General features: G+C 48.9%; 2 protein-coding genes, 2 long non-coding RNA genes and 1 pseudogene across 8 annotated transcripts in view; 2 read left to right on the top strand and 3 right to left on the bottom strand.

Moving 5' to 3' along the window:
- Window positions 1-14,379, bottom strand: part of Psap (prosaposin) — a 26,597-nt gene extending 12,218 nt beyond the window's left edge. For all 4 annotated transcript variants that reach the window (NM_001190236.1, NM_001190237.1, NM_013013.2 and 1 more), the window contains 2 exon segments: window positions 17-150; window positions 14,263-14,379. In NM_001190236.1, coding sequence (NP_001177165.1) covers window positions 17-150; window positions 14,263-14,302 — 174 coding nt within the window. In that variant the 5' untranslated portion in view covers window positions 14,303-14,379.
- Window positions 6,975-14,339, top strand: LOC147998628 (uncharacterized). Its single transcript, XR_015645839.1, has 3 exons — window positions 6,975-7,058; window positions 11,220-11,297; window positions 12,520-14,339. It is a non-coding gene; the product is annotated as an uncharacterized LOC147998628 (long non-coding RNA).
- A 43,652-nt stretch (window positions 14,380-58,031) lies between the features above and the next one.
- On the bottom strand, window positions 58,032-74,478 carry Rpl37a-ps15 (ribosomal protein L37A, pseudogene 15; annotated as a pseudogene).
- Window positions 74,479-76,610: 2,132 nt separating this feature from the next.
- Window positions 76,611-113,859, top strand: Chst3 (carbohydrate sulfotransferase 3). Of its 2 annotated transcripts, XM_087598398.1 has the most exons (4): window positions 76,664-77,082; window positions 106,683-106,770; window positions 107,159-107,405; window positions 108,524-113,858. In XM_087598398.1, exons 3-4 carry the CDS (start codon window positions 107,248-107,250, stop codon window positions 109,806-109,808), a joined length of 1,443 nt encoding a protein of 480 aa, XP_087454524.1. In that variant the 5' UTR covers window positions 76,664-77,082; window positions 106,683-106,770; window positions 107,159-107,247; the 3' UTR covers window positions 109,809-113,858.
- A 27,077-nt stretch (window positions 113,860-140,936) lies between these two features.
- Window positions 140,937-143,492, bottom strand: part of LOC147998627 (uncharacterized) — a 9,645-nt gene continuing 7,089 nt past the window's right edge. Inside the window, exons 2-3 of the long non-coding RNA XR_015646014.1 lie at window positions 142,453-142,562; window positions 140,937-141,689 (exon numbers count right to left, since the gene is read on the bottom strand). This is a non-coding gene — a long non-coding RNA (uncharacterized LOC147998627). The remainder of the gene's footprint in view (window positions 141,690-142,452; window positions 142,563-143,492) is intronic.

Genomic DNA, 143,492 nt, shown 5'->3' with positions numbered 1-143,492 from the left:
TGGAGCTGGCACTCACTGCTGTGGGCTTGCTCCAGACCATCTGCTGGCAGTGCTTCACAGCCCTACAGTCCACCGCCGTCTTCACATCTCTGCACACTACTGCTGAGCCCCCAGAGCAGATCTTCGGGTCCTGGACAGGGCTGGTCAGAGCTAAGGGAGAAAGAAAAGCACATGAAAAGGGGCTCCTTTCCAACAGGGCCAATACATAAGTACGCAGGTTAAGAACTAGCTCTGCCTGCCGGTTGAGCCATCTCTGGGCCCTCGATAGCCCAAGAAATGCAAAGTGCATCACAGAGTGGCTGCAAGGTAGAGTCTGTCCTAAGTCGTGGGACTGACAGGAGGCATGTGTCCTGTGTAGCTCTTAGAAACAGTGTCAGGTTTTGAGTCCTCAAAATCTGACTGTAGTAATCCTAGCACTCAAGAGGCTGAAGCAGGGGATGATGAGTTTGAGGCCAGCCTGGGCTACTCAGGATTTTATCAGACACGGAAGATGGGATAGCATGAGGACCAAACTCGGGCAGATATCAGGACGCTGAACCAACCAACCTCTGATGAAACAAGAGGCACATGGCTTCAACCAAACAGGAAAACCTATGGCCCTCAGTCACACTGTCTCACCTTGAATACCCAGGGAGTCCACGCCTGCATCCCACAAATGCGTACCCCACACAGGGACCCATGAGCAGGCTCTTGCTAAAGACTAAGGGAATGAATGACATGTCCGTTGCTGGAGCTCCTTCAAGGTCTCTCAGCAGTCAGTCTGACCCAGTTCACAAGCCTGACAGCCACACCTGTTCAGACATCAGCACCCATCCTGTATCTTCTCCAGCCTTCCTGGCCACCAAACATGCACACCCACATGTGCGCATGTGTACTTGTACAAGCACACACACAACACGCACATGCACATCCCAGTTTACAAAAGCATCTTGCTCTCAAGCTCAACTTCCCAGAGGCCGACCAGGCTGAAAAAGAATAGTGGGGCCATTTGGCCCAAGTCCCTCAGAGCTAATGAGCTACAGGGCCGTGTTCCAACACAAAACGCATGGCTCAGTGCTGCCAGGGAAGGAAAATGGCGGCCATTGTCAGGCAAATGAGGACCCTGAGGCTAGCAGGCTCGAGCCCCAGCAGACTAGGAAGGCAGCAGGCTGACTGCTAACACCGCCTCCTTCCATCCTCACCCTGGACGTGCTATAATGACAAAGCCACCAGGTTTCTGGGGACATGGCTGCTCTCACAAGCCCAAGCCACAGCAGACCCTGTGGTTGTTTTGCCTTCCAGGAACTTGACACAGAAACCATGTGCTTTGGCCTGGTGACTGAGGTCTGAAAGTACCGGGATACAGACCCAGCATCTTACTCAATCCCTACACACTAGCCAGTGAGCCGTCCCTAAGACAGATGTCTACCACCCTATGGGCAACATCCCAGCAGTGGTTAGGGATCTGAGGGCACAGACAGAGGCTCACATCTGCGCTTTAACCACAAGACCTAAGGCTGCAGCGGAGAAAAGGGAAGACCCAGACGGCAGAGCACCCCTCAGAAAGCGAAATAGGAACACTGAGTTGTGGTGGCACGCCTATAAACCATACACTGGGTTGGGGCGGGGAGGGGGGTGGTCTGAGCTGTGAGCCTCTTATCTCACAAGCAGAGAGATGTGGGGAAGGGGCTGCGTCCGTGGGTAAAGGTGCTTGACAGCAAGCCTGACTGACAGTCCGAGTTGAGGCGCCAGGATCCACACCATAGGAGAGCAGGGAAATGATCTCAGAGGCACACATGGTGGTTTTCAAACAGGCAAGGAAGCTGCCCTGCCTAGACAGGGGAGTGGAGCTGTTCTGTGTGTTCCTAGTTCCCAGAGCACTGTGCAACTAACTAAAAGCAGAGGACCATCCTTAATCCAACTAGGGACATACCAAGGAAAGAGCTGGGTGGCCTTCCAAGGCACTGACATCCAACCCCGGGGTATTTATCAATAACTATAAAATAATTATCCAGGGCTGGAGAGATGGCTCAGTAGCTGATACCACACACTGTTCTTACAGCAGACTTGAATACCTCTAACTCACTTCAGGAAGATCGAACTCTTCTGACCTCCATGGGCACCCATAGTCATACACACACACACACACACACACACACACACACACACACACACACACACACACATACATACATACACAAACACACACACACACACACACACACACACACATCTTTTTCAAAAAATGAAAATTAATCCAAACCCCTTTTTGATCAGTTATATTCCCAGGCCACATTCTGGCCGCCATTCTCCCCTCCTACATTCAATTCTTAAAACTAACTTCCTTCTCCAGCGGTTGGCCAGCTACCTCTAAGAACGTTCTTAGACTGTTTGCCTGAGCTCCTAGCGGGGTCTGATTCAACCAGCTGTTCTCCATGTCCTTGTAGATATGAACAGCACTCAGCACACACAAGTTAAACTCTACACTTCAAGGGCCTGGCCCAGGAATCAAAGGCCAGGCTGCAACGGTTTTCTGGGTGGGGTGGACACTGTTGTTCTCCCTTCCCCTTTCAGTCTTCTGAGACAAGGCCTCCATGTAGAGCACAGGCTGGCCTCAAACTCAAATCCTCCTGCTTCAGCCTCCTTTAGGCTGAGCTGAAGAAGTATGCCACCATATCGGACTTTAGCTTTACTCCTAGCCCTTGTGAGGCTAACAAATGATACACACTCACACTCACACACACACACACACACACACACACACACACACACACACACACACACCATGGTTCCAGACCAACCAGGACTACCAAGTGAATGAAACCCTGTCTAAATAATTATGGTGACACAAGCCTGAAACCCTGTCTAAATAATTATGGTGACACAAGCCTGTAATCCCAGCACTGAAGACTGAGGAAGGACTACTGGGGCTATCCTGGGGCAGTAAGTACAAAACCAGCCTAGTACTCGTAGAAAACCTTGTTTCAAAAACTCAAAACCAAGACTGGGCTTGGTGATACAACCTTAATCCCACCCAGCACTGGGAGGCAATGGCAGGACCACAGTGAGACCTTGTCTCAAACGAAACAGAAGCTATTCACGAAGGTCGATAGAACTCAGTGGCAAACAGAGTGCTTGCCTAGCACATGTAGGAACCAGGTTCAATCCTCAGTCCTGGCAAATAACGTAGTAACAAAATAACCCAACATAAAACTAGGTATCAACAGAATTATACAGTATTAAATATACCTGTCAGGAGCGGTTTCATAGCAGCCCCAGAAGCTAGACTCAAAACACTCCAGAGAGCTGGTAAGATGGCAAAGAGGAGGTAAAGGTGCTTACTGCCAAGCCTGATGACCTAAATTTAATCCCCAGGAATCACGGGTGGGGTGTGGGGAAAGAACGGACTCTCACAACTTACATACTGTGGAATGAGTGTCATACATAGAAACACTCATACAAGTCAGGTGTAGGAGTTTAGACCTGAAAGTCCAGTAATTGGGAGACTGAGGCAGGGGGATTATGGAAGCCAGCTGGTTCTTAACAAGATTCTGTCTCCAAAACAAAATGAATCAATGTCTAAGGTGTGCACACTGCCAAGCCTGACAGCCTGGGTCAGATGCCTGGGACTCACAAGGCGGGAGAAAACCCACACTCACACCATGGCGCATGTACACCTCCCGCCACCACCCCTCCCATACATACATAAAACAGAAGGCTGGGAGGCTAGCACTGCTCAGAACTTTGTGTGGTCCAGGCGCTCTTTAGCCATCTTGAAAGATTTAAAGCTTCGGATTGAGACTTAGACCCATCACCACCACTGAGCAATGTCTAATTAGTGACACAGGAGACATGACCTGCCTCCCACTCTAGCTGTCACTTGCAATCCAAACAGCCTTAAGTGAGCCACTGCTCTTCCAAGCTTGTGTGTGCAAACCTTCTGATGTCAAAGGACTAAAGAATCAAGATGATCTAATCACACACAAACACTTCAACTGCCTGAGCTCACCACAACCACCAGCCCTTCATCTCTCGGGGACTGTAACTGACACCCTATGCCATGCCAGCCTGAGTGGAGTGGAACTCACTTCCAGTCATACGCCCTGGAGACCTCAGTCTCTTAAGTCTGCACATGGGGTGTTACTAGTACCTGCTTCAAGGGATCTGCAAGCGTTACCTGACACCTGTAAAACGTCAGTCACACGGTGAGTGCCACTGTCATCTGCAGCTGTGACAGCAGCAGGTCCCGCTGGTGACCCATTTTCCTGACTAGAATTGGACATGTATTTTATCAGACACGGGAGCACAGAGATCTGTAACCCAACAACTGCAGCCCAACAACCCCAGTGACTGTTAGCCATGGACCCCAATCCCCAAGAGTGAAAGGGAAGTGAGACCAGGACACCTGCCAGGAGCTAAACAAATTCCACACAAGTCAGAATGGGGGGGGGGGGGAGGGGGGCATCAAGAAACAAACAGTGCCATTGTGACCATAACACCGGGCAGTAGCTACCTGCTGATTACCCTCGAGGAACTCCCTACACCAGACTCCCATGTTTGGAACATTCCTGGAACCTATTTATACACACGTGTGTGCATGTCACGAGTGTGCATGCATGTGTGAAGTTCAATCACGTGTGTCACTGCTCAGGAGCCATTCATCTTGAGTAAGACAAGGCCTCTCTCTCACTAGGGCCTGGGGCTCACGTGTTAGCTTGTTACCTTGACTGACCAGAAAGCCAGGATCCACTTGTCTCTGCCTCCGTGCTAAGACTAGACACAGTCGGTGGCTTGCGGGTTCTAGGGATCAAACTTAGGTCCTCATGCTTAGTCAGCCTCCCCTGCAGTGCAGCAAGCCACTTCGTGTACAGACATTTCCCCAAACCACGGAAGCTTCTCCTTGTCTGGAAGGATAAGGACTGCAGGCTGAGACCAACCAGGACCGAACGCCCTGCCTGGCTGCACACTAACAACTTGCTCACACAATCATCTGCAAAAATAGGAACCATCTCTAGACCATCTGTGGACACGAAACTAAAAAGCATGAGGGCCTTTGGTTCCTGGGGAGCTCTGAGATCTACGTGGTCAAGTGGAAACTGTGAGCCTGGATGGGAACCCAAAGGGAATCCTAGAATTTATGTTCTAGAATTTACATTTCAGCATAAAACTGTTTTTCCTGGGGTACTTTTAAAATCAGAATAAGCCTTACAACTGCTTACAACAGCTACTATTCTGTAGAGAAGACAAGCCATTCCCAGCATCCTGAGGGCAGGACAGAAGACTACTTTGCAGTAGGGTCTATCTATGCAACAGGGTCTGTTCATGAGAGGCCATTAAACATCTTATGTGAAACTTTGATGCAATGGCTGGAAGCTCATCAGCCCTCTTGAAATATGAAGGAAGAAAGGATGCAAAGTGTGACCGCGTCTCTAGACCACCAGGTTCCAGAGACGATTTTATGGGACTTTGGGAGTTCTAAGTCTAGATCCCTGGTTTCTGCAGTCGAAGCTACATCCTACTAATAATATGCATGCATAATCAACCAGTTTGTTCACCACAACATCTCCACACAAGTCTTTACCATATGAGGCTTGCCCCCACTGAGGGCACACCCGTCTAGAGCATGCACCTGCTCACTCACTATTCGTCGAATAGCCATTAAACTTGGACCGTCCTCGTGCATCCTTGTGCCCTCCTCCTTTAACAATTTTATGTAACCTGTGCTAATACAAATTGAATTTAATTACCAAAAGAGTAAGAGAACATGTTCAGCCTCCCTAAGCAACGGCATTCCACAGCCTACTGTATCTGCTGCCTGGGGAATGCATCACCATGGCAACAGCGGAGTTGCCTAGAAACAGGAGAGGCAGAGTAGTCTTGAGTCCCATTTGCAGAAAGAAACTTCTCAGGGGAATGGATAGATACACAGCAGTGTCGGTCTCTGCACTCAGCCAGGCTTCCAGATGCCTTCACTGGCACTGCAACTTGTCTCCTTGCTGAGTCCTGCTTACAGAACCTGAATTGTGTGCAGCCCGTTCTGACTTTTGTAAGAGCCCAACTCAAAACAAAAGTCCTGACAAGGCACGTCTTTCAAATGGCCACACATCAGGTGATGTGCTGAACTTCCATATACTTAGATAACATTGACTCTGGCCTGGCCGTGAGCACGCCCAGTCCTGAAGGAAGATCCAGCAGGGTGAGAAGGTACAGGGAAGGGCCAGGACACAGCAGCATGGTTCTACAGCCTTGGCATGGCTCTGGAACCTCAGGAGAGCTGCTCACCCACGCCAATGCTCCGTGACAGGGCCAGCAAGTTGCAGGCTGAGAAACAGACTCAGTCGGTCAGCCCCGCCCACCAGAACGGACCCCTGCACACCAAGCCATACAGCCCTGGCACTGGCACTTCTGAAGATGGCCCACCGACACACCCCCAAGAGGGGAATGCTGAGATCTGAACTTGACCTGTGTTGTGGGGCTGCTCACCGTGAAGGTCTCAGACACAAGTGTGCCACCTACAATGTCACTCTGGGCTTCCTTTGTTTGAAAACTGAAACCTAACGTTTCAACCATCCTCTCTTGACCTAAAACATGCTGCGAGAATGGCTCCCATTCAAGCTGGTTGCTTGGCTCTCCCATGCTGTCATGAGGACTAAGCCAACCTGCCTTGAGTAGTAAGCACTTGAGCCACCTCGGAAAGGGCTGGATATTCTGGCTGCAGGCCCTGGCCAGAAGCTATTCAAGGTACAGTCTCAAAAGCAGGTCCCAGAGACATGGAAGAGAGGTAGGAGTACTGTAGGCTCCTCATAACACCGACTGCTTCTCCAGGAGCATCTGACATGTGGTCTAACCGACTGAACGCAGAAGCAGCTGTGCCCAGTGGTTTGGGGAGGAAAACAGGGCTCAGTGGTGAAGCGCTTGCCTAGTACGCACAGACATTGGGTTCCAGACGCTGGGTTCCACCCCCACCCCCAAACCACACACAGCCACCTGTGTGCATCGCTGATGCACACACGAGGGACGAGAGGAATGATGCAGACAGCAGCAATCCATCCACAGAACGAGAGCCCTCTGGAGCCTGAGTAAGTTCTACACATAAGGGTCCTAAAGGGACCCTCTCCTCCTTCCCGGGAACTTTAACTAATTAGTTTCTTTCTATCACTAGCATGGACAGTGGCAGGGTTCATGGTGACATTCTCATGCATCACTGCAGTCTGCTCAAAGTCCCCCCCACCCCCATACAGCCCACTGAAACCAAACTGAGAACCAGAGAGAACTGCTGATTTCTAGAAGTGTGGAGAAAATTACTTCCCCAAATTATGCTGGTTCCCTTTTCAGATTCACCTCGCTTCCTGGGTCCTACATCCTATGGAAAAATTATCTCCCACAGGCACTGGAGGGGGCGTCCCTCCAGCCTGAACACAAATGACTATGAAAATTAGCATTTCACCTCAGCCCAAAGAGTCACTCTGGATTCATCAACTCCCAGAAACGTCTTAATGTTACCCTCAGAGCAGAACATTTAATCCAGATAATACAGCCTTGGTGAGCCCAGCATGAGAACACCGTCCTATGATCCCAGCTCTTCAGACTGAGGCAGGAAGATAACCAATTCAAGGCCTGTGTGGCTACAGGACAAGGGCAAGCCTTTGATACTTACTGAGACCCTGTCTTTAAATAAGAGAACTTGGAATATAGCCCAGTGGTAAGGTGACTGAATGCCTAGCAGGACGAGCAGGAAGAATAAGACAGAGAAGCAGACAGACCAGGTATGGTGGCAAACAGCTATAACTCCAACACTAGAAGAGTGGGAGTAAGGCTGCTATGGTTCGAGGCCAGCCATAACCACACGACACCCTGTCTCAGTCTACTCTGCTAGCCTGAGCTCAATCCCAAGCTCTGAGGATAATGAGTCTGACACTATTTTTTAAAGACGTATTTTATTTATATGTTTGTGTGAGCAGAGAAGTGCCAGTGGAGGCCAAGAAACGGCACCCAGTTCCCAGGAACCAGAGCTACAGCCAGCTGTGAGTGGCCACGTAGACATTGGCCATCAAATTCTGGTCCTCTTTGCTCCTAACCACTGGACTATCTCTCCCGCCCCAATCACATCTCTTTATTTATTTGTGCATGCATACACTCTCACTACAGCAGGCACTGGAGGTCAAAGGACAAGCCGAGGGAGGATCTTTTCTCTTCCTTTCACCCTATGAGCCCCAGGGACTGAGCCTATAGACAGTGTAAGCTGTAGACACAGTGAGCAGCTTCCCAATAAGCTCAGAGGAAGACAAAGCTGCAAGGGCTTCGGGGCAAGGTGGGGCTAGCTCAGAGCAGGGCTCCCGCATCGATGCTCCAGGGAGGATTTCAGCTCATCCACACTTTTTATAAAAATCTCTGTGGGCATGCGTCCATGCAAGTGGAGGTCAGAAAATTTACAAATCAGTTCTCTCCCCCAACTATGTGAGTCCTGGGGTGATATCAGACTCAAATCTTGGAGGTAAGAACTTTTACATGCTGAGCCATCTTACCAATACATCAACACCAGGAACACTACACACAGACACAGACAGACAGACAGACAGACAGACAGACACACACACACACACACACACACACACACACACACACACAGAGCTAGGTGACATGAAAACTAGACAAGAATACTAAAACAGGGGGTTGGGGATTTAGCTCAGTGGTAGAGCGCTTGCCTAGCAAGCGCAAGGCCCTGGGTTCGGTTCCCAGCTCTGAAAAAAAGAAAAGAAAAAAAAAAAAAGAATACTAAAACAGGAAATGAGACTACTGGGTAATTTGGTAAAAACCTACAAAGTCTGCAATCTGTTCAGTAGTGTCTTCCCTAAGCCCCACCCTGCCCGCCTATCCTGTGATGACAAAGCAAACTGATTCCTCCTCCAGGAAGAAGCAAGCGGCCTCCTTAGTTAGAAGGAATGAATCCAGGTTGCTTAAGCCAAAAATGGAAGCAGTGCACACAAACAGATTTAGCTAGGTGAGGGGTTACAGGAACTGGCCATACTGTCTTTGTAACTAACTCCTCTGTAAATCAAAAGCATTGAGAGCAGGAGGAGTGTGTGAGTGACTCCTATTGACGCAGGAAGATTACCAATGGTTCCAGAGCAATCTGGGCAGCGCAGTGAGTTACAAGCCAGCCAGAGTAGATACGCTCTCAATGATGGTATCAGAAAGACAGCAAGCAAGCAAGCAAGCAGGGCTGAGGGGCCGCTGTTGTCTACGGTTAGCACCCAGGCCAGGCAGGAGTCACTGGCAGGAGACCGACTCTCAGAACCTATTTCTCAACCTGGTCACTGAGTACACGGGGTTCACTGTAATTCTCCTACCACCTTTCTGCATCTAAAAAGATCATGAAGCAAGAACAGCCCCATGCCACCGTTTCTGGAGGGTCTGTGGGTATAGCTCAGTGTGTAAGATTCTGAAGAAAGAGAGTGTTCACTGAATCAGGCAGGGCATGGGACTTGAACAGACGAACCCCAGGATCCAGTTGATAACAACAGGTTTAGATCCAAGTGTTTAGATACCTTAAAAGCAGTTGAGATCCATGAGGCATAAGGCTAGCCTGGTAGTTAAACCTGGTTCAACTAGGGTACTTTCTAGTGGCTAGCTGACAACTTGTTTTCCTAACTCTGTAATTATGTCCACAAACACATTATCAATAGGTCATTTAAATTCGTTGCTTATCTACAGCACCCTTTGAAATGAAAGAGGCCAGGGAAAATCACCAAGCCAAGGGCAGAGGGTCACTGTACTTCTGCTGGTGGGACAAGAACAGAGAACCTGGTAATATTGGTGTGGTACAGGGAACGGTACTTCGCCAAGATAATGGACGAAATTCTCAGGACAGCAAGGGAGAATGTACCAACATACCCGTGACTTATGAAGAAACCAGGAGGTTAAGTACCTGGCAGGAAGTGTTGGCAATGAGATTCCGCTCTGCTCCACTGTTTCATACCCAACCTGAACTCAGAGTTCAGTGTGGCTCTGCACACCTGCAAATCTCCACTTACAAGGCAGAGGCAGGAAGAGTGCAAATGACTTTCAGGCCAGCCAAGACTAGAGGGCAAACCCTCTTAAAACCTAGACTCCATAGGACTTTAGTCTGAACCCTCATTGGGCTTGGAAAAGGCAATGAATGAAGTAACCAGTGCTTTTACACTGAGGTCTCCACCCAACCACTATACCTACCCCGGGTTTGGTCTATATACCTTTACTATGTAGACCAGGACGGACTCAAGAAACTGCCCCTGCTCCAGAGGGCTGGGATTAACGGGGTCTCTCTATGCAGAGTGACTGGCCTGGACTTCTACATAGACCATGCCGCCCTGAAACTCAGAGACTTACCTACCTATGCCTCCCAAGTGCTTCGATTAAAAGCCTGTGAGACTGCACCCAACTGGCCCACATTTTAAAGCTGGAAGCTGCTGGAATCCAGCTCCATAGTAAAGTACTTAGCATTCTCAAGGTCCTGGCTTCAATCTGCAGGTCTACAATCAAATAGATTAATAAATAAAACAGTGTAATTTGAAACTAGGGACAGGGATACAGTACACACCCATAGCCTCAGCACTGGAGTAGTACGGCAAGCAATCCAGGCCAAAAAGGAGGATCTGTGTTCAAGGATGACCTTGAGCCCCGCATAAAACTCACCTTCATTCCCAGAAGTCAGGAGTCAGAGGCAGGTGGATCTCTGGGAGTTTATGACCAGCCTGATCTACAGAGTGAGTTCCAGAACAATAGTGACTGGGACCATGTCTCAAAAATAAATAAATAAATATTAAGGCTGAGCTAGAGGTGGGGCTCAATGGGAGAGCTTAGTATACACAAAATCCTGAATTCAATGCCGGGTACCAAAACCAAAACCAAACAAGCAGGTCGATGTAATTGGTGCTCTTGCCTTTTCTCTGTACAGAAAATCCAGAAGTCCATTGCTGTTCCTTACTTAGCTCGTGAGAAGAAGCCCTGAGTTCAAGCCCCAGTAACAGGGATGGTGGAACATCTGTTAACTTCCTGCCTGGTGGCCAGCTGGGAAACAAGGCTTAGAGCCTAGAAGCCAGTACTCCAGAATTCCTGTCAACAGCCTGCTTCGCAAAACAGTCAGCCATTATCTAAGCGGCAGGCTTTGGCCTTAGGGACTTCCCAGAAACGGTCATTAGGCAGTATCCCCAACCCTATATAGAGTAACAACCTGCCCTTCCTCTTCCTGTCCATTTCAGATCCTGCCAAGAGCCTGGATGATCCAGTTTCACAGGAGAAAATGGGAGTTAAGAGCCTCGGGTGCTTGCCAGGAACATGTAAGGCCTTTGAGTTCACAGCATCATAAACAAACACGGGTTAGGTTCTCCTCTATCCTGGACAATTCCATCTACCTCAAATCCAACACACTTCAAAACCACCTGTCGAATACACTTCAAGAACCTGACAAGAAGGGCGGGCAGATGGCTTGGTTCTGCTGCACAGGCCCCAGGGCCTGAGTTCAGATGCCCAGCACCCACATAAACAGGGAGTGGCCACACCCTGGCCAGCACTGTGGGGGGCGGGTGTAGAAGGATGGCTGTGATTTGCTGGCTACCAGCCTCTCTCCTGGGTTCAGTGAGAGATATGGTCCCAAGGGAACACAGAAAAGGATTATGGAGTAGGCCTAATGGCCTCCTCTGGCCTGCATACCCCACACTGTACAGACACCCAAAACACAAAACTAACAGAAGATAGATAGGCACAGTGGCTGACGCCTGTAAGGCTAGCACTCCCATGTGTGAAACCAGGATTGTCTTCAAGGCTAAGGTAAGTTAGAGGCCAGCCTGCCTGGGGTACAAGCAGGAACCTGTCTTTTAAAAAAAAAACCAGCACACTACCTTTGCTAAACAGGATTAACTTGGCAGGTGAAACTGGGGGTTCCTGTTGCTATTCCTTACTTAAGCAAGCTAGGCTACAAACTCATGTGCAAAAACATCTCAGAGAACACTGCCTCAGAATGCATAGACATTAGTCAGAGGTTAGCCACGGCCTCAAAGACAGCATGGTCACCTCAGCTTTGGTGCGAGCATTTGCCCCATGCCACCTCTATGCTCAGCTGGTCAACTCTGACCCACTTGTTCCCACTGGAGCAGTCCCCCGACTGCATGGCCTGGCACTGCACTAAGATCTGATACTGGGTGAGCAAAGTTGTTGCCTGCAAGCAGGCAAGATGCACCGTGGAGTTGGGGGCTGGCCCTGCAGACAACAAATGATGCCCTGTGCTGGTCAGGCCTAGCCTGCCACCGCCTCTGGAGAGTGTGTGCATGAAATTAACACTCAGCACAGGATTTCAGGGGGGATAAGTATATTTATGTTTGTTTCTGTGTGTGTGTTGGGTGCAGGGGGCACGCACATCTGCACTTGTGTTCTGCAGATCAAAAAACCCATCCAAGTCATCCTTCTACCATGTGGGGCCTGGAAACAGGCACCTGTCCCATTCCTTATGAAGAGGTTAAATTGACCTTTAATTCTTTTAGCATGCCTTTGTTTTCTGTCTAGGTGGGAAAGGCAGTCCAACTGGAAGGCTAAAGAGTAGTCAAAAACAAGTGTCTGTACCTCCAGGACTCTGTTAAGACTGGATGGGACCTGGAACATTCTAAGCACCCAGAACATCATTAAAAGGCAAGCAAGCTATGGACTATCTGGAGTTTGAGTGGCACCTTGAGCCCATAAGCCCTGAGAGCCTCAGGGAGCACACGTGGGCTACAGTCATCACTTTACCAACAACTCAATGGTGGAGTCAAGACAAGCTACCATTTCTTCCTGTTATCAGTGCGACCTTGGCGTAAGGAGCCAAGAGCCTGGAGTTAGACCAAGGCCATCATAGGACCCTCCCACCTACCTAAGCACTCACAATGAAGAAGGGACCCAGTTAACCAGAATCCGGTCAAATGAACTAAAGGAAACAGGTAAGGGCTATAGTGTGACTTGGTAGAGTCCACATCTGCCACACTCGGATTTATGGTCCAAGTTCAACGCCCCACACTCCAAAAAGAGAAAAAAAAAGAAGTCTGGTTTTGGTGGTGTTGGTGAGTCAAAGCTCACAAGTTATGCATGACACAGTGCTAGCAGGACCAAGTGCATTTCTTCTCATTTTTCTTGCAACAGAATCTCAACATATAGTCCAGACTAGCCTTGAGCTTTCTTTCTGTGTAACCCAGGCTGACCTCAAATTCAAGATCCTCCTTCCTCAGCCTTCCAAGTGCTGAAATCACAGGTTTTACTACCCTAACCCGATCAAAACTTTTTCTTTTAAGCACTTGTAACTCCCGCTTAGGAGGCAGAAGATGAGGAGTTCAAGGTCATTCCCAGCTACATAGCAAGTTCAAGGCTAGCATGGGCTACAAAAGAGTTTAAGAACACTTTAGGGGTACTTAGCCAGACTTAGAGAGAGCCCCCTTCTACACTGAGTGGCTTATAAATAAGCAGACCCTGAAATTGAGAGTTAAAGATGCCTACTTCCTTTGGTGGGCTTTGACCTGAAAACAAACTTGAGAGGCGCCCCTCTAAGGGAAGACTTATGAGGACAGACCCGCCACAGCAAACCAGAATCAAGGTGATGTAGTGGGTCCCCTGGCGCTGCCTCGGCAACCCGCAGAGCTTTCTAAAATCATCGGAATCATTTTATAAACACTTGCTACAAAATAAAGGCTGGCCAATGGCTTTGCCAGGTCAGACAGAAAAGACTGGAGTTCCCATGCAATGGAGTGCACAAAACTGCCCCCAAGACCGACTACGCTGAGTTCACACAGAAGTCAAGATCATCCCCGGTTCTGGCAGACACACAAGCGCTTCCTGCAACTCCTATACCGGTGCAGTCTAGGGCAGAGGTCACGGGCCAACCTGACTTGTAGGATGGGGCTCCAGGCCATGTCTATCACCTACGTCAGGACAGGGACAACACAGCGACGGGAGAGGTCACCGAGTCCCGTCTCCCCCAAACCCCATTCCAGGGAGAAGCGTAGTCACCCGCAAGGCCTTGCACAAACAAGGCCTGCACACACGGGACACGCCGTCTCCCCCACCCGCCCAGTTGTCCCCACTCGGGTTTTCAGAGAATCGGGCACAGGTCCCCTCAGGCACCGGCCCCGATCTGCGCCTGCGCACAGCGCGGCCAGGCCAAGCGCACCCCGGGAAGCGAGCGGAAGGCAAGGCCGGTGCGGGAGGACTGCCCGGTTCCTGGGATCCAGCGAACGCAACAGCGTCCTTCTCTCTCAGACCAAAGCACCCTTTGAAGCTCACCGGTGACCAGAAGGCTGGCGAGGAGAGCGAGAGCATACATGGCGCCGCTTCACTCCGCAGGCTGCAATGCAGATCGTCAGCTGACCAGGCGCATATAAATCTAGCCCCAACCCCGCCGCAGACGCCAGTGCGCAGGCGCGGGCCCCGCCCAACTGGGCGCAGCCTGACTCAGCGTCGCTGCGCAGCGCGCCTGCGGGGAGGGAGGGTGCGAGGAGGACTTCGTGAAATTCTCTGGCTGGGCCAGGTGGCGGGCGAGGTGCGGGTGGTGCTAAAAGAAAGCCATATCTGGTGTTTCAATCAAGGTCAGGCGCTGAACGGTCTCTTTCGCTTTGCAATGTGAGGAATCTAGCCCAGGGCCGTACCAAGCCCTGAACTGCTTCTTGTGTGCCCCCTAGTATCTTTTAAGTCTTGTTTTTGAGATGCCTAGTCACTGTCGCCTTGCTTGCTGACATTTCAGTGTTGCCCAGCCGACCTGGAACTCTCACAACCTTCTGCCTCAACCCGTCGGAGAATGTCGGGGGGGGGGGGGGGGGGCGGGTGATTTTGTTTGCAGTTTCTGGTATTGAACCCAGAGGTAGAATACTTGGTAGCCAAGTGTCTACCTCTGAGCTGCACATCACCACTCGCCCCACCCCCAGCCTACTCCTTACTTTATTTTTATAAAAAGAGTATCACCAAGTTCCCCAGGAAGGCCCTGAACCTGCAATCCTTCTGCCTGAGCCTTCCTTGTATAGTGGTGATCAGTTTTTTGAGACAGGGTCTCGTGTAGCCCAAAGAGGCCTACAACTGGCTGTGTAGCTGAGGAGTCAGTGTATCCCAGGCTGACCTCACTTCCAACTCCTGATCCTCCTGCCTGTGCCGCCATACATATTCTGTTTGGTTCTAGGAACCAAACCCAGGGCTTCACGAAAGCAGGCAAGGACTCTACCAACTGAATGATCTCCAGCCCCCATTTACTGTGACTCTTGCCGTGTTTACAGATGAGAACGAACAGGTTACAGATTTGCCTAAATCCTTTCACTCAAGATTCAAATCCACAGCGTACCTTTCTGAAGTTGTCAATCCAGACTCAGCAAACGGCAAAGAAAGAAGCCTTTATTTATTTGTGATCTTAGGAACTGCAGAGAGGTCTCTGAGTCAGTGAAGGCAGGGGCAATGGAAGTCTGATCGTGAAAGCAGAAAAAAAAAGCAGTAAAAATGTATTTTCAGGGATCTTGTGTTGCTTGGAGAAAGAACAGATAACGGACTCATGACCAATGGAAGATAAAAACAAGCAGACTTGCCGGTGCTTGGAGTCCTAGCACTGGGAAGGCTGAGGCAGGAAGAGCTACAGGGCCCCTAAGCCACACAGTAAGACTCTGTCTCAAACTACTACTACATAATAATAATAATAATAATAACAACAACAACAACAATAAAGTAAAATAACATTTTATAAAAAGGTTCTGGGTGGTAGGAGGAATCTCTCAGCTCTTAAGAACCCTTGATGCTCTTCCAGAGGACTAATTGGGAGGTTGTCACAACCACCTGCAAATCTGACTCCAGAAATGTGATGCCTCCTGGTACACCTGCACTGGTGTACACATCCCACACACAGGCACATACATGTAACTAGCAATGAAACACATTATTATTATTATTATTATTATTATTATTATTATTATTAGGCTGGGTTGGGAAGGATGTGCCTTTAATCCCAGCTTTCAGGAGGCAAAGGCAGATAGATTTCTGTGAGTTCAAAACCACCCTGGACTACAAAGCAAGCTTTAGATCAGCCAGGGCTACACAGTTGGGCCTCTGTCTCAAAAACAAAATATCACTACCAAGCTGTCAGGGTAGATGATGTCTGTGACCCCAGCACTTGGGAGATTGAAGCAGGGAGAGCTAGAGTTCCAGGTCAAACTGGGCTACTAGTTTTGAGATCCTGTGAAGAAGGAGGAAGGAGGAGAGGAGGAAGAGGAGGAGGAGGAAGCAGCATGACATCTCAGGCTGTGACCCCAGGCTGATGTTAGGATCATCGTAAGGTCGTCATAAATTCAGGTTAGCTTTCGCTAACTAGCGTGAGACCCTTCAGTCAAAAACCTAAGAGAGGAAGGAGTCCAACCCTTTCTAGGGAAATAGCTGCTGGGGACAGAAGACATTTTCTTCAGTAGTAGTCACTGGGAAGGTGTCCGTGCTCCTGTAACTTAACACTCACCCATGTTCTTCATGAAACTCCGTGTGTCACGTACACATGAAGGCAAGAAAGGAGGAGGGGCTGGGAAGAGCCATTCATTCAACACAAAGGGGACAAGACAAATAAGTGGGGGGGAGGGGCGACCGTGATCAAATGTATTCAGTCTATATAAGCATGGGGACGTTGTTATAAGACCCATTGCTGTATATAAGTAATGTAGTCTAACACATTTTGTTAAATGGTGAGCCAGTCAAGGTGGCTCAGTGAATAAAGGCACATGCTGCCAAGCCTGAAAACACGAGTTCGATCCCTGGTACCCACATGATAAATGAGGCAAACCAACTCCTACAAGTTGTCTCCTGATCTCACTTGCCACCATGATGCATGTGCCTACACACACACTCACCAATAAGGTAATAGGTAAATGTAATTTTTCAAAAGCTGAACAAGATGGGGATGTTACAGTCACTAGAAAAGGGAACAGGAGGAAGTAAGCCAGAATTGGAGAAACCCACTGAATCCACCTCACCCTCGATTCTGCCTCCCAACCCTCCCGAACACATTCCAGCCCAGGTGAGGAAAGGCAAGTGGCCCAGCAAAGTCACTCACAGTGCTCTGCAGCTGGCCCTGGGGCTGACACACACACCCAAGAACAGTACCAGCTAACCCACAGGCAACATGAGCACAGGACTTGCAGCACATTGGCACGAGCCCTTAGAGGTTATCAGGCCTGGGGAAAAAGAGACAATCATCAAAGATCACGCAGCATCTTGGGCAACAGTCTTGTCTGAAGCAAGTCTCCTGACTTAGGGGAAACCCAGCCATATTCCAAACTCTTGCAGCCCTCTCTCCCCTCGTAGACACACAGGCCTCAGACCCTCCTTCTTCAGTTCCTGCTAGCAGTTCCCACTTCCCCTGGGGAGCAAAGTGGGGAAGTGGGCGCTGAGCAGGATGTCTGAGCGGCTGAAGAGAGCTGGGAGATGTGCCCTTGTAGAACACGATGGCTCCAAGCTAAAGAGGCAAGACAGCCAGACTGTACAATTAGCATCTGCCACGTACCAAGTCGAGACCAGCCTCAGATACAGAAGACACCATGTCAAAACTCACATGTCAGTTTGCATACACAATGAGTATATCGTTATGATTTTTTTTTTTTTTTGCCAAATCAGTGCGTACCTAAATCATCTGTGAAATCGCTCTTAAAGCCACGCATCATGGTGGCCCGTCTTTAAGCACAGTAGTACGTGGGGGGTGGAGGCAGGAGTTAAGACCCTGTAATCTCAGAGTGGAGGGTAGGAGGTGGAGAGGTTTTGAAATGGCTTAATGAGTGTTTGCCCCAAGCTTGATAACCTAAGTTCAATTCTTGGGACCCAAATAATGGGATGAAAGGAAAAAAATTCTCAAAATTTGTGTTCTGACTTCCAGAGGAGCATGGCATTTAAGCGCTCTCTCTCTCTCTCTCTCTCTCTCTCTCTCTCTCTCTCTCTCTCTCTCTTAGTTTAATTTAAAAAAAAAAAAGCAAAACAAAACCACAGGGACAGCAAGATGACAACTCAGTGAGTAATAGCTTACCAATACCAGCAAACCAGAGATCAGTTCCCCAAACCACATAAAGGTGGTGGTGGACCGACCCTATCAAACTGTCCTCTGAACTCCCCAAACACATAGCATGAACCTTTCCCCACCGTGCTACATACACAATAATAAAAAAATGAAAATTTAAACCTGGAAATGTTAATTAAATGAATGCAGAATTCTCTTGATCTGAGCATAGGCATTAAGAGCTGTGAAGTCCTCGGGGCCTTTTTCTTGGTCAAACTGTTCTAACCACAGGGAAGCATTTATTGGAAGTGTTCACAAAGGGCTCCCTATGAGAGGCATGAGACCCAATGGCCGAAGGGTGCTGGGGTGGTAAGGAATTAGGGCTAGTGAGAACAATGTACAAAAATGGTCTACAGGGGAGAGGCAGACATAGCAAGACTGATGTGTGCAGCCAGCCTGCAAGGCAAAGCAGGGCCCCAAAGCTCTCTGTTAAGAGTCGAGCGCTCCCAGACTAACCAGGGTGCCCACAGAGGTGGCCTCTCCAAAGCCTCACAGTGAGAGACCATGCTGAGGTATTTTCTGTGAAATGCTGGATTTTGGTCTGTGGGTTTGAGATAGGTCGGTCTCCCTATGTAGTTCAGGCTAGCTTGGAACTTGTCATCCTACCAAACCTTGGGCAAGCAACTCCTGCTGTTTCAACAACTGGAGGGGTGGGCGAAGGGGGAGGGGTTCCCAGGGAGCTTTTCCCTGGCACAGAGAGGAGAGTTGGAGGCTCCTTCCAGACCAGCAGCCTTCAGAGGAGGTAAGACATCAGCAAGGGGAGGGAGTGAGTCAGGCGCTATGGTAGGGGAATATCACAGCTGACTTACTAGCAATCAAGCTGTTAGCAATCAGGCCCTTTCTGCTGCCCTGACTTGTTAACAAGCAGGTGCTTTATTGATACAAGTTTCACAGAACAAAGACAAACTAATGATTCTCCAGATGATACAGAATGTATGTTTGTCCTTTCACTACACGTCCAGGGTTACAAGTTCAGTCTAATTTGAAAATACAAACAGAGAGGATTAGTCTTGTTTTTATTAGCCCTATAACTCTAATTTAAAGAAGCTACAGAATATCACCTCCAAAGCGAACACATTTATATGACAGCCTGTTTTTAGGCTGGCAATGTTTGCCGGTTGAAAGGGCTCTAGACAAACAGAAAATATCTGAACAGGTCTTTTTATGAATAGCAAATTCTAGTATCTTGCTTCTTTTATAATATAGACCATCATCTGCACTATAAAGTAGGAAAAGTTTATTTTAGTCAATCAATTTTATTTACTGAGTTTTATTCCTTTGTCTTTAAATTACATTTTTAGAGACCTTTAAGCCTATAATAAAAAGAGACCTTGATGCTGTAACCTGTTCTCCGGGCCAGTGAGAGTTTGTCAATTGTCTCTGTTTGCCCTGTACCAATTACACTGTTTGAGTTAGCTCAGGAGCAGATAGCCCAAGAAGATTCCTGAGGTAATCTAGCCTCATCTTGCTGTGTACTAATCTGTGCTAAATGATCTCCAGGACATAAGGAAGACTTCCAAATAATGGCCAGATAAAGTTAATTTTAGGATTTTTTCTAAAAAGACTCAGACACAATTTCTCTCAAGAAAAGGCATAGAATGAATCATAACGCAGAAAGATCCCCATTGTGCAGCACACAGAGACCAAAACCCAAAAGTTAGAGACAGAAGGTCAGCGATTGTAGCAATCGGCTCAGCCTTGCTGGAACTGAGTCACGCAGGCAGCTGTGCTGGCTTCCTGACTCCTGATGGTAGCAGCAGCAGCAGCAGCAGCTATCACCTCCTCACAGCTACTCCATCTCATTATCAGTCAGACCCTGCTCCATCATCTGAACCCTCTCCTTAGCTGGATACAGGAGCATCTATAAGAAAACTACATTTCCCAACCTCCCTCTCGGCTGTAAGATTCCATTTTGGTGAAAGACACAAAGGAACCAGTTTTGGTTTTTTTTTTCCGGAGCTGGGGACCGAACCCAGGGCCTTGCACTTCCTAGGCAAGCGCTCTACCACTGAGCTAAGTCCCCAACCCCCAGTTTTGGTTTTGAGATGTCTCAGTACTGTTCTCAGTGGGAAGGAAGGCATTTGATATCTCACAGCCAGTCCAGACAGGCTAAAACATTTTTTTTTTCTTGGTATTGTCCTCTCCCTTCCTTGTCCTGGCTTCTTTGTTTCTATTCTGTTTTGGTTTTGCTTTGTCTACGTTGCTTTGTGAGAATCTCATGCAACCCAAGCTTGCTTCGGACTTGCTACTTAGCTGAGGGTGAGCTCTTGATCCACCACCTCCACCATTCCCAGTTTGTCCAGTTGGGGGATCAAACCCAAGGGCCTCTAGCTTGCTAGGAAGCTCTCTGCATCCTCCGATCAGAGGTTCGGGTGGGTTTGGTTTGATCTGGAACAGGATCCTGCTACATAGCCCTAGCTGGCCCAATATCCACTATGTAGCTAGGTGTGTTGGTTCATACCTTTAATCCCAGCCCTGAGGAGGTACCGGTAGGGGATCTCTGTGAGTTCTAGGCCAGCTTGATCTACAGAGTAAATTCCAGGTCAGCCAGGGCTACGTATGGAGATGCTGTCTCAGAAAAACAACAGACTGATGTGTAGCCCAAGCCGACTGGACTTCATGGGTCCGACTTTTTCTTATCTCCCAAGTGCTAGGATAAGTCTGAGCCACTTCACCTAGACAAAAGAATTTTTCCCTTGTGGTACTTGAACCCGGAACCTAACACATGCTAGACCAGTGTTCTACCGTTGAGCCACATCCTCACTCAGGGAAGCCATGGAAACTCAGGAAAGTTTCCTGAGATCTTTGATTCTCATTAGCATTTATACTGTATTGTTCTAACAACACATTTATCGAGCACCAAGTATGTATGGTGCCGTGTACTAGGGACACAGTGGAAATGTCACACTGGGAGGCTTCCCTTAACCTGCCACTCTGGGAAGCCAGCACCCAACAGACCCGTGACTCCATCCATCCTTGGTACATCGATCCCATTTGGCACCATGAGACCCTGTCCTTTCCTGGGCTGGGAAGGAGCACTGGAGGCTGACTAGATCCCGGATGTTGCTCTGCCACGACGTCATACGTCAGCCTGCCAAATCTACCCACTGCCGCTTGCTCCCTTGAGAACATCTAGAAGCTTCGAGCAGGGTAGGGTGTAGGAGCAGCTCGGCTGGTACAGATCGGGCAAGGGCTGCTGAGTCACCCCTGAAGAAGCAGGTCAGAAGAAGCTGGTGTACATTCCTTGAAAAATGTCCACGCTCAAGCACTGTCTTCAAGTAGGGCACAGGCCTCTGTGTACCTGCGCATGTTAGGAGAACGCTCGTTCCTCCTAGAGGGGATGTGACATAACCACTTACAATCCCACAGCTAAAGAGAGAGACCAGCTCTGAGAATTGCCTCTGCTAACTCCAGCCCAGGAGTCTGGATGAGCTTCCTGCTTCCAACCTGGGAAGCCCAGCTCCCTCAAGCCTCAGGTTTCTGCTCTTCCTCCAGAGATAGGCCCTTGCTCTCAGAGACTTGGCTGTGGGCGGGGCTCACTGAATGAATGATTCCGGAACCTGGAAGGAATCTCTGGCTCTCTTTTGCAGGGCTCTTTGTGTTGCTTTTGGGGTGTTCTCTAAAATGTGGGGGCTTGCCGGGAGCTTAGCTGCTGGGGAGATTGAAGAGAAAAGAATCAAAAGGGTGGAGACTGATAATATGTGTGGTGGTGCAGCTTGAAACCCAGCTCTCCAATTGTGGAGGCAGGAGGATCAGGAGGAGCCCAAGGTCAGCCGGAACTCTGTGAGGTGGGAGTGGGAGGAACTTGAAAAAGTTAAAATTTTAATACATGTTATGCCATTCCTTTGACTAAGCCTCAGCATGGGAGAAGAACAAAAGATAAAGTTCCTTGTCACAATGAAAACCATCCCGTCTACCGCGTCTTCCGGGAGAGCCGGAGATGTAAGGGGCAGAGCCGTGTCCCACGTACCCTAGTTTGAGACAGCGAGGTACTGAACTTCCTTCTACCCTAATCCATGTTCCAAACAAGTAATCCGTCAGACGATGGTGCCCCTGTAATCCCAGCTACTCAGGAAGCTGAGGCAGAAGAATTGCTTAAGCCAAAACGTCAAGCCAGGTTGAGCAACATAGCAAGACCGTATGCACCTCTTAAAACTGAATAAAAACATAAAACAGTAGCCTAAGGTTCTTTTTCTCTCTCTTAAAACTGTTTTGGATAATTTCCTACATGTATATAACATATTTTGATTATATTCGTGCCTGCCCCTCCTCCCCCCATCTTGCCTCCCTCACCAGCTAGTCCCAGCTTCTATTGTCATGGTTTTCGCTTGTGTGTATGTATAGAAGCCTGTAGTTCCATCAGGATTGTGTACAGGAGCAGGGGTCAAGGGTTATTTACAGGAGTGTGGCCACCCTACTAATGGCTCCTGCTATCCCAATAGCCATTCTGGCCTATAAATCCTCAGGAAGGGGCGGGCCTTCTGAGTCTCCTTCCCACCGGTCAGTTACTGTCTTTGCTTTTGCGCTTTCCTGTGCCCACTTCAGAAGGAAAATAATTGAGCTGATCCCTGCACTTTTTCTTCTTGGTCTCCAAGTGGGTCAGTCTCTCTCTGTCTATAAAACCAGCCACCTTTGATCAACCCCACTAAGATACTTATTCCAATTTAAAGGCTCAAGCATTGCCCAAAGGTAGAGTTGAAAATAATGCCCCTGACTGACATCTTTGAACTAAGCCCAGCCTGGTGGCTCACACTTGCAGAGACAAGAGCTTCCAGGAAGTCCAAGATAGCCTGAGCTACAGGTTGAATGCCAGGCTAACCTAGGCAACAGAAGAGAAAACAAAAGTCGGGCCTCGGTTGGAACCGTGTTAGCCAAATAATACACAAGGCCCTGGGTTCAATCTCCAGTACCAAAAATTAAAAAGCTCATAGTGACAGTGGAGGGAGAACTGGGAAGCTAGAGGCAGGAGTTCAAGGTCGTCCCTGGGTACTATCAAGTTTGATACTAGCCTGGGCTACATGAAACCCATCTCAAAAACAAACAACGGGCTGCAGAGATGGCTCAGCAACTTAAGAACAGTGGCTACTCCTCCAGAGGACCCAGATTTTAGTCCCAGCACTCACGCGGTGGCTCACAACTCTCTGTAACTCTAGTTTTCCAGGGAATCTAATGCCTGCTTCTGGCTTTCTCAGATACCAGACACGGGCATGGTACACAAGCGTTCATGCAGATAAACACATTAAAAAACAAGAGCTGGGTGTGGTGGCTCATGCCATTAATCCCAACACTTGGGAGACAAAGGCAGGCAGACCTCTGTGAGTTGAAGACTATCTCAGTCTACAGATCTACTAGGCCACCCAAAGCTATATAGTGAGACTTGGTCAAACACACACACACACACACACACACACACACACACACACACACACACACACCCTAAACCTTTTTTTTTTTTTTTCTTAAAAATTGAGTCTCAGAGAAGCTGGCCAAGCTGTCTGAGCCAGGACTGGAACCTGAGATGGTTTTGGAGCTGTAGTCTACGGCATGATGTCTCCACAGGACGGGGTGATCTACTGAACACTATGCTTGTGCCCAAGACATGACATCAGGGTCAGGGGCCCTCTGGGTCTCAAGCTACCAAACACGTCTCTGTGCCAGGGGTACCACTCAGAACACTGTGACTTAGTGCGACCTTCCCACTGCTGTTCTGTCTGATAATTCCTCACCGTTGGTCTGCCTTGTGTGTGTCAGACTTGCAGTCTTTATTTTAGCGTGTCTTTGTCTGCCTGTTGCATGTGTGTCCACATGTATGTATAGGTATGAGTGTACACTTACCAGGACGCATATGTGGAGGTTACAGGGCAGTTTTGGGGAGCTGGTTCTTTCCTTCTACCCACAGGTTCCAGATATAGAACTCAAGTTAATCAGTCTTGGAGGCAAGCACCTTCCTGGCTGAGTTACCTCTTCTCCCTAGATTTTTTTAAATTTTATTTTATTATTAATTTTTTTTTTTGGTTCTTTTTTTCGGAGCTGGGGACCGAACCCAGGGCCTTGCGCTTCCTAGGCAAGCGCTCTACCACTGAGCTAAATCCCCAACCCCTATTATTAATTATTTTATTATTACTGTGTATGGTGGGGGGCAGGGATGATAACTGTGGCGGTCAGAGTGTGGTCAGTTCTTTCCTTTTACCGTCACCTATGGATAGGACTCAGATCTTCTGACTTCCGTGGCAAGCGTCTTTTCCTGCTGAGCCATCTGGCTATCCACGCCCATTGTTGTTCATTCGTTCATTTGTTCATTTGTTTGTTGGAGACACCGTCTCACTTGTCTAGGGCTGGCCTTAAACTAGCTATGCGACTGAGGCTGGCCTTGAACTTCTGATCTTCCTGCCGCCAACTCCCTGTGGCCAGTTTAGGGGGTGCTGGAGATGAAACGTGGAGTCTGGCTTGGTTCATGCCAGGCAAGCAAACTACCAAAGGGTGGAGATCAGCAGGACTTAGGTTCTTGTTTTGGTTTGTGATAGGATCTCACGTAGCCCAGGCTCAAACTTCCTATGTAGCTCTGAATCTTAACCTTCCTGATTCTCCTGCCTCTACTACTTAAGTGCGGGAATTATGGGCATATGTCACAGTGCCTGGCTTTAGGCTCTTGGGTATATTATGTTTATCGAGGTAGTAACAGGATGAAGACATCTTGTGGCTGGCCTCTGATCACCAGCATGTCACCTATCCTAGCTCTTAGGACAGAGGACTGACAAAACTCTTCTTGCCCTAAATATCTCTGGAGTCAAGGAGGCTAGGAATTGAGGATCTGAATCTTTAGGTTTTCTGGAGATTTTCAATATAGTTTCTTGGCCAGTGGGGAATTTATCAGGTCTTATTCTGAATTCAAATGGCCTTGACTGAGATGGCAACTCTCTACTGTTCTCCTAGAACCAAAGCAGACGGATCACTCTGAAGTTCGAGGTCAGCCTGGGCTACAGTGCACGACCCTACCTCAGAATGGAAGCAAAACGAACTGAAGTATAGCCCAGGGTAGAACACTTGCCTAGCGGGTCTCAAAAGCTTTAGATTCAACACACACATACACACAAACCAGACACACACCACACCCACATATACATACATACACACATACACACCCCACACACATGCTCACACCACACACACATACACATGCCACACACACAAACCAGACATCCCCCCCCCCACACACACACACACATCACTCATACCCACACACCACACATACACATATACAACACACACAAACCAGATACACACCACACACATCTACATACACATACCACACATACACATATATACCACACATATATATACATATACACACATACAACACACACACATGCCAGTTATATCCACATACATACACATATACCACACATACACATATATATACCACATATACACACATATACCATTTGCATATACACATACCACACACATACACACACACCACACATACATAACACACACAAACACCCCCACAGACCCCCACATACATATATATACACACACACCACACATACATATACCACATATACACATACATACATACACACACACACACACACACACACACACACACACACACACACACACACACGATGGTCACTCTCTCTTGAACCTGGAAGCTTGGCTTAGTTCAAGAGGCCAGCCCTGCCACCAATGATCCAGAATATTCTCCTCCACTTGCTTCCAGCTGGCTGCCTTCTTCTAAGGAGAGCCTTGGCTTGTATCTAGCTTCTCGATCAGCACCACTGACGCAGCTGCTCGGCCAATTAGGTGAAAAGTGCCCATAGAACGACAGGGCAGTTCATTGCCACAGACGGCAAATTAACCTGTTTCAAGGTCAGATTGCCCATTCAACCATTAACTCACAGGGTTTCACGGCCTGGCTAGGCCACGTATAGAGTGTTCACAGATGCTTCTGCCCTCAGCAGACCAGGCTGGAAAGTCATTAACACTGTATTCTTGTCTGGAGAAGACAAAATGTCTAATAGTTTCTCCTCTCCACAGATCACCAAAGTCAATTAGTTTGGGGTGTGTGTGTGTGTGTGTGTGTGTGTGTGTGTGTGTGTGTGTGTGTGTAACATGCCCATGTATGCACACATATGTGCAAGGACACTCATTCTTCGTTGGATAGCTTCCTCAATTGCTTCTTTGCCATATTTCTTTATCGAGACAGGACTCTCACTAAACTCAGTGCTCACAGCTTTGTCTAGACTGAGTGGTTAGCAAGCTCCCAGGATCTCCCTGTCTCTGTCCATCAGAGCTGGAATTACAGACCTGCACTGCCACGCCCAACTTTATGTGGGTACCAGAGATCTATACTGGGGTCCTTGTTTGCTCAGCAAACACTTTACCCAGTGATCCATTCGAGCACCATTGTTTACCTTTTAAGAGAAAAGGAATCACAAGACACAATGGCACACACCTATAATCCCCCAGCCTGGGCTACACAGTAGGTTTGAAAGCAGCCTGGAGTGCGGTTTGATGGTCCAGTCCTGTAATCCCAGCACTTGAGAGGGAGAAGCTGGAAAATCCGTAGTTAAAGGTCAGCCTTGGCTACAAGATGAGTTCGAGGCCAATCTAGGGTACATGGGTACTGGGGATTGGTTCTAATGCTTTTCTTAATTCACTTCCCAAACTCACTCAAGAATCTTCCCGTGCTGACGCTAAAGGAAGCCTGCCCCCAGTTGGCTCTAATTGGGAAATAAAGTTGCCAATGGCCAGTGGCTGGGCAAGATGAAGGAGGCGGGATTTTTAGATTGTGCAGGGAAAAGGAACTGAGGTAGTAGAGGAGAAGACGCCATGACAGGGAAGCAGAGAGATCAGATGTAAGAGTTGCAGGAAAGAAAACAACCAGCCATGAAAAAATCAGGCAAGTGGCCCTAGGAGTCACTCCTCGATTGGGTCTGGGGTAGCTGAGATGAAATGTGGATTTAGTAAGTTGACTCAGGAAAGTTGGAGGGGAGAATGTATGTTAGCCACGGGGAGGATTAGAAACTCAACGCATATCAAAATTAGCTGCCGTGTGTGTGTGTGTGTGTGTGTGTGTGTGTGTGTGTGTGTGTGTGTGTGTGTGTGTGTCTCATTCACAAATCCAGAGAGCTCTTGGGTGGGTGCAGTGCTCTCAAGCTCCACAGGAAACTAAAGCAAGACCCCAAATAAACAAAAACAACCAAAAAGGGCCAACAGGGGAAACATAGCAAAACCCCCCACTTCTAGGGTTAGCCTTGAACTCCTAACCTCAAGTGCTCTGTTCGTTTTCATTTTCTAAATACTAGGGACAAGCATGTATCATTTTTTGAGACAGGATCTCGCAGGAGCTCACTATGTAGATCAGGCTAGCCCTGAACTCATAGAGATCTCTACCTCCCAATTGCTGGTACTAAAGGCAAACACCATCAAACCTGGTGAGCTTCTGTCTTGACTTGTCTTCCTCAACAAGGCTTTACCTCCCGCCATTTTATCTGTATGAAGAAGAAATGAGGTTGTAGCCTGGGCTGCTATTTAACTGGTTCAGTAGTTTTTGCAGTCCTTTCAAGTCAGCTGGTAAGCATTTGCTTGGTGCCCTGGAGTTACCTCTTGCTGGCTCATCCCTGGGAACCATTCATCCCTCTACAGCAGCCACGTGCCTCCGCTGAAGCCTTCCAGATCACTCCTCTTGCACCACGGCCTGTGTCCTGAGGAGTGGTTGTTAAATACTTGAAGTAAATATTCATTAGAATGTTTGCATCAGATCTATCGCTTCCTCTTGGGAACAGTACCGAGTAGCCACAACATAGCTACTTTTATGTTGGTTTGGTTTTTTTGTTTTGTTTTGTTTTTCTTTTTCAGAGCTGGGGACCGAACCCGGGACCTTGCGTTTGCTAGGCAAGTGCTCTACCACTGAGCCAAATCCCCAACCCCTACTTTTATGTTTTTGACAAAAATGAAAAGAATAATAAAGTCAAGTTCATATCCCTGATCCTTATCTATTTGTGTCTTTTGCCAAAGAGCTTCAGACAGTGTCTGTTTCCTTCAGGGGCACTGCAGGAGTGTGACAATAATGTATCTGTTCTACACACACACACACACACACACACACACACACACACACAAACACAAGCATGTGTAGAATACACACCAGTCTGGCCTTGAGCAGAAGCCTCAAGTTTTTATTTTGTTTGGCTAGGAGGTGAACCCATGCCCAAAAAATATGAGGCACACACACAACCATGCTACTATAGAACCCACCCCAGCCTGGGAAGGAACCTATCTGCCACTACAGTGGGGGTAGAGGAGGGACATTGTTTGTTACTGTAAGCCTTTAAGGGTACAACACAAATGGTAGGTTGTGATATCCATGCTGGCCTCAGTTAACAGTAGCAGTAGATACCCAGTCATCAGCCAGAAGGGGCTAACACCAGCTACTTATTGGGATGCAGGGCACAGAGGAACCAGTGGGTCTGCCTGAACCATCAGTCACTCTTCTGTATGCCTAAACACTAGTGTTAGAAGCAAGGTATGGACAGGAGGTCAGTGTTTCCAGTCCACGGGACTGAGGGGGTATATTTTACATACCACAGCAGACCTGGCCTCCAGGATCTCCCAGTCTCCACCTGGAATATCCTGCCCCCCCCCCAACCTGAACTTTCCAGCCCAGGGGCTGGGCTGCCCTTCCTCCAGATCCCTGGATCATCGCTGAGAGATTTTGGTCTCCTCCTACTTTTCTACTCTCCTTCTCTTCCCCCTCCTCACTCTCTCCCTTTTCACAGCAAATTCCTCTGGTCAACATAGCAAATTCCAGAACAGCCAGAGTTACATAACAGAGAGACCTTGTCTCAAAAACAAATTAAATAAATAAATAAGTACTGCGATTTTTTTTTTAAAGAATCCATAGATACTGGGCACTTGGGAGGCAGAGGTGGGCTCTGCATAGTAAGTCCTTGGCTACACAGTGAGATCCTGTATCAATGGTACCAGGTCAAAACCCCATCTCCAGCCAGATGTGGTGGTGCACGATTTAATCCGGCCCTGGGAAGACGGAAGCAGTCAGATCTCCGTGAGTCTGCAATCAGCTTGGTCTACATAGCAAATTCTAGGCTAGCCAGAGCTAGTTAACGTCTGTCTTAAAAAAAAAAAATCTCAGGTCCAACATTTGCTGTACCCCCTGTGGAGATCTGGGGGACCTGACCAAGCCTCAGTGTTCTCACCTAGAAAGTGGGGAGACTAACTCTACCCTTACAGGACAGTTAGGGAGACCTGTCAATCCCAAGGCCTGCTACGACCTTGTCATGCTTCCTAAACAGGACCCAGGAGGCCAGAGGCCAGCCATCGATGATGACCCCAAAGACTACCGCCATGTCACCTGTGCTCATGGCAGGGCCAGAGGGTCGTGCGGTGGCTGCAACAACTGTAGAATTAACACTGGGGGAAGGGGAGAGGCCTCGCTGTCCCCAGCCAACACCCAACCTGAGAGCAGCTGCGAATGCCTGCCTGTGGGCTAGACCTCTGGTTCCTGCTTCCTCTAGTTGGTGAGCCACTCGAGGGAGCTCCCTGCCACCTGCAGCCCCTCCCTGCCTACCTGGCTGCTGAGAAGCTGTGACAACACACCCTGGATTCAAGACGGCAGAGCCTGTCCCTACATTCTCATCTAGTCAGGAGTCCTGTTCATCGTGACTGAGTTGAGGGACCTGGCCCTGGGATGCTGTTCCTGTCACTGATGGAACTGTGAAGGGCCAGGCTCAGGGGGTCCTACTGCACCCCAACTCCACCCAGCACCAACCCCAAGTGGTATGGCTGCTGTGGTGCCATATCCTGGGCGGTCAGTGTTCCTGATATCACTAGGCAGTATGTGACTTCATTCTGAGAGTAGCAGGAGGGGGTTTGTTCCAATGAACAATAAGAGACAAGGGTGAGGGGTGACAGGCTCTTCCTGACCTCCAGGCCTAAGATCGGACACCCTGGCTTGTATCTCAGACCCACCACAGACTTGCTGAGTGACCTTGACAAGACATCGGCCTGTCTGCCTAGATTTCCTCATCTATAAAATGGGGCCATTAGCAGTGCCTTTCTTGTGTTGTGTTAAGTGACTGAGTTAATATACACGAGGTGCCTATAGCCGCTCAGGGCACAGGTGACACGCGCAATAAATAAGGCTGGGTGTCATGGTTATTCCCAGTTTATAAGTCCAGGGAAGCTACATGACTTGCCCAGTGGCATATGGCTAGTAAGGGTGAGGCCAAGACTTCACACACAGAGAGACACACACACACACAGACGCACACACACACACGCACACACGCACACAGACACACATGCACACACACGCACACATAGCACACACGCACACAGACACACACAGAGACACACACACGCACACACATGCACACATGCACACAGACACACGCACACAGACACACACGCACACACATGCACACATAGCACACAGCCCATCTATTTTATCCAGAAGCTGATGTTTCTCCCACCTCCCAGCACGGATGCTTTTTATTTTTATTTTTAAAATCTGAGGTTAGGAGCTGGGGGGCGGCTCAAGTGTAGAAGACCAAGCATCATTTCCAGCAAACACGTGACTCCCATCCTCCTCCTCTGACATCTACAGGCTCCTGTAGATGCCTGTGGTGCAGACATACTCTAAGGCACACACATACACATATAAATAAACCTAAGAAAAATTCCTGAGATCGAGAGTGTGGTGACTTTAATGGTGTGTCTGAGTACATTGTACTCATATACATAAAATAAATAATAAAAAGAAAAGAAAAGTTATATTTAAAAAAAAGATAGGGTTTCTCTGTGTAGCCTTGGCTCTCCTGGAAGACCTGTAGACCAGGCTGGCCTCAAACTTAGAGATCTGCCAGCCTCTGCCTCCCGAGTGCTGGGACTAAAGGGCTGTGCCTACACCATCCAGCCACAGACAGATGTCTGTGTCCTTCTACAGGCGGTGTCCTTCTATAGCTCCAGCACTGAAGAGGATGAAGCCAGGTGATTTCAAGTCAGAGGCCAACCTGGGCTACATGAATCAAAACGCAAATATACAAAAACCAATCAAGAAAGCTTGGGAAACGTGAGGAAGAAGCGGCATGCGTACACACACACACACACACACACACACACACACACACCATACCATGGCCTTGGGCTTTGCAAAAGAGTATCCTCTCATCCTTGAAGAACTCCGGGAGGAAGGAGCCTACACTAACTGTGATGGAGGAGTTACCAGTCACAGTACACACAGTCCCCCGGAGGAAGTCACTGCCTGTAGCTGGCAGATCACGAGTCTGGGGGAGTGCCAAGCCATGAGACTGCGCCCTCCACAGACTTTCTCTTTGTGGCCTTGGGAAGCACAGTGACTCAGCAGGATGGGCTCACCCACTCTGTGCCTCCCAGCCAAGTGCCACCACACTGTCAGGGGTGTGGTGGCTCATGCCCTGTGTATTCCAGCACTCAGAGGGTTGAGGCAGGAGGATCACCATATAGGAAAACCTCGTCTCAAAGAAAACCAACCAAACAATATCGTTAAAACAAACAACAAAACTGGTAATGGGTCCCTGGCTCCAGAGCCCCTGGCTCTAGTGTGAGACATGGGCTGAGAAGACCTTAGAGTACACAAAATCCACTAAAAAAGTTCAGGCCCTCAAAAGGGACTGAAAGTTATTCAAGTTTTTTTAGATGGGGTCTTGTGAGCTAGGCTGGTGCTGAACTCTGTAGCCAAAGGTGACACTGAGTTCTGATTTTTCTTCTTCTGCCTCCCAAGTGCACAACAGACCAACTGAGCGCTCGCTCGATCTCTCTCCTCTCCTCTTTCTCTCTCTCCCTCAGTCCCTTCCCATGTCCCCCTCCCCACTTCCTCTCACCAGAAGGAGAAACAGGCCCAGAAGATGCCAGACTCCTCCAGGGTCATCCAGGCTAGACCTGGAAAAAATTCTAAGTCCCTGGCACTGTGGACAGGTTTTTCCCTGATTAGTCTTTTGTCCTGGTGGTAATCTGTTTAAAAATCTAAGCCTGCAATTCTCTTTAATCTTGGAGTCCTGGGGAGCTCTGGGGAGGAAAGAGAAAGCTTTGTTCTTAGAACCAGGGCTAGGACGATTGGCTGAGTGGGAGCTCTCCTGCGCCACCCTTTCCCAGGGCAGGGAGCAGTGTGTGTTTCTAAAAGAGGCTTAGTTTTGGAAGGCAAGTGGGGGCTCCTGGAGGGGTGGGGGTGGAGAAAGACTGCTCACCTGGCATCTGTCTCTCAGGTGCCCTGACACCCATTGTGCCTGCTAAGGTCTGCCTTCTGTGGCCTTTGGAGACCAGGTACATGCAGGGAGCACCTGGTGTGAGAGGGGGAGACTAGCCCTTCCTCCCTCATTTTTTCTCTAGACTGGGTCTCTTCTAGCCCAGGCTGGCCTCGAACTCAGAATGTAACCCTAAGGATGACCCTGAATTCTTAGTCCCCTTGTCTATATCTTTCAAATGCTAGGGTTCCAACACAGAATGCTGGGGTTCCACGGAATACTGGAGTCACACCGAATACTGGAGCCACATGGAATGCTGGGGTTACACCGAATGCTGGGGTTACAGGCATGTGTTGTCATACCTCATTCATACCAGGCTGAGGATCAAACCTTCAGCTTCATGTATACTAGGCAACCAATTTACTAACTGAGCCACATGCCCAGCCTGAGAGGGGATCCCTGTAACTCATCTTTCTCCCCAGAAGCTTTTGAGGACTAGGGCCTCCCTCACCCCACCCACTGATAGCCCTGGGCATCACCTTGGTGGGTGAGTAAACACAGGGTTGAGAACCTGTGGCCTCACCCTTGCTATGTAAAGGAGCCAAGTCTTGGCTCAGTGAAACTGTTGCCCGGGGGTGAGCCTGGGAGAAGAGCACAGGGCCAATGTGACCCAGGAAAGAGGAACCAAAACTATCAGGGGCTAAGACTGGCCTGAACTATTGCCCTTCTATATATGGGCATGGGCAACTCCAACAGCCCCAAGGACCAGGGTTTCAGTACCTCCCAGCACAGAGTGAACAATGTCGGTGGCCCCCTTTCACCTCTATCCCCACCCCTACATGGTAGGACTCCAGAAATGTAGTGGGTCTGTGTCTTCCCCTTATCCTTAGCCCCACAAGGAAACCGAGGCCCCTCATGTGAGCGAGAGGGGTTTCTTTTACCCCATCTGTATATTGAGCCACTTGGCTCATAGCTCAGCAGCATTACCAAATAAGGAAACAGGCACAAGTGGGCTGTGGGAAGCTCAGACAGTGCCAAGAGCAATAGCCATGCCAATCAACCAAGGGCCACCATCAAGCACTCTCGGATGCCAAGTGTTGGAGACATAGGCTAGGGTAAGGCAGAGGCAGGGGCAGGGGCAGGAACAGAGGCAGGGGCAGGGGCAGGGGCAGGTGCAGAGGCAGAGGCAGGAGGGGCAGGGGCAGGGAGGGGCAGGGGCAAGGACACAGGCAGAGGCTGTCTGTGACTCCCCTTGGCAACCACTTGGTCCTTCCTAAGGCCTTCTCACACCATCTGCACAGTCCAGTGAGAGCTAGGCGAGGCTGGGCTAGCTTTTCCTCCCGGACTAATGACCCCCAGACAGGTGAGGTGGCTGCTGAAAGTCACACAATGCTCATTGGTAAAGTTGGACCTTGCAATAGTTCCTGAGCCTCCCCTTTAACGCCTGGCTGGGGTCAGTTCCCTTTCTCAACAAGTGTACCAGGCTACAGAATGCAGGGAGAAGGCAGATAGTCATGTCCCTGCTTCATGACCCCCCTAGAGACGGCCATCATCTCTCTCTCAGAGCAATGAGCTCGGGACCTCCTGGCCTCCTCCTGGCCAGGGACTGTGGTGCAGAGATGAAGGTGACCCCAGAATGCACAGAAACTTCACACGTCCCGTGCTCCTCCTGCTGCACACAGGAGAGACAGAGCTCTGCAGTGGATGCCGCTGGGGAAAACCTCCTGCGTGCAACCAAAGGGCCATCAGAACCCTGGTCTTTCAGAGAACAGGTGAAGAAGACAAACATTTGTCCCAGACAAAGCTCGTAAGTGACAGGGTCCTCAGGGATGCACGTGTTTGAAATATTAAAAAAGACTTGTAAATATCCAAGAAAAAATAAAATAAAATAAATATTTGTTTGCCAAATCTGAAACCCCAAAGCCCACCCCCAAGTGACACACTTTCTCCAACAAGGCCACACATCCTTATGAGTCTGCCGGGGCCGTCTTCATTCAAACCACCACTTAATGCATATAGTTGAATCTGTTCTTTTTGTCCACAGGCAGGAAGGAGTGCTCAGTGGCTAAGTAAGAGCACTGGCTGCCCTTTCAAAGGACTCACGTTCAAGTCTCAGCACGCACATGTTAGGCCACAGCTGTCTGTAACTCATTCCAGGAGATCTGATGCCCTCCTCTGGCCTCTGTGGGCACCAGGCATATGCAGAGCACGCATGGATACATGCATGAAAACCACTCCTACACATAAGGCAAATTTTTAATTTAAATTATTTATAATTCTTTATATATTATATGTAATATAATATAATGTATATTAAATGTTATATATAAGCTATAGTGACATGTATTATTCTGTAATGATTTGCATAATAATATGTTATAATATATAATTATATACTAATATGTATTATTATATGTTGACTTACTTAGGATTTTACTGCTGTGAACAGACACCATGACCAAGGCAAATCTAATAAGGACAACATTTAATTGGGGCTGACTTACAGGTCAGAGATTCAGTCCATTATCATCAAGGCAAGAGCATGGCAGCATCCAGGCAGACATGGGGCTGGAGGAGCTGAGAGTTCTACCTCTTGCTACAGAATACTGACTTCCAGGCAGCTAGGATGAGGGTCTCAAAGCTCACGTCCACAGTGACACACCTACTCCCACAAGGCTACACCTCCTAATGGTGGCACTCCCTGGGTCAAACATATACAAACTATCACTTATGTTATCTATAATCAATTTATTTTATACACGTGAGTGTTTTGCCTGCATGTATGTGTGCCGTGTGTGTGCGTGTGCCTGGTAGCCACAGAGGCCAGTATAGGTTGCGTGATCTCCTAGAGTTATAGATGGTTATGAGGTGCCATGTGTGACACAGTGCTCAGAACTGACCACGAATCCTCTGCAAAAGCAGAAAGTGCTCTCAACTACTAAGCCATCCCTCCAGCCCACATACTTTAATTTTAAAAAGTGGATTCAGGGGGCTGGAGAGATGGCTCAGTGGTTAAGAGCACTGCCTGCTCTTCCAGAGGTCCTGAGTTCAATCCCAGCAACCACATGGTGGCTCACAACCATCTGTAATGGGATCTGATGCCCTCTTCTGGTGTGTCTGAGGACAGCTACCATGTATTCATATATAATAAATAAATAAATCCTTTTTAAAAAGTGGATTCAGAGAGAGGAGATGGAGAGAGGACAAGATGATATGAGGTAGGTGGGTCCTGAAAACATGGCCATGAGGGCTGTCCACCTGGGGTTCAGAGCGGCCCAGAGGGAACATGATGAGTTACAAGTCGGGGTTATTGATGGGGAAGTAGATACCCATAGCTCAGGGGATAGATGTCTGCACAGTTCTAGTGCTGATTAAGGCTTAGTGTGTGTGTGTGTGTGTGTGTGTGTGTGTGTGTGTGTGTGTATGTGTGTGGTATGTGTGTGTATGTGTAGTGTTTGTGTATGTGTGTGTAGTATTTGTGTATGTGTGTATATGTGTGTGTGGTATGTGTGTATGTGTGTGTGCCCGCGTGCCTGTGTGCCTGTGTGTGTGTGTATGTGTGCATGCCTGTGTGCCTGTGTGTGCCTGTGTGTGTGCCTGTGTGTGTGTGTAGTGTTTGTGTATGTGTGTACGTATGTGTGTGTGTGGTGTGTGAATATATTATATATGGATATTATTTGGATATATAAAAGTGGATCTAGCCATTCTCTGAAGGAAACGGAGCTTTGTCTAGGCTGGCATGCTTCTTGAAGCCTGGGGTCTGTCCTGATCTTCAGATCAATCTGAAGACCCTAAACAGCAAACATGGAGGCCACAAACTACATCATTTGCACATCCTTGTGTTTGTATGTGTGTGCTGTGTGCTTGTTCGTGAGTTGCCAGGAGTGCAAGCGGGAGCTTGATTGGGTCTTCCTCAGTCCCTCTCCGCTTTATTTTTGAGACAGCGTCTCTCTCTGAACCTGGAGCTCACTGGTTTGGCTAAGCTAGCTGGCCAGTGAGCTTCCTCTATCCTCCTGTCTGTCTGTCTGTCTCCCCCAGCACTGCAGCTCTGCTGTACACCACTGGTGCTGGGGCTCTGAGCTCCAACCGTTTCACTCACTGGGCCGCCTCCCCCTCCCAGCCCCACTTGCAAATTTTAACCAATGATGAAGACACATCAAGAGTGTTCGCTGTTGTTTGGTTTGACTTGAGAGAGACTCTAAGGTAGCCCAGGCTGGCCTCACTATATAGACAAGGATGACCTCGAACTCCTGATGTCCCTGCTTCCACCTCCCCAGTTCTGGGATTACAGCACACTCTGTTTATTCAGCGCTGGGTTTGAACCCAGGCTGTGTTCAATCCAGGCAAGCACTCTCTACTAGCCGCACACTACACGCTTAGTCCCACAGAGGCTCCTAAAGCCATCCTGAGAAGAAAGGTTAATTTCTGTGATATTAAAGTGATCTTTTAAAAACTAAGCACAAAAAAAAAAAAATTAAAAAAAAATGAGCACGAGTGCTGGGTAGTGGTGGTGCACTCCTTTGATCTCAGCACTCAGGCATGGCAGGTCATCACCATCCAAGGACAGAGGGCAGGGGACAGACCCTCCACTATGGGCAGAGAAGAGGGGAGGCCACTTGGGCTGGAGCATCAGGAAGAAGCCATTAGGAAAGGTATCTGGAGGAGGGACAAAGGCATTGTGTCTGGGTGGAAATGACTTTGGTTTTGAGATGGGGTCTCTGTGTGCCGCTGGCTGTCCTGGAACTCAGATGCCCCTGCCTCTGCCTCCAGACTCTTGGGATTAAAGGCGTGTGCCACCACTGCCTGGCCTCACTTATATGATTCTTAGAAGAATATTTAGTTGGAAAAAATATTTAAAAAACATAAAAGCTTGATTAAGGAATGGAAGCTACAGCTCCTCTGTGATTCCATTCCTCCTTGGCCAACAGTTGGTTGGATTGACCAGGCAGGGCTCTCGATGGGGAAAGTCCGAAGCTGCCTCAGAAAAACAGGTGCATGGTAAGAATTTGGATCTAATTCCAGCCAAAGATAAGCCTTATCTCTCCCTCAAACACCCTGGGGTTGGTTGAATCCCTAAGGAAACAAACTGGTCTTACCAGAACAAGAAGGGGAGAATTACCTCGTGGGTGAGGCAGTTCATGCACAGGGAAGGTGATACAGGCGGGCCTCACTCTCACAGAGGGCAGTTTGTCAAGAAGCACCAGGAATCTCACCAGGCTGCTTCTTGGAATTTCTAGACACAGTATGTCCCTTAGAGATAATATAGAAATGTTCACCGTAAGGGACGAAGCCATGAGCTGTTAGGAATGTTTCATGTGATGTGAACAGAGGGTGGGAAAAGGCTGGAGATTGTCCACATGTCTGGTGATAAGAAGGGCACCACAGCAATCGAGAGAGCCAGTGGATAAAGCCATTTTCTGCCCAACATCCTTAGTTCAAATCTCCGGGACAGTAGAATGGAAGAACGAGCTCTCATAAATTGTTCTCTGAGCTCTGTGAGTTTCATGTGTCATGTGCACACACACATAAAAATGCATAATGTAATAAAATTATAACTGGCATGGTGGCACATGCCCTTAAGACCTGGGAATCAGAGGCAGGTGGATTTCTGTGAGTTAGAGGCTAGCCTGGTCTACATAGTGCATTTCAGTAAGTAAGCCAGAGCTACACAGTGAGGCTAGGAATGGAGCTCAGTGGGAAAGCCTATGGCTAGCCCAAGGCCCTCGGTTAATCCCTTGATCACAGCGGGCTATAGCACCAGTCATTCACAAATACCAGCCTCATAGATTTACCGTTCCACTGGGGACACAGACAACATTGAGTGTTGTTTGTTGTTGTTCTGAGACAGGGCTTCTCCGTGTAGCTCTGGCTGTCCTGGAACACACTCAGTAGTCCAGGCTGGCCTCGAACTCAAAGGTCTGCCTGCCTCTGCCTTCCAAGTGCTGGGATTAAAGGTGTGCGCCACCACTGCCTGGCTTGGTTGTTGTCGGTTCTTTGTTGTTTTAGGTTTTTTCTTCATCCTTATTATTGTTTAAACGTATATGAGTGTTTTATCTGCTTGTTTATCTGTGCACCACATTCATGCAGTGTGCAGAGGGGCTAGAACAGGAAATAGATGCCCTGGAAGTGGACCTGGAGTGATAGGTGGGCCATGAGCTACCGTGTAGATGCTGGGAATGAAACCTGGGTCTTCTGGAAGAACAGCCAGTGCTCTTAACTGATGACTCAACTCCCCAACTTGAGACAAGATGTCATGTAGCCCAGGCTGTCCTAAAATTTACTAGTCTTGAATTCTTCTCTGCCTGCCTCCATCTCTCAAATGCTGGGGTCACAAGCTTGGCTCATAACCTGGCTTTAGTTTTGGTTTGAGACAAGGTCTCTTGTAGTCTAAGGTAGCCTTGAGCTCACCCTACATCCTCAAGAATGACCTTGAACTCCTGTTCCTTTTGCCTCCCCCTATTCGAGAACACCCTCTATGGAGGCCCCACTGCTGCAAACGCTGCAAACACTACTCTGGGAACTCAAGCAGAATAAAGAAGTCAGGTCTCAGACAGGACGTGCCACAGCCATGGAGCTGGCCTTGAAGGGATTATGCTCTGCAGCAACAACAACAGAAAAGAATCTGCTGGTGGCCAAGTCCCCAGGTACCCGCTCGCCCTGGCCCATCAAGTCTCTGCAGGGCTAGGGGCTTCCTCCACTGAGGCCCAACAAGGCAGTCAAGTTGGGAAATGGATTCTACAGTCAGGCTGCAGCTTTAGGCAAGAGCCTCAGCTCCTGTTGTTGGGAAGAAGACTGAGCTGCACATCTGCTACCCATGTGCCAGGGGCCATGGTCCAGCCCATGTGTGCTCTTCAGTTGGTGGCTTCGTCTCTGAAGCTCCCAGGGGTCCGGGTTAGTTGACTCTGTTGGTCTTCCTGTGGGGTTCCTGTCCCCTTCAGCTCCTTCAATCCTCCTCCCAACTCTTCCACAGGGGTCCCCAACCTCTGTTCAATGTTTGGCTGTGGAGAGGAAAGAAAAAGAAAGGCTGCAGAGGAGGAGAAATGTAGAAAGGCCTTTGTCTAGAAGCATCTTCCATTCGCAGCCTTAATAGATTGAATATTTGAAACTTACTGTTGGATACAGCATCTTGCTATGTGGACCAGGCTAACCCGGAAGTCTCCATCCTCACTCAGGTACTGATTGCTGGGATTACAAATCACTTTATTTGCTGTAGCACGGATCACGGGCGTGTGAAGGGTGTGGTTTAGCTAATCACTGTAAATAAGGTGTTCCCTAGGATCTAAGAATTCCAGATGGGTGTGACCTGTACCTGTAAGCTCAGCGCTAAAGAAGCCAAGGCAGGAGGATTACTACAAGTTTCAGGCCAGCCTGGGCTACAGAGTCTCGATCTCGATAAATAGTAAATAGGACTGAGCAGTAGCAATACATGCCTTTAATCACAGCATGCAGGAGGCAGAGGCAGGTGGATCTCTGTGAGTTCAAAGCCAACCTGGTCTACAGAGATACCACCAGTGCAGCCAGGGTTGTTAAAACAGAGAAACCCTGTCACCCTGTTTTGAAAAAAAACCCAATGTGTGTGTGTGTGTGTGTGTGTGTGTGTGTGTGTGTTTGCCTAGAATGCAGAAGGTGGTGCCATCAGTCCCCAGCCCCAAATAAAGCCTTCTGGAGTCTCAAAACAATGTACCTGGAAGGTGGGGGCAGGAGAGAGTTCCAGGCCTGCTTTAGCTACCTAGAAAAGCTGTGGCCAGCCACAGCCACCCAAAACCCTATCTCAAAACTCAACCAGTCAATCAATTAACCAACTAACCAATCAGTCCTTAGTCTGCTGCTTCCTCAATCCTTGTCCTGCAAAAAGCTGAGGCCACCTCCTGACCTTTGTTCCCTACACAGGGCATTTTGGGCGGTTAAGCTAGGGAGGACAGCCCAGGATGCTTAGGGAAGTGACTCCTGCAGTTTCTGGCCGCCACCCCTCTCCCCTGTCCCCCCATATTGCACAAGACTCCTTGGCCAGTGGCCCTGAGCAATAGCCATCCTCTTTCGAAATTACAACCATGTGCAATGCCAGTCGCCTGCACTTCAGCTTTTGTGAGAAAAGGGATGAGAAACCTCACCCATGGGATAGGCAGGGGTGGTGGGTCTCGCTGGCCAGAGCGGGAGAAGCCTCACTGCCCCAGATCTGAGCGAGGCGACACATACGCATGCGCACGCGCACAGTACTGCTCTAGGGCTAGGTGTGCCTGTCCAGCCAGCTGGAGCACTGGGTGGCGATTGTTCAGATCATTCACACACTCCGCAGTCACACACACGCCACACCGCCTGTCTTCAGGGCGCTCTTTCTAGGGTCGCCTGCTCCAGGAAGCCATTTGCTGCCAGAGGCCACCTGCTGCGAGGGCCCACCTCCCTCCTACTTATTCTGGCCTTCTTCCGCAAGAACTAATCCTGCCAGGGCCAGCGTGGTTCAGTTTACAGTAGTCGCTGCACAGTCTCCGAAGGAGCCTCCTCCCTCTCTCTGCCTTCAGTCCCCTTGTCAGTGAAGTAGAGATGAGGAAAGACAGAACAGAAAATTAAAGGCAGTTCATGGAAGGTAAAGGAGCCCCTCCCCTGAAGAGGAGAATTCCAGGACAGGCAGACTCTGGAGGTGGCTTGCGGGGTTGAGGCACCTTATTGGCCTGGTGACCTGGGTTTGATTCCTGGGACCTCCTCCACGAAGCTGCCCCTCCCCCCAACCCTTCCACTTTTTAAATTTTATTTTACTTTATTTCATATAGATGGGTTTTCCGCTTGTGTATATATCTGTGTACCACCTGCTTGCCCAGTGCATTCAGAGGCGGGAAGGGGGCATCAGATCCCCCGAGATGCCACGTGAGTGCTAGAAATCAAATCCAGGTCCTCTGGAAGAGTAGCCAGTGCTCTTAACCATGAAACCCTCTCTCCAGCCTCATATATATACATATATATATATGTGTATATATATATATATATTTTTTTTTTTTTGGTTTTTTTTTTTTCGGAGCTGGGGACCGAACCCAGGGCCTTGCTCTTCCTAGGCAAGCACTCTACCACTGAGCTAAATCCCCAACCCCGATATATATTTTTTTAATTAAAACAAAAGAATACCTGTGACTGGAGAAATGACTCCATGGTTAAGAGCACTGTCTGCATTTCCAGAGGTCTTGAGTTCTATCCCCGGCAACCACATGGTGGCTCACAACCATCTGTAGTGGGATCTGATGCCCTCTTCGGGCCTGCAGGTGTACATGCAGATAGAGCGCTCATATACATAAAATAAACAAATCCTTAAAAAAAATTCTCAGCATCCATGTAGTGTAGCTTACAATCACCTATAACTCTAGCTCCATGGGGATCATGGACACCTACACACATGTACACATGTCTACATGAACATACACACACACACACACACACACGGATAATTTAAAATAAAAATCAAAAACAAAAAAGAATCTCAAAAGAAGGAAGTAAGCAAGTTTGGACCATAGTGGGGGGGGAGGGTATTTGCCCAGCATGCATGAGGCCCTGGGTTCTATCCCCTGTATTACAAGAAACAAGAAATGCTCCCCAACCCCACCCCTGCCACCCCATCCCCCACCCCATCACATAGGCAAAACATCCCATTCCTGAGAATCTAATTTACAAAGGTCCTTGGAATGGGGAGACAGGGAGGCTAGGATGGAGGTGTCCTCCTCCCCTCCTGGAGAGAGGGTCTCAGTCCGTGTGTCCGCTCCTGCTCGCCCTATGGAGACCAGGTCTTGCTTTGTAGCCCAGGCTGGCCTGAACTTTCAATATAGAGCAAGCTGGCCTTGTGATCACCCACTTGCCTCTCCCCACCAAGTGCTGGGATTACAGGGGTAAGGTGGGGTCCCTCATTGAACCTGGAGCCCACTCTTCTTTTCAACTATCTGATAGGTGCCTATCTGGTAGATATCCTGTATCTGTCTGCCACAGCCTGGGGTTCCAGGTTGGAAACAGTCTGGCTTTTTATACATGTTCACAGGCCAGCCTGCTCTACACAGTGAAGTTCAGGAAAGCCAGATCCACAAGGAAAGACCCTTAATCAAAACAAAAGAGAAGCAAAACATCAATCCAGGTCCTCAGGACGACTCGGTAGGTGAAGTCAGTTGCCATGCAAGCCTGGCGAACCGAGGCCTGTGGATGAGAGATCAGTCCCCACACAACTGTCATCTGATCTCTGCACGAGCTGTGGAGCTGTCTCAGTGCTATTATGAGCAAAAGCAAACTCGGGAGGAAAGGGTTTGTGTGGCTTATGCTTCCAGAGCACTGGAGGAAGCCAGGGCAGGAACTCGCACAGGGCAGGAACCTGGAGGCAGGATCTGATGCAGAGGTCATGGAGGGTGCTGCTTACTGACTCGCTCCTCATGGCTGCTCAGCTTTCCTTATAGAACCCAGGACCACCAGCTCAGGGGTAGCCCCACCCACAATTGACTAGGCTCTTCCCCGTGAATCACTAGCTAAGAAAATGCCCTACAGGCTTGCCTGATCTTAGACCTTTTCTTAGCTGAGGTTTCCTCCTCTCAGATGACTTCAGCTTGCGTCAACATAAAATTAGCCAGCGTAGAAATGCTCTCCACTCCCATACTATAAACATCAATCTGTTAACCAATTAAAAAGGAAGGAGAGTGTGGCCGGGGGTGGGGGTGGGGGTGGGGGGGTGCTGGCAAGTACCCCACTGCTATGTACCTGGTCCCAGCCCTCGGGAGGCAGAGATGAGCAGACGTGTGTCGGGGCCCTCACTCTGCATTGACCTGTGCTTGGGTCTATGGGCCAGGTCTATCTACGCAGAGGTGTCTACATTTATGACCAATTATTCACTTAGTTTTTATAAAATATTATTTGGGGCATTTTACTGAATTTTTTAAAATGGCGTGTAGCTAAATGTCATGTAGCTAAGGCTAGCCTTGAGCCCTGATATTGTTGCTTCAACTTCCCAGGTGCTGTGGTATTACAAGCCTGAGCCACTATGCCTGGCTAATGCATGCACGCATGTGCGCGTGCGCACACACAGACACACGCGCGCACACACACACGCACACACACACAGACACACAGACACACAGACACACGCACACACACACACAGGTTTTACGTATACTTTTTTTTTTTGAGACATGATCGTACTTTGTAATCCTAGCTGACCTGTAGGATTATGGAGGTCTGGCTGGCCTTGGACTTGCTGCAGGGATAATGGCTGTGTGCCATCAGCATCATTCTTTTTTTTAAAAAATATTTATTTATTTATTTATTTATTTATTTATTATGTATACATCATACAGCTTTCTATCTGTATGTGTGCCTGCAAGCCAGAAGATGACCCCAGATCTCATTATAGATGGTTGTGAGCCACCATGTGGTTGCTGGGATTTGAACTCAGGACCTCTGGAAGAGCAGTCAGTGCTCTTAACCTCTGAGCCATCTCTCCAGCCCCATCAACATCATTCTTAACTTTCATTTATATTTTTTTTCAGTACTGGGGATTGAACACAGAGCTTTACATATGCTAAGAAAACTCTGAACCACTAAGCCATATCTCTATCTTTTGTTTTTCTTTCTTTTTAAAAGATTTATCCATATGTGTGTGTGTGTGTGTGTGTCTGTCTGTCTGTCTGTCTGTCTGTCTGTCTGTCTGTCTGTCTGTCTTCAGACACACCAGAAGAGGGCATAGGATTCCATCGGATTCCAGATGGTTGTGAGCCACCATGTGGTTGCTGGGAATTGAACTCAGGACCTCTGGAAGAGCAGACAGTGCTCTTAACCTCTGAGCCATCTTCCAGCTCCCCGCCCCCCTTTGAAGTAGCCTTACTATGTGTCATAGAGTGAGTGAAGCTTTCTTTGTAGTTAAGTTCGTCCTATACTCTCAATTCTCCTGTCTCGGCCTTCCAATTGATGGGATTACAGTATACTGCTGTGCCTAGTTTCTTTCTTTCTTCTTTCTTCTGAAATTATAAATACATGATTTTCCTCTCTTGGCCTTTTCTTTGATTGATTGTTTCTTTGATTGTATATATTCCCAAACACAAAAATACAACCTGCTCAGACAGTGTAATGCATCTATGTGTGTATGATTTCTGGGCTGACTACTTGGTATTGGATAGTTAATTGGGGTTTCCTCTTTGGGGAAAGACAGTTTCTCCCGCTTTCAGAATCCCTCAGTTGCCTATGGTTCTTTGCCTAGGATTGAGGTCTCTGCCGTCCATGTTAGGTGTCTATATGCCATGCCTTTAGGCGGCCATATTGGCGAGACTTCTTGAGATGAATCTCTCTGGCATTTCTAGGAGACACACCCTCACAGCAAACTCCCTGACTCTGACTCTTGCAGTCTTTCTACCTCCTCTTTCACAAGCTGGTCTTCTTTTTTAAAAAAATGTTTGGCTTCATTTATTTTGTCTGCATGCACATCTGAGTGTGGTGATCAGAAGACACTTTCCTGAGTGTTTCCTCTACCACTAGGGGATCAGGGATCAGCCTCGGGTCATCAGGTTTGCCAGCAAATGCCTTTACCTGTTGAACCATTTTGCCAGTCCCAAGGAAAAGTTTGCCCAGGATGGCCTCTCACTTGTGTTCTTCTTGCTTCAGTCTCTTCAGCAGATTCTACTTTTCTGTGTGTGTGTGTGTGTGTGTGTGTGTGTGTGTGTGTGTGTGTGAGTGTTTGTGTATTTGTGTATGTGTGATTGAGTGTGTTTGTGTGTATGTTTGTGTGTGTTTGCATTTTTTTGTGTTTCTGTATTTGTGTGTTTGTGTATATGTGCATATGTGTGTTTGTGTGTGAGTTTATGAGTGTTTGTATGTTTGTGTGTGTGTGTTTCTATGTATTTATATGTGTGTTTCATGAGTTTGGTGTATGTGTGTGTTTGTGTTTATGTTTGTACGTTTGTGTGTTTGTGTGTACACATCCGTTTGTGTGCACTTCTGTGTATGTATGTGTGTTTGCATGTATTTCTGTGTGTTTGTATATGTTTGTGTGTGTATTTCTGTGTATTTGTATATATGTTTGTGTGTGTATCTCTGTGTATTTGAGTATGTATTTGTGTGTATGTTTGTGTGTGTTTGGGAATGTGTTTGTGTGTGTTTGGGTATGTGTTTGTGTTTTTGTGTGTATGTGTTTGTGTGTGTTTGGGTATGTTGTGTGAACATGTATGTGCATGTGTGGAGGTCAGAAGTTAATTTGCAGAGAGAATTGGGATCTAGTTCTCTGCTACCACACACAGGCTCAGGACGGAACTCAAGCCACCAGGCCCACTGAGCCCCGTCCCTAGTCCTGTACTAATTCTTTATTCAAAGCTTTTGTGTGTTGTTCTCAAAGCATGCTGCTACTTGTCTGTAATCTCAGGACTCAGGAGGTGGAGACAGCAGGATCCGTAATCCATGGCCAGACATGGAGAACTGGAAGCCAACCTGAGCTTGCAATAAGAATAGTATTTAAGGAGCTAGAGAGATGGCAGCGCTTAAGAACACACGCTCTTGCAGAGGCTCCTTGATGGGCCTCCTATACTCATGGAGCAGCTCACAAATTTGCCTAAACTCCAGTTCCAGGGGATCTGTTGCAGCCTCTGTCTTCTGTAGGCTCCTGCATACATGTGGTGCATATAAACTCACACAGCACACACACACACACACACACACACACACACACACACACACACACACAGATACACACAGAGATACACACACACGTATGCATGCACAAATATACAAATAAAATAATTTTTAAAATGTAGTTTTTAAAAAAATATTTATTTATTAATGTACATGAATAATGCTGTAGCTGTCTCCAGACACACCAGAAGAGGCATCAGATCCCATTACAGATGGTTGTGAGCCACCATGTGGTTGCTGGGAATTGAACTCAGGACCTCTGGAAGAGCAGTCAGGGCTCTTAACCGCTGAGCCGTCCCTCTGGCCCAAAAAGTAGTTCTTTAAAAACTAAAAAACAAACAGCGAGCGAAAACCCAAAGCTGAGTTGGATGTGTCCCATCACTCAGGAAGTGGAGGCAGGAGGATTGCCTCAAGTTCTAAATGGATGGGCTACACGGGGAGCACCAGACCACTGTGGGTTACCTAACAAAGCAAAGATAAACAACCTGACCTCCAACAACTGAATAAAAACCTCAGCTGTGTCTTACTGTGTTAGTGATTTTTACTGTGAGGCCCAGCACTTAGGGGCCTCACAGAACTGACAAAAAACCTCTTTTCCATGACACTTGGCACAGAATGGACTGCAGGTCCAACTCATGGGGCCAAGCAGGAAGCAAGGTTGTGACCCTTACCAGGGCTGGCAATGGAACGTTCCTACCCTGGGGAAGATGCGGATGGTGCCTACCCCTCCTCCTAAGGTCCTAAGGACAAAGGAATAGATTCCACCACTCTGTCTCTCTTTTTTCTTTTTATTTAAAGATTTATTTATTATATATAAGTATACTCTAGCTGTCTTCCAACACCCCAGAAGAAGGCAGAGGATCCCATTAGAGATGGTTGTTGGAATTTGAACTCAGGACCTTTGGAAGAACAGTCAGTGTTCTTGACCTTTGAGCCATCTCGCCAGCCCCTGGCTTATTACTCTTACATTGGTTTTTACTATTACTGGTTTGTGGTGCTGAGGTGCTTGGGGCTTTGTTTATGCTGTGTGAATGCTCTGTTACCAAGTGATGTACGCCTCTGCCTTTCCTTTGGGATTTTCCGATGACTTGGGAGTCACTGCTGAAGCCCTTTGGCTGCTCGCCAGGTAGGGGAAGACCACTGTCCCCAGGACAGGTTTGTGTACTGATTAGGGTCAGAGACGAACTCTCTTTCTGTCTAGGGAGCAGTATTTTCTCACTGAAAACAAAGACCAACAGACAAACTATGGTTATTAATATTTGAAAGCCAATTGTGAACCCGGCGGGGCACAGTTGTAATCGGGAAGCCCTCGGGAAGGAGAGGCAAGACAATCAGGAGTTAGAGGCCATCCCTGATGCTTGAGATACGTGAGACCCATTTAAAAAATAAAAAAGAACTCAAAGTGCATACACACATGTATGTTTATAACTGGGTTAGAGTTCATCGTAACTATGCTATAAGCCTATAATCGCAACACTCAGGAGACGGAGACAGCAGAATCTGAAGTTCAAAGCTAGTGTCAGCTACATAGAGTTGGAGACTAGCTTAGGCTACCTGAGACAGTGTCAAAATTACATATAAAGTTAGGTTTGGACCTCGACCTACCCGGTGGAAGCGGGTTGAGGACACTGCTGCTCTCTGGTGGACACTTTTAGCATAGCGAGAAAGTGGACAGGTCGTTTGTTATTCTGAAGCTGACCACCAGAGGGCAGAAGAGTACAATAGTCACTGAGTTAATTATCACCGTGCCATGGAGAGCTAGCACTCACACCCAGCCACTGTGAGCATTCTCTATGGTTTCCACAGCAGCTTTGCGAATGGACGCAGCCCTGATTCCCCTCAAGGAGCCTAAGGCGGAGCAGAACGAAGCAGAGAAGCCCTGCAAGTTTGTGGGTGTCAACCCTGGGCACCACTGTTCCTCACTCTGGGAAATTATACATCTAACTAAAACTTTTGGCTTTTGATATGTACTTAATAAAACATTTAATAAAACATTTAATCCCAACAAAGGCAGGCAGAGCTTTGAGTTTAGAGGCCAACCTGGTCTACAGAGCCAGTTCCAGGACAGCCAGGGCTACACAGAGAAACCTTTGTCTTGGGAAAAAACAAAACAACAAAACAAAACACAAAAACAATCCAACAGTCCGTTCACTCATTTAATCAAGATAATTTACTCAAACACCCACCCATCAAACACCAGGTGCCAAACTTCTATAATCCCAGCTCTGGAGATGCAGAGGCAGGAGGATGACCTGAAGTTTGAAGCCAGCTTTAAGGTACAGAAAGTCTGTCAAAAAGAAGAGGCAGCAACCGTAGCCGGCAAGGTGATATCCCAGACTCGCAAGGGCCTGCTGGAATGGGACACCTAACTTAGTCGGAGACAGACACAAACTGTAACAGAAATCAAGGGGCCGAATTCGGTGATAGGCTGTACTGAATCATGGAGAGTACTAAGGGCTTATGCTGAGTGGAGAAGGTCGAGGAGGGGGTTAGCAAGTTGCCAGGGGAGGAGAGGTGGGTGGAGGGAGCCTCAAGGTAGAAGAAGGCCTGGGGGTGGGGAAGGGTGTAGAAGGGAAGGAGGTCAGTTTGGTTGGAAAACATACACCCATATTTCCACCATTCTCTGTGTACCCCACACCCCCATAATAAGCAGTAACCAGTTTATCTGCACCACTGTTCACTAAAATTGAATAGCTGTCTGGGGACAGGTTTGCTGTCAACTTGTTTTTTTTGTGCGGGGGCACTATGAGACAGACAATGTTGACTTCACTCTGTAGCCCAGGCTAGCCTCAAACCACAGCACCTCCTTCTGCCTCCGCTTGGGTGCTAGGATGCCTGGTGTGTGCCACTGTACCCAGCCTGGGCAGTGTTGTATTGAGACTTAGAGAATTGCACATGTTTAATGGGGTGCGGTGTGACTAGTTTTTGGTTTGGGGTTTCTCGGTGTCTTATTTAGGGTTTCTATTGCTGCAACAAAACACCATGATGGGAAAGCAAGTTAGGGGGGAAAGCGTTTACATGACTTTGTTGTTCGTTATTGAAGGAAGTCAGGACAGGAACTCAAGCAGGGCAGGAACCTGGAGGCAGGAGCTGATGCAGAGGTCATGGAGGGGTGCTGCTCACTGGCTTGCTCCCCATGGCTTGCTCAGCCTGCTTTCTTATAGAACCCAGGACCACCAGCCCAGGGATGGCACCGCCCACAATGGGTTGGGTCCTCCCATGGCTTCTCATGGAGGCATCTCCTCAACAGAGGCTCCTTCCTCTCTGGTGACTCTAGCTCCTGTCAAGTGACACAAAACCAGCCAGCACACTTGCTTTTTTGTTTGTTTCCTCTGGTGGTGGTAGTGGTAGCTTTTTGGTTTTTGTTTGTTGCTTTTTTTTTCTTTTTCGGTGGAGGGCACTATTGGAGTTTGAACCTAAGGGTGTATCTCTTAGCTACTGAGCCCAACCCTTCAGTGAACACTGGAATTCAGAATGGGATAGCTGGACCGGCTAGATTTTGGAGTCAGGAAACCGTTGAAAGTCGTATCGGATGGGGACAGTCTGACTGCTGGGTGAGAAGAGATGACTTACAGAACAATGCATGAGTCAGAGCTGATGACTCCAGAGAGAACGGAAGGGCCTAGAAGCGACAGACCTTCCTGGTGTCTTTTCCCACTGTTATCAGAGGCTTTAAAGTCCTGGCTTTAAAGATGGAGGAAGAGGTTGGGAACCAGCCGTGTGTGTGCGTGCATGCATGTGTGTGCGTGTGTGGGTGATTGATAGAAACTGGGAGAGGTAGGGAAGACTTCTTCCCCAGAGGGAAGCCCTGGGACATTTCTACTTCCATCCAAAGAGACTCCTGGGGACATCTGGCTTCTAGAACTGTAAGATTCTAGCCTGTGTAGCTTGTAAAGCCAAGAAGCCTGTGACTGTTCTTTACAGCAGTGGCAGAAAACGTAGCCAGCTGCAGGCCCAAGGCCTCTTAACTTCCGGCCACATTGCTTAGGCCCAAGAGGCTTGGTGGCCTCTGTAAAGAACGCTTTGGACAATACACTGTGGTCTTTTCATAACACTCTAGTCCCAAGAGGCTTCCTGGTTTCGAAGCTTAGTCTCCACCAAGGCCCAGCTGCCTGCCCTTGACAGCAGGCTTGGTCCTTTCCGCAGCTCTTTCTCCTCTTTCTCCTCCAACCCAGGTCTGCCTGGCTAGCCTCCACCACCTGTTGCTGGCAGTGAGAATAAAGTGGCTTCAGTCCCCGTGCTCTGAGAGGCCGAACCTGCATGGCAGCACAGATCTCGAGGCTAGATAGTCCCTGGGTATCAGAACCCTGCAAGGTCCAGGCTGGAGAGGAGGGCTGACTTGCCCTTCCATCTCCAACAGAGTGCACAATTAGACGCTAAGACATCTGTCACAGCAGGTGCTTTGGTGGCTTTTGTTGTGTGTCCTCGGATGACGCTGAATGGCTGTGGATTTCAAGGGCTCACTCCTCACCTAGGCAAAGTTTGCTGTGAGTGGCTTTCCACTCTCCTGTCCTTAGTTACCTTCCTACTGCTGGGAAGAGACACTGTGGCCAAGGTTACTCACGAAAGGAGGCATATAATTGGGGCTCACAGTATCAGAGGATTAGAATCTAGGACCATCTTGGCAGAGAACAGGCAGCAGGCAGGCACGGCAGCTGGAGCAGAAGCTGAGAGCTCACATGTAACTGACAAGCACAAGGCAAACAGAACTAACTGCAAATCACATGGGCTTTTTAAACCTGAAGGCCCACCCCAGTGACGAGACTCCTCCAGCAAGGCCACACCCCCTAATCCTTCCCAAATGTTTCCACCAACTGGAGACCAAGTTCAGATACATGAGCCTATGGGGACCATTCTCATTCAAACCACCACACTGCCCCAGGACTTTTCTCCAAATGTGGGGACATTTGTGACCCCCTGGGCAGGTTGGGTACTGAGTCCAGGAGATCAGGAGGTAGTATGGAAAGCCTAACCTCATGATGGGCCATTATGGGGTGCTTCTGGTATAAGACCTCAATCACACCCTCTCATTTATTTTTTTTTCTTTCCTGTTTCAATGCCTCCCCTGTCCCTGCTTCCTGAAAACACTAATCCCACCCACCCTAAGGATGCATCCCCATCCTTATCTCAGGCCCTGCATCCAGGAAAGCCCAAGCCAAGGTCCTCAAGAGTGACAGCAACCCAAATCTTGGTGGTAAGTAGCAGGAGAGAGGAGAAACAGTTTTGACCTCAAACAGAGCCACCCCCAGTCAAGACAAGGGTAGGGACCAATTCGGATCACACAAGAGCGGACACAGCAACAGTGAAGGCAGTGGTGAAACTTGCTCAGATCCTAGATAGGGAGGCAGGGAGACACTTTGGGAAATGGATTTAAAGAAGTTTACTGGGGCGAAGCAAAACTACATAGGTGTCTTTTTTCTTTTTTTCGGAGCTGGGGACTGAACCCAGGGCCTTGCGCTTGCTAGGCAAGTGCTCTACCACTGAGCTAAATCCCCAACCCCTACACAGATGTCTTAGTTAGGGTTTTACTGCCGTGAGCAGACACCATGACCAAGGCAAGTCTTATAAGGACAACGTTTAATTGGGGCTGGCTTACAGGTTCAGAGGTTCAGTCCATTATCATCAAGGCGGGAACATGGCAGCATCCAGGCAGGCCTGGCGAAGGAGGAGCTGAGAGTTCTACTGCTTTGTCCGAAGGCTGCTAGGAGAAGACTGGCTTCCAGGCAGTTAGGAGGAGGGGCTTAAGCCCACAGCCACAGTGACACACTCCCTCCAACAAGGCCACACCTTCTAACAGTGCCACTCCCTGGGCCAAGCATATTCAAACCACCACAATAGGTCACATGGGCTTATTAAAATCATACCAAAGAAAACAGACCTAAAACCTAATTGGACACCTCAAACCACTTAAAAGTTGTAATTCCCTCACCTGACGCCATAGAGCAGTGGTTCTCAACCTGTGGGTGATGATCCCATTGGAGCTGAATGACCCTGTGGGGGTTTGAACATGCTTGGCCCATGGGAAGTGGCACCATTAGGAGGTGTGGAGGAAGTGTGTCACTGTGGAGGTGGGCTTGAAGGGCTCCTATGTTTTAAGTTCCACTTACGATGGAAGAGAGCCTCTCCTGGCTGCCTTCCGAATAAGATGTAGAACTCTCAGTTCTTCCAGTGCCAGGCCTGCCTGAACTCTGCCATGCTCCTGCTTTGATGATAACGGACTGAACCTCAAAACTATAAGTCAGCCTCAATTAAATGTTTGCCTTTGTATGTGGCGTGAAGTTTTAATTAACCACACTAAATCCATCTAGCTGCTAGCCATGGAGGTCTCTGTGTGTTCCTAGCCTGGAGCAACGGCCTGACACTGTGATGGCAGCCCACGTGTTTCTCCTAGACAACGCCTCTCCCACAAATGCCGGATCTGCTTCTTCCGGCCGGCCAAGATCTCTCTCTTACCAGCCCACCACCCCAAGGCCAGCTGCAGGCGCACTCTCGCCAGCCCATGCTCCACTGTGGTTACGTCTTCCTGGTCCTTGCCCAACCTTCCCATTCCAAAGCCTGGCCGAGTTCCTCCCCAGCTATGCTCTTTCCCTCCCGCCCACCTGAATCACTGCAAACACCAGACAATCATAGTTTAAAATCAACAGATGACATAACTGCTGGGAGCGGAATCTATCATCCTAAACTCATCAACTCTATGTCAGAAATTCTTCCGGTGTCCGGAGCGCCACTGGGTCGGACAATTCACCGGCCTACATCCTGCACCCCTCCCGATCTCCGCCTCACCGTAAAAAATGGGCCATTTCTTCCCCTCGTGTCCCCTCTTTCTCTCTTGGACCTGGAAAGCCCACCTCCTCCTCTTTACCCAGCGATTGGCTCCTTGTCTTTACTAGCCAATCAATTAAGGGAAATTCCCTTACCTTTGTAAAAGTTGCCTTAGTTATGGTGTCTCTTCACAGCAATAGAAACATTAAGACAGACCCTTTCACGGGGTCACCTAAGACCATCAGAAAACACAGAGTTTTACACTGTGATTTATAACAGTAGCAAATTACAGTTATGAAGTAGCAAGGAACATAAGTTTATGGCCGGGGGTGAGGGGTCACCGCACCATGAGGGTCGCAGCAGTAGGGAGGTTGAGAACCACTGTCATGGAGTGTTAGACACCAAGCACTGTGTGCGCATGGTTCCACATCAGCCCACCTTCTTTGACATTGTGTGTATGTGTGTGAGGGAGAGCTTCCCAGCTCAGCTGCATTTCCTGCTGTTGTCTACCAACGGCCTGTCTGTCCATTTGTTCATCTGTCTCTGGGCCTGACCAGTGCTCTGTGTTCCTGCTCTGGACTCTTTTATCTCTGGGCTGAATCCTGCTGCAGCTGCCTCTCTATGCTAGTCCACTGTCTTATCCTACCTGTACAGACTCTTTCAAAGCCTGCTTCTGAAGCCTCTGGATCTCTGACTTGTATCATTCTGTAATCTGTGTGTGTGTGTGTGTGTGTGTGTGTGTGTGTGTGCGCGCGCGCGTGTGCCTGTCTGTACATATGTGTATATATGTATGCCTGTGTGTGCCTCTGTGTGCATATGAGTATCTGTGTATACATGTGTGTTCATGTGGTGTGTGTGTGTTCCTGCATGCATATGAATGTGTGTGCCTGTGTGTGCCTCTGTGTGCATGAGTATCTGTGTGTATATGTGTGTGCATGTGTGTATGTGTGTACCCATGTGTGCATATGAGTGTGTGTACCTGTGTGTGTAGTGGAAGTTTCCCCTAATTAATTGATTGGATAATAAAGATGACAAGAAGCCAATCATTGGATGAGGAGGAGGCGGGCCTTCTGGGTCTGAGAGAAGACGAGGGAACGCAGGAGGAAGGAACTGTCTTTTTTGGATGGTAAGGTGGGAGTAAAGGAAGCAACATATAGACCAGAAGCTGTTAGATGTGGTGGTGAATTCTGCCACCAGAAGATCTCTAACAGAGTAGTTGATGAATTTAGGATGATAGATTCCACACCCAGTGGTTGTGTCATCTGTGGATTCTAAACTAAGATTGTCTGGTGTTTTACATGCACAGTGACTCAGGTGGGCCACAGAGGAGAGGTAACCGCAGCGGGGCGCAGGCTGGCGAGAGTGTGCCCCCAGCTAGCTTCGGAAACTGGGATTGCAGAACAGTTTGGCAGCAGCTGTCTGCAGGGACACAGAGAGCGAGCTCGGAGCTCTGGAGAGGCAGAGCTGGTGTTCGTGGGAGAGGTGTTGGCTAGGACAAACACGCAGTCTCCATCTCGGACTATGTACCAGGCTGGGAACAGACCAAGACCTCTGGTGCCTAGCCGGTTATAGTGTGGATTATTTTTTTAATAATTACACCCTACTATGTTTGCCTCTGTATATGCATATGAGTACGTGTGTGTGTGTGTGTGTGTGTGCGTGTGAGCCTGCGAGTGTGTGTGTAGATAATTTGCTATGTGCCATGTGCCGAGAGTTGTTATTAGTGATTAAAAGACTGGAAAGGACGTTGCAGTCACCAGTTTGCCTGGGTATCTGGATGACAAATTGACATCACAGAAACCACTAAGCATTGTGAATTCAGTGTTACTCAACAAATTCTGGCATTGTGGGATAACATGAACATGTCTGTCCATGATTCAAACACTGTGACAATGACAGATGACAATGGCTATTTTCTTGGAGGTGTGTGTGTGTGTGTGTGTGTGTGTGTGTGTGTGTGTGTGTGTAAGACATTGTCTGGCTACACTTCTTTATGTTTTATTTTTGTTTTAAAATGCATATTAGTGCCAGGAACAGCCAAATGGGACTCTAACAAACCTGTCTCCTGAGAGGCCTCAACTGGCAGAAAAACGGTGCAGAGGCCTACAGCCATCAGGCAGAGCTCAGCGAGTCTTGTGGAAGAGTGGGGGATAGAATTGAGCAAGGACACCATGAGAAGAGCTACAAAGTCCACTAGCCTGTGCCCATGGGAACTCATAGAGACTAAGCCACCAATCAGGGAGTCTCCAGGGACCGGACCTAGGCCTGCCATTGGATCCCCTCCCCCTACCTGGACTTCGACTGGGCCTCAGTGGGAGGAGATGTGCTTAGTCTATTTTGACTGGAGGTCCCAGGGGAGCAGTACCCAAAGGGGGCTTCCTGTTTTGAGGGGAGAAGAGGGAGTACTGAGGGGAATGGCAGGACTGGGAGGAGATGAGGGGCAATCAGGATGTAAAGTGAATAAATAAATAGCTACTGCTAATAAATCCACGGGGGTGTTTTGTCTGCATGTTCGTGCTCCACCTGTATACAGGTACCCACAGCAGCCATTAGAGGTGTTGTATCCCCCGGAACTGGAGTTACAGATGGCTGTGAGGTGCAGTGTGACTTCTGAGAGAGTCAAACTGGGCTCTTCTGCGTTCTCAACCACGAAGCCATCTCCAGCATGGCTTTTCTTCTTTCTTTTTCCTTTTCTTCCCTTCCTTTGTTTTTTTATTTTGTTTGTTTTTATTTGTTTGTTTGTGTTTATTTGTGTATTGGATATCTTCTGGTCATTTTTTTTCCAAGACAATTTTATCAGGCTCAGCCAATTGGAGAATGACCTGCCTTGCCCATCCTGTGGGTGGCCTCTCAGCTGGCAGAGGTTTTAACTCGGCCTTTAGACTTGCCTCTGGCTCTGTCAGCCTTGGCCACCTTCATCTACATGGATGCAAGGTCCTTGGTACTGATTTCCACAGCATGGACAGATGCTCATGGACTCACCGGGTGTCTTCAGGCATGGTGAGGGTGGTCCAGTGTGAGGGCAGAAGGCTATTTATTTCTGTTTAATTATATGTCGATGTGTGTTTCTGAGACTGTGGGTGCAGTGCTCATGGAGACCAGAAGATGGCACTGGGACTCTTTTTTTTAAAGATTTATTTTATATATGTGAGTACACTGTAGCTGTCTTCAGACACACCAGAACAGGGCATCAGATCCCATTACAGATGGTTGTGAGCCACCATGTGGTTGCTGGGATTTGAACTCAGGACCTCTGGAAGAGCAGTCAGTGCTCTTAACCACTGAGCCATCTCTCCAGCCCCCTGCACTGGCACTCTTGGAGTTAGATGTTTGTGAGGTTCCAATGTGAGTTCTGAGAACCAAAATTGAATCTTCTGCAAGAGCGACATGTATCTTTAACTAGTCAGCCATTTCTCCAGTTTATCTCTCCTTTCTTTTTCCCTCTGTCTCTCCCTTCCTCTCCCTCCCACTCCTTCCCTCCCTCCCCTTTCTTCTTCCCTCCCTCCCCCTTCCTCCCCATCCCTTTTCATCCCCCTCCTCCTTCTCTCCCTCCTTCCCTGCCTCCTTTTTCTTCTTCTCCAGATACTTTCTCACTGTCTTCCTGGCTGGCTTCAAACTCACTACGAAGAAGGATGACTTTGAACTTCTGATCCTCTTGCCTTCAGATCCCAAGTACTACTCACAGGTATGCATTACCATGTCCAGCCTGAAGGGGGCAGCAACTCAGTCTGGCATCAGACTCCAGGTCCTCCTGCTGCATCCTGTTCAGCCCATACCTACCAGAATGGGATATCACAACTGGCGTTCTGTTTGTTTGTTTGTTTGTTTGTTTGTTTGTTTGTGACAGGGTTTCACTCTATAGTCTAGATTCACTTCAAACTCATGGTGATCCTCCTGCCTTATCTTCTCAAATGATGGCATCACAGGAGGGGACCACCATGCCCGTTCAACTTATGAGGAAATAGAAATGGGTAGAGGAGACCTGTGCAAAGCTACCCGAAGGGAGCCTGGAGTTAGGCAAAGCTGTTTACAGGGACATCTTCCAGACGCTGTCACAGGAGCCCAAGCCTTGTCACATGCATGGGTGGACACACTGTTTCTTCTTTCTTTCTTTTTCTTTTTTCTTTCTTTTTTTTTTCTTTTTTGACACACGATCTGACTATGTAGCCCTGGCTGTCCTGGAACTCACTCTGTAGACCAGGCTGGCCTCAAACTCACAGAGACCTGCCCACCTCTCTCCCTTCTGCCTCCCAAATGCTGGCATTACAGGTGTGGCTGTCACACCCGACTGCTTGTGCTTCTTTCCTGGATCTCAGCTGTGCATGAACGATGCACACTGTTTGTCTTGCTAAGGTCTCTGTTGCTGTGATAAACACTATGACCCCCAAAACAACATTTCCAGGCAACAGTCCATCACTGAAGGAAGTCAGAGCAGGAACTCAAGCAGGGTAGGAACCCAGAGTCAGGAACCGAGAAGCCATGGAGGGGTGCTGCTCATTGACTCGCTCCCCATGACTTTCTCAGCCTCCTTTCTCATAGAACCCAGGACCACCAGCCCAGGGTGGCACTGCCCACAAGGTACTTGGACCTCCCCCATAAATCCAGAAAGTCTACCAAAGGCCAATCTAGTGGGGGCCTTTTTCTCTCAATTGGGTTTCCCTCTTCCAAAATGACTCTAGCATATGTCAGGTTGACATAAAACTAGTCAGTACCCAGTTGAAAACTTTCCCAGACATCTTTGAGTGGCTTGTTACCTCTTAAAACTCAGACTTAGCATGAGACTTGTTGGGCTCAAGGGGAGCTTCTGGGACCACGTCTTTCCAGTCCACCAACAATAAGCAAAGACAAGCTGGGGCCATTCCCTCACCCGCGGCCTCATCACCTATTTTTCCACCCTGGAGATGGTTGATGATGATCCTGGCTGCTGTGGGAAGGAAAGTTCATTCCGTCCCAGACAGCTTTTGCAAAAACAGCAGCCTAGTCTGCCATCCAGGATGTTTTAAAAACCAGAATCCGTACAAGTGGAAAGCACAGATTGTGTGTCCAGATGGCCTCTGAGAACAGGCTCAAGGAGGGAAAGCTTCAGAAAAGGGCGGGGTCTAGAAGAGGGCGGGGTCTAGAAGAGGGCGGGGCCTTCACAGAGGGAGTGGCTACATGGCCTGTGACTGGATCTGTGGTTCTCAACCTTCCTAATGCCGAGACCCTTTAATATGGTTCTTCCTGTTGTGGTGACCCCTAACTATAACATTATTTTCATTGCTGCTTCATAACTATAATTTTGCTACTATAATTTTTTCCCCGTAAATTAACCCGTTTATTGCAGGCCAGGCAAGTCTCAAACGGTAGGGCTTCTACTGGTCTATCAGTTCCTTCAGTCTTCTGATGGCAGACTTCACTGCTACTGCAAAGGTGGTGTTGTAGGTCCAGGTCCCGCCGGCCACCGTTTTCACTCAGGAACCACAATGCCAGATGCCAACGGTTCATCTCTTAATCTTCGTCTTGCCACAGAAGGAGCAAGTATACTTGGTATGCTGGTTGATTTCAATTTTCTTCACCATTTTCCGGAGGGTCCCGTATTTCCCAAAGATCCCGGCCTTCTTGGTGAGTTTAGCTATGTCGCCGGAACCGAAGCCCAAGCCCGAAGAGGCTACTATAAATTTTAATGTAAAAATCTTACATACCGGATAGCTGATGTATGACCCCTATGAAAGTGTCAATCAACCTCTCGGCACTCTGAAGGGGTGAAGGGTCATGACCCACAGGTTGAGAACCTCTGACTCTGGAGCAACATGTAGAAGAGAACGTGCTGTCTATACATGGTATACACAAGGCGTGTTTGTGGAGATGCTGCCTTCCCCTCCTGACATTAGCCCAGGCTTTTGGGTGGTTTTGTTTTGTTTCGTTGAAATGGAGTCTCACTCTGTGACCCTGGCTATCCTGGAACTCCCTATATAGACCAGGCTGGGCTGGAACACACAGAGATCCACCTGCCTCTGCCTCTATGTGCTTAGATTAAAAGCATGTGCCAACCCCTGGTCATTTTTCTTCATCCTAGTCACCAGTTCTGATAGCCCTATAATTTGGACGTCTGATACCCCTGTACTATAATCCCCAGTAGACATGGGTGTCCATTCAAGGGACTAAGGGTTCAGGGCCCACTGAAGCCAGCTCAGGATCTGAACACCAGCCTCTAGTGGCAGGATCCCTAAGGAGTCATCTACAGAGGGACCTGGGCATCTGTCATTTTCCTCTCGATTCTTGTCAGGAAAGTCAAGTACCAGACAGGAGAGTTCTGCCTGTGCCTGGGCTACGGCTTGACCATGGCTACAGAACCTTTCAACATACTCCAGTGATATGTGGCCAGTTACCATGGCCTCCTCCTCCACAGCCAAGGACGTAGGCATGCTTCCACCCTTTAGAATGAAGGCAGGCCCCGGAAATACGACCACAGTCAGCAGGGTTTTATGCTCCTCCTTAATTCCCCGGGAACATTCTAGAAACCATGGCCTCTGTGGTTTGAGGTTCCTTCAGATAACATCTTTGGTTGCTACTGAACTCAGAGGGAACCTTGTAGCACACTGTGGCCTGTAGGACCGCAGTGATGTCCTATTGACAAAGTTTGCTCTGAGGGTCTGAGAATCTGTCTTTGGGCAGGTCTGCGTGGCCGAAACTCTGTGACTCTGGCTTGACAGTAGAGGGCGCCAGAGCTGTGAGGGACCTTGAGAGTTATTGGGACAGAATCTCAGTGTCACAGGAAGGAACAGAGAGAAAACAACTTGGCAAGGCAATAGTTTCTTATCGTTCTGCACGTGACCGAGATGGCCTTGTCTCTTCTTGATGTTAGTCCTGATTACTCCGATCTCATTGGTGGGAGCTGAACCTCACAGTCTGACACGATTGGCTAATTGGTGCAAAGGGGGAAATGGAGGTTGGGGAATACAGCCAGCCCTTGTGGGGCTAACTACCTTTCCCCCCAACTTTTTATTCATTCTCTGTGAGGTTCATATCATGCACCCAGTACCCATCTCCCTCATATCTGTCTTCATCCTTGCAACACCTCAAAAGGAAATTTAAAAAACAGGGCATAGAAAACATCTTGTGGAGGCTGCAGTGTGTCACCGTGTGTCCCACAGCATACCCCTCCGTCCACACATCTTCACTTGCAAATGTTCATCGCAATGAGTCAGGTTCCAGGTCTCTGGCTTCTGTGACACCATCAATATTGGATCCTCACCAGGACTCCTCCCGGTTATCCTGTTGTTGCCCGGCATCATGGAGAACCTGCAGCTTTGGATTAACAGGAACAGCCCCTTCCTGCTCCAACAGTTCGCAGATGATATAGACATTTGGGTGTCCAACTCAAAGCCCTGGATCTGGGCCTGGGTAGTAGCTGAGTTAGTCAGCCAACTCTCCCATGTTTGCACCTCAGGGCGAGCTCCCCAGCACTGTGTTCGCACAATGCCACTGATATGCAGCACACAGGGTCAGCTCTCCTTCTCTCATGCCCTTAGGGCCAGCTCACCCACACCCATGCCACCAGAGCAGCTCACTGTGCTGCCTAGGCGAGGCCTGTGGCCCACCCCCTGGAGTCCTGCAGCCAGCAATGCCTGGGTGAGCTCTCCTGACTACCACAGGTGGCAAGGGGTGATGGGGGAGGGCATCACTTCCTCACCTGCACCACCTTACTGTAGACAAGTGTCAGAGCCAGCTACCCCTCACTCCCATACTCCCTCAGTGCCTGCTACTGTATAGACAAAGGTACAGAGACAGACAGCAACGTCACTCTTAGAGACACAGGTGTTAACACAGGGACAGGGCTTTAGGTTGAATTCCACACAGGGGGCTGAATTGGGACTCTTTTGTTTGCTTGTTTGTTTGGGTGGGTGGTTGGTTGGTTGGTTTATATCAAGACAGGGTTTCTCTGTGTAGCCCTGGCTGTCCTGGAACTCACTGTATAGACCAGGCTGTCCTAATTCAAAGAACTACTTGCCTCTGCCTCCAGAATTCTGACTAAAGCAGGCACCAGCACCTGACCACCTGGGCTTTTATCACAGTGGCTTCTTAAATCATCTACCCAGGAAGCCAGGGACAGTGAGGAGCCAAGCACTGGACCCCAATCCATGTCAAGCTAATCAGCAAGGCACAGAACTCTGCTCCAGAGGCAAAGTCTACGAGGCAGAGCCGTTCCAGCCAGGATGAAGAGATTCCAGGCATCAGAATCAATCAATGAACACCAAGATGCTGCCCAAAGTTGCCCTCCAACTTAAAGGTGCAAGTGTTAGGGCCAGGAATGGAGCACCCAGAGAGGGTGTGCCTAGAAAGTCATGGGAAGTCCCGGTGGACTTCACAAGCTAAACAGGTTCCCTGAGGCCAACCAGAGAATTGTTCAGGAATCAACCTGTGCTTATTGGCTTGCTCAAGATCCACTGTGGGCCCCACCCTTACTACCTAAGGGAAGCTACCTCAAGTCTCAGGGACTGGATCTGACTTAGAGATAGTTCACTTCTAGCCAGCCCCGTGTGTGGGAGAAGGAGCTGATGCTTATGGTCACACAGCTGTCAGGGTCACGGCTGGGGCTGACTTCTGACTTAATAAGAGTCTGCTTTACTGGAACGTCTCTCAAGTGCTTCTCGAGGCCCTGTAGGAGGGCAGTCATCTATCTAATCTGGGAGACGGCAGCAGGGGACAGTCTGAAGCCAAGAGGAGGCAGGCAGGCTGTGACCAGTTATGGCTTGCCTGGATCCCAGGTAAGGACAGGTCTGCTCACAGGAAGTATTCTAGAAGCATCCAGAGAGGGTAGAGAGATGCAAGCTTACTCCGAGCACCTGGGCATGCCGGGTGTTTGTGGACGTTAGCGAGGCAGAGACGCTGCCAGGCAGTCAGCCTGGGTCTGGGCTTCCTGGAAGCAGGAAGACATCTAGAGCCACGGCCTTCGTTCACTCCTTGTCCTGAAAAATGTTAAACTGGAAGGGAGGGGGGCAGAAGCTCCATTGACAGAATGCTGACCACATTGTGCACAAAGTTCTGGACTCAATTCATTGCCAGCACAGCCTAAACTGGCCGTGGTACACACTTGTAATCTTGTCTCTTAGAAGGGGGAGGCAGGAGAATCTGAGGTTCGAAGTCATCCTTGGCTACCCTGAGCTACAGGAGACCCTGTCTCAAAGATATACAAATAAGACTTCCCCCCTCAGCACCTCTCTCTTAAGCCTAGAGCTAAAAATATATATTAAAATCATGCTTTTTTGTGACAATTTTCAAATCTGTTTCAAAACACAGAACAGAAACAGGGGCCTGTTGTTTTCAAAACAAAAAAATCCCAACTATCAGATTTTACCAATGAAGACTCAGGATCCAGATGTTGGGGTGAAAACCTGAAGCTCAGAGAGGGGAGAAGGCTCCCAGCCGACCTTCCTACCTCACCCATGTCCCAGAAGGGAAAGCCCCTTCTTCACACTGTCTTAAATACCTTGCAGCCCTGTGTCCCTCCTTTCTCTTATGTTCACCCCCTGTCAGGTGGTTGCTTGCTCTGCCTCTTGACCTAGGGTTGACTTTATTTAGCTCTGGGGTTAAATGGTGTGTGTTAGGACTGAGCCACACCACATGGTTTTTCCAGTCCACAGTCTTGGGATTCACAATGTCATCAAATATTCTGCAACGGGGGCCAGTAAGATGGCTGACTGGGTAAAGGAGCTTGCCCCCATGCCTTATGATCTGAGGCGGATCCCTATGAGCCACACGGAGGAAAGAGAGAACAGACTCCTACAAGTTGCCCTTTGACCTCCATGTGTGCTCCGTGGCATATCCTGTGACCAATACATAAAATATAACAACTTTTTAAAAGAACTTGTCATGAGAATCATTGAAACGAACACAAAACTGGAGGAAGGGAACTGCAGCCTGCAGGGCAATGGCCACTCAAGGTTCCACAGAGTTCCACACAGGCATTCTTCCCACTGGTCCCCAGCCAGAACTGACTGCTTTGTCAGGTCAGCTAACACCAGTCCCTCTTCTCCAGTTGCCTGGCTCTGTCCAGGCCCAGGCCTTCTTTACTGATCCTCCAGACCATCTCAGAGACCTGGGTGGCTTTTCCCCCAGTCCTGCCCCTTCTACCTGAGTCCACTTACTGTCCACCATGCAGCTGCCACCCCTCCAGCTGTCTAACCAGAACGTTTTTAGCACCATGTTCCAATTCGAATCTTGGAGAACGAGGACATGTCTTATATAAAGATCTTTAACCCATATGTAATCTGGGTCAAGTCCTCTGCTGGAAGCTATATAAAGACACAGGAGAAGGAAACCTTTGTTCATTGGCTGCCTGCTCCCACTTTGCTAGCAAGTCTATTCCGCCATTGGAGCCTACTTCTTTGGGATTCCAGCATATACTGAAGACAAGCGAAGACTTCTAACCTTGGGGACTGAGCAAGCCAATAAGCAGCACCCCTCCGTGAGCTCTCTCTGCATCAGCTACTGTTCTGTTCGAGTTCCCGTCTTGACCTCCTTCCACGATGTTATAGAAGTATAAGCCAAACGAACCCTTTCTTCTCTGAGTTGCCTTGGTCGTGGTGTTTCATCACAGCAATAGTGACCATAGCTAAGAAACTCCTGCCTCCCACCCCCCGCCTCCTGTGTCCTTGTAACCAAGCCTATCCTGGAGGCTTCGTTTCCCATGGACATCAAAAGGTTTTTGGGAATCTCTGGGTTCACTTTTCCCATGCAAACTTAGATTATTTATGGCTAAGGATATGCCCTTGGAAGCCAGACCCAGTGACACAGGCCTGTAGTTATAGACTTGGGAGGTAGGGACAGGAAACTTAGGAGTTCAAGGTTGTCCTGGTCACATAGTGCCTTACATGAGACCCTGTCTCTAAAGACGGGAAAAGACAGAGGCTGGAGAGATGATTCAGTAGTTAAGAGTGTGTAGAGCACTTGACCATGACCCAAGTTCATCTGTTAATGGCATGGGCCAGCCTGTCCTGCTTGGAACTTTCAAAATATAAACAGTATTTCTGTTTTGAAAAGGCAGCTGCCCTCATTCCGGACTTCCGAATAAACTCCTCCCTCTTCTTCTTCCCCATATCCAATCCAGCTCAGACTCTGATGACCCCATCTCTGACCTTCCCCACGGCTACCACCTCCTGCTCAAGGGACTCCCTGGTCCCTAACCCCACTCACATGATCTCCTCTGTACTCTGTGCTCAGATAGCCATGTCCCCGTCCTGCTGTGCATCCCTCCAGAGCTGCTTAAGAAGGATGCTGGATCTCTGCAGACACCCCTCAACCCCTCCTTCCCCACAGCTTCCCCCCCTGGTCCAGCTTACGTCACACTTCAGCTTAAACAGCCGGCCTCGAGTGCATCCTGTGCTTGCTGATCTTGTTTGGAAAAAGGCTGGGAGGCTGGCTTTAAACTCTAAATATCCCATCTCCTCTTCCCAGGCCCTAGCATCTCAGGGGTACACCATTATACTGTGCAGTTGTCTGTGGTTCTCAGGACGGAACCCAGGGCTTCTGGCATGCCAGGCAAGCACTCTACTAACCGATCTACATTCCCAGCCCTGAATTTATTTGTTTCTTTGCTTTGAGGAGCTAGACTCCTAGCTCTTGAAGAAACAAACGAAACGTTATTTATTTATTTATTTATTTATTTATTTATTTATTTATTTATTTATTTATTTTTTGGAGACAGGGTCTCAGGTAGACCAAGATAACCACGAACTTACTGTATAGTCAAGGTTGATTTTGAACTTCAAACCTGAGTGTCTCCACCAGAGTGCTGGTGTTACAGGTGTGGGATATCATGCTAAGAATCCTGAAGGAAAATTTCAGACACATTCAGAATGAGTGGTCTAATGGGCACAATGGACCTTTCTTCAGTTGTCCCCACATGGCCTATCACATTTCAGCTACATGAACCCACTGTCCTCCAATAAGGAGGGAGAACACTTCACTCTCTGGTGTATCATTGCATCCATGTTTCAAGAAGATGTAATTCTTCCCCCCTACCCCCATTTGTAAGACAAGATTTTTTTTTTGTATGTGTTGCCCTGGAACTCACAGAGATCCACCTACTTGTGTCTCCCAAGTGCAGGTTTTAAAGGCAACACCACCCCCAGCCTCAGAGTCTGGTGTCTAAGATAAGGACTCACTCTTTACAAAACTCTTAATCTAGTCTTGTAATTCATCCTGAAATTATGGAAAACTCCAGCAAAGGTTACACCCCACCAGTGATTTTATTGATCTTTACAGGTGAGTTTTTAGTTTTGAGTCAGTTAACCTGCACGTGGTTAACATTCCCATGTAGTTATTGTGGCAGTGAGTCTCTCTTGGAGGGGGCGAATCTTTTCAGAATCCTACAGAAGCTCATTCTTTTTGAGTGCAGGGCCTGCCATCTGGGCAGGGAGCTCACATCTGCTCCCGAGGACACCCAGGCAACAGGGGGCTCTGAAGTTTGATGTCTCTTTACAGGTGAGTTGGGCATGGTGGTGGAGGCTTTTAATTCCACGGTGATTGAGGCAGGAAGACCACGCATTTGAGGCCTTCCTGGACCACCCAGCAAGTTCAAAGTTCAAAACTAGTTTGAGTAACTTAGATGTCTCCCAAATTAAGAAAAGGGGGATGGGAGTGGGAAATAGACCAGCAAGATGGCGTAGTAGATTAATGTGTTTGCCACCAAACCTGATGACTTGAGTAGGGTCCCCAGGACTCACAGAATGGAATAAGAAAACAGACTCCCAAGTTGCCTTCTGACCCTCACATTCATGGTGTGGCTTGTGTGTATATGCATGCTAAATAAGTAAATGGAACTTGAAAAAATAAAGCTCACATAGGAGAACTTTACCAGACCTTTAAAGATTTATCATTTTTTTTTATTTGTGTGTGTGTGTCTGTGTGTGTGTGTGTGTGTGTGTGTGTGTGTGTGTGTGTGTGTGCCTGTGTAAGTTTATGAGCACCTCATGCATGCAGGAGCCCACAAAAGCCAGAAGAGGGCATCCTGGGGACCTGGAGTTACAGGAAGCAGTGAGCTGCCTCGTGTGGGTGCTGAGAACCAAACTCCAAATCTGTGTAGGAGTTTTTTAAGGGCTGCTGGAGGGGTTGGAGAGATAGCTCAGCACTGCATCCATATCAGGTGGCCAGCAATAGGCTGTAATTCCCGCTTTAACAGTCTAGAGGACCTGGCACCCTCTTCTGGCCTCCTTGGGGACATGCATACATGTGCGGCATACACGCATATAAATAAACATTAAAAACAAATTTTTTTTAATTAAAAAGTGGTGATGGTTGTGAAATCTGAGTCTTTCATCCATAGAATTTTCCAGAGACTGCATGATGTCAATCTTTCAATAACATTAGCCAGGCTATGGCGATAGATGTTTATAGCACCAGCACTCCAGAGGCTGAGGCAGAAGAATTGTCACAGCGTGGGAACTTGTCAAGGCTTATGAGTATAAGATCAGTCATGGATGCATAGCAAGACCTGACTCGAGAAACAAACAAGAGCTAGCCTTGCTGGTGTGTGGGCAGTGGAATAAGAAGAGCTGGTGGCCAGCCTCAGCTACAGTGAATGTTTGAGGCTAGCCCTGGCTAGAGACTCTGTCTCAGAAAAGCTTTTGTGCTTTCCCCTGGTCACTAGCACAATTCCTCCATGAGGTGCTAGTTCCCTTTTCATAATAAAATCTTCCTATTTCTGCTTTTACTTTCTTAAAGGGTCACTAGGCAAGCAGAGGCAAGCAGGTCTCTGTGAGCTTGAAGCCAGCCAAACCTACACAGAGAGTTTCATGGCCATACAGTGAGACCCTGTCTCAAAAACAAAACCAAAAAAAACAAAACAAATTTTAAAAAAGGAAGGTAGCACATGCCTTTAATCCCAGCACCTGAGGTAAAGGCAGGAGAATCTGAGTGAGGGCAAGGCCAGCTTAATCTAGTGGCATAGAGCTTTCTAGACCAGCCAGGGCTGCCCAGTGAAACCCTGTCTCGAAATCTCAAAATACAAGCAAACAACCATGAACGCCAAGCATTATGTCTTTTGTCTTTTATATTCTCTCTCTCTCTCTCTCTCTCTCTCTCTCTCTCTCTCTGTGTGTGTGTCTGTCTCTCTCTGTGTCTCTGTCTCTGTCTCTCTCTGTGTCTCTGTGTCTCTGTCTCTGTGTCTCTCTGTGTGTGTGTCTCTGTGTGTGTCTCCGTCTCTCTCTGTGTCTCTGTTTCTGTCTCTCTGTGTGTGTCTCTGTGTCTGTGTCTGTCTCTCTCTGTGTCTCTGTCTCTCTCTGTGTCTCTATGTGTGTCTCTGTCTCTCTCTGTGTCTCTGTGTGTCTGTCTCTCTGTCTCTGTGTCTCTGTCTCTGTGTCTGTCTGTCTGTCTGTCTGTCTCTCTCTCTCTCCGTGGTGGGTTGCCTAGGTGCTGTTTGTATTGTGATGCTAATTCTGCTGCCTCAAGAGAGAGCCCTGACAGGAGTGGATCACTGAGTGGATCATGGTACTTGAATGATTCCATGTGAACCTTCTCCCCCATTTTAATTGGTCAAATAAAGGCTAGAGCCTGTGATGGGCAGTGGAAGGTAGGGCTGGAGGTTTTAAAGAGGGAGAGAGGGCTGGAGAGATGGCTCAGTGGTTAAGAGCACCCGACTGCTCTTCCAGAGGTCATGAGTTCAATTCCCAGCAACCACATGGTGGCTCACAACCATCTGTAAAGAGATCTGATGCCCTCTTCTGGTGTATCTGAAGACAGCTACAGTGTACTTAAAGAGGGAGAGAGAGGAAGGAGGAGGGGAGATGAGGAGATGGCGCGGGGGGGGGGGGGGGGGAGGAAAGTGGAGCAGAGCCACGTGGCCCAGAGAAGCTGCAAGCAGCACGGGATCTCCTAGCTGACAGTAGAGCAGTGTAGCAGTGAATCTGCCCAATCTGGGTGTGCAGCTTATACATATATTAACTGAGTTGTGTGTTCTTTGCACGGACTTGTTGGGGTTGGAGATTTACCGCATCTCACCTCTCACTCTCTTGCTCTCTCTCCCTCTCCCTCTCCCTCTCCCCCACTCTCGCTTTCTCTTGCTTTCTCTCGCTCTCTCACTCTCTCCCTCTCTCCCTCTCTCCCTCTCTTTCTTGGCTGGCCTGGAACCCAGCCTCTTGCTGGGATTGAAGGCGTGTGCACCATGCCCAGCCTGCCTCATATTTTCTTAACTGGACAAATAAGGCCTCCTACTCTTTTCCACCCATGGCCTTCATTCTCCTCTCCACCTACCTTCACCCCATTCGTCCATTTGTCTGTAGCAGAATGGACCACTGCTGCCAGTTGTTCACCCTTGCTGTACCCATTCATGCATGGCTGGACTACTCCTCAGATACAGGAACTGTAGGGCATGTGGGACAGTGCTACCAGACAGGCATAAGAACTGGTAAGGTTGCATGAGCTCAAACCCCAGGAATCTCAGAGGTTTGATGGCAAGAGTGGAGCTGCTTCCTACCTGTCTCTGTACCTGCTCTGGGACCCAAAACCATGACAACCCCACTGAGAGGACTATGGGCACTCAGTCACATAACATAACTCCTGGAGTTTGTCTCCATGCTAATGAGGTACCTAAATAGCCTTGAGCCTTCAGCCAATGAGCTTCCCATCCTGGGTATTCCTTCCCACAAGAGGTATATAATCCCTAGCTTACCCCAAATAAAGTAAATACACTTATGTCCACCATCAAATAAACCAGTATGTGTAGATTAATGTCATTATGCAGGTGAAGGTAGGTATAGCATAGAATGAAGCCTGTCATTGGATGAGAAGGAATGATGGGTAGGAGAAAAGTTTTAGAAAAGGAGAAGGAGACTGGAGCAAGAAGAAAGAACAGCTGAGAGAACATGGAGGCAGATGTTAAGATTTCTCTCTGCACATTCACAGGTTGTTATGACTATTCTTAAGGAATGGGGTGTGTGCAGGATTTTGCACATCTAGATGAGCAAACTATATCTTATTTAGGTGGATAATTATATCTTATCAATTGGATCAGAGATTATTGTGTTGTGTGTTCTTTCATGTGGCAATTTAATTGAGTTCAAGAGAGTGTGCGGTAGCTGGACACACTGGGCCACCACAGAATTGGGATGTGTATGTCTGGCATGGTGGCAACATGCCTTGGGAACTAGATGGGTAGAGAGATTGTTGCTGGGCTCAGAAAGTAGCCATTGACAGTGTGATATGGGCTGGAGCTTAGCAGGCAAGACACTTTGTTGACTGAGATGAATATCCCACAGATGTCATGTGGCCCTACAATGCCAGCACTAGAAACCTTTTTAAAATATACTGCAAAAGGTGGCGCCCAAAATGGGGCAAGAATCCACTAGTAAGCCTAAGAGTTGAACGTTTTACTTTCTAAGTAAGAGGGCCAGTGCCATGTTGAGTCATGTGAGTCATGTCTCAAGCACGGGAAACTTAAACAAAGAAACACAAGCAGATGGCAGGCTGTAGGTCCCCTGCTGTAATAAGACTGACAGCTCAGAGAGAGAGATTAAAAGCTGCTTGCTTCTTTAACAAAAGCTGTTTAGAAAGTCTTACAAGATACTCATATTCTTTCTAACATGGGCTCCACGGGAACTTTGGGTTAAAATTCTAGTTAGACAAGCGGCCTGCTTCTTAATGACAGGTATTAAGGTGATTAAGTTTGTTTTCGGAAGAGAGTACAGTTTACCCAAATCATATGGGGGATTTTCACCCACGGTTTGGAATTTAGATAGGGAAAATTAGTCACTGATTCCAAGTAGAGAGTTGTGATTTTTTACAAGTTAATAATAAGGTTTTTAAAAATAGAAGTCTGCCTGGTATAGACTAGAGAGAATACAGACATATATTATAGAAGTTATCAATAAATAAAAAATCTGAGGCTCCAGGTAGAGAGCTTGACAGATCGATGTATTTTGGGCTAAAGTCCTGGTTTGATAAGTTGCTTACTTCTTATTGGTATTAGAATCAATAGAAGGTGTTTAATTTATTTTATAAATTACCCTGCTAAAGGACATATGGCTCAATGATGTCAGCTAGCAAGGTTTCCTGGTTATTTTTGATATTTACCACAACAGGAAGCTCAGGTTCTCTTAACGTGGGCTCCATGGGAACTTTGGGTTAATTTCCTGTTATGACAGATTGAAAAAGCCTAAACAGGCTCATACACCATTGTTTAGCTTGCTTCTTTTCTTAAAATTGTTTAATTTTTATGATGGGTGTAACTTCTGGTTACAGACTAAGGAACACAACATTTTGGGAGAAAGGTTTTGTCTTTGTGTTTTTAAAAAGGGTGATTAGGCTCTGACACCTTCCAGAGTCATATGGATCAGATTTGATAGAGGGGGACCACCTATCAAGAGAATCAAACAAAAAGGTATCTCGATTCTAAACCTTTGTCTTGAGAATTATATTTTGCAGAATGTACCTACTTGGATTTCTGATCTCAGGGATTTTCACCTGGGTTCAGTCAAGACAGACACATCAGGCTACAATGTTACTTCCGTTTTCCCTACCCCTGACCCCTGTGCCAAGGGTGTTGACCCATGTACAGTTTGAAGAAATTATTGAAGAGTCATTACCCCAATCCCCTGGAGTTTTGGGGGACTGAGAGTGGTTATTCTAAGGTTGTTTTTATGAGGAATTTAGAAATGGTTATAATTTAACAGGGAGAAATTAGCTATCTTGAGTTGTACAGCAGCAATCTCACTTGGTAACTAAGCTAAAAATCATATCTTTGGTATAGAACTTATTTGTTACAAAATTTTTAAAAGTACAAGGCTTCAACCCAGTCCTTCTATTGATGCCATTACAAACTTCTGAGTTGGTTAAAAATAGGAATTAGGGGCCAAATAACAAATTCATGGCTCTAAGTTTATTGTTAGAGAGCTTTTAAGATAATATATTAAGATAGTTAACAGACAACAGTCCAGATTACCTTATATAGACAGATGGTTTTCAAAAACGTCAGAAATCCACGAAATATGACGTTTAAAGTTATTTATCTTTTGTTGAGACATATATGCTCCTAACAGTTTCCCTTTGGTGGATTTAACATAGAAATTGAGCATCTCTACCTTTAGGTGAGGTAATACTTTGTGGCTAGGCAGCCACTGGCCAGAAACTGTCTTTTTCACCTACAGACTAATGCTGTCCAAAATGGGACACATTATGCAGAACAGTTGACTAATAATCTTTGCCAAGCCAGAATTATCAGCCCTTCAAGATTTCTGCATTTCACGAGTCTGTCAGTTGATTTTTGGCCAGAAGGCTGAAGACTTAACACTCACATGTTGGTAACAGAGGACTGTGCTAGTGGAGATTTGTCTCTACAATCTCTCAGTTCTGGAAGCCATGTTAGGCTTATTATGTTTATAGATATTTGGTCCTTCTCAGATTTCTGGCAGGGTTAAAGACTGATTATAGTCTCATAGACTACCCAGGCTGTTTAACTTTGAAAATACATATTTAATTAGGTCGTTATCAGAGAGTATACAAGCTAGCCAGGATATAACAGATTTTAAGCCTTTCTTAAGCTGGAACGGATAACTAAGTGTTCTGTTTAATTGATAAAATGTTGGACTGGTTGTTAGGTATATTTTATGCTTTTAAATTACAAAATGATAATAGTTGTGCTTAGGTTATATTTGAGAAAAAAGTTGTTTTTTGTTTTAACGTAGAAGAAAGGGTGAAATGTAGGTTGATGTCATTATGCAGGTGAAGGCAGCTACAGGATAGAATGAGGCCTGTCATTGGAGTAGAAGGAAGGAGGGGTGGGAGAAAGGTTTTAGAGAGGAGGAGACTGGAGCAAGAAGGAAGAGAGCAACTGAGAATACATGGAGGCAGATGTTAAGATTTCTCTCTGCACATCCATAGGTTATGACTATTCTTAAGGAATGGGTGTGTGCAGGATTTTGCATGTCTAGATGAGCAAACTATATCTTATTTAGGTGGGCAATTAAATCTTATCAATTGGATCAGAGGTTATTGTGTTGTGTGTTCTTTCATGTGGTGATTTAATTGAGTTCAAGAGAGTGTGTGGTGGTTGGACACACTAGGCCACCACGGAATTGGGATGTGTATATCTGGCATGGCGGCAACATGCCTTGGGAACTAGATGGGTAGAGAGATTGTTGCTGGGCTCAGAGAGTAGCCGTCGGCAGTGTGATATGGGCTGGAGTTTAGCAGGTGAGATGCTTTGTTGACTGAGATGAAAATATCCCACAGATGTCATGTGGCCCTACAATGCTGGCACTAGTGTGGGGTTAAAAAAAACAACCTTTTTTTAAATATACCACAAGAAGTATGGACAAGCAAGGACCATCTCAGAGAGCTGCTTCATTAAGGATCACTGTGGGGAAGGCCTTCGACTAAACAGCCATGCCTAAGACTCCTGAGGAAGGCTTTCTCTCCCCATCCCCTCTGGTATACTTAGATCTCACTCTCAATTAGACTGAATTCTGTTTGTCCCTGCCCCACCTCCCCCTCTCCACCAGGTGCACAGATGCCCTGAGGGGCAAGATAGACTCTGGTTCTGCCTTCCTCTCCCAATGGTGTGAGAGGTGCAGGAGGCAATCAGCAAGAATGTTACATTAAGTGGGACCTCAGGCTTTGCTTTAGCCAGTGACAGAAGCTGAAGCATTCTGCGTGCATGTGTGTTTTCTCAAGTATCTGTTACTCTTTTGATCTATTTTGAGAAGAACATACTCTAGTACAGCTACTGATCCATGTAGCGTGTGGATCTAAATAAAGGAGACCTGAACTCCGTCAGAAGCCCTAGACTGTCCCAAGTCCTGCTATTCCCTGCCTGAAATAGAGCCCACCTGCAACCAGAGAGCTGGAAATGAGGAAGCTCAATGTCTATTGTTAAGTGTGAAGATTCCGAGGGCCTTCGTTACGGCAGCCTTGTTGAAGCCGTAGCTGACCAAGACATCATTTATCCTTTTGTTCCAAGCCCACCACAATAGTAGACTTTAAAGGTGCATATTGGTTCATGTCTATACTTTGTTTTAGCAGTGCTGAGAGCACCTTGTGCCTGTCAGGCAAATGCTCTGCCACCAAGCTGTTCCCCCGTCCCTCATTCTTTGAGCCAGGACACCTGCAGTAGGGAGTTTCTCAAGCATGGTACCTCTCAGGACATTTAGTACTTCTCCTTCCAATGGGCATACGATGGTTTCTTTACCGTGTGCCCAGACTCCGTTTGGATTTCTCTTTTCTCTTCCTTCCTTCCTTCCTTCCTTCCTTCCTTCCTTCCTTCCTTCCTTCCTTCTTTCCTTCCTTTCTTCCTTCCTGTCTGTCTGTCTGCCTTTCCTTTTTCTGTCTGTCTGTCTGCCTTTCCTTTTTTCTTTCTTTCTGAGACTATGTAGACCCAGGCTGGCCTCAAACTCACAGAGATCCACCTGTCTCCATGTGCTACAGCTAAAGGCATGTGTCACTGGCTAGAGCAAAGCATGAGGTCACACTTAATGTAACATTCTTGTTGTGTTCTCATTTTTTATTTATTTTTATTTACTTGTTTACTTATTGATACAGAGTCTTGCCATGTCTTCCTGGCTGGCCTGGAATATCACCCTGTTGTTGATAGAATGGCGGCTTGTGTCTGGACAGACCATACCAGGCCAATGCAGCACCCCATGAGAGAGGTTTAATGTGGGTGAAGAGGACAAAAGGGGGCGAGAGACAAAGAGGGGAAAGGGAGAGAAGAAGAAAGGATCAGGAAGGGTCTGCCTTTTATTTAGGCTGTGATGTAACAGCTCACAGGTAAAGGTGGGAGATAAACCAAATGGATGCTGAGAGTGCATGGTGATTGCCATGGCAACAGATGCAAGGGTCCCTGTGGGCTATGGGTGACGTCACCATCACCGTCATGGCTGTGTTCGGAGATGATCTGCAACCAAATTATAAAGCCGGTTCCTGATACCAACACTCTCGCCTCGGCCTTCCGAGCACTGGGGCTACACCAGCTGACTTGCTTAGGTAGTTCTATTTTTGCAATTCGGGAGAAATGAGAGAGGGGAGGGGAGGAAGATGGCAATACCCGTTCTCAGTTGAGTGATACTGTATACTGAACCTGGAGAGTATTTTAGAATGAAAAGTGCTTAAATCTCTTGAGTTAGTCTTTCCACTCAGTGGCAAGTCACATGTCTTCACTGAAGGCCCAGGAACCAGCTGTCCTGTGTTGAGGTATAGCCCTTTGTTGCTATGTATTGCAATGCTAAATACTGGCCCCCAAGGTCTGGTTGTCTCAAGGATGAGAGAATCCTCATGTACATCAAGGGATGCTATGTGACCTTGCTCCTTAATTTAAAACTATTGGTTAAATAAAGATGCTTCAGCTTATAGCTGTGCAGAAGAAAGCTAGGTGATGCTTGGGTTCCCAAGCTTGAGGTCTGAAGCAGGACCCCAAAGGGGGAAGAAGAGAGGGTGAGGAGAAGAGAAGATGACATGGGGTAGGTGAGTCATGAAAACATGGCCATGAGGGCTGGCCAGTTAGAGTTAAGAGAGGCTCATTTGGAACATGGTGACTTCTAACTCGGGGTTATTGGTAAAGAAGTAGATACTAGTAGAGGGTAGCTGTCTGCCCAGCGCTAGTGCTTTAAAGACTTATTATAAACATAAAAGTTACGTGTCTTTTACCTAAGGCCAATTGAGCTTAAATATTTACTACAAGAGCCCTGGTTCCCCAAAGCCTAGGGTAAGGGTGTTTCCCATACCCACTGAGCGTCCAGCTAAGGTCTTCAGCATGGCAGGTTCTGACAGGCAGCTGTCAAACACAGTGCCCATCTGGGGTTCCTTGTGCTCCAGCCTTGTAAGCACCATGTTTCATCGCTTGCATTTGTTTAGATGGGTGGTTCTCAACCCTCCCAAAGCTTCAATCTGTCCTGCCGTTCCTCACGTTGTACTGATCCCCAACCATAAAGTGACTTTTGCTGCCCCTTTAGAACTACAATTTGCCAGTGTTATGAAGAGTAACGCATATATCTGATATTTCAGATGGTCTTGGGCAACCCCTGTGAAAAAGCAATTCCACTCTCAATGGGGTCTGCAGGTTGAGAACCACGGGTTTGGATGTATCCTTCTTCACTACTGCCTATCACATGCTGATGACATAGTTCTATCTGTTGGAGAAAGTATTTAGTCCAGGCTGGAGGTTTCTACCCCACCTTAGCTATTTAAATTCCCGGTGAAAGACACACACACAATCTTTATAATTACAATAAGCTTTAAACAACACAAGGGCTGGGCAGATGTCTACCCTTTCTGATGTTGGAGTCTCCTTTCCTATCAATGACCTGAGTTATTAGTTATTATGTTTGGGGGGGGGGGAGTCTTTTGTTTTCTAGGTTGGCCTTGAACTCCCTAAAGCTGAGGACGACCTTGAACTTCTGCTCTTCCCATCTCCCCCTCCCACGCTCTGGGATTACAAGTGTGCATCACCACGCCCAAATTAGCGTAGTGCTGGAGAAGTGAAGCCAGGCACTCTGTCCACTTGGCTCCACTCTCAGCCTGACACGGGCCTTACTTTTTGTCTTTGTGTACCCTGAGGTGGATCACAATTTTTGGGTGATTAAAATCCAAGACTCCCTGGGTCCCCAAAGGGAAAGCCTTCTGCATGAGGCTGGCAGGACAGAGGTCAATGGATCATCTTCACAGCATGTCAGACAAACAGACATAGTAGAGTTGGTGCATGTGTGTGTGTGTGCGTGTAACTCCAGACTTGTAGAAGAGATTGGTGACTGGCAGAGTCTATCAGAAAAGGGGAGCCGGGGTTGGGGATTTAGCTCAGTGGTAGAGCGCTTGCCTAGGAAGCGCAAGGCCCTGGGTTCGGTCCCCAGCTCCGGGAAAAAAAAGAACAAAAAAAGAAAGAAAGAAAGAAAGAAAGAAAGAAAGAAAGAAAAGGGGAGCCAAGAAATCAGTCCCCAGAAGTGAGCTGGGTCTGCCAGTGAGGGTTTCCTGCTGAAAGCTAGCTGCAGGTCTCACATGGCAATGAAGGGCCCCTGCTATTCAACAGGTTGGCAGATTTGTATCAACCTTCTAATCAGGGACCTGAGAGGAAGTTCTTGAAGCCACCTAGATCCCACTGTCCATTCTGTCTGGCTCTGTATCTGGCTGCCTGAGTCTGTTAATGTCTTCTACTGACATAAATGTTCAGCATGACAGAGCAGGGTCGAGGAGAAATGTGTAAGGTTCCTTTTTTATATTTTCTTACTTCTCCTTTATAGACAATTTGGCCATTTTCTCTAAACCTTACAAAAGCCAAAGAAATGTCAAGAGGGCTGTCTTAGGCCTGAATTTAGCTGGAGGAAGAGGGCTAGGAAGTCCAGGAGGAAGAAAGTTGTACTGGGAGGCCTCGAGGACAGGCTGCATCACCAGAATTGGAACATAGAACCTCAAGTTTGGCTTGTGTTCAACACTGAGCCCTTTACAGCGGTCTTAGCAAACTGGTCCTTTTACAGACCCAGCACCACTCACTACTCATCCACTACTCATCGCCATTCAGAAGTGACATGACCGCCACCTCAGGGGTGTCAGCAGTCCAAGGGGATCTTAAGATAATGACAAGGGGCTCCAGCTCCCTCTGCTTCTTCGTGAGGACCTTTCGTGCATCTCGCCCTGGGGGTTTTGTGAGAAAGCACAGACGACACTTCTGTAACTTGTCGCTGTAACTTGTAAAGAGTGTGGTGGCTTTTCAAAATCTCAGGAAGCATCCACAGAGGGACAAGGTCTTCACGTTCAGCGTGGGCAGCAGCTTTGGGGTGCTCGGGCAGGACAACTCTCCTAGAAGCTTTGCCTCCGGACTCCCTTCCCCGGAGCTGGGAGCTCCTCCCAGCCCTGTCCTCAAGGGTAGGGATGACTGCAGCCCGGCGGCCCCCGGGGACTCAGCCACGTCGGGAACAAAGGCCCTCAGAGGGGTCGAGGAGAGTGAGGTTCCCAGGGGGGCGGGGAGGGGGGCTGCTGCCCTCCCTCCCGGCTCCTCCCTCCTCCTGCGTCCTCCGCCTCCTCCATCCTCTCTGAGAGGCCGGGTGGGCGGCCGCGCCAACTTCACCGAGCGTCCCCAAGTTGCCGGGTGCGCGTGTGGAGTGAGGCGGGGAGCTTGGCGGAGAGGCGAGGGGTTCCCGAAGCCTTGGCTGTGTCTTAGGAGGCCGCCTCCAGCCGCTAGCGGGATCGGAATCGTGGGTAGGACGGATCGTTCCCCTGCAGCTGGGACACCGCCCGCCTGGCGCCGCTTCCCGCCCAGTGAAGGGACCAGCCCGGCCGCGCCTCCCTCCCCGAACTCGCCGGGGACACAGAGTGGGCGCCGAGGGGAGCGCGGCCCCAGCATCTTCTGAACCGAGAGCGCAGTTGGGGGCGGATGCTGCCCGGGCTGGACGCCGGCCTCCGGAGAGTCGGATCCGCCCGCCGGGAGGAGGAGGCTTGGTCGGGGTAAGTGGGGTGCCCGCGTCCCAGCACCGCCTTCTGGGCCCCAAGCGGGTGCCGACCGCGTCCCGGAGCGCGCGCCAAACTTTTAGAGGAGAAGTGGACTGGCGGAGGGCGGGAGGGGAGTTCCCTGCGCGGGGAAAGACCCACGCTGCCAAATTGCCATCTGCCTGGTACCCACAGCCCGGTCACCGCACAAGCCACAAGCGAGGATCTCAGCACCTTCACGCCGACCGTCCTACACACTCTGAAATGAACGACCCTAGGAGCCAGGGTTGGGAACTTTTAAACCAGGCTGGGTTCTTTGCTGGCCTCGCAGCTCCATCCAACATTGAAGCGGAGCCCCCAAACTCCATAGCAGGGGACTACTAGCTGCCTGGGCTTTGGGAAGCTGTGACTGGGACCCACTGAGGCCCAGGAACGGGGAGGAAGAAGCAGACATTAAAGTCACTTCTCCCGGGCTAGCAACTCGGTGGAAACTCGGTGTGTGGATGATGTGTCTGGGTATGTGCAGCCCTTCCGGAGGCAGATGGGGGAAACCCGAGCCAGTGGTTTGGAAACTTTTAAAGTTCTTCAGCACTGGGGTCTTCAAGCTGTAAGGAAAAGGCTGCGTATGTGCTGGTGCTGCGCCTGACATCTGCGTGGTGTCCGTGACAGGGCGTTGCAAGGAAGCAGAGACCCTTCCCCCTGGCGGATGTGCTTCCTCAGAGGAACTTCCATGGGGGATCTCAGCTCGGGGCCATATAAATGGGGCCACGGATTGAGCTGAGACTCAAGTCAGGGAGAAACCAGGCCTATTGGCCTGTCTTGCACCAGAATGTCTGCTTGATTTCTGATTTGTAGTGTCTTGGCATGTTCCAGGGATATTGGGACTAGTGTAGTTCAGGGCACACGGTCTTAGTAAGTCGCTGGTGATTGGGGGGGACAGGCAGTGAATTATGGACTTGCCTTGAGTGGAGCCCAGGGAGCCTTGGCCGAATTAGCATTGGTCTTCTTGGAGAAAAAAAGGCCTCATTGGCTGCAGGGAGCCCTGCCTGGTGTCTTGGGAGGTGTGTGTGTGTGTGTGTGTGTGTGTGTGTGTGTGTGTGTGTGTGTGTGTGTGTGTGTGTTGAGTCCACAGTGCCTCAAGGTTACCTCTCCCTCCCCAGAGCAAGAGGAAGGTTCCATTTCAGCATGTGGCTACGATGGGGGAAGGAATAGGATTGGAGGGGTTGTGTGCTGTTTGACAGACTTGAGGAGCTCTGTGCTGGACAGTATAAGTAGATTCCATTAATCCTCCCATACCCTCACCATGGGCACAGGTGAGTTAGTGGAGGAAAAAGGTCAGTGGGCACATGCTGGGACGTGTGGAATTGGGACGGGTTGTGTACTCTTGCTGGCTCCTATTGACCTGGCTGGAGAAAGGTGGCTACAGGAGTCCAGTAGAAGCTGTGTCTTCCAGCAGGGGCTTGACTTGATGGTAGCACAGGACTGCATCTGTGAGAGGGGGTTGGTCATAGTTCCGGTGCAGAGCGTCCATGTCTGTTCTTCTGTGCCAGCTGGTGTGAGGCTCTCTGAGGGACAGAAACATTTCTTCTTCCTGGAACTGGGGCTGCCAGCAGTTGGGACTGAGAGTCCACAAAGATGTGAGGGTGGCCCTGGCTTGTCACCGGGAGGAAATGTGTCAGTCCCCATGCCAGTTGTTGAAGAATACTTACTAGCAGGGGTGTAGACTCCAGGGCCCTCAATGCCAGGATGCATGGGTAGTGCCAGGTCTGTGGTCCCAGAGGAGAGAGGAGGGCTTTGTACTTGGCCACCTCCAATTCTGGGTAGAATACCAGCCCCTTCCTAGCCCCTCTCCACCTTCTTCATGTCTTCCTCAGTCAGGAACTTCACAGATTCTGTCCCCGAGAGCCATTAGGTCTCTCTAGGATTTCCATCCCCCTCCTTTTTCACAGATGGGAAACTAAGCCTCAGAACAATTAAACATCTTTCAGAGTCACCTAGTTGGTAAGAGAACAAGCCAAGATTTGAACCCGGAGAGTCTGATTTCAGAATTGTGGTGACTCCACCATGCCAGCCTGTCTGGATAGGCTGTCAGCAGCAAGGCAGAAGCACTGGTATTGCTTTGAGCTGGCTCTGACTGCCTCTTTCCCCCACAGTCTCTGGGGATCGTGTTAGCCAGAGCCTGCAGTGTGGCTCTGCAGGCAGAAAGCTGGGGCTTTGGGTGTGAGGGCAGGGCCACGGTACAGAAACTTCAGGAGAGGCAATGCCCTACTCAGCTGCAGAGCGAATGGCGAAAACTGTCCCTTCTAACGGTTGTGTGTCATCTACCCCTCCTATGCTCCTCCCCTGTCCCCCATCCATAGCAGACACTATTGTCTGAGGAAGTTATTCCTAACCGGCCACTTCCCTGGTGAACGGCCGTAGCCGTTTTTTCTCAGCATACCATGTGCCCTGGAGAGCTGGACTCTTCGGATCATCAGACAGGACAGGTGGGGCAGAGCTAGGCAACTCAGGGAGAGGATCGTAATGGCTCACTTTGTCCCCAGCTGCGCTTCTGTACACAGGGCCCACAGAGTGTAAGAGGTCTGACCCCCTGGGGCAGAAGAGGATGTGACGGCCAAGGGCAGATGCCTCAGCTCACCGCCAGGGTGCCGTAGCCACACTGCTCTGCATCCCCGGCTTGATGCCCAGGCTGGGCATCTGGGTTTTAAAATACCTGGTGTCCTATTCCTCCAACCTCCGAGGGTTAGAGTCACCCCTGGAGGGGCAGGGTTTTTAGCTATCCAGGGTTTCTCATATGATATCTATCATATGAGAAAAGTAGGTACCCTTAAATGGAGGCAAGAGGCCTTGAGTGAATGCAGCTCAGCAGACACCCCCACTCCCATCTAACGGAATCTCACCGGGTGGAGTCCAAGTGCCTTGGAGTCCTAGCTGCAGGACACCAGGAGCCTTCTTCCCCTCCTTGGCAGAGTGGAGAGAGAGGATGCTGGATGGAGAGAGAGGAAGGTGGGGGATGGGAACCACCCCATAGAGCACTTTGGCTGGTCCTATTTGTACCTCCAGGCCCATCCTGGTGCCAGACACCCAAGGAAGGTGGCAGCTGGGAATGTTATCAAGTGACATGAAGCCTGGGAGTGACTGGGTGCTGTTGCTGGGAGGTTACATGGAGGGCTTCTTAGCCACTAGAGATGGCTCAGGAAGTCATGGCAGCCGCACTTAAATAGGACTGATATCTATCACCCTTTCTTCTCTAAAGCCTAAAGATAGGACAAGAAGTTGCCTGTCTGTTCCAAGTCTGTGGATTCCACAGCTGGGTGTGGGTAGTGGGGAGCAGGGTGTTGGCCTTTACTGCAAGCTCAGGCACCTCTGTCTCCATTGTCCCAACCCTCGCTGTGTGCTCCTGGTCCCCAGCCAGAGTGGAGGGAGGAACTGGCCACTGGAGCCTCTCCATGATTCACCAGCATCTGCCTGGCTCTTCCAAGTGCTGCCACCTTCTCACAAAGATGGCCGTGTGCCCCAGCACTGAGGGTTTCTCTAAACTCTGGGCAATTCATCACCAGAGTCCTGAGGAACCTGTGGAAAGTCTGGAGGAAATGTGGAAAACCAACAAACAAATTTCCCACTCAGCCTCTCTTGGTGGTCACAAGTAAACAGCCACTTCTGGGGCCAGCCTGGACTGTTGAAAAGTTATGCCTGTCCCTCCTTGCCCAGCCCTCCCTCCTTGACTTTGGGGACCTCAAAAGCCAGGGAGCACATCCTGGCCAAGCCAGTCCCATACTGCTGTGCTAGATGTTGGTGGTTGGGGTCACGCAGCACTTGGGGGATAAAGGACAGCCTGGGGCTGCGGTTCGACTCTCTGGGTAAGTTCTTGGTCTGGGAGGAAGGCTGGTACTTTGACCCGGGGATGAAGGACAGCGGGATTTTTAACCAGCTTTGGGGCATCTTACACATTGCTTCAGAGTGAATGGACTGTCGTTAATTTTCATCTCTCCAAGGTGGGGCCTTAGGTGTGAGGTTGCCCGTGGCTCCTCAGAGTGCAAGCACTAGGGGACCTTCCGTATCTTTGATAGCTGACCTCTGGCGGCAGCTGCAACTTATTTAGGATGAACTGCAAGCTCAGACTCAGAAAGAATGGATGTGGTCTTTAGGTGAGGGCAAGTTGCTCAGAATCTCTGCCTCAGGGCCAAGCAGAGTCCCAGAGCCCTCTTTCGTGTGGCCATGCAAGCTGGGTCTATAAATTTCAGAAGCCCGGGAGAGGGGCATTGCCTGAGAGTGCTCAGTACAGCTGTACCAGGCTGCTGGGGAAGGGAGTTATGGGGTGTCCTCTCCTCCATGATTGCAGTTTTCTCCTCTGGTGTTAGGTATGGAACTCGGGGCCTTACACACTCACTAGACAGACTGTCAACCATGGAACTCCCTCCCCAGACCCATTCTGCAGCCTTGTAGGCTGCACACATAGAATATTAAGTAAGCACGAGACATATACTCCAAAATCGTTTATAGGCACAATTGGCTACAAACCCAGACCCATAACCTCAAGGCTACATTCATTTAAAAAAGGCAAACTATGATATTATGATATTTAAGAACACCTTGGGCTGGGTACTTAACCTTTCTGAGCCCTCCTTCCTTGTCTCTAAGAGGGGATTGGGAACCCTAGTGTGACTGGGTGTTGTGAATTACAATGTAAGCAGAGGCTAGAACTGGCCACAGCGTATGCTAGGTATGTGGTATTCCTGGCATTTTTCTGGCACACCCTGTGCTGGCTCTTTATAGAGCTGAGGGCACAAGGCATCTCAAGGATCCCCACATTGATGCTGGATCAGTATGCTACACTGGTTGGGGCCTGACTCTCCACTATGGGATCACATCCTTGTGCTGGACCCTCAACTAGAATTTATTAAGAACACGATCACGTCCTCCCACTGGCAGCTCACGCAACGCAGGAGTGAGCTCCTCCGAGGGTTAGTGGAATTCCTTCAGCAGCAGTTTAAAAGCAGAGTAACACGGGATTCTCTGCTTGGCAAGGGAACCCCGAGAGGCCGGATGCTGGTAGGGCTGCAGCCCCTGTTCCCATTGGAACATTCTGGACTTCTGAGCCTAGTTTTGGGCCATAAGAAGGCTCACAGTTGGGTTTGGTGGCCCATGCCTGTAATCCCAGCATTTCGGGAGGAAAAGGCAAGAGGTGCAGGAGTTCAGGGTCATCATTCTTGGCAACAAAGAGAGTTCAAAGTCAGCTTAGGCTACATGAGACTCTGTGGAGAAAGAGACAGAGATAAACAGAGACAAACACAGACAGACAGACAGACAGACAGACAGACACACACACACACACACACACAGAGGGGGACACAGAGAGAAACAGAGACAGAGGCAGAGAGACAGAGAAAGAGAGCTCACAAGCTTACAGCCTAGATGGCACCAGTGCCTCTGTGGGCTGCTGTGCTTTCTGTATTCGTCTAGGGTCCACATAGGGCACTTTTAGGTGTCCATGCCGGCTCCCTTCTACCTGTCATCTGGCCCAATCCATACATCCTCCTCCCTGCCTCCCTGTCTCCCTTCCTCTCCAGCTGCCTCACCATCTGCAAGATCCTGGAAAGTGCTGGGGTGCCTGAGCCAGAGCAGTGTTAGCCAAGGAAACATTTTGCAAATAAATGTTCCCCTCCACTCCCCCGCAGTTCCCCCTCCCCCGACCCCCCAGCTGCAACTGCTCTAATTTTCAACAAAGAATTTCACAGCTCAAAGCACACAGCCACAGGCCGGCTGGCTGGCTGTGGTCTTCAGCTCCTTCTCTGGAGACAGCCAGAGTCTGAGTGCTAAGGGCAGATGCCCAAAGTCTGAAGAAACTCCAAGGGAGAAACCTAAAAGTCCAGTGTCTCAAGGGGCAGGGGGAGGGGGAGGTTCTTTCCTCTGAGAATGAATGGAGCTCCCTTGGTCTGTTGGCAAAGCTAACTCCTTTTGCACCTTACATTGATGTCTGAGGGCAGGGCCCACAGGAACTAGAAGCTGCAACAGTTGGTAGGTCAACACCACTGCCGACTCTTCCCGCCTGCCTTCAGTAGCATCCCAGGAAGCTCCTGAGCTGGTCACGGGAACCACCACCACTTCCAGGCTGAGCCTCACCACATTCATGGCTGTTAAGCTGACTGATCTTTGCCTTACCATAGGTTATTTCTCCACCAGTGAACTGTGCCAGTTCCAGCCAGACTAGAATATATGAAAGGCAGGTTTATTGAGAAGCTGCCCTTAGGCCAGTTCACTGGTCCTAACGACCAGGGAAGGCCAGAGAAGTCACCATGGGGAAAGAGAAGGTGGGGAGAGGGAAGAGAAAGAGCTTACGCCCAGAGAGAGAAGGAGATGGGTGAGGGGAGACCAAAACGTCTGGATTATATAGGGAAAAGCCTCTAGGGGAAGGACAGAGCAGCCCCTGGGCTGGAAAGTTCAGGGTTGGAGTCAGGGTATGCCAGATAGGGACTGAGGGATCCAGGGAGAACCTGGAGGCCAGGTCTGCTTTGATGTGTGAAATATGCACCCCAATCCCTTGTCCTGGGGTCTGAAACCAAACAGTCACAGGTGTGTATTTGTCTTCATACATCTGTACTCAGAGAACGGAGCTTGTGGAGGCCAGAACCTACCTGAGCATCAAACTGAGGGGCTGGATCCAGGAGGTTGCTGTCACATGTCTCTGAGGACACCTCAAGAGGAAATATGGTTCTGACTCTTTGAGTCTGACCTGGCATCCACTAGCTGACCGCAGCCGGCATCTCGGATCATGCAGCAATCTCTAGCTATAGACCTAGTATCTATAGGAGAGGCTTTCAGAGCCAGGAGGAGAGGACAAACCAAAGCCTGTTTCCCTATGGTCATCTGAGCAGTGCCGAGTCCTGGCTGGCTTGCCTGGCCTATGAGCTGTGGAACATGGCTGCTTCAGTTCGTATACAATCTCCTCTCTGCAGTTTCAAGCTCCCCTCATTTCCTGGGCACAGCCTGCACTCCACAGCCTCTTTAGCTGTCCAGGGCACCCCCTCCATCCCTCTTCCCCTCTGGCATTCGTGTCACTCTCTCCTGGAAGTCTAGCTGGGTGGCTCCCATCACAGAACCTGCATGTCCACACTATCCCACAGCATGGCGGCTGTTAGTATTGTGGCCAGCGGCTCTGTTGGGTAGTGACTCTGATGACAGTATTGTCCTACGTTATTCATCTGTGTCCCTGTGCAGAGCACTGTCCAGGGCATCAAGGAACACGTTGTGTCCCGAGTACAGAAGGCAAGAGCTGTAGATGTGAAGTAGGACTTTGTAAGAGTGGCTGGCAGAGGTGTTAAGGTGATCCAAGCCAGGATGACCCCAGGAGGCAAACGGAGGTCATGCTGAATAGGAACATTGGAGAATGACAGGGAGAGCAGATCCCCAGACATCTGACGTATTTGTTACCTAGTGGGATCTGGGCAAGGATCCCGAGACTGGACTTGAAACCCAAGAGGGGCTTCTCCATCTATCCCTGCCTACCCAGCATGCCTCTTGGCACCATGCTGCTGGCTCCTGGTTGGCTACTCTCTAGGCTTTTTGCTCAACCCCATAAGCTTTCAATGTCCAGTCCCCTCCTCTCTGTAGATGCTCAGGCAACCTCTCCAGGGTCTACCCCTGAGCTCCAGGCAATGCAGGTCTCTGAGGCTGTTGTTTCTTTGAGGAAACTGAGGCACAGAGTGGAGAGGAGCAACTTGCTTTGGGGTTCCATCTGCAGCCCCCAGTTTGTCCTTTCAGAAGTTGTAGGTCTAGATTTTGGGGTTCAGGGACCCAGCATCTGATCTTACTCAACACTATGTATGATGAACCGGTGGTAGGGGGAGGCCCTTCTGGAAAAGAGATGAGAGGGACATCAGTGATTGCCTCTGAGTCTTGCTGGGACAAGGACGCAGGAAGCCTTCTAGGAAAATAGGGGTGATGATGCTCAGATATGGTGTAGGGACCAAGAGGAGTGCAACCCGTCCGCACTGTTCACAGGATGCAAGAAGGAAGAAGAGACAAGGTGGAGCGTGGCTATACTTGCAGGCTCTAAGCCAACCTGCCTGCCTCGGAAGCCTTGCTCACCCTTCCTGTCAGCGTGACCAGGGCCAAACCGCCGAACCTTCCCGTGCCTCAGTGTCCCCACTGATGGAACTCAGCCTATAGAGCATGTGTGAGAATAAGATGTAAAGGCTTTTATTACACATTTGTTTATTACGCGTTTGTTTGCTTATTTACTTGGTTGTTTTCTTGTCTGGTGTGTGCGTGCCAGAGAATCACTTGCTGGAGTCAGCATTGTGAGTCCCGGGGAATGAACCCAGGGTCAGGCCAGGCAGTGAGCACCCGAGCTCTGTTGCAAGAGAGGACACGGGATGGCTAGAGCCACTGTAACCACCCCAGCAGCAGTAAAGATCTGTGTTTATGCCTATGGACTACAGGATAGCACTTTGGGGTCAGCTTAACGGGTCTCCTTTAAGAAGCATGGGTTATGGCCCTCACCAGCGCTAAAATGTTCTGTAGAAACCCTTAGTGCTGTGCTTAGCACACAGCGTCAAGCAAGGTGGGCTGCTTTACATACAGGTGTGTGTGTGTGTGTGTGTGTGTGTGTGTGTGTGTGTGTGTGTGTGTGTGTGTTGCTTTTGAGAACTGGAGACTGTGTGTGTCTCTGTGTGTGTGTGCATGTGTGTGTGTGTGTGTGTGTTGCTGTTGAGAACTAGAGACTGTGTGTGTCTGTGTGTGTGTGTGTGTGTGTGTGTGTTGCTATTGGGAACTAGAGACTGTGTGTGTGTGTCTGTGTGTGTGTGTGTGTTGCTGTTGGGAACTGGAGACTGTGTGTGTGTGTGTGTGCATATGTGTGTGTGTTGCCGTTGAGAACTAGAGACTGTGTGTGTGTGTGTGTGTGTGTGTGTGTGTGTGTGTGTGTTGCTGTTGGGAACTGGAAACTGTGTGTGTGTGTGTGTGTGTGTGTGTGTGTGTGTGTGTATGTGTGTGTTTGGTGTTTTGAAGCAGAATCTCACTGTGGAGCTCTGACTAGACTAGACGCTTTCTACAGAGACCAACCTGGCCTTGAACATTGGCAGTTCTCTTTCTTGCCTCTGCCTGCCAAGTGCTGGGATTGCAGATATATGCCACCCTGCCTGGGTCTCATGAATTTTGAAGGCAGCTAGAAGTAAACTGAGTTTGTACCTTAGCTCCCCTTAGATACCATACTTGGTGTGACATACTTTGCTGCTTGGTGTCCTCACTAAGCCCCCCCCACCCCCAACCTCCCTCCATTCAACCTATCAAGGTTGCTAGCAGGGTCTCCATTTCTCAGACGAGCAAACTGTTCCCCAAGGCTACTCAGCCCTGAGCACTCAGAGACAGGCCTGGCTCCCTGGGTTTGTCTGTGCTTAAGTCTCTCCACATGGTTGAGGTTGGCTGAGGCTGGCTGAGGCTGTGCCCAGGCCAGGGTAAAGAGATTGTAGTTGTGAATTTCCATAGCAGAGAGAATGAGAGGTGACAAGGGACAGATGCCAGGACAACTCAGAAGGGAGGATGGCCTGGAGGCCACAGTATAAAGTTCACTATTCATAGCTTAGGACAACCATTGAGTCATTGGGGGAAAACCTGACATCATTACATCTCTGTCTGCTGCCTACCTGCCTGCCTGCCCTTCCTGGGCTCCTGGAGACCTTCAATGCCCACAGTCCCCCAATGCCCACAGTCCTATAGCCCCTCAACGCTGGCCAGGTAGCAAGGCCAGAAGCTGCCTTGCATTCTCTCCTGAGATTCAGTTTCCCTCTTCCCACCTCTCCTATTGTGGTGCCCAACTTCTGTGCTGAATTTCCAGCCTCTTTTCCTTTGGGAAAGGTGCCTGGTCTCCTGCTGGAGTCAGGGTTTGCTTGTTTGTTGTCGGAGACAGGTCTCATGTAGTCCAGGCTGACCTCAAACACTGTATAGCATGAGTCTCTTGTTCCATTTCCCAAAGGCTGGGGTTACAAGGGTGTGTCACCATGCCCAGTTTTTTGACATGCTAAGTATTGAACCCAGTGCACGCCAGGTAAGTACTCTCCCCACTAAGCAGCAACATGTCTAACCCAGGAGTCAGTGTCTAGAAAGTGAAGCTGGCTGAGCCGTGTGCCCAAGAGTGAGCTATGTTCTAGATGGCAGAGCGATGCTGATAAGCCGGCCCCTGTTTCCAAGGATGCAGCCCAGTGTCTGAGAGATCTCTGTTTAAGCACCTTTGGCTAACTGCTTCATGTACCACAATTAAATAGCATTTTACGGAGGCCAACAACGAAGCCCAGAGGGGTCAGGGGACTTGTCCTAGCCACACAGCCAGAGTTTAAACTCGTTATCTTAACTCCGCGTGTGCTCTTGGCCACTGTATCAAGCGGATTGCGTTTGACTCAGACTCACCACCTTGGCAATGCAGACTGAAAGTACCAGGGGAGCTCCTGTGTCAGGATGGGTCACTATTCACTTTCCTAGAGCATGTGGACCCGTGTGGGAGGTGGCACAGAGCCGTGGGTGGCTTCCCTGGTCATGGGAACTCTGCCGATTCCCCTCTCAGGAAGGCACTTTCTCCATGCGTCAGAGGGGTGTCTGTCCAGGATTTGGTGGGTCAGCCCTGGAAAAAGAACATGAGTCAGGCTGGGGCGAGCTGCCAGCTTCCTCGGCCCAGGCTGTGGGTGCAGGATGCCAGGCTGCTGCAGCTGCTGCTTCGACTCAAAGCTCTGCTTCTGCTGCCCCTCAGCCAGGAGCTGGGGGAAGGGGTCTGTGCCGGCTCCACACAGAGTGGCACCTTTACACCCTCCTACCACCTCTCGAGGGAGAGACCTCACCTGGTTAGCCTGGCTTCCCAGTTAAGAACACAGAGGCTGGGGGTTGGGGATTTAGCTCAGTGGTAGAGCGCTTGCCTAGCAAGCGCAAGGCTCTGGGTTCGGTCCCCAGCTCCGAAAAAAAAAAAGAAAAAAAAAAGAACACAGAGTCTGGGGTCCTCTTTCTGTATGTAAAAGGAGAGAGGGTCTTCTTTCCTGGAGGCAGGGACCAGCATGGTCCTCTCACAAAGGGCTCATAGACTTTTTGATCCTTTCTCCTTGTACCTTATTCTGTAGTCGTTGATACAAGTGTGAGCACCCTATTGGAATTCCCAGATACTTGTGTCCAGCAGCAAAGAGTGAAGCTGGAATGCATGAATAGAGGCAGAGACAGAGATGTTCTATAAAAAGGAGGAAGGTAGTTCTCAAAGTGGCCGTGGGCCGGAGAGCTGGGAGGGGTTAGAAGCTCAGGGTATTGGGCTATCGAGAGCTCTGACCCTTGGACTTGCAAAGGCTCAACTGTGGGCAGCCACTTGGCAATGAGCATAGCTAGAAATAGGGGTGTCAGAGTGGGACCAGTCCCAATTGTTTTTAGGTTGTACCTCAGTTTACCTAATAAAACAGGATGCCCAAATGGAGTGGAATTTGAGCTGCCTTCACAGTGGAGGGGGCTGAGGAATTGGCTCTGTATAGCCTGGGTAAGACCTAAATTTGATCCCAACACTACCAAAAAATAAAATAAAATTAGAGAATTAAAAAAACGAAAAAAGACAAGATGGTGGTGGAGCACACCTTTAATCCCAGCACTCAGGAGGCAGAGACAGAGAGATCTGTGAGTTCGAGGCCAGCCTGGTTTACAGAGTGAGTTCCAGGACAGCCAGGGCTACACAGAGAAACCCTGTTTTGAAAAACCAACCCAAACAACAACAGCAGCAACAAACCCAGGCCTGACGTTGCTGGTTGCTTGTATAGACAGTCCCCAAATGCCCCTGTCAGGCACAGGAAAGAGAATTCACCATGTAACCTTGTCAATGTCGCACCAGGGACAACTGGTACTCATCCTAAGATTTAAGAGGAAACAAGAACATAAAAAACAGGGGCTGGTTCTTATCAATCTCCAAAGGGTCTGACATGTCTCTTTAAAGTCAAACTCTCTTGTTCTGCAAGCCTCTCTTGTTTTTTTTTTTTTTTTTTCCGGAGCTGGGGACCGAACCCAGGGCCTTGCGCTTCCTAGGTAAGCGCTCTACCACTGAGCTAAATCCCCAGCCCCACCTCTCTTGTTTTTAATGAGTCTCATAGAGCCCAGGCTAGCCCCAAGTACTGTGAAGCCAAGAATTCTTAATCCTCCTGCCTCCACTGGAGTGCTGAGATTACATACGGGCATTGTACCACCTTGTTCAGCTCTTAGAAAATCCATTTAAATAAGCCTTGACATTTACAAAGAGAGATAGTAAAATCTTACACTGGCAAGGACAAGGGAAAACGGAAGCCTCCCCTGCCACCTAGCAAAAGCCAACCAGCCTTCTCTACAAAGAAAGCAACAGTTCTCCAGAAATTCCAATGTGGTGACTGAGCGAGCCTGAGAGCAGGGGAGAGTGGGCCTGGATGGTTTTGTCACCTCTAACCCACAGGGACTCATGGCAGGGGACAGTTTGAGCCTGGAGAGGCCCTTGCTAGTCCAGGCTTCTTGGTATGTTTGGGAGGGGACACTTCCCGGAAATCCCTGAAGAAAAGTTACTGGAATTGTGCCAGTGGCGCAGAACTGGACTCAGGGTTTAGTGACCTGGCCACTGAAGAGGCTGGGACACCACAAACTTCTAGGCGTGCAGACTTCTAGGTGAGTATGCAGTGCCCTGTGTTGCATTCTGGGTAATCACAGTTAGGTACTTTGTGAAGGCTGCTTATGAGCACACCCTTCTGAAGGGAAGTAGAGAGAGGGCTAGGCTAGCACAGACGTGATCAGCCCTAGATGTCTCTGGAGAGGCCCTAAGGCTACGGACTACTTCAGGAGAGATTTTATGGCTGTGAGGGAGAAAGTCCACATGGTGTCAGCCTGAGTTTGTCCTTTGAACTCACTGCTAGAGGAGAGGACCAACTTCTAAAAGTTTTCCTCTGACTTACACACACACACACACACACACACACACACACACACACACACACGCACGCACACACGCACGCACGCACGCACGCACGCACGCAAATAAAAATAAAAATGCTACAGAAAAAATAGAGACTCATCCCCAAAAGGGGAACGAAAGCCTTCCATCTTGCCCCAGAGAGGGGTGCTCTTAAACACAGGTGCCCAGCTGCCTCAGGGGAAAGAGAACCATGCAAATTAGCATGAAAATCAGTTAGTAAGAAGTCAGGAAGCCCTTCCTTACCGGGGCATTATGCAGACAGTATTTGGGAAGAGCAGACAGCATATGTGGTGGGCATTGCCGTCCCAACGGACAAGAGAGGAGGGAGTCCCCATACCAGGACCTCAGCACCCCTCAGGCATGTGGTGCTCAACTCAATCTCTTCTATAATGGATGACCTCATCCCCCACAGTGTGGGTAACAGCATGGCTACCCTCTCCATGAGTTTTAGGAATCCCAACTCAGCTCTGTCAGTCCCCGGGGCCTGGGCCAGAGTTTTGCCCCTTTTGGCATGTGTCTGAAGCTTAGGAAGAGGTTCTGGGGTGAGATCCCTCAAGCTTAGGGGCAGTCTGTGAGGTGGGGAAGCACACTTCCTTCCCCAGGGTGGCCTGTGTGGAGGCTGCTGCCCTTCCCTGACTGTCTCCCTCCCCCATGCCTGACCTTGCAGGCAGGGTCAAGGTGAAGTTCAAGGGGTAGTATTCACATTTTCCCTCCCTCCTTCCTTCTCTGCGTCCGTCCCTCTGTCGTTACTTACGCTTGTGCTCCGTCCGTGTGGTGGCAGCCCAGGCATGTCACCTCTAAGAGTGGGAATGGATAGCACAGAGGACACAGAGATAAACGGGCCGGGAAGGAATGTCCGGCCAGCCAGAGCCAGGGGACCTTGCCCTGCGAGGTCTGGCCTTGACTCTCCAGCTCCGTGCCCTTGGGCAGATCACTTCTCTGAACCGATGTTTCTTGTCAAGACAGTGAAGGAGGTGGTGAAGAGAGGGTCCAGCTGCTGTGACAGTCCGGGTGGCACAAAAGGATTGAAGTGGCACATTAGGGAGGGGAGGGGCTTCATGCTAGTCCCTGGGGGACTGACCATGGCTGTAGAGCCGGTGGCGCTGAGGGCATGCGTGGTTCGGGCCCAGCTTTCATGGTTGCACCCACGCTCTATTACCACCTTTGTACCACCCTGGGTTAATGGCTGCCTGTTCTCCTTTGCACCACTTCCCCTTGTCTGCAGCTCTCTACGAGTGTTTTAGAGTGGTCATTTTATTCTCTTTAGCGGGAAGGCAGATGCCTAGTGCATATGGTTCCAGAGCACTAGATAGGAACCAGTGTGTCGCATCTCCCCTGTCCCTCCACCGCATGTGGCTGATAAACTATTTGGTCCAGCACTGGCAGCGTGCGCAGGGACAGGTGGGGCGGGGTGGCTTTACATGCATAGGGGAAAGTGAGATATTTTTAAACCAAATGTGTTGTAATTTTGTCTCCTTTTCTACGTTTATTTATGTATTTTGTTCGGGGAGAGGATAATAGGCACAGGCAAAGATGCACAGGCTCATTATCGGAGGTCAGAGACCACCTAATGGTTCTGTCCTCCCGCTATGGGGGTTCCAAACTCATCTCACTGGCTACAGGGGGCTCACAGTGTAGCCCAGGCTAGCCTTGAACTCTTGGCTTCCCTGCCTCAGCCTTCAGGTTGCTAGGATTAAAGGTCTGTGGCACAAGACCAGCCTGAAGCTAAGTGCACAGTTTTGTTTGAGTTTGGGACAACATTGCATAGAGCTGTCTGTCCTGAAAGCCATCCTTGTTTGTGTCCCACCCACATGACTGTGTTGTGCGGGACTGAAGGGACATGGCTGTGTTGTATGGGACTGGAGGGACTCTCATACCATCTTAAAAAGCTCCTACTCAGGCAAATCACAGAGAAGGAGCCAGTCCCAGTGAGCACATTCAGCACTGAAACACTGGCTGTCGAGGCTTCTGAACGGAAAGCTCAACACAGATTCACATAACTGAAGCAGACATCTTAGGAACCTTACTTGTATGAGTTCTTACAGCACATGAGACGCTCTGGTGTTTTCTGGTTTATGTGGCACTGGTCTATGGTGAAGGAGAGGAAGGACAAAACCTTGTCTGGCTTAGTACGACCTTCAGTTTGAAACCTAGCAGGAGATGGCTCAAGGTAAGATCTTAATCAGGAGTGTATATCGGACCTGCCTTGCGGGGAAGTAGCCTGCCGTTTCCGCCTCCAGAGTTCTGCTGGTGACCCTGACCTGGCCCAAATATTTGCACAGCACAGCATTGAGAGGCACCACTGCTGCTGCAGGCTGGCAACCCTTAGAGATAGCTTTGTTAAGCAGCCCAGGTTGACTTGGACCTCACTAAATGTCCTAGCCTAGGTTGGTCTCCAGTCTGGGCTAGCGACCGTGTGCCACTACGTCCAGATTTCTTGTGGACTGTTTTTAACCAGGAGGCCCACTTGGATTTGCTTTATGGAACAGCTGAGAGTAGATGATGATCTCAGAGAGTAGAAAAGATGATCTCAGATTGTCAAGGTGGTGCCTGGTGGCCATACCTGATTATCTTTGAGTATCTGGGGCACTTCCCTCCTAAGATCTAGCTTACACCATTTATACAGAGTGTGGCATGTCTAAGCAAAGAGACGCTTGTGCTCAGCCATAGCTGAAAAACCTGCCTCTCGAATCCCGGTCCCACAGAACACAAAACCTTCCCAACCTTGTAAAAACACTTCTTCTAGAGGCTATGAAAGGCACCATTTACTCAGTGATTTCACGTTTCTATTTTCCTAGGGGGAAATGGTAGGTCAGGCATGACTACCCAGTGGGTGGTGCTCCCTCTGGTTCTGCTGGGGTCTGCTGGGGTTCACCAGCCATCACTAACTTTCCAGTTTTACCTAGAGAGCTTCCCTGGTGCTACAGTGAGTCTGCTTCCTAGACATCTGTCCTTCTGACACTGGTCATCCTGGATAGTCTTGGTTCCCCTGAGCCCCTCCCTAGCCTTTTTTTTTCCTAAGCTAACAGCCAGCTCAGCTGGGAGCTGCTCAGCTAGGAGCAGAGTGTTAAGTGGGCACAGAGCCTCCTCTGTTCCAGTAACAATGGCCCCTTGATGGCTAGATGGGGTCCCCTCACTCCTATTGGACTTTGGGGAGGAGAAAGGATGCCTGCCCTGCCCCCACCCCAAGCAGTCAATGCTGGGTGTGAGCTTAACTCACAGCCTTTAGTCTCTGTCTGCCCGCAGGACCTCTTTCTTCTTTCTTCTTGGGCGCTGACCCTTCCCATCCATCCCAGGGACCCTCGGGGTGGCTCCCGGAATGATTCAGTTCACTTACATCAACAAGTATCCATTGTCAGACCCCTGGGCCCTGAAAGTTACTGCTGAATAGCTATAGGTTAACGGTTAACGGGGACAGCAAGAATAGCTCCCCTCTTGGATTTAGAGCTTTTACAGTTAGCTCACTTTGGCAGCCCCACAGGCTACAGAGAGCTGATGCCCACCCTTCCTCACTGTGGACCTTCAGGGCACTGATAGTTTTAGGTTTTGCCAGCTGGGATTCTTATACTCAGCTGGGATAAAGCATCCCTGGGCCTCCCAACCGACACCATGCTAACAGGTCACTGCAGTACCCCACTTAAAGAGTTTGTGGAAGGCCAGATACGAAATCCTCAACCCTCACATACTTATGTCCATATTTGAACCCTTGTGGATATGTTATCTTACATGGTAGAAGAAGTTTTATGGATGTCGTTGAGGATTTAGGGATGGTGGCAGGGTGCCCTGATTTAGCTGGGTGACTCCAAATAGAATCACAAGTGTCCTTATAAAAGGGAGACAGAGGAAGACTTAGCTGCAGAAGACACTCAGAGCTATGCATCAAACTCAGGCATATTTGTGAGTGCTAAGCTAGCACTGTCAGCTCTGCTCATGTCAAGCTCCAGAACTGGTTTTGAATGAGTCCTACACTTGCAGTTTTCCAAGCACTTAGTCCTAGGCAACACTGACCTATTTTTTTCTGTCTTCTGTGTTTGGTCAGCCAGAGACATCATGGTGCTTACTTGTAATCCCAGCATGGGGGAAGTTGAGGCAGAAAGACTTCTGGGAGTTCAGATCTGGACTTAATAGTAAGACCCCGAGTCAAAAGGGAAAGATTAGTATGACCTTGCTGGTGAGCTAGTGTGTAGCACGTAGGAGCTGGCAGCTTCTGTCATCTCCTGGATGTCCTGTGATAGTGTACTTTGATGCTCTTAGATAGCATCTCTTAGTCTTTACTAACCCTAAGTTAGAATCATCTAAGGACACTTTAGCAGTCCTGATGCCCAATAAATCTCAAGAGGTGGGATGTGGCCATCAAGGGTTCTTTTAAGCTCCCTAGATGCTATCGGGATTGAAACCCAGAACTCCAGAGCAGGCTCTACACATCCACAACATGATGCGTCTCCTCCACCTGTGCAGACATCACCAATCGATTTGCGATTTCTTTCTCACAGTGGGATGTACCTGTTCAAATACAGCTCTGCAGGAAACCTTTTCCAACCAGTCAGCCTCAGAAAGGAGTTGAAATTTACTTGTCCTCCTAGCTGAGAAGCTATAAACTATCTGGCTGGGGCCATGTGTATGTCTAGCCATATCTGAACCAAATAATGGTAAAAATAATAACATCAAACCTTGACCAGAAAGAGTGACTGCCACGGTTATATAAGGATTGTTTGGATTGGTTAAGAATAGCCAGCATGAGTCAGCTAGCATCCCTGTCCTGCAGTAAATTGCTGCCCAGCTGGGAGAACTATATGGAGGAATGCAAGCCAGTGTGGTGCTGTAGGACAGACAGGCTCTGGCCGACATTTGTCTAGACCAACAAGCAGCTGGATCCTCATGTGCACTTTGCTAGAACTTAGGGTCACCATTTTTTTTTTTTGTCTCAGTACAGAGACAAAATATCTGACAGAAGTCACCTAAGGACTCGGGGAGGTTGTCAGCTTTTACAACTCCAGCGACAGTCTGTCCTATCAGGGAAGGCATGGCAACGGGGGCATCAGACGGTCAGTCACATGCATCTGCCATCAAGAAGCAGAAAATAGAGAATGTTTGTAATTAATATTCTCTCTCTCTCTCTCCCCTCCTCCTCCTCTTCCTCCTCCTCTTCCTCCTCTCTCCTCTCCCTGCCCCCTTTCTCCCCCTCTCTTTCTCCCTCTCCTCCCTCTCTCTCTCTTCCTCCCTCTCCCTCTTTCTTTCCTTGAGACAGTGTGTCTCTGTGTAGCTATGGCTGACCTAAAACTCACTCTCCATAGACCAGTAGAGCAGGCTGGGCTCCAACTCAGCCATCTGTCTGCCTCTGTCTCCTGAGTTCTAGGATTAAAGCCATGCACCACCACCACCTGGCCACATGTATCCTTATTGTCACCTGTATGAGGGTGGTGCACATTAACTCTTAGACTTGGAATTGCTGAGCTAGACAGTGTCTTAGTCTGTTGAGGTGCTAACATAGTGCCATTGCCTGGGAGATCTACTAATAAGAGAAAGCTGTCAAACATGCTTCTGGAGGTTGGAAAATTTTAAACCAACGTGCCAGCACATTCGGCGTGTAATAAAAGGCTCGTTCTCTACATCCAAGATAGAGCCTTCATGCCATGTCCTCACATGGTGGAAGGGATGACTAAGTTCCCTCGCACCTCGTTTACAAGGACATTAATTCTATTCACAAGGACCCTACCCTCTTGACCTACCACTCCAGTCACTTTCTGAAGGTGTCACCTCTAACACCAGCACACCACCGGGAATTCAACTTTAACGTAAGAACTTTGGAAGAGCGCCAACGTTTATGCGGAAGCAAAGACTATGTACATTGGAACCTTTGGCGGTCCGGAGCAACCTAAGCTGTGACAAACTGTCTCAAGAAGTAACAGGGTTGGGGATGCAGCTCAGTCGTACAATGCTTGCCTAGCATACATGGAGCCCTGGATTCAGTACCCAGTGTGGGGGTTTCGACAAGTATGGAATGTATGAGACCTTGACACTACCACCACCACCACCACCACCACCACCACCACCACCACCACCACCACCACCACCACCACCACCACCACCACCACCACCACACAACAACAACAACAACAACAACCACAAAAACGTAAATTATGATGTTTTGGCCAAATAATCCTTCAAAAAGGATACCCCCATCAGCACTGTGAGAGGATCCTTTCTTTTTCTTTCTTTTCAAGGCAGGCTTTCTCTGTGTAGCCTTTGCTGTCCTGGAACTTACTGTGTAGAACAGGCTGGCCCAGAGCTCACAGAGACCCACCTGCTTCTGTCTCTCCAGTGCTGAAATTAAAGGTGTTCACCACCACACCCATCTGAGAGAATCCTTTCTGTTACCCAGGAGAGGAACCGGCTCTGTTGCTGAAACAATCAGACCCCAGATCTCAGTACATTTTTTTTTCTTTTCTTCTTTTCGGAGCTGGGGACAGAACCCAGGGCCTTGCGCTCTCTAGGCAAGCGCTCTACCGCTGAGCTAAATCCCCAACCCCATCAGTACATTTTTATAGGAAAGCTTATTTTTCTCATTTATCCCCTTTGGCTCTCCCATAGTCAGCATGCTTCTATCTTGAGCTAAGCCCGTTGGAACTGTGGCTGCCCATTCAGCACGGCCCCTGGGGAATGTGGGGAAACATTTTAAGGACCAGGCCTTGAAGTGGTTCCATCACTTTCTCCCACATCCCACAGACCGGAACCAGCCACATGGTCAGCAAGGCCGGGCTGTGGGGAGGGGGCACACAGGCACTCGGGGGAATGCTGTAGCTGTGTCAGAGGGTTCCCTGGAACTTACATCCCTGCACATACTCCAGGATGTCTTGTTCTTCGCCGACCATGTGAAGAAATGTCACGGAGCATTGTGTCAACTTTAACTAATATCTGGAATGATTTGTCCTAATTAAACCATCTGGACTTTGAGGTGGCAATATCCACCTTTAATCTGGGCCACAACTTCTGGAGGCAGCCTATGTAAAGGGCGCAGAAGAAGGAACTTTATTTTTTCCTTCACTGGCTTGTTCTAGCCCTCACCAACAAGTCCATACCTTCCTTCACAGGCATTAGAGCCCACTTCTTCAGGATTCTGGTGAGAACTAGACACCCAGCCTCGTGGACCGAACAACTACTGGATTCTCGGACTTTTCGTTGGTAGACAGCTATGGTTGGGCTCGCCGGACCTCAGCCTGAGTGATGCAAATGTGGCTCCGATTTTCCCTCCTATGCTTCCTCAAGCAGCCACAAGCCACTGTGCTCTGTCGTAGTATCCAGAGCACATTGTGTTCACGATCAACACACCCCCGGCGGCTTTGCCCCCAGATGTCCCCAAATATCCATTTGTGGGAAAGCCTCAAGACTTTTTAAAAAATGTTGGCTGCTATTCATAAAAGCATACAAAGGCATGTGAGCAGCAATATAAAATTAGACGCGTCAAGATCTCTGCCAGCTGCACTGTGGCCTGGCGTGGCCACGCTCTTCCCTGATGTTCCCAGTCACCGTCTCCTTCCACTGTGTCTCTCCTTCAGGGACACATACACTGAGTGAGGAGAGGAGTCAGATTACGATAAGGGGAGGGAGAAAGGGAACCTCTTGTTCCCTGGTGTTCTGTTTCAACTTTTGCAAACTTCTGGGCTGGGACTGTTCTTAACCCTGAGGTTCATATGACTGTGAGGACCTTACAGGTTTAAAGCTTGGAGCTGGTGTGCAGGGGGATGGTCTTGGATGACAACTTTGCTGACAGGAGCTAGAGGACAGGTGGGATTTTGTCTGGTGTCACAGCATGGTGTCTCACAGCCAGATGCCAAACTAAAGGATGGGAAACATTGGTTTACATACTAGAAGGAGTCATCTAAGGCCGGGAGACCAAATGGGCTCTGTCTTCCAGGTCACCTTTGGTGAAGTAGCCCTGCACCCAGACAGCAAGCAAATGCAAGAAGCACAAAGCATCCGTAGCATCTCTCTCTCTCTCTCTCTCTCTCTCTCTCTCTCTCTCTCTCTCTCTCTCTCTCTCTGACTGTGGGCTCAATGATACACTATGTCTACTTTCTCTCTCTCTCTCTGACTGTGGGCTCAATGATACACTATGTCTACTTTCTCTCTCTCTCTCTCTCTCTCTCTCTCTCTCTCTCTCTCTGGGCTCAATGATACACTATGTCTACTTTCTCTCTCTCTCTCTCTCTCTCTGGGCTCAATGATACACTATGTCTACTCTCTCTCTCTCTCTCTCTCTCTCTCTGTGTGGGCTCAATGATACACTATGTCTACTCTCTCGCTCGCTCTCTCTCTCTCTCTCTCTCTCTGTGGGCTCAATGATACACTATGTCTTCTCTCTCTCTCTCTCTCTCTCTCTCTCTCTCTCTCTCTCTGGGCTCAATGATACACTATGTCTACTTTCTCTCTCTCTCTGTGGGCTCAATGATACACTATGTCTACTTTCTCTCTCTCTGGGCTCAATGATACACTATGTCTACTTTCTCTCTCTCTCTCTCTCTCTCTCTCTCTCTCTCTCTCTCTCTCTCTCTCTCTCTCTCTTTCTCTGTGGGCTCAATGATACACTATGTCTACCTTAACATAAGATCTCACAGTGTAGCTTAAATTATCAGAAATCTTCCTGCCTCTGCCTCTCAGGATTTCAGATGACATTCATTATGACTTTTAGTAAAACAAACAAACAGACCGTAACTGTGGCACTTGTGTGCCCTCAGGTCTTTTTGGTTCAGTGTCCTAGCATGAGCATTTTCATCGAGGTTTATATTGATAGTCTCCTTTCAGGAAAGTATAAATCAAGACTTTTTTAGAAGACAAAATAAAACACCAAAAAAAGTAATAAAATGAAAAAACACCAAAAACCCAAAATCAAAACAAAAAATCCAAAACAAACAAACAAAACCCAGCATCCCATGTAGCCCAGGCTGGATGACTTTGACTTTCTATTCCTCCTGCTTCTACTTCCTGATGCTAGAATTGCAGCTGTGTACAGCCACCTCTGGTTTTATGAGGTGCCAGGGGTAGAACCTTCATGCACATTGGGCACTATGCCGGCTGAACTACATTCCCAGGTCCAAGTCAGGCATCTTATAGGTGCCCTGTACTCTGACAGCCCTGGGGAGGACAGATGGGTACCAAGAGCCAGACCTGACATTCTAGACACAATGGAAGTCCATTCATTTATTCCACAGAGACTTACTGAGCCCAGCTACATACCAGGAGCTATGCTTGCTGCTGTGGGACTCCAGAGGACACAACCGCCATCTGAGAAAGAACAGGGGCCCTCCCAGGGTCCTTTGTTTTTCTTACCCTTTTGCCCATAGGAGTTTTTAGTAAACCACCAAGAACAGAAAAGCGTGGCATAAAGCTCACCACTCGGGAGTGTGCACAAAAGAGATGGCTCAGTGGTTAAGGGCTCTTCAGTTCTTATTACCCACACAGCAACTCACAAGCATCTGTAACTCCAGTTCCAGGGAGTCAGACGCTTTCTTCCAACCTCTGCAGGTATCAGACACGCACAAACACTTGGAAGCAAAACATTCGTACACATAGATGAAATAAAATAGATACATCTTTTAATACGAACAGCCACCACTTTAAACGGCCAGTTTCCCGGCTATAAATGCCGTCGCTGCCGTCCGTCTCCAGAATCGCCTTTATCTTTCCAGGCTAATGCTCTGTATGTAGGTGAGTTATCCCCCTGCCTCAGCTTCTTGGGTAGCAGGTACTTACTACAAATGGTACCACCGCACCCCACGCCTGCATCCTTTGTTTGTTTAGCTGTTTTTCCTTCTTTGTTTTGTTTTTAAAGTCTCTCAGGCCAGCATCAAATTCACTGTGTCGCCTGAGGATAGTCTTAAACTTTTCATCCTCCTGCCTCCATCTTCTGAGTCTTACAATCGCCTGTGTGTGCCACAATGTAAAGCGCGCTCTGGGTGGAACTCGGGGCCTCATGCATGTTAGGCAAGCGCTACCTACTGAGCGCTACCTACTCCCAGCCCAGTCCTGCACTCTTCATAGCACTCCTAGCATCCCATGCAGGCATGTGGTTGTCCAAATACTAACTCTGTAGAAAGGCGTGAGAATTGTCCCTTACAGCATTTCTGTAGCTGCCTCAGCGTTTTGAGCCCGTGGGTGGGGGGTGGTCAGTTCCCTCTAGTGGGACATTTCATTGTTTTGCCTGGCTGGTGTCCAGGTCAGTTTTGAATGGAGCAGACTGTTCCCCAGGCTGCCTGCTCTGTGTGGCTGAAGGCAGCCTGGACAGCAGTCACCGTATGGTGCTGGCTAGCTAGTAGCAGGTTACTAGGTTACTAGGCCTAGTGGGGCCTGATAGGGGACTTGCATTTCAAGCAACCCTGACTGTCCAGTGGAGGTAGATAAGGAGTGCTTTCCGGGCATGAAAGGCTAAGGGTGCCTTGGGCTGGTGTTGCCAAGGTTATCCCATAGCTCCATCAGTCTAGCCCTCAACTCCATAGTCCACCGTGGCTCGGGTGGACTCCTCCTCCTTATAAGTACATGGGCACCTTTGCCTTGGACCGATTGAGTCTTGGCTGTAGCTGGACACACACAAGAAGCTGTAGATGAATTCCTTCATTGTGTTTGTCTTTTTTAAAAATTTTATTTTGTGTGTGCATATGTGTGTCTGTGTGTATGTGTGTGTGTGCCTGTGTGTGTGTGTCTGTGTGTGTGTATGTGTGTATGTGTGTGTGTGCCTGTGTGTGTGTGTCTGTGTGTATGTGTGTGTGTGCCTGTGTGTGTGTGTCTGTGTGTGTGTGCCTGTGTGTGTGTGTCTGTGTGTGTGTGTCTGTGTATGTGTCTATGTGTGTGTCTGTGTGTGTGTCTGTGTGTGTGTCTGTGTGTGTGTCTGTGTGTGTGTGTCTGTGTGTGTGTGTCTGTGTGTGTGTCTGTGTATGTATGTCTGTTATGTGTCTATGTGTGTGTCTGTGTGTGTGTGTCTGTCTGTGTGTGTCTGTGTGTGTGTCTGTCTGTGTGTGTGTCTGTGTGTCTGTGTGTGTGTCTGTGTGTGTGTGTCTGTGTGTCTGTGTGTGTGTGGGTCTGTGTGTGTGTCTGTGTGTGTGTGAGGGCATGAACTTGGCCTCCAGGTCATCTTGCCTTCCTAAGTTCTGGGATTACAGGATGATGAACTGTACTGGGAAATGTGTTTGTTTTAGAGAAGGAAGCCAGAGCCCCAGGATGCTAGGTTGCTGAGGTGCTGGGATGCTGGTTTACTGGATGGAATGCTGGATGCTGGAATGCTTCAGTACCATGATGCTGAATGGCGGGCACGAGTCAGACTTGCCCTCACACCCTCCTTCCCTGTCCCTCTTCTCCCTTCACTTAGCCATCAGCATCCTCTGAGCATATGCTGTCCTATCAGAACCTCACGATACTGGGGTATGGTGGGGAGGAGTGTGCCCTTCCTGGGCCATCTCTAGACGCTTCTCTGTGAAATAGGGTCTAGCCTGAACAGGTCAACGCATAGAAAAACCCAACTTATCAGAAACAAGTAACTTCAGTGTTTCTTTTCTTGTCCTGATTGACTGAAAGAAATGGCAGAGTCCCAGGCTACACCCTCCCCTCTGCTCTCTAGGGATTGAGGAACAGCTTTCACAGACACGCCCCCCACCCGCCCCCCTTTCAACTGGGTGACACAGAGGGATCAGCCTTCTGACCTCCATAAGTGGATTCACAACTTTCCCACAGCAGCCTGATCGTCTCTCTGCCTGTAGAGCCCTGAGGAGCTCTGTGGAGCCCTGTGAAGCCCCTTTTTTTTCTACTTGAAGAAGCTGTGTTCACAGGCATGTAACAGCTGAGGCTGTTTCCTGCTACACTCTGGTCCCAGAGAGAGGGGAGTGAAGGCTTGGCGCTTGATGCAATGTCTGGCAAGCCCCAGCCCCTTATCGGACCTTCCCTCCCAGTCTCCTTCGCTCCAGAAGGACAGAGGCTGAACTGCCATCCCTCAGGGGCCTCGGTGGAAGAACCCCGCTGGAGGCAGTCCAAACGTGAGGCAGCTCTCCAGTGAGGCAGTTTGCCAAGTCATGGGAGAGGCCCGTGCAGGAAGACCCCTGAGCAGGGAGGAGGGAAGGGCAGCTGATGCCCTGCTTGGCAAGGCTCACCCACCTCAGCTGCCTCCCTCCCTTTCTGAACCACCAGTTGCCGTGGGGGCTTTCCCACCCCTCCCCCTCACGAGCACACAGCTGTGAGGAGCTTGTGTGAAAGTCCCCAAGAACCGCTTTGCCCTTGGTCCATATCCCGCATTCTAGCACATGCCCACTGCAGGTCCCAGGGCGTCTTTCCCTCGTGGCTCACTCACGCACGGAGCTAGTGAATATTCTCCTTTCCCTGGTGCTGCCTGTCAACCTAGAATGCCTGAGCGTTCTGGGTGAAGTATTCTGGGAAGAGCATCCGTCTGTCCTTCCACCCATCCATCCACCCATCCACCAATCTGTAAGTCTGTCAATCTGTTTATATACCCCTTTATTCAAGCTCCCCCCCTTAGCAGGATGTTACCTGCACCCCAGAAAAATCATTTCAGGACAGATCTGTGTGGAACAGAGTTAGGCTTATTACGCAGAAGTGAAAGAAACCATGTGAGCACACACATTAAATCTAAACATGGACGTCGGAAAGACTAGGTTCAGTGTCTTATCAATAACATACGACTTCATGGCTTTATGTTACAGTATCCAAAGGATGTAATTTTCTTTCTTTTTTCTTTTTATATTATTATTGTTATTGTTATTGTTATTATTATTATTATTATTATTATTATTATTATTATTGGCTTTTTTGACACAGGGTTTCTCTGTGTAGCCCTGGCTGTCCTGGAATTAACTCAGTAGACCAGGCTGGCCTTGAACTTGAACTCAGAGATCCATCTGCCTTTGCCTCCTGAATGCTGGGCTTAAAAATGTGCCACCATGCCTGGCATTTTTTTTTTAAAGATTTATTTATTCTATATAAGTACACTGTCGCTGTCTTCAGACACACCAGAAGAGGGCATCAGATCTCATTACAGATGGTTGTGAGCCACCATGTGGTTGCTGGGAATTGAACTCAGGACCTCTGGAAGAGCAGTCAGTACTCTAAACCACTGAGCCATCTCTCCAGCCTGCCTGGCATTTTTTTTTTTAATTTAAACAGTTTTCATTTGTTTAGTGAAATGAATTGTACAGTGTTAATGAGGCGCTTTGCTGGGGTCTGTGGTAAGTTACAAAGGTCTGCAGCCCTGTTCCTCAGCGAGCACGGCTCACTTGTTACTTATGCGTGATGAACAACACATTGAGATATCTTAAGAAGGCGAGTCTTGCCCCTGTAGCAATCTCTACTGATTTTGTCAGTTGTGTGAATGAGGAGCCTAAATTAGATCCTGTGGGGGAGGGGCCTTTTCCACTTCTCACATCCCCTTGGCTTTCCTGTCCTTCTATCCAGTCCCACCTGGAATACAAAATCTTTGTCCCGCTGGAAAAGAACGTTTGCATCCAGGAAAGAAATAAAGCACACGAAAAAAAGAAAGTGATGGTCAGGGAAGGACTTGGAGCTCTGGAGGCTAAGTCAGCACAGGCGGAATAGGGATTTCTGACTTCTCTGGGCTTTCCTGGAGGAAGAATGATCTTGGGGGTCCATGTTAAATAGAACGAATTCCGGTGAGGACCAGAAAGGATGCACCCCCAGGTGGGGAGTAGTGGGAAGGACTGGGGCCAGATGATGCCCACAGAAGCTGGAGGTGAGGTGTGGCTCCCACTCCCGGGGCCTTGGAGGGCTTGTGCTCTGCTCTGAGTTGTGCACAAAGGGTTTTCAGCCGCCAGAGTCACCCGGAGTACTGGACTGGGTGTCTGGGAAGCTCCTCAGGCCTCGACCGCATCTAAGCTGGGTTTAGGCCCTCGTTAGGCCCCTGTGTGTTGGAGGCGGGAAGAGTTTGGGAGAGGAACATGGACCAGAAGATTTAACTGTGCAGAACAGAGGAGTGAGATGCATGAAATGGAGGCCACCATCACCTAAGGAGAGAATAGAGAGGGAGGGAGGAGCGCACCTCCAGGTGATCCCAGAGGAAGCTTGAGCAGAGAATGACCAGAGCGCAGGAGGGGAGGAGAGACCGGCTGAGGAAGGGAGAGACATGCCTGTGTAGTCCCCAGGTTGAAATGTAGCAAGGCCCACTCTCTCACTGAAGGTGACTGAGGGTGTTGTTTAAGGAAGAAAAGGACATTGCAGAAGAAGAGGACTGAGACACAAAGGCCAGGGAGAAGTTTGAGGCAGGAGGATGATCCTTTTGAGAACTATGTGGCTGATTGCCATGAGTGGTGTATGAGAATGTTGCCCAGCTGACACCCATTGCACCTCCCTCGGGTGGCTCTCAACATCGCACAGTGGCCCTCACCAAATGGAAGCTTCCATGGAGGAACTCGGCCAGCCATTTTCTCTTACTGCCCCTGGTGTTTGTACCTAGCAGGCAGAGAGCTGGTCCAGCTGATGGCGAGTCCTGTCCCATGACCAGCTGTGCCAGGCAGAGCTGGGCTGGGCCTGTAATCCTGGCCTCTTTCATCACTGACAAGGACATGCTAGCGGGTTGGCCTTTAGTGACACCTTGGCAGGGGTACGAGGGCGTTGAGAGCCATGGAGTAGAGGATGCTGGGAAGGCCATCAAGGGAAGAGGCAGCAGAGATTTCCAGTCAACGAAAGGATCACAGGACCAGTATAGGCTTATCAGCCCTGGAAGGGAGATAGCATGGAGTTTCAGCCATGTTATAATCCACTTCTTACACAGGACATCCTTCAGGGCAAGCTCTGCCTGAGTCTTCGCTGAGTGAGTCCTAGTCTAGGCCTCTTCTTTGACCCTGTAAACTCCTGGCGTTGGACTCTCCTCACACATTCCTCCCTCTCCTGGCTAGTCACCTGGCCTTGGGGCTTCCAAGGCTGCAGAGGGGACATCCTACTAGGGATTCATGAAGGAGCTGCCAGTCTGCTCACGCAATGCCAGTGTCCAGTCTTCCTTCTTCCTGGCAGAACCCTGCATTGCTGTAAGGGAGAGGAGGTTGGGCTGACTTCAAAATAGAAAAGGCCACTGGAAGAGGGGGGAGGGGAAGAAGGGTTAGAAGCTTGTCATCCAAGGAGCCCAACTCCTAAACCTGGCTGTGCGCCTAGGACTGAGCCTGAGGCTCCAGCATGCTGGGTACTTACTATGATACGGGGCTTCATTCTTTGTACTTTTTTTTTTTTTGAGCCACAGTCTAACTAAGTTGCCCTAGAAGGTCTTGAACTTGCAATCAATCTTCTTGCCTCCGCCAGCTGAGTAGCTGGGATTACAGATTTATGGCCATAAGTTCCCATCAAATCAAAAAATCTTGCCAAAGGTTCTGGACTCAGGAGCGAAAAGCATCTTTGCAGAACCCAGAGACTCCGGAAACACAAGACCAATAGGCTCTCCCTGCACAGCACACTGTGCCTCATGTAGCTAAGGATAGCCGTGAACTTCTGAGCCTCCTGCCCACCAGCTCCTGAGTACGCTGGCATTGCCTGGATGTGTTCTCCGCTTCCGCTTCTATGCGGCGCCAGGGATCAAACCCAGGGCCTCGTGCTAGGCAAACACTACCAAGTGAGTCACAGTCCCAGCCCTGTGCTTTTGTGTGGCAGGTGGCTCAGGTTACTTTGCACTATCACCACCACACGTGACACTGGTAGCTGTGATGTCATTAGCAACCAGGATTCTGCAGCTCTGTGGCTCTGTTTTAACAGCAGCGACCAGCGACCACTTAAGTTTTCCTTGATGTAAATACTCAGTGTGATGCTTGACGGTGCATGCCTTTAACCTGTGAGGTCCACAGAGAAACTCATGGAAACGGGGTGGATAAAGGGGTTTGTCATTCATTCATCTATTTATTCATTCATTCCTTCACTCATTCATTCATCAGGTCTTGTTCTAGCTCATCAGAACTCTGTAGCTCAAACTAGCATTGAACTTAAAAAGATATTTCTGTCCCAGTTTCCCAGGTGCTGGGATTACAGGTCTGTACTGTCACGTCCTGGTTCCTTGCTAGCATTTTGGGTGTTTTATTGCTGTTTCATGTATTTTTTGCTACCCTGCTTTAAGCTCCAGGCAGACCACGCTATCAGCCCCACCCAGATTCCCTCAGATCTGTGGATGAAACACACACACACACACACACACACACACACACACACACACACACACACACATTTTCAACCTACCTTATTGGCTCAATTGCTGGGTGCTTCTAATCTCCCATGACTAGCGTGCCTTTCCCGATACTCTTAGCTCAGCACCTCTTAATCTGCCCTTAGCTTAGCTGCACTTCTAATCTCCCGCCTGGAGGAGCGGCCTATGGTCACTCCACCTGAGGTCTCATATGGATGGTGACCTTTTCTTCCTCCAAAGCATGGTGAAATCCTTTCTTCCTATTCCTGCGTCTCTTAGCCTGCCTGCCGGGACCTGGAAGTCCTGCCTCTTTCCTTCCACCCTGCAATTGACCCCTGGCACTTTTATTGATCAATCAAGAACCAATTGGGGAATAGGACCTTAGCATCAGCACCACCTCCTACAGCTGTTTGTTTTGTTTATTTGTTTCTAAGGGAAAGCAAGCAAAGTTTATTAGATAGAGTAACAGCTACTAGACGTAATGCTTTTTGTTTACCGTAGGACTTCTAGGATTCCCTAGAAATGGAGTTATAGATGACTGTGAAGTGCTGTTTGGGTGCTGGGAGCTGAACCTGAGTCCTCCGCAAAGGTATTGAGTATTCTTAACCACTGAACCATCTCTCCAGACTCTGTTTTCGGTGTTTGTTTGAGACAGAGTCAAAAGGCTGGTCTAAAGTATACCATCTAGCTAAAGCTGGCCTTGAGCTCCTGATCCTCCTGTCCTACCTCCAGAATGCTGGGATGTGATCTATTAAAGAAACCCCAACTGGTGTGTAGAGTGCACCTGTGATCCTCTAGGAGGTTGGGCGGGGGGATAAAGAGGTCCAGAGTGGCCTGGACTACACAAGAGACCCTATCTCAAAAGAGAGGTGGAGACTTAGGTTTTGAGAGTGGGCCTGAGGTCTCTCTTCAAAAGTTTTATAGAAAGATGACTCTGTTCCCTGTGTATGAACAAGGATGTACCCATCTCTTCACAGGATGAAGGTGTCTCCCACCTGAAGAGGACAGGTTGGGTCCCGAGCTCTGCTCCTGAGCTGAGTGCCTGCAGCCAGACTCAGGAGCTTCCATGGCGCCCCCTGTCTCCATGGAGAAAGGACTCGCTTTGCCTCAGGATTGCCGGGACCTTGTGCACAACCTGAAGATTCGAGGCAGATATGTCCTGTTCTTGGCATTTGTGGTCATAGTTTTTATCTTCATTGAAAAGGAAAATAAAATCATATCCAGGTAAGGAACTCAACCACAGGTCCCCTTTATGAGAGGTGAGGTCAGAGGTGACACTAGGGTTTTCAGAGGATCAAGAAGGACATCCCTTCTACAAGAGGTCATCAGGAGTGAGACTTGGGCAGCCCAGGCTGGCACCTCCACACTGTCCCTTCTCAAATGCAAGCGCTTAGGCGAAACACTTCCCTTTGTTGAGGCGGCCTTTCTAATCGATGACTGGTGATGGGCCCGTCTTGTTGAGAAGGTAAATACAGGAATGTAAACCACAGCTTGCCCATGGCCTGCCACATAGGTGACGTTTGGTACTTGCTGGTATGGCTACTTCACTTATTATTCTTGTGCCCCTTAGCAGTATCTCCCTTCTACAAGTCTTGATATCATAAGTAGAGGTGAACCCACAGGAAGGAGGATTCTGGTGTGGCCACTCTGGTGGGTGGGGCCATCATGGGTAGGTACCCAGATAGTTTATCATTCAACCCCAAGGGAGTGACCCTCAGATAGACTGCATACTCCTTGACTTAGCAGGTACTGTGTGGGGTGGACCTGCTGGACACAGAACCATTTCTTTTTAGTACACTCTTTTTTTAAAGATTTATTTATTTATTATATATAGTGTTCTGCCTGCATGTATGCGGGCAGGTCAGAAGAGGACACAAGATCCATGGTTGTGAGCCACCATGTGGTTGCAGGGAATTGAACTCAGGGCCTCTGGAAGAGCAGTCAGTGCTCTTAACCTCTGAGCCATCTCTCCAGCCTACAGAACCATTTCTTAATCCTGATCTCCCAGATGCGTGGCCCTGCATAACATCCTCAGCCAAGGAGGATGAAGGACTGCCAACGAATCCGCTCGTGCCTGCTGCACACCGTGTGGCTTTCCTGAAAGCTGCTACTGACTTGCCCCAGATGAGCTAGACATGCAGGAGAGTAAAGAACCCTAGTTCTCTAGCGAAAGTGAGCCTATGTCGCATAGCTTCTCTCACTGAATCACTCCTGGGTTTGTGCCAAAGAAACAGCCTCTAGGCCTGCTTTGGAGAGACGCAGCTAAGACTGCTTAGCCTAGTATGGGAGATGACTTCCCAAATCAGTCACAGACGGTGTCCTTTTTTTAACCCCGCCCCCAGGGTCTCCGACAAGCTGAAGCAGATCCCTCAGTTTGTGGCAGATGCCAACAGCACCGACCCAGCCCTGCTCTTATCGGAAAATGCATCTCTCTTGTCCCTGAGCGAGCTGGATTCCACCTTCTCCCATCTGCGGAGCCGCCTGCACAACTTGAGCCTGCAGCTGGGCATAGCGCCAGCAATGGAGGCCCAGGGCCAGGAGGCTGTGGCAGAGAAGCCATCCCAGCAGGCTGGAGCAGGGACCCGGCGCCACGTGCTCCTCATGGCCACCACTCGCACCGGCTCCTCATTCGTGGGCGAGTTCTTCAACCAGCAAGGCAATATCTTTTACCTCTTTGAGCCACTGTGGCACATCGAGCGCACCGTGTTCTTCCAGCAGGGAGGTGCCAGCGCGGCGGGCTCAGCGTTGGTCTACCGCGATGTCCTCAAGCAGCTATTGCTGTGTGACCTGTATGTGCTAGAGCCCTTCATCAGCCCTCCGCCCGAGGACCACTTGACTCAGTTCCTGTTTCGCCGGGGATCCAGCCGCTCGCTCTGCGAGGATCCGGTGTGCACACCCTTCGTCAAGAAGGTCTTCGAGAAGTACCACTGCAGGAACCGTCATTGCGGGCCACTCAACGTGACCTTGGCCGCCGAGGCCTGCCGCCGCAAGGACCACATGGCCCTCAAGGTCGTGCGCATCCGTCAGCTGGAGTTCCTGCAGCCTCTGGCTGAGGACCCAAGGCTGGACCTGCGAGTCATCCAGCTGGTGCGCGACCCCCGGGCCGTGCTGGCTTCACGCATGGTGGCCTTTGCGGGCAAGTATGAGAGCTGGAAGAAGTGGCTGTCCGAGGGCCAGGACCAGCTGAGCGAGAATGAGGTGCAGCGGTTGCGGGGCAACTGTGAGAACATCCGCCTGTCTGCAGAGCTGGGCTTGCGGCAGCCAGCCTGGCTGCGCGGTCGGTACATGCTGGTGCGCTACGAGGATGTGGCACGCAGGCCACTACAGAAGGCCCGAGAGATGTATCGCTTCGCAGGCATCCCCTTGACCCCGCAGGTGGAGGACTGGATCCAGAAGAACACGCAGGCGGCGCGCGACAGCAGCGACGTCTACTCCACTCAGAAGAACTCCTCGGAGCAGTTTGAGAAGTGGCGCTTCAGCATACCCTTCAAGCTGGCACAGGTGGTGCAGGCTGTCTGCGGCCCGGCCATGCACCTCTTCGGCTACAAGTTGGCAAAGGATGCCGCCTCACTCACCAACCGCTCCATCAGCCTGCTGGAGGAGCGGGGCACCTTCTGGGTCACGTAGTGGGGGTTGTTCAGGACCCTTGGAACCCCTTCTTATGAAAGGCTGGCCCTGCTTCCCTCACACCCAGCCTGGCAGTGAGACACAGCCCTGGCAGAGAGTCAAATCGGGGAGCTGTGATAGGAGAGGTGATAGGATACACCCCTGGCTATAGCACTAGGCTCCCTGCCAGCTCAATTCCCCAGTGCAGCTAGGGCCTTGGGGCTCCTCTAAGGACAGCAGGACCCTGTCTCCTTAGTGGTGCAGTGTCCCCAGCAGGCCCAGGTAGGTTCCTGTGGTGTGGACACGCCTCCCTGGCCCCTTACACAGTCACATAAACATACACGAAGCACATAAAGGCCTGTGGGCTCTGTGGGCCAGAGTCCAAGTGTTTAACAGCCAGAAGGGGCTTAGGCCTTCTCCAGTCGCTCAGACCTCCTACTGTATTAAGTGTTAACCTCTTCCGCTCTGAGTCAGAGAAGCCTGGCTGAGTCCTGGGAAGGAGGAGGAGTGCAGCCTAGGGTGAGGAAGGGGGCATTTGAAGTTCCTCGGGGAACAATGGCTGTTTACCAGCTGATAGAAAATGGTCCGGGTAGCTGTTCTAAATTGTCATGAATATCATCAGCCTGTGTAGAACAAGACACACAAAGTGCATGTAAAACCGACGAGGCTGGGGGATGGCTCGGTGGTAAAGCCCTTGCCTCGCATGCCTAGGGCTCTGGGTATGATTCCCAGCACTACAAATATAAGGGAAGGGAAGGCATCCACATATGTGCAGCACCGAGAGAAACAGAAAAGCGTCATAAAAACATTCCCTCCTTCCCCCCACCCTCTCACACACACACACACACACACACACACACACACACACACACACACACACACACACTACACACTGGTACAGAAAAGCTTCTCTTCTCTATTCTTTATGCTCACCGTGATTTTGTTGTTTTTTTGTTTGTTTGTTTGTTTTTCTGTATCTAAACAAGGAGCCTTAAATCACATATTTTAGGATTATGTGGAGAGGGCACATATTCAAGGACAATGACACTTTGCCCTGACCAGAGCTGAAAAGGAATAATGGTCTCTGAGCCACCGCTGAGCATCTTAGGTTGTCATGGCTACCTCCTCGGACCCATCCACATGCTCCAGCTGGCAGGCAGAATATTTAGAGATGGCATGGGTAGCCTTCATATGACTATGGTCCAAAGGCTTCTCCTACCCACTCCTGGGGAGCATGGCTGGTTTTGAAGGCTTTCTGAGGCCTAACCAGCAGGCTTAGCTTCGGCTCCTGGAAGGGAAAGACAGCTCATGGACTTTCTGTCTCTAGCCAGGCCTCCCCTGGGGCTAGCCAAGAACTTCAGAGTGCTCCACGGGGGAAAGTCACATTAGGACATAGCTTCCCTCAGCAGCCTGCCATTTCTCTCCTAGTTGACAGAGGTCAGCCCTCAGGTTGCCATGGCTACAGCTAGTGTCTAAGAAAAAGTCTGCTTTAGGGCTTTGGGAAGAGATAGGCTGAACTCAGGACAGGCAGGTATCTTATTTGGGTTCTTAAGTTTATTTATAGCGTGGTGCTGTATTTGACTTTATTTCTGTAAAACTACTCAGAAGCTGTTGGTTGTGAGGAGCAGGGAAGGCTAATGCCAGCAGGGAGCAGCTGGCTCCTGGTAAAAGGACAGACCAGAAAGGACTTCCCATAGGAGGACTGGAGTCATGCAGAGCCCCTAGGGTCCCGCATGTTCCCACATGAGACATCGGATGTGTAGCTTGGAAGTGGGCCCAGCACGGGTGCGGACGGCAGTGACCGAACTCCCCATGTGCCGGGTTTGTTAACCACCTGCTCAGCTGCTGGGTCCCAAGCATAGGTGCTCTTCCCTCACTCAAGCCAGCCTCCGCTCTTGATTTGGACAATGGAAGAACAAGTGTGTAGGGGACAAAGAGACACCGGTTCTTCATACTTGACGAGGACAGGATGTTGTGGGCAGGCTCAGGAGTGTTACCCTCTCTCCAAGATCGTCATCCAGGCCATAGTCCCTTCTCTGCACTGCAAGTGGGGTGGGAGGGGCTGAGCTGGGCGTTCCCTTCCTTCTTCCCTATGGGGTGTGGGCACAAGGCCTCCATCTCTCCTCTCTCTAAGGACAGATCCCCGCCACGGACCTTTGGAACTTCTCAGGACATTGACAATGTCGTGTGCACTGCAAGTTGACTTTATTTATTTTGTAGGACAAAGAGACAGTATTCTTTGCAGGGACCTAAAACTGTACCCTAACTGAGAAGTACAATTAGTAATGTTATTATTATTAATAATAGGGATGATTCACAGGCCACACACACACACATACACACACACACACACACACACACACACACACACACACACACACACACACACCTGGGAACACCCAAGGAGCATGTAGGAGATGAGATAGAACCAGGTCATGGAAGCCCAGGATGCTGAAGAGGGTCTGTGGGTCTGTTATTGATCAGGAGATACAATATGGGGGCTCAGGTGTCTGTAACAACAGAGCAGTTCAGGTGGGTGGATGGGCAGGCAGATGTAGCCTCGAAACACATCCCCAGAGGCTTGGCCATCCTCAAAGTCCGGAAAGGGACAGAGTAGGGCAAACTACTGGGCGTCTTGCCTGGTGATGTGTTAGAATTGTGTTTTAGTGTGAATCTAGATAGAGAAAGTGGCCATGCTGGTGGCATGGGACAACTGCTGATCCAACTCCAAAGATCAAAAGGCATCCAGGTAACCTATGACAGTGACACTCTTTCCTATCATTAAAAGTGTCTGCCTCATGTTGGAAGATGCCCCTACTGAAAACCATGGGATTTCTTGCCCTAAGTGGGGTAGGAAGGACTTAGGGGTACTAGATGGCTTGATCCCATCCCCAAATCCTTCAGCTGTCTTGTGTATTAGTTGACCATGGACTTGCCCCTTGAGACATCCTGGACTTTGGAAGGACAGGAGCATCCCCAAGGCAGTCCCTCACAGAGGCAGAGGGATCATACTAAGGGAGGGAAGGAAAGGAGTTGGGGCCAGACCCCCAAGAAGCCAAGTGGGTCCGCTTAACCTGTACACAGGAGAAGGAAGAAACATCACTAAAATCGGGCCTGGAGCTGGGGTGTTGTTCATGAGATCCTGTGGTGTGGCTGGGTGCGGATGTTTTCTGAGCATGCTCACACCCCTCCCAACTTCACATCCTTAGAAATAGTGGGGCCGGGGCCATGATGCCTTCCCTCAAAAGGATGAGGCGAAGCCTGCAACTCCCAGTGTCTTAAGACCTTCAGGGTCCTTTGAGCTGTGTCCTTGTCTCTACATGGGGACAGACTCCTTAGGTGTTCCTGCAGTCCCACCCTTACTTCTTGTGCCAAGGATCAGCTTCTTACTGGGCATATAAGGCAGCTGTGTCACTGTTTCCACCTGATTGAACTTTGCCTCCTGTCCAGTCTCCATCTCTCCCGGATAGTCTAGTCCCTGGGTCTAACCACCACCCTCCACTTCCTGATGGCTCCCGCAAGTGCGGTCTTTGTGGCAGTACCATGTCCTGCCTCATGGCTAAATGGTACAGGACATTTTCCCAGTCTGAGTGGTCCTAACATGTGCATGTGTGCTCATGAATACATACATGCTGTGGGTGGGTAGAGGGGTGCATTCTGTTCTGCCTTTGGTGCAGCCACACAGCCACAACCTCTTGCTGTCATTGACCCTCTTGTTCTTGTGGCCACAGACAATCTTCCGATGCCCGGTGCTGCCGTTCTCCTCCGAGGGCTGACAACCTGGTGTTCAGAGTAGAGTTCATGAACTAGGATGTGAAGCCCTTCTCCTTACTGAACTTATTTAATTAAAAATGAACATGTAGGGGTTGGAAAGATGGCTCAGTGGTTAAGAGCACTGGCTGCTTTTGCAGAGGACCTGCATTCAATTCCCAGCAAACACATGGTGGCTCACAACTGTTTGTAATGACTTCTGGGGGCCTCTTCTGGCACGCAGGTGTATCTGCAGATAGAGCACTCATGCATAAAATAAATAAATCTTAAAAATAAATAAACAAACAAACGTGCTGTAAATTCTGTAGTGGTTATTTTTCCTTTTGGTTTTAACATCAATCTAGTCATAAAAATGAACAGAAGAAAAAGCACTTACATTAATGAGAAAGACATGACTTTCACCGTGAAGCTTTTCCTGCCCATTCCCAAGGGCCAGTGGCCCAAGAGGAGTATGGGTGGGTGCAAGTGTCAGGGCCCAAATGATGTTACTTATGGTCCCAAGGTGGTGGGTCTGCTGACCCTGCTTGGAGGCACCAAATGCAAGCATGGCATAAAAGTTAGTTAAAGGACTGATTGTCCCTTACCTGTGCCAACATGCTACTTGAGGCTTCCTTCTGTCTTCCACAAAAGCTCCCCAAGTAGATAAGAAGACAGCTGAAACCCTTTCAGCTGAGGAGTATAACAGAGTCCCTTCACGCTGTAGCTGTGGTTCTCTGCCAGAATAACCTTGTCGTGAATTAGATTTCAGCCCTATAGTAATCAGTTTTCTGTTACTAGAACACATGCTGTCTTAGTTAGGGTTTTACTGCTGTGAGCAGACGCAATGACCAGGGCAAGTCTTATAAGGACAACATTTAATTGGGGCTGGCTTACAGGTTCAGAGGTTCAGTCCATTATCATCACGGCAGGATCATGGCAGCATCCAGGCAGGCATGGCGCAGGAGGAGCTGAGAGTTCTACATCTTCATCTGAAGGCCTCCAGGAGGAGACTGTCATGCTCAGGCAGCTAGGAGGAAGCTCTCTCAAAGCCCACCCCAACAATGACACATATCCTTCAACCAGGTCACAGCTACTCCAACAAGGCCACAGCTCCTAATAATGCCACTCCTGGACCAAGCATCTTAAAACTGCCACATTTACCTAAGGTAATCAGCTTATCAAATGAAAAGGTCTATTTTAGTTCATAGTTTGGGACATTTTAGTCTATGGGCCAAACCATCATGGCCAAAACATAGAGGAAGAGGAAGGGGTGGGGGCCCACTGTCCCCTTCAAGGGCACTCTTAGTGACCTAAAGACCTCCCACTGGGCCCCACCTCCTTCCTGCACCACACTCCAAGTTATAACTCGTTAACTCATGGGCATCTGAGGGCATTCTGGATGCAGTGAATGGGAGGCCCTCTTGTCTCCTGAGATGCTTCTGCAGGATACAGGGAGATTAAGCGAGGGGAGTTGGGGGGTGGGGGGAGGCGTCTAGCAGCTTGAGGCACAGCTGTGAATAGATGGAAGAGAGCTGAACCCTGCCTGAGGGCAGTGGCTCCAGAGAAGGACCTGTCAGAGGCACAACATGAATGAATGGGATCTCTCTTCCTCTCAACCTCCAGTCTCCGAATCTGCCCCGGTCCAGACCTTAGCAAATTGAACCATTTCCACCCCAGCCTTCAACGTTTCAGCTTACACAATAACTGATCGTTCCCCCTCCAGTATGGCTGTCATTGTCCCATCTGCTCTGGGGACTAGATACAGTTAGCATAACTTCTGGGCTGGGCTTCAGTGGTCTGTCACAGTTGACCCCTACAGAGACAAATTAGCCTAATCACAAAGCAAAGAGGCCTGGACACCCACGTGCCACCCTCAGCACAGGCCAAAAGCCTCTTTCTGATTCCCCCTTCCTTCCCCTCACTCTATTCAGGGTTCCTGACTCCTCTTGCCCTACATCCCAACCCATCAACACTGGGAGGACTTGGATACCGTGAGCCCCTGAGATAGTTACCTAGAAACAATAAGGAAGCAACTGGATCATCCTGGACCTGTCTTCCCTGGAGCCTGCAACACAGTGTCCCCAGTGTACGTTTAGAGGAGAGGTGGTCAGCTGCTCTTGAGAAATTACTGTGTGTATTAGTTTACCTGAGATGCTGAGAAGGCCTGCTTTCCTTTGGCCAACATTAGGGATTCCTCCACAGAATTACACCTCCCTCCCATCTCTTTTGGACTTTTTGAGGTAGTATCTCACATAACCAGGGTTGACTTTGCATCTGTTATATAGTTTTTTTTTTCTTTTTTTCTCTGGAGCCGGGGACCGAACCCAGGGCCTTACACTTGCTAAATCCCCAACGCCACATCTGTTATATAGTTAAAGATGACCTTGGACTTCTGATCCCCCTGCCTCCACCTCTAGGTGCCGAATGGGTGTATAGGCATTCACTATCATACCTAGTTTACGCGGTGCTATAGTTCAAACCCGGAGCTTCGTGCACACTGGGCAAGCACTCTCTAAGCTGAGCTACAGCACCCATAGAGAACTTGGGGAGAGGAAGGTATCTCACTATGTATCCTTGGTTGGCTTGGAATTCACTCTGTAGACCAAGCTAGCTTTGGGCTCACAGAGATCTACCACCAGTGTTGGATTAAAGACATGCATCATCATGTGTGGACTCTTATTCTATCTTAAAGAACCATTTTTAAGAGTAAAATCCTCAGGCTGGAGAGATGGCTCAGTGGTTAAGAGCACTGACTGCTCTTCCAGAGGTCCTGAGTTCAAATCCCAGCAACTACATGGTGGCTCACAACCATCTGTTTCTTTTTTTTTTTTTTTTTTTTTTGGAGCTGGAGACCGAACCCAGGGCCTTGCGCTCGCTAGGCAAGCGCTCTACCGCTGAGCTAAATCCCCAACCCCTCGCAACCATCTGTAATGAGATCTGATGCCCTCTTCTGGTGTGTCTGAAGACAGCTACAGTGTGCTCATATACATAAAATAATTTTTTTTAAAAAAAGAGTAAAATCCTCATGAATGTTCTTACCAATTGTTTTGAGCACTTGCCGCTCTTGCAGGACCTGGGTGTGGTTCCCAGCAACCACATCAAAAGGCTCGCAACTTTCTGTTACTCAAGTTCCAAGGGATCCAATGCCTTCTTCTGGCCCCGGCAGGCGTCTTTCTTCCTGTGAGGAGGTACCTGTGTCTTTCTTTCATCGAGATAAAATGTGTGCAGTCTGAGATTTACTCATCACCATATCCAGCCATTCATAATGAAATGCATGTGGCACAGGCCATTCATAATGGAATATGTGCGACACAGGCCATTGATAATGGAATGTGTGTGACACAGGCAATTCATAATAGAATGTGTGCAACAAAAATCATTCATAATAGAATGTGTGGGACACAGGTCATTCATAATGAAACATGTGCAATATAGGCCATTCATAATGGATCGTTCTCAACAATGGTTCTAAAACATAATCACCATCCTTAAAAGAGGCCCCCATTTCCTTCTCACCAAAATAGGAAGCAGCAGGTACAGTTCAGTCCCACAAATCCTAACCGGGAGCCTTCTGACTGCAGGACCCACACCAGCCTCAGGGACACAGGGCAGGAATCACAGCCCCTGGCTCCTGAGCTCCCAGTGTGTCCATGGAGACAGATGTCCTGTATCAGATTGCCCAGTGAAGGAAGGCCACCAACAACATCTACAATCATCTATACAATAAGGTCCCAAATGGAACACCAAAGCTCACTGTCAACATTTCTATCAGTCCCTCCCTTGTCTACCCGCACGTCCTGTGTCAAGTGTGTGGTGGGGTCAAGGACAGCTCACCCACTCTGCCTGGTCTGCACACTGCAACACTCAAACCTTGCCCAAGGGGGCTCCCACGGGTTACAGAAGCTCGCAGCTGTGTGCTTATCTCAGGCACCAAAGCCATGGGAGCTGCTGACACAGTCAAGTGAGGCCATATGTGCACTATTAGAGAGCAAATGGAGGCTAAACTAAAGGAGGAAGTGGTCGTTTTTCCTCATCTACCCATAGAACTGGCGTTTTGGATGGGGCCAAGGGTGGCCTTTGCTTCACATGGTCATGGTAAGGATTAGACACAGCTGCCATGTGCAAGTGCACAGAAATGCCTTCGTTATTACAGTAGGAACCTGTGTAATTATTACACTAGGAACCTTAGTTGTTACACATGACATCTATGAGATTATTACACTAGGAACCTTATTTATTATACTAGGAATCTTGATTATTACGTCAGGAACCTTAGTTATTACGCTAGGAACCTTAGTTGTTACACTAGGAACTTCAGTTATTATACTAGGAACTGTTGTTGTAAAAATATAAAAATAAAAAAAGTATGTTTGTCTTTTACCCTGCTAGGTTCGCACAACAGTGCCCCAAGATATCTGCTAGATATCTTGGCAGAAACACATCCCAGCCGCACTTTCCTACACTCAAACCCTCACATAAAAGAACACACAACACAATAATCTTAGATCCAATTGATAAGATATAATTGCCCCCTTAAACATACAAAGCCCGGTACCATCCATCCCTTAGGAACATTAATAACAACCTATAAATACACAGAGCAGAATCTTTTTTTTAAAGAATTATTTATTAATTAATTTATTTTATATATGTGAGTACACTGTAGCTGTCTTCATGACACCAGAAGAGGGCATCAAATCTCTTTACAGATGGTTGTGAGCCACCATGTGGTTGCTGGGATTTGAACTCAGGACCTCTGGAAGAGCAGTCTTAACCACTGAGCCATCTCTCCAGCCCCACAGAGCAGAATCTTAACATCACCTGCCATGGCTTCTCACACTCTCCTCCTCCTGTCTCTTCCTTTCTCTTCTAGTCTCCTCCTCTTCCTTCAAACTTCTCTCCCGCCCATCCTTCCTTCTCCTCCAATGACAGGCCTCCTTCTATCCTGTACCTGCCCTTCACCTGTACTTTACAAATTCAATGGGGAGGTGGTTCTGGCGAAGTCACGTGAGTTCTGAGTACTGACTAGGCAGCTGTCCTTGGGACAGTGGAATTAGCATCAAAATACAGATAACTCCAGGGCAAACCACAACAAAGAACTTTAGACATTACACTAGAAGCCATAGTTACTACAGTAGGAACCTATGTGATTGTTAGAGTAGGAATTATTAGTTATTACACAAGACATCTTTGTGATTATTACACTAGGAACCTTAGTTATCACACTAAGAACCTTAGCTATTACACTAGAAACCTAATGTAATTATTACACTATAAACCCAGCGGGGGGGGGGGGGAGGAGGAAGAGGGTTAGAACCGCTCATGATTTTTCTTCTCATAAACGACAGGATCTACTATATATCCATGAACATTTTAAGAAAGCAATGTTTGAAATATTACTTCCTAGTTGGGCATGGTGCACATGCCTTTGATCCCAGCACTGGAGAGGCAGAGGCAGGTGGGTCTCTATTAGTTCAAGGCCAGCCAAGTCTACAGAGCAAGTTCTAGGACTGCCAGGGTTACACAAAGAAACCCTGTCTTCAAGAAAGACCAAAACAAAACAAGAAGAAACGAAAGAAGGAAGGAAGAAGTGAAGGAAGAAACAAAGGCAGAAAGAAAGATTTCTTCCTACCCAACATGCATCTCTCCAAACCCTCTGGGCTCTCCAAACCCACATTATTTGCCTAGGGCCTCAAGGCCAGAATCTCATGTTCTATGAAGCAGATAGTAGACTAGACCATTTTACATATATAACCCATTTACCTGTCAACACTACAGCTTGGTAGGAGGAGTTAACTGATGTGGTACCAACTGCAAACCTGGGTCTTCTTGTCCCAGGGCTTGCCCTCAGAAATGCTGGGCTGTATATTTGAGGGAACATGCATGTGCCAGCACTAAATAGCCTGTCCCTCTCCCCAGTGATGAGACAGTTAAAGGCATTTGTTCACCAGCCTGGCTGAGTGGCTTCCCTGTGGACATCTGCATCTGTGAACAGTGCTGTTTGGATCCTGGCCAACCCATGAAGAGATTGGGAGCCTTGGGAGGTTGTGCTTTGAAACGGACTTTGATGTTAGGTGGCCAGAGCCAGAGTACATATGTAGATCCCTAGATGCAGTTCTTCCTGTCACCCCTCAGATACAAGTGGGAAACAATCGTAAAAATAGAGCCAAGCAAACACAGATAAAGAAAGGCAAAGCCATGTGTATGGGGTGGTTCTGATGCTCTGACCTCGAATCTGCGTGTGAGCCCTGAAGGTCCTGTTCCCTGATTGGTTCTTGTTCGATCAATAATGATGCTAGAGGCCAATGAGCTGGGAGGAATAGGCAGAGGTTCCAGTTTCCCGCAGGCAGACTAGAAGACACAGGAGAGGAAAAGAGTATTCACCATGCTTTAGAGGGAGAAAGAGCCACCAGCCATGTGAGATCTTGGGCAGAGTGGCCCTCCATGGATTCCCCAACTGAGCCTGGAGTCGCAGGCAGGATATTAGAAACATAATTAAGTTGAGGGGAGATTTAGGGGGCTGAACAAGGAAAGTTGAGGGCAGATTTAGGGGCTTGAGCTGGGAGTGAAAAGAAGGGCAGCTGTTGCAGCATCCAGTTCCTCTTGAGGATATCAATCAGTCAAAAAAAAATAAATGTCTGGTTTCAAACAAACAAACAAAAAAGACAGTTTTTTTTTGTTTTTGTTTTTGTTTTTAATGGGGGAAGAAATTGAAGAATATGTAGCTCTAGGACCTGGCTGTCCATTTCAAAGCCATCCTTGAACAAGTGTGTCCTTCCAAGGTTTCAACTGAAATGCAACACAGAAGTAATAATGACCAGGAGTCTTCAACAGCCTCCTTCGAGGCAGTGCAGGATGTACCCAGATAGAGAAGTCTTTGTACCATGCTGTCTGGTGGCTTCCCAAACGATTTCATTCACTATTCTGACCAATTACCATTATGGTTATTAACGTAACTACTGTGGTGGAATGGCTTTGCCCTACTTGGTCCGGTCAACTCTGTACAGGTCGGCATCTGCTCTCTGGCTTCCTAGGGGGTTTGGGCCACACCCACCACAAGCTTGATATCCCGGCTTCTCATCTTTCCACAGAGAAGTCTGGGAACAACAGCCTAGGAAACACTGGCTGGCCCCAGAGTGAGACTCAGAAGTCTACGCAAATACATAACCTCATGTTTGGTTTGGGAAGAGAGATGGAGCAGAGCCTGTGCCAGGAGTGAGATAAGACCAGAAAGGGAGGGCTGGAGAGATGGCTCAGTGACTTCCAGAGGTCCTGAGTTCAATTCCCAGCAACCACATGGTGGCTCACAACCATCTGTAATGAGATCTGATGCCCTCTTCTGGTGTGTCTGAAGACAGCTACAGTGTACTCACAAACATAAAGCATATTAATTAATTTTTTTAAAGAGGGCCAGAAAGGGAATCAGGGAAGCTGAACAGAGGTCTCCAATCATTCAGCAGCCTCGTGTGTGAAGGACACCTGGCTCCGATACGGGGCTGATTTTAATAAATCCAAGACATCTCCCTCAGCTCAGCGGACTGGGACGGGGTCCATGAAAAGCCTGTGGTGCTGTCAGCAGGAATGCTGGGAGGCAAAGGGCTGGATGGGAAAGAGGAGGGTGACTCATAACCAAGGGGAGCCCATGTGGTGTGTTCGGAAATGGAGATGAGGGCCAACTCTGTTGGCTGAGTGTTTGCCTCGCCTGCTTGAAACCCTAGGTTCAGCCTATCACTGCGTTAACCAGGCATGGCGGACACACCTGCAATCCCAGCATTCAGGAGGTGGAGGCAGGAGATCAGAAGGCTACATAGGGCGTTCAATGACATTCTGGGCTACATCTCATCTCAAACAAACAAACAAACAAACAAACAAACAAACAAACAGACGTGGAGATGAGTGTCCAGAGATAGACACCATCAATGGTCGGAGTCGTTTCGGGATGCATCTCAGGCTACACGCTGGGAAAGCAGTAGAGTTACAGAGTGGCGGCCGCCTTCGCCATCCTGTTGGTTTGTCATTGCAGCCAACTGCTTGGAACATCTGGGTGAGTGTAACATTCTAGTGACCCAAGGCAGGGCAGCGTAGATGGCTGGAGCCCCAGGAAGGGTGGAGGGAAACATGAGACCGAGAACACTAAAAAGAAGTCAGCTTAAGGCTTCTGAGATTCCTAGAGGCTCCCACCCACATCCCACCACTGGTTCATTACTCCAAAGGAGAGATGAATTCCTCCTGAATCAACACCAGGAAGGCACCAAAATCCAAGAAAAAGGGTGTTGGGACATGAACATGGTGTGGATGGAACTGGGAAGCAGCCAAGGGCCAAGAGCTGCACTGTGGTGCGCGTTTCCCGTCGTTGGCAACGTGGCTGTGTAGGGTGGGGCTGCCTGCCTGATCTGAGGTTTGAGGAGAGCAGCGTGGGGGTGTTTATGGAATGGCTGACATTGCTTAGCTCTCTCCCTTACAAATGAAGAGTTGTCCAAAGATCACAGTTCTCTCCAGGGTCCAGGGCTGCTCCCTCTCACCCAAACTCTAGGTCCCATTCAGGAGGAGGTGAGCAGGGGGCTGCTGCAGAAGATGCCAGACTCGGTGCTTATCTTTTTATTACATCTACTACCTAACAAGACCAAGGTGGCTCTATCTGCAACTCTAGCACTGAGGAGGCAGAGGCGAGAGAATCATTGCAAGGTCTTGGCTAGTCTGTATATAGAGAGACCCTGTCATAAAAACCTCTCTGAACAACCACAGTATGTATGTATGTATGTATGTATGTATGTATTCATCCATTCATTCATTATTTATTTATTTATTTATTTTTTTTTTTTTGGTTCTTTTTTTTTTTCGGAGCTGGGGACCGAACCCAGGGCCTTGCGCTTCCTAGGTAAGCGCTCTACCACTGAGCTAAATCCCCAGCCCCCATTATTTATTTATTTATTTGTGTGTGTATGTGTGCACCTTTGCATGCATGTGGAGGGCAGAGAATAGCTTACAGGAGTCAGGTCTTTCCTTCCACCATGTGAGAGGAACCCAGTGATGGTTTGTGTATGCTTGGGCCAGGGAGTGGCACTATTAGAAGGTGTGGCCTTGATGGAGTAGGTGTGACCTTGTTGGAGTTGGTGTGTTGCTGTCAGCATGGGCTTTAACACCCTCCTTCTAGCTGCCTGAAGTTAGTATTCTGCTAACAGCCTTCAGATGAAGATGTAGAACTCTCAGCTTCTCCTGTACCATGCCTGTCTGGACACTGTCATGCTCCTGCCTTGATGATAATGGACTGAACCTCTGAACCTGTGAGACAGCCCCAAATATATGTTGTCCTTCATAAGACTTGTCATGGTCATGGTGTCTGCTCACAGCAGTAAAACCCTAACTAAGACAGACCCAGAGATGAAACACAGTTTGTGGAGCTTAGTCGTGAGTGCTCTTACCTACTGCGCCAATTAGCCCTGGATACATTTTTTTATTTTAAATATTTTTATTCTTTGTATTTTGATGTATATGGGTGTTTTGCCTTCATGTATGTCTGTGCAATACGTGTGTGCTTGGTATACTTGGGGGCCAGAAGAGACCATCAGATTCCTTAAGACTAGAGTTACAGACAGTTAGTTGTAAGGGGCCATGTGGGTGTTAGGACCCAAGTGTTAAACCTAGGTCCTTTGGAAGAGCATCCAATGCTTTTAACCACTGAACCATCTCTCCAATCCCCTTGGATACACTTTAAAATTTCCCTCTGGCTCTCATGCTGTCTTGTCCCCTGAGGCTTGTTAAAGCTCAGATTGCTGGACCCACCCAGGTTCATATTAGCACTGGGAGGGTTAATACAGTTGATTCCAGGGCCAGATTTGGGGCCCATTGCTTAGCCATGTGCCTAGAGAGGTATCCTGTGGGTCTGGAATAGAGTTCATGGTCTGGGATGCTTAGAAGTGTCTAGAAAGGAAGATGTAAGGGGTGCATGCTTGCAACCCCAGAACACAGAAAGCAAAGGCAGTAGATTCATAAGGCCCAGGCCAGCCTCACCTACATAGGGAGAGCTGACTCAAAAAGCCAAAGGGAACAGATAAAATGGCTGCCCAGATGGTCACAGCTACCATACTGTTTCAGTCATAGCCATTACAGCTATGAACACCATTACCAACAGCAGCTTAGGAGAAAAGGGTTTCCTTTACTCACACTTCCATATAATAGTTCATCATCAAAAACAGTGAGGGCAAAAAAAAAAAAAAAAAACAAAAAAAACAAAAAAAACAAAAAACAAAAAACCAAAAAAAAAACAGTGAGGGCAGAAACTCACACAGGGCAGGAACCTGGAGGCAGGAGCTAATGCAGAGGCCGTGGAAGGATGCTGCTTACTGGCTTGCTCCCTATGGCTTGCTCAGCCTGTTTCCTTATAGAACACAGGACGACCAGCAAGATGGCACCACCCACAACAGGCTGGGCCCTAATTAAGAAAATGCCCTACTGGGCTGGAGAGATGGCTCAGTGGTTAAGAGCATGGATTGCTCTTCCAGAGGTCCTGAGTTCAAATCCCAGCAACCACATGGTGGCTCACAACCATCTGTAATGAGTTCTGATGCCCTCTTCTGGTGTGTCTGAAGACAGCTACAGTGTACTTATATATAAATAAATAAATCTTTAAAAAAAAAAAAAAGAAAATGCCCTACAACAGTGGTTCTCAACTTGTGGGTAGAGGGATTCCCTAAGACCATTGGAAAACACTGATATTTATATTATGGTTCATAACAGTAGCAAAATTACAGTTATGAAGTAGCATGAAGAATAACTTTATGGTTGGGGTCAGCACAGCATGAAGAACTTTATAAAAGGGTCACAGCATTAGGAAAGTTGAGAACCACTGCCCCACAGGCTTGCCTATAGTGAAATCTTTTTTTTTTTTTTTTTTGGTTCTTTATTTTCGGAGCTGGGGACCGAACCCAGGGCCTTGCGCTTCCTAGGCAAGCGCTCTACCACTGAGCTAAATCCCCAGCCCCTTATAGTGAAATCTTATGGAAGCATTTTCCAAATTGATGTTCCCTCCTCTCAGATGACTTTACCGTGTGACAGGTTGAGGTTAAACTAGCCAGCACAATTACCAAGGCCTGGGAAAGACCAAGCTAGACTACCAGTTGTCCCAGCACTGAGTTCCCACATCCTGTTCTCAGGCAAGTGCTCACTAAAGCCAATTATGCTCAACCTTGACCTACGTCAAGGGATACCTCTCTGGTTACCCACCATCAGCTCTGTGTCCTGCTTTTCCAAGTCTTGGCTGAATACTGTGCTTGCCCTTGCTCTCAGCTCTCAGGACCATTGTTCCCTAATGCTTTAAGTTTCTCTCCAGTCCCTCCCCTGACTCCTGGCTTCTGAAAGAAAAGGTTCCCTCCCTTGCAGGTGAAACTGCAGTCCCTCGAGTCTTGCTTTTCTCAGGACTGAAAACAAAACAAGCTGCTCTCATTGACCATAGAGAAGCTCAGGGTGAGAATCCTCTGCCCAGCAGGCCAGCTTTGCAAGGGACTGGCCCCTTGCTCCTCTATGCTGGTATTCTGCCTCAGCTCCACCTCCATGGCTACCTGGCAACAGCCAGGTATGCCCCGCCCCACAGTTGCCTGGCAACAGCCAGGCATATCTGACTATAAAAGGAGCTGCTTGCCCCCTCCTCTCCCTCTTACTCTTCTCTGTTCTCGTGCCCTCTTTGTCCCTGTCCCTTCTCTCCTCATCCTGCCTTTCCTTCCACGTGCCCATGGCCAGCCTTTACTTATCCCCACCTCTACTCTTCTCTCATTAAACCTTTCCACGTGGAACCATATTGGCCTGGTGTGCTTTGTCTGGATGCAGGCCGAGAATCAAACCCCAACACTCTACATAGGCATAAATCTCCTGGAGAGTGTGGCTCTATCCCATCTGGGGCCTGGCCACAGGAAGATGAAGGCCACCGTGGGAAGAGAGAGAAAACAAAGAGTAGATGCTGAGCATAATGAAGTCACTGGGGGACAGGGCATGCTGACCACATCCTACCCAGGGGACCTTCCAAGAGAGACAGCTAGCTGGCAACCACAATTAATATGCCATGACCATGCGTCAGTGCAGAAGGACAAGAGGACAGACACACAGAGGTGTGTGTGTGTGTGTGTGTGTGTGTGTGCGTGCGCGCGCGTGCGTGTTTGTGTGTGTTTGTGTATGTGTGTATGTTTGTGTATGCGTGTGTTTATGTGTGTGTTTGTGTGTATGTTTGTGTGTGTGTTTGTGCTTGTTGTGTTTGTGTTTATGTGTGTACGTTTGTGTGTGTGTTTGTGTGTGTGTGTTTGTGTGTGTTTGTATTTGTGTGTGTTTGTGTTTATGTGTGTGAGTTTGTGTGTGTTTGTGTTTATGTGTGAGTTTGTGTGTTTGTGTGTGTGTTTGTGTTTATGTGTGTGCATTTGTGTTTGTGTGTGTGTTTGTGTGTGTATGTGTGTTTGTTTTGTGTGTGTTTGTGTTTATGTGTGTCCATTTGCGTGTGTGTGTGTTTATGTGTGTGAGTTTGTGTGTGTTTGTGTTTATGTGTGTGAGTTTGTGTGTGTTTGTGTTTATGTGTGAGTTTGTGTGTTTGTGTGTGTGTTTGTGTTTATGTGTGTGCATTTGTGTTTGTGTGTGTTTGTGTGTGTATGTGTGTTTGTTTTGTGTGTGTTTGTGTTTATGTGTGTGCGTTTGTGTGTGTGTGTGTGTGTGTGTGTGTGTGTGTGTGTTAGATAGGGTCTCGTTTAGTCCTTTGTAGCTAAGGCTGACCTTGGTCTTGACTTTCTATCCTCCTGCCTCTACCTCCCCAGCGTTGGGTTTATACCACACCTGCTTCATGCAGTACCAGGGAGTGAACCTGAATGAGCCAGAGCTTCGTGCTTCCTAGACAACCCTCTATCTCACGAACTCCACCCTCAGCTCCCGGGACCCAGAATTTCAATATGAATTTTTGGGCAACTCAATCCATAACACTTGCTTAAGCTCCTTTATAACCAATACCCAGAGGAATGTGAACTCCAGTCATCTGACAAATGTGTCTGTCAGCCCAAGGTGATGTGACCTCGCCAGGAGAAGATCTACAGCAGTGGTTCTCAGCCTTTCTAATGCTGCCTCCCTTAAATCAGTTCCTTGTGTGGTGCTGACCCCCAACCCTAAAATTATTTCATTGCTATTCCGTAGCTATCGTCTGAGAACCAGGCGCAGGCCTGCGAGATTTAAGAAGAAACACAGAGACTCAGGTCACTCATGTTTCAAGAAAATGAATGGCAAAGCCTTTACTGGGTACACATAATATATATCCCAACCACTGAGTGGAAGGAAGCACAATGGAGAAACAGAAACTGAAACTAAAGCGGAGATCAAAAGATCTAGCGTTCAGGTCTTAGCTACTCACTATGGCGGACAGGTCAGGTCTTAGCTACCCACTATGGCGGACAGGAAGGCCAGGGTGTTCCTTCAAGAGAACGAAGGCATCAGCAAGGCTCAGCAGGAGGCAAACACTGACAGAGTCCAGGAGGGTCCGACAGGGAACTGTAATTTTACTATTGTTATGAGTTGTAATGTAAATATCTGAGGTTTCTGATGATCGTAGGCAACCCCCCCCCCCCCTGAAAAGGTCTTTTGGATTCCCAAAGGTTGAGAACCACTGGTCTGGAATTATCTAGAGCCATATGAAGAGAAGGCCCTGAGAATCCTTGCTAGCTCCTCGCAGGCAGAAACCAGATCCCAGACAACCATTCCTAATACTAAAAAACCAGAATCCATTTCAAGTCTTCAGAGCACATGTTAAGGTTCCTCTCTCCATCCACTTCCTCTTCCCAAATAGGACACGATGTTTGCTCTGGGAGAGTCCACAGTGTGCTGTTTGCTCATGGTCCCTCCACAGGCCTGGCCTCTGTCTTCCAGCATTGCTAGCTGGGTAGGGACGGGGAACAGGCACCATGCCAGATCTAGGTCTGGAAGGGGAAACAGCTGGTATCATCTCCCGCCTGCACCCGCTAGACAGCAAACCCAACAGAAACGGTTTGTGTTTCTGTATGCTGCCGTAAGTCTCCCCTTCCCACCTGCTCCCTGCCTGTCCCTGCTCCCAGATCCCACTGACTTGTTTCCTTAAACACCCTTATCCACAGTTGCTCTTCAGGGAATGCTCTCAGGGGAAATGCTGGCTTGTGGCAGGGGGTGGGGAGATAGGACAACAAGCAGGAAGTCTGGGGCCCAGGGTGTCTTTCTGAAGAGGCTCTTGGAGCCACCTCCCAGGCCCAGTTTCACAGTGGAAAGTGGTGGAGCTCCTGGCCACTTTATTTTGCATTCATGCTTTGAGAACAGCATTGTTGCAGAAACAGCAGCGCTATGCTAAAGAAGAGATGGCAGTGAAAGTCGTAGGAGGCATCCCTGTAGGCCAGCAAGAACGCCAGAGTTGGGAGGGGCTGAAGCCTGGTAGGTTCTGCTCAGGGCCTGAAACCAGCTGCTGTAACGAAATACCATAAAGCCGTACAGTGAAGGAAAGGCGTTCATTCACTGCAGCTTTGGAGGTTGGAGGCCCAAGGTGAAGGTGTTGTCAGAGGTACTGTCCTCCTGAGGAGGAAGGGACAGACAAGGATTCCAGGGACTCTGGTATAAACCCCAATCGTGAGGACAGCATCCATCTGCCCTCATCAAAGGCTCACCTCTTCATAACGTTGCGTTTCGGGTAGACTACATTTCACATGTGAATTTAGGGATCCAGACATTCTCAAGAGCAGTGCTCAGAAGGTGAGCAAGGGACGGCAGGCAGTGGGGCACGGGTGAAAGTTCACTGTGGAAACTGCAGTCAGGCGCCTCCGTGTGACCCCAGTCAGACTTCCTGGTCCCTTGGACCGAAAACCAGATACCCACAGAAAGCCTAAACCAGAAGCTTCTCGGGGGAAAGAAAATGCTCAAGGACACTATAATAAGAAAGAAGATGAGAAAAGCAAGACACAAACCAAACTCATGCTCACACCTGGCCTAAAAACCACCAGTGCAGATCCAAGGAAGCCGTGAACTGCTGGCTCCCTTTCCCTGGGGGAGAGGACCATCTACCATCTCCTGAGGTCTGGGACAAACCTGAATGAAAAAGACAAAAATGGGGGCTGGAGAGTTGGCTCAGTGGTAAGAGCACTGACTGCTCTTCCCAAGGACCTGGGTTCAATTCCCAGCACCCACGGAGCAGCTCACAACTGTCTGTTACTCCAGTTCCAGGGGGTCTGACACCCTCTCCCACACATGCAAGCAGGTAGAACCCAAATGCACATAAAATAGAGATAAATAAATCATTTTTAAAAATGAAAATGAGGACATGATGCTCTGAGGTATGGTTGAGGGGAAGGTTTATTGTAGTTATTGGGGAGAACTCAGGCAGAGGCATCCAGAAGAGTCCAGACTGACACGGCTAAGAGGAGAGGTGTGGGGAAGAGAAAAAGAGAAAAGAGAGGAAGCAAAGAGAATACCTAGGAACCCAAGAGACCAAGAGACCAGCATAGCCAACATGGCTGGGTTACATAAAAAGAGAACCTGGGGTAAAGGGGTATGGTGGTTTGAATATGCTTAGCCCAGGGAGGTGATTTGAATATGCCTACCGCTATTAGGAGGTGTGGCCTTGTTGGAGGAAGTGTGTCACTGTGGGCGTGGGCTTGGAGACCCTCCTCCTAGCCATGTGGGAGACAGTCTTCTCCTGTTTGCCTTCAGAACAAGATATAGAACTCTCAGCTCCTCCTGCACCATGCTCCTGCCTTGATGATAATGGACTGAACCTCTGAATCTGTCAGCCAGCCCCAAATAAATGTTGTCCTTTATAAGACTTGCCTTAATTATGGTGCCTCTTCACAGCAATAATACCCAAGCTAAGCCAGGGGCGCAGCCTAGTGTCTGGAGAGTTTTGGGCTGGGTAGGGGTGTGCCAGTCAGGATGCCCTGTAACAGGTTGTTGCAGCATCCACTGTGATATGTTAATAGGCACCTCCATCGTCCTGGGTTTCCTTGTGAAAAGCAAGGTTCTGTTATCATTGCACCAAAGTTCACTCTGTGGAAACCGATGTCATTATTACGCTTATATGTAATATGTAACTCATAAGGTGCTCTACACACAAGCATGGGGAACCTTCACACAACCACACTCGGTGGTCTGCACCCAACCCAGATGATGAGTCACCATGGTTGTGTGGACAGATCCCCCTCCTCTAGTCTTCTCCAACCTATACACTCTATCCCCTCCCCGGACCTTGAGACCATGTGCAATTGGACAGACTTAGACGGCTGGTTGGGAGCTGTGGCTAGATAGTCAAGGTGAAGGTTCAAAGATGTGCTCACCAGTTGGCATTCCACAAGCCCAGCTGTGCCGATGGTCTGTAAGCAGGCACGGCTGAGCTGAGGAAGATGGTGGGAGCTCAGCTCAGGATGATCTCATACGGGAGTCCACCCCCTCCTCCAGATCTTCCATTCTTCCCATCCCCCACCCCTTCCCAAAGGGTCCCGGAGCCTTGGAAGGAATGACATGGAGGTCTAAATATTCTCCTCCAACTTCAGTGAGCTACCAGGCTCTCTCATTATTCCTCTATATCCAGAATGTGGTTGTTGGCAAGTCTCTGTGGTATTGCTCCTGCTAAGATACAAATAGAAGAAAACATGGAAGTGGAAAAAATACGTAATGGGATGTAGGCTGCAGTAATAGCCTATGATTGAAGGGCAAATGTGGGAAGCCCACTAAGCCCGTTAGCCAGGACACCAGTTGACAAAACAGTAGCAGCTGCTTCCCCAATGGCGCCTAAGACTTCCCTGGTCACAGGTTTTGTCTAAGGTCCCAGCACTAGGTATGAATCTCCCCTGCTTAGGGGAACTAAATCCAATTAGAAATTTATTCTATCTATAATCACTAGTGCCACACTAGGACAAGGTGATTCGCCTTGCCTGGCACTTCTGTCTTGACACACAGAGGATGCACATCAGAATAGCACTTCAACCATATTTCTCCCCAGCATCTTAGTGGCTCCTTCCAAAAATGTAGGAGCTAGGCTACTGGAAAGGGACTCTTTCAGCACAGTCCTAGCCTTTGTTCTCCAAGCCTGCAACCAAAGTATATGGCATCTTCAGCAACAGTTATGAAAGTCAGTCAACAGTAATAACAATAGCCTTGTGTTGTCTTAGGAGCCTCCAGGGCTCTCTGTAGCCAACAACCAAGCTAATAGAGGTGACTACAGCCAGCATCGGGATTCCCCAATAACCACCTTCCAGACACACCTGCTTTTGCCTTTTGTTATAGGCACAGGCCTCACAGACCCACCGTAAAACTCCCTGAATGCGGCAGCTACTCCTGGCCTTCTCACACCTTGTAAACTAATCTCCCTTGCTTGCTCCTTGAGGCACACTCTCACACCTCTCAAATGGGTCCCCAAATCTTCAAAACACTCAGGTGGTTAGGATTCTGTCATCTATATAAGGAAACCTATAGCTTTCTTCCAGAGGATCGGAGGACAGCACGATGTTCTGAAGCACTGTCTCCCGTCAGAGAGTGAGATTGCAAAAAAAGATCTTGTTGAAGCATTCTGAAATCCCACATCATCTGTTCTGAGCAGGTATCTGGTGACTGCTGACTTCAAACAAAGCAAGGTCTAAGACACCATGAAGAGATCTACCCATCAGTGTCAAGGTCTCCTTTGACGGATCAATATTGGCAACAGTAGCACGGATAGGAGGCGCTAACTTGGCTCTCCACAATCTTTAATCATTCTCTCCGACCCACTCCGCTTCCATATCCCGGAGTTTTCTCCACTTCCAGTGAACTCTGTGGACCTAGCTTAAGCTGATCAGCCCTAGGGCCAAGACGAATCTTGGCCCCACTCTCCCCTGCTGCTCATCGTGGTCCCCTAGGTTAGAGAGGCCCTAGTTTGATCCTAGTGTGTTGGTGTACGCTGTATGAAATCGTTTCTCTGTCCTTCCTCACCTACACAAGCATTCTTTGATTGGCTTTCATAGAAAAATCTTATGGCCAGTTAGAAGGTAGGACTTTCTGGGAGGGAGAAAGTGTTAGTATTTTGTCTAAGCTCCACCCCCACAGTTACCTGGCAACAGCCAGCTGTGCCTGACACTGCATAAGGGGCTGCTTACCCCCTCCTCGCTCTCTTTTCTCTTCTCTGCTCTGCTCTGGTGCCCTCTTCCCATTTGTCCCTGTCCCTTCTCTCCCCATCCCCGCTTCCATCCACGTGCCCATGGCTGGCTCCTTTATTCCTCTCCTCTTCTACTCTTCTTCTCTCATTAAACCTCTCCACATGGAACCATGTTGGTTTGGTGTGTTCTGTCTGGACACGAGCTGAGATTTAAACCCCAGCATTGGTGACCAGTACTCGGTATTTGATCTCCCCGTGACTACCGGACCTGCTGCCCCGACACCCCCGACGCCGCTGCACACAGGCTGCAGCAGCAGCCGCCTACTGAGGGGTGGAGAATAGGCTCTTCCCACTGCGTGCCTCTGCCACCCACCGAAGCTCCGGCAGCAGCCTGAAGCCTGCACTGGGACCTCCGGGCATGGTTGGGGCCGTAGTGGGGAGAGATGGAGCTGCGCGCTGCTGCCACAGTGCCCTCCGACCCTCAGCCCATAGTCGCTCAGCTTGGGCCGTGTGCTCAAGGAGGTACATGGTGAGGAGGGATGGGCCACTGGAATTGGATTGCTGCATATTCTACGCCACCGTTCTTCCACTGTACAATTGGACACCGCCACCTGCTGGCTGCTGTGGGACTCAGGACTTCCACCATGAGAGCTGCTGCTTCAGCAGGGGCGCATGCAGACTTCTGTGTGAGCTGCTGCCCTCCATGGTTCATTCACCACGTGGTGCCAACTCTTGCCATATGGCTCACTTAGGCCATCAACCACATGGTCTCTTTTCTCCTGCTACCAGACTGCAGCTACAATTCCCACACAAACACCGTCAGATTGGTACGTCTATTCCAGTTGGCAAGGAGGACCCTGGATTTCCCAGATAGGGTCTGGCCAGCCTTTATGGGATAAAGGGACCCCCTAGCTAGCATACGAGATAGGACTTCGATCATTGGGCAGAGATTTCCTCGAAAGTCATTCCTTGCTCCCCTACCCTCTCACAGCTAATGGCAAAACCCAAGGTCTGGGTAGGAACTCTTTCTGTCGGTTCTAGGATCAGTCGTTTATGGCCTCCAGGAGTCTAAGTGATAATTCAGACACCTGGCCTGGCAGAGTGCCGCTCTTATCGAGATTAATCCTCCTGGGATGCCATTACGGATTACTTGGTAACTTCCCCCAGTGGGTAATTTGCTGTCTTTGAACATACCTCCAGATTATGTTTTCTGGAGAATTTCAAAACTCTAAAACTAATGCCTCACCTGAGGACATCAAATTGATACACCTATGCAATAGTGTTTGGACCCCATATCCATTAGGTAATGGTTCAAAATGACTACATAACGGCACGTTAGATTCCTCAATTTTATGGGATTTTCATACATATTGCCAGCACTCTGGTAAATGGGGGGTGGGGGATGGGAGTCCTTTATGCTCAAGCGTTCATGTACCTTTGGTTTCACTTCCTGTGGCATCCTGCTAAGGTAATCTGTGTCCCAGGTACTGGCTGGTCAGCCCAGCAGGCTTCCCCATTGCTGTGATGCCCTGCTTGCAGCTGTCTGCCAAGAAGAGCACCCTCTTCAAGCACAGGCTGGTGAGCAGTGACCTTCTTGACCTCTGTGTGCTGCCTTTACCTCAGGGCTTGACTTTCCATGGTGTACAAATGGTCTCAGGGGAGTGTTCTTGAGCTCGGAGCTATTCCTGTGCAGTCCCCGGGGATGGATCCTTTCACCGACCCTCATTCTAGGACCTTTTCCCTTGGGTGAGATTTTTCCTCTCTTTTTTTGAGACAGTTTCTTTCTGATGAAAATGCCAGGCTGGGCTCTCTGGCTCAGGCACATGAGCTCTGAGTGTAGCCCCAGCACTGGTAGGGACAATTAATAATCCCTATTCTCACCCCCGGGGTCTATCGGTCTTCACCACCTATCCCTATTTCCTGGGATGTTTTGGTCTAATTTACACTAAGCAGAAAACAATATTTCTATGTGGTCGATAAACTGGCACTCTCTTGCTAGCGATTCATAGCATAGGCCTCCCCCTCCTCCCTTTCTCCTCGCTGCTTCACTGCTGCAGCTCCTGGTTTGCTGCCCAGTGAGAAACAGGTCTGGCCCCATCCCTTGCATCTGCAGGGACTCTGTGAGATCTGCTTTCCCACTCATGTGAGACCCTTACACTTGGCGCACTCTCTCTCAGGGAGTTTCTGTGCTCTGCCTGCCACTGCAACCCCTGGTTCACTGCAGCCCCTGGTTCACTGCAGCCCCTGGTTCACTGCAGCCCCTGGTTCACTGCAGCCCCTGGTTCACTGCAGCCCCTGGTTCACAGCAGCCCCTGGTTCACTGCAGCCCCTGGTTCACAGCAGCAGGAAAAGCGAGTCTGGCCCCGCCCCTTGGCCAGGGATTCTGCTTGCTAAGACCCAAGTGCAAGCTCTCTCTTTCTGTCCCGGACTTTGCTCCTGTGCTCGGCCCGCCACAGCCTCGAGAAAAACATCTTTCACATTCTCGTTTCCAGCATGTTCACACCACCACCTGCGTGCCAGTGCCTCAGCTTGCTCATGCCTGAGCACACGCGCTGGCGCCTCTCCCTTGCTCTGTAGATTGGCCGTTCCCAAACCTTGCTGTGTTCAGTGTCACACATGGTACAGTTTTCTGTTCCATTTCTCTGTTTATGAAACCTGTCAAAGTTATTTAAGATTTTCCATTCCTACCCTGTCTTCACATGTGATCCTTACTAATAATTTACTTCTGGAGGAACGCCATCAAGTTTGGGAGCAGGAGAGAACACATGCAGATGAGATCCATCAAACAGATGAAACTTGCCCAATAGGATCTGAGGCACTATCTGACCAAGATCCTCGATGGAAGTATAATTCCACAGGTGGTATTTTAGACAGAGACAGACTTATGACCTGCCTCCTGGCCGGTCTTTGCAGGACAGTCTTAAACCAGTGAATTTTGATAAACTGCAAGAGGTCATTTAGGAAAAACAGGAAAACCCATTCCAATTTTTAGAATGCCTTACAAAGGCTTTATTGCAATACACTAATTTGGACCCTGAAAACCCAGAAGGTAAGCAACTTCCAATGACCCATTTCTTTTCCCAGAGCTACTGTGACCTAAAAGACAAACTTAAAAACCTAGAGAGGGGGCCACAGGCAGAAGTTTTGGCACTGGCTAAACTGTACCATGGGAGAGATGAGAAGGCTCACAGACTGAGATACCATAGGCAGGCAAAGACCATTCGACCAGCCTCAGCCACTGCCTGGATTCCTGGTCTTCTAAGGCTAAGAGACCACCAGGATCCTGCTACAAATGTGGTCAACAAGGTCACTGGGCGAGGGCTTGCCCTAACTTCCGCAAGCCAAGGGGCTATGTTCTAAGTGCCATCAAGAATGACGCTAGGTTGTCAAGTGCCCTCATGTTGTGCAGGACAGGGGGATATCACATCCAGGGAACCCTCCAGCTGATCTCCTAGGCTTGGCTGTGGATGACTGAAGGGGCCTGAGTTCCCTGGACCTGACCACTGCCATCACCAGCAGGGAGACCTGGGGAATTATCATGGTATGTGGGCAGCCCATCTCCTTCCTCTTGGACACTGGGGCCACTTACTCAGTCCTAATGAAATTTTGGAGACCCACTCTCTCTCTCTCATTTCCTTATTTTTGGGGGAGGGGGACAACCTAACCTTCCTCACCAATCCCACCACTTAGTTGCATTTTTAGGGGTGTGCCTCTCACCCATTCCTTTTTGGTGGTGCCAACATGCCTTGTCCCCTTATTGGGAAGGGATCATCTAGCTAAGTTGGGAGCCTCTATTTTGCTCCACTCATTTGCCAAAACCCAAGCTCACCTGCTGGCCTCCTGCTCCTTTTAGCCAGCCAACCTACTAACACAGACATGTTGCTTCCTTTACCAGCTTCTCAGGCAGACCCCCAGGTCCGGGAGGTCTAGAACTTCTCTGTTGCTGAACTGTCTTTCCAAATAGGATTTGGAAGCTGCTTTCTCTGCCTTTTTGTCGTGGCAAATTGTTTTAAGAGATCTAGGACACATTCTGTAGGACAAATTCTTCCTTCTGCTCCACAAAAAGCTTATCTTAAAGAATGTTCATGTTGGTAACTCATGTTAACTCTTTTGTAAGCTTCCCACTTAACTACCTTTTCCAAGGGATGGGATTCCTCTGGGTTTCAAATGTACAGCTAAGAAAAAGGAAAAATTTCCTTTTCTCCCAAATGTGCTTAATCTTATTCTCCACCTATAGTAAATGTATATGTGTGCTCCAGCATCTTGTCAAGTCCAGGCACTTACTACACCCAGGACAGCTCCAGAGAAGCCACCTCCAGATGTTCCGATCTCCTCTCACAGACACAGATGCTTCTATTAGACCTGTTCCTTCTGACCTGTCCTCAGATGGTTCCACAGACCCTGGACAACAAGGAAACAGCCAACTCTAAGACTGGACAAACACCCTGTACCCATTTTTCTAGGTTCACTAGAGACACATCACCCCAAAGCAAGCAGTAAATAGTCAGAGATCACAACACCCCTATTCCTGCTTCACCATAGCTTCTACTTTTTAGTTTTAATTAAACCAAAATGGGGAAATGTTGGTATTCTGTCTAAGCTCCACCCCTCAGCTACCTGGCAACAGCCAGCTGCCCCCTCCTCACTCTCTTACTCTTCTCTTCTCTGCTCTCCTGTCCTCTTCCCCTTTGTCCCTGTCCCTTCTCTCCCCATCCTCTTCCTTCCCTCCAGGTGCTCATGGCCATCCTTTCCTCTCCTACTCTTCTTCTCTCATTAAACCTTTCCACATGGAACTATGTTGGCTTGGTGTGTTCTGTCTGGATGCGAGCCAAGATTTAACCCCCAACAGAAAGGAACCCTGGGAAGAAGAAAGAGGAAAGGATTCTTCCAGGAGACATGGGAGGAGACAGAAATGGTCACAGGCTAGGAAGGTATAGCCAGCCACGTGGCTGGTAGGGCTAGGTGGTTGGGTTAACTTAGATGAACCAGTTGAGAGTCTGCCCAGATAAGGCTTTGAAATATTAAAAGGTCTCTGTGTGGTTATTTGGGAACAAGCTGGTTAAGGAATAATTGTTGCTGTATTAATATCCAGAATTAATTAACATATACAGAACATAATAATCATGTGATTTACAGTAGTGGCTGTAGCCACAGATATTGCTTCTCCACTCATATCTGTGTGTTGCAGCAGGCCCTAGCTGAGCACACTGTACCCACCTCTAGCATGCTGTCCCTCTTAAAAACGACTTACTTATTTATGGTGCTAGGCATTGAACCCAGACATGTTAGACAAACACACTCTGTCTCTCTGCTCTATGTTCATCCCCAGCATAATCTTTTGTGGGAAGGGTGTGTCCTGCTTGGTCTGGAATGTGTGAGAGTTACCCACCCCTGGGACAGACCTGATTTCATTACTCGAATTGTTTTATTATGGATGCCATCTGTGAACTGCTCAATCTGAATCCAGATTCTGTCTTGAAATCTCCTCAGCCAAGCAAAGAAGCCTGTTAGTATTTTTTCTAATTCAGCCCCACTCAGTTTCTCAGATCCTGGGCAGAATACAAACATTATTCATCAGAATATGATATAGTGATCTCTAGTCCCATTCTCCAAGAGTCCTTGCTTACCTCTGAAACCTCATGAGTCAAGCTATTATTGTCTGAATTTCTTTTGACATTCTCCACCAGAATGGCCCATTACACTCTGCTCACAATATACTAGGGTTTCTCTAACCCACAGCTCCAAACCCTTCCATATTCTACCTGCAAATCAATTTCAGAGTTTTAAGAACCACATAGCCAGTTTTAGCACAGCAACAACCCCACTCCTGGTACTGGTTTTCTGTGTTAGTTATTTTTCTTATTGCTGTAAGAAAATACCTGACAAAAGTTATTTAAGGAAGGAGTGGTTATTTTTGGCTCACAGTTTGAAGGTACCATCTATCAAGGGATGGAAGTCAGGGGGAAGAAGACATGGCAGCAGAAGTATGGGGCATCTGGTCACACTGCATGTAGTTGATACAGACGAATAACTGTCATAAAGACCTGTGCAACTACACAAGGCACATGTGCAGGAAACAGGCTAGTGGGAGCTTATGTTACATATGCTTTTCTGATTAGGGGACACTAGCCTTTTGCTGGAACCTCAAAGGGGTTCATATTTCTTAAGGGGTTCAGAATCATTAAGTAGCAGAAGACCAGAGCCAGCTAGGTAGGTTTGAGTCCCATGGGGTGTTATTTATTCCCACAGGACACAGATCAAGTCCCTGAGCTTTCTGAAGCTGTTTCCTGTCTACATGATGTGACATTTTTCCCTATGTGGCTATTGGTAGGACAGGAGCTATGGAGTGGGGTATGGCACTGGCCTGTCGATGGTTAGGTAATGATCAGTTACATTTGTTCTGTTGTGTCTGATGTCACACTTGTTAAAAATAAGAGGCGCTGGGGGCTGGGGATTTAGCTCAGTGGTAGAGCGCTTACCTAGGAAGCGCAAGGCCCTGGGTTCGGTCCCCAGCTCCGAAAAAAAAGAACAAAAAAAAAAAAAAAAAGAGGCGCTGTCCCTGACAAATAACACCGTGTGGCAGGTTTCACATGGGAGGTTTATTTGAAGATGGGCAGATGCAGCCACTGGGAGAGGTTGGAAAGAATGAAGGGGGTAAGGGATGGGCAGGGAGGACGAATCTTTTATCCAGGCCATGATTTATGCACAGAGGTACATGTGATGGGGCCGTGGAGTATGTGCAAAGGAACAGACACAGGAGTAATACTGTTGCCTAGAGATGACGGGTCCCGTTGCTGGGTCCCAGAGCTGGCTCTAAAGACACTTCTAGCTGTCCATGGATGCACCTGATGCTAACAACACTCAAATCTCTACCCCATCGTACCATCTCTTTATCTTCTTGAATCTCAGCTATGCCTTCCATGGACATGCTCAGTAGGTCCACGCAAACCCTGGCAGGGGCTCTAAGGAATGTGTGCTGGTGTTACAGTCAACCGGCCTGGTAGGAGAAGGGGTAGACCTCATGAACATGGCTCTTTCCAGTAGGCCCTGCACAGTGGCAAAGTAATCTGGATGGTTCACATGCCCAAACTACCAGAATACATGACAGATAGCAGCGTCTCCTGTGGCACACTGATCTGGGAGGAGGGAAACTGGAAGACCTCACGGCATGGGAGTCCAGTTGAACTCTTCACAGGGCCAAAGCAGAACACCTGGCAAAGGTTTCTCAGGAGTCTTGAGGCCCAGTGGCCCTTGATGTCACCTAGCTCCTCTGGGGCCCAGGTGGTAGTTTATGTGGGGTCTCTGTAAGCATCTTACATTTCTTTTTCTGTTGCTGTGATAAAATACTCAGATCAAAGCAATTTCAGGGAGAAAGCACCTGTGACTCCAGGTTGAGGTTATAGTCACATTTCCCTTTCTATTGCTTTAAAAAACCCTGATGAAAAACAGCTTAGGAAAGAAAGGGTCTGTCTTAGGTAGGGTCTTATTGCTGCAAACAGACACCATGACCAATGCAAGTTTTATAAAGAACAACATTTAATCGGGGCTGGCTTACAGGGTCAGAGGTTCAGTCCTTTATCATCAAGGTGGGAGCATGGCAGCACCCAGGCAGGCATGGTGCAGAAGGAACTGAGAGTTCTACATCTTCATCTGAAGGAAGCCAGGAACAGACTAAGCACCCTAGGCAGCTAGGAGGAGGGTCTCCAAGCCCACACCCACGGTGACACACTTCCTCCAACAAGGCCACACCTTCTAATAGTGCCCCTCCCTGGGCCAAGCATATGCAAACCATCACAGTGTCTATCTGGTTTACAACTGCAGGCTACAGCCCATCCTTGTGTGGAAGTTAAGGCGGGAACCTGAAGCTTCTAGTCATTACCACTTTTAAGAGCAGAGAGAGAATGAATGTGTGTGAGCCTTTTGCTCAACTCATCTTCCCTACCCACATAGAACCCAACCCTGGGGATTATGTCATCCACCTTTCTGCATCAGTTAACACAATGAAAGCAGATCCCCAGACATGCTGTGTCAGTCAGAGCTCTCCAGAGAAACAGAACTGCTATAATGAATGAATATGCATATATATATATATGCATTATAGTTGCATATACAAATGTGTGTGTGTGTGTGTGTGTTCATTCTGAGGACAGGGGTTAGGGTGCCTAATGCAGCTCCAGGGGCCCTCAGTTTCGGGGCACACACACACACACACACACACACACACCAGCCCCATCTCCATTCCCATGTCTGCAAATGGAACAGTTCTACTTCTGCCTGCAGATATCTCTCCCCCACTCATGTACCAGCTTCCCATATGTATTTTCATACTGAAGGGAGATGGAATTGGCCCAGGGTGTAGCTCAGTGGTAGAGTGCCTGGCTAGAACACAAGAGCCTCGGGTGTGACTCCCAGCACACAAAAACAGAATAAAACAAACAAACAAACAAATTAGGAAGTGCCCAATACGTCCATCAAAAACAGAGTGGGGGCTAGGCATGCTAGTGAGCACCTTAATCCCAGCACTCAGGGGGCAGAGGAAGGTGGATCTCTGTGCATTCAACGCCAACCTGGTCTACATAGCAAGTTTCAGGGCGGCCAGGGTCCCGTAGTCAGACAAAACAAAACAACAGCAAAAGCAAACCAAGAGCAATGGGGAGGGTGAACGTCTCTGTCCTCTTTTCAGATGATGCTAGCAGCAAGGTGCATACACTTACACAAATGGACTCACACCTACACACACCCCCATCCACACATAATCTGAAGTAAAACATAAGTGTGGAGAGATGGCTCAGCAGTTAAGAACACTGTCTGCTCTTCCAGAGGTCCTGAGTTCAAATCCCAGCAACCACATAGTGGCTCGCAACCAACTGTAAAGAGATCCGATGCCCTCCTCTGTGTGTCTGAAGACAACTACAGTGTACTTATATATAATAAATGAATAAATCTTTTAAAATAAAATAAAATGTAAGGGTCTAGAGAGAAGGATCCAGTGTATAAGAGCACTTACTCTCAGGGGCTGGGGATTTAGCTCAGTGGTAGAGCGCTTACCTAGGAAGCACAAGGCCCTGGGTTCCGTCCCCAGCTCCGAAAAAAAAGAACCAAAAAAAAAAAAAAAAAAAAGAGCACTTACTCTCCTTGCAGAGGGTCTTGGTTCAGGTCCTGTGATCCAAATAGTGACTCCTAACTATGAGGTCTTCTGGCCTCCATGAACTCTTGCAGCCATATGATACACAGAAACTCATGCAGGCACACATGCATACTCAGACATAAAAATTAAATAAAATCTTGAAAAGATTTTTTCTTCTGTTTTGATTTTAATTATTACTTATTTATGTGATGTGGTATGGGGGAGATCAGAGGGCATCAGATCTCTTGGAGCTGGAGTTATAGGCAGTTGTGAACTCCCATATATGGTACTGGGAATTGAACTTGTAAGAACTGTGTGTGCTCTTAACTGGTGAGCCCAGGCCCAAAAGATAATTTTTAAAAGAGTAAAATCGTAGGATTCAGGCTCGGTGGCTGTCATGGTTTGTATATGCTGGGCCCAGGGAGTGGTACCATTAAAAGGTGTGGCCCTGTTGAAGGAGATGTGTCACTGTGGGTGTGGGTTTAAGACCATCATCCTAGCTGCCTGGAAACCAGTCTTCTCCTAGCAGCCATCAGAGAAGATGTAGAACTCTCAGCTCCTCCTGTACTATGCCTGCCTGGACACTGCCATGCTCCCACCTTGATGATAATGGACTGAACCTCTGAACCTGTAAGCCAGCCCCAGTTAAATGTTGTCCTTTATAAGAGTTGCCTTGGTCATGGTGTCTGTTCACAGCAGTAAAACCCTAACTAAGACAGTGGCTTACTTCCAGAGTCCCAGACACTGAGGAGGTTATAGTGGGAAGATCACTTAGCCCAGGAGTTATGGGACAGCCTGAGAAACAGGTGAGATCTTTTCAAAGAAAGACACTGCGTAACACTCCAGAGGGGGGTCCGACGCCCTCTTCTGGCAGGCAGCATCGTGCAGACAGCGCGCTTGGATTCAGGAGATGCATCAGTAACAACTTTGATGAAAAAAAAAGAATAAAAGACAAAGATACGATGAATTATATGAAAAGGTAATTAATCTGGACCCTTGATTCTCACTTGTTGCCAGGGAAATTTATATTCTTGAAGGGAGGAGTGGGTTTTTTATCTTTTTTTTTTTTACTTTTTATTGAGTCTTTGTGAGTTTCACATCGTGCTCCTCCTCCTATTCATCTCTTCAGCCTCTTGTATCTGCCCTCGTCTATGCAACCTCACACCCCAAATGAAAATTAAATAAATAAATAAACAAAACAAAACAAAGGCCAGAAAACATCTCGTCCTGGAAGCTGTGGTGTGTCCCACTCACCTTCACTTGTGAATGTCACCGTGTGTCCCACAGTGCACCCCTCTGCCCACTCACCTTCACTTGTGAATGTCACCGTGTGTCCCACAGTGCACCCCTCTGCCCACTCACCTTCACTTGTGAATGTCACCGTGTGTCCACAGTGCACCCCTCTGCCCACTCACCTTCACTTGTGAATGTCACCGTGTGTCCCACAGTGCACCCCTCTGCCCACTCACCTTCACTTGTGAATGTCACCGTGTGTCCCACAGTGCACCCCTCTGTCCACTCACCTTCACTTGTGAATGTCACCGTGTGTCCACGGTGCACCCCTCTGTCCACTCACCTTCACTTGTGAATGTCACCGTGTGTCCCACAGTGCACCCCTCCCTCTGTCCACTCACCTTCACTTGTGAATGTCACCGTGTGTCCCACAGTGCACCCCTCTGCCCACTCACCTTCACTTGTGAATGTTCATTGCAGCGAGTCATTGGTTCGAGGTCTCTGGCTTCCATGACCATCAGTGTTGGATCCTCACAGGACTCCTCCCGGTTATCCTGCTGTTGCCCTGTGTCATGGAGAGCCCGGGGCTTTGGATCGCGGCTTTGGATCCTCATGCTCCAACAGCTCACAAATGATGAGGATTTGGGGTGGCCCGACTCAAAGCCCCGGATCTGGGCCTCGGCGACTCTCTCTTACCCACACCACCAGGGCAAGCTCTCCGGCATTGCTTGAGCTAGCCCACTCCATGCTGCCACTGGAGGAGGTCAGCTCTCTACTCTCACACACTCACACATGCCATCACCATCAGGGCCAGCTCCACTGTGTTGCCCAGGTGAAGTGAAGCCAACTCTCCTGAGTGCTACAGCCGGTGAGGGCCCCCCCAGTCTCATGACCTTGGGGCCAGCTCTCCCGGCTGCCCAACGTGGCAAAGGGCAAGGAGGGGGTGGGTATAACCTGGTAGCCTGTGCCACTTCACTGTAGAAGAGGGGTGGGGGCAGCTCCAGTGTTTGCGCTCTCAGGGTTGTTCACCTGCTCCCCTGCTACGAGGTCCAGCTCTGTTTGCTGCCCAGGTGAGGTACAGAGCCCGCTCTTCCAAATGCTGCTGCTTGGCGAGAGTTGGGGCCAGTTCTGCCCATCTTAGGACATCTTCGTGGTCCCAGTCTACTGCCCAGACCAGGGACATCCCTATGTTCTCTTGTGGTAACGTGAGTCACAGACATTGACACCGACCCCAGCCACTGCATAGCTATGGACCCAGACATGGCCGTCAGCGGCAGCAAGGGCTGGGTCTTTTCACCATGGCCTCAGACGGAAGGGCTGGCTACTCACAACCAGTCATTCCTTTCCACCTTCAAATCCCTAGTCCCAGCTCTCTTCATAACAATGCGCAAACTGATCCCTTCTCTTTCTCCCCATCTGTCCATCGCTTGCATGCTGTAACGGCTACTGCTGCAGGCGGGCATCTCCGTCCTTGCGGTAGGACAGCAGGCGGGGC

This window comes from Rattus norvegicus, chromosome 20 (assembly GCF_021556685.1).
Source record: "Rattus norvegicus strain SHRSP/BbbUtx chromosome 20, alternate assembly SHRSP_T2T, whole genome shotgun sequence".
In the NCBI taxonomy this organism is placed as follows: domain Eukaryota; kingdom Metazoa; phylum Chordata; class Mammalia; order Rodentia; family Muridae; genus Rattus; species Rattus norvegicus.
Note: the sequence above shows the minus strand (reverse complement) of the source record. Positions and strands in the feature narration are given on the sequence as shown.

What these genes read in the sequence shown, in the direction of transcription:
- Chst3 (XM_087598398.1), top strand. Translation starts at nt 107,248, where the DNA reads ATGGCGCCCCCTGTCTCCATGGAGAAAGGACTCGCTTTGCCTCAGGAT. An exon ending in GAAAATAAAATCATATCCAG is followed by an intron (nt 107,406 to 108,523) that starts GTAAGGAACTCA and finishes CCCCGCCCCCAG; the next exon opens with GGTCTCCGACAAGCTGAAGC.